At 40.1% G+C, this 108,611-nt stretch overlaps 6 protein-coding genes, 3 non-coding genes and 1 pseudogene across 11 annotated transcripts; 4 read left to right on the top strand and 6 right to left on the bottom strand.

Moving 5' to 3' along the window:
• Positions 1-7,710: 7,710 nt before the first annotated feature.
• Positions 7,711-9,018, bottom strand: TAAR2 (trace amine associated receptor 2). Its single transcript, XM_050316293.1, is given in 3 exon segments — positions 7,711-8,176; positions 8,179-8,427; positions 8,430-9,018. Coding segments are annotated over 3 exon segments (1,032 nt in total). The 3' UTR covers positions 7,711-7,982.
• Positions 9,019-9,101: 83 nt separating this feature from the next.
• TAAR1 (trace amine associated receptor 1) lies at positions 9,102-15,107 on the bottom strand. Its single transcript, XM_050316294.1, has 2 exons — positions 14,975-15,107; positions 9,102-13,175 (listed from the first exon to the last, which is right to left on the bottom strand). The coding sequence occupies exon 2, from the start codon at positions 13,069-13,071 to the stop codon at positions 12,070-12,072; it is 1,002 nt and encodes a 333-aa protein (XP_050172251.1). The 5' UTR covers positions 13,072-13,175; positions 14,975-15,107; the 3' UTR covers positions 9,102-12,069.
• A 12,077-nt stretch (positions 15,108-27,184) lies between these two features.
• Positions 27,185-35,430, bottom strand: LOC126640479 (pantetheine hydrolase VNN2-like). Its single transcript, XM_050316291.1, has 8 exons — positions 34,773-35,430; positions 32,603-32,834; positions 32,368-32,498; positions 31,145-31,337; positions 30,256-30,547; positions 29,004-29,377; positions 28,728-28,898; positions 27,185-27,502 (listed from the first exon to the last, which is right to left on the bottom strand). The coding sequence occupies exons 2-8, from the start codon at positions 32,813-32,815 to the stop codon at positions 27,395-27,397; spliced, it is 1,482 nt and encodes a 493-aa protein (XP_050172248.1). The 5' UTR covers positions 32,816-32,834; positions 34,773-35,430; the 3' UTR covers positions 27,185-27,394.
• On the bottom strand, positions 28,062-47,154 carry LOC126640478 (pantetheinase-like). Of its 2 annotated transcripts, none has more exons than XM_050316290.1 (8): positions 46,998-47,154; positions 45,044-45,285; positions 44,820-44,950; positions 42,452-42,644; positions 40,704-40,995; positions 39,160-39,533; positions 36,709-36,912; positions 28,062-28,694 (listed from the first exon to the last, which is right to left on the bottom strand). In XM_050316290.1, exons 2-7 carry the CDS (start codon positions 45,254-45,256, stop codon positions 36,709-36,711), a joined length of 1,407 nt encoding a protein of 468 aa, XP_050172247.1. In that variant the 5' UTR covers positions 45,257-45,285; positions 46,998-47,154; the 3' UTR covers positions 28,062-28,694. The 2 variants fall into 2 exon arrangements, with proteins under 2 accessions (XP_050172247.1, XP_050172246.1); XM_050316289.1 differs by lacking the exon at positions 28,062-28,694 and adding an exon at positions 35,558-36,484 and having other exon boundaries at positions 36,742-36,912; positions 46,998-47,151.
• A 1,224-nt stretch (positions 47,155-48,378) lies between these two features.
• LOC126640484 (pantetheinase-like) lies at positions 48,379-57,196 on the bottom strand (annotated as a pseudogene).
• A 140-nt stretch (positions 57,197-57,336) lies between these two features.
• SLC18B1 (solute carrier family 18 member B1) lies at positions 57,337-75,632 on the bottom strand. Its single transcript, XM_050316292.1, has 14 exons — positions 75,501-75,632; positions 74,898-75,034; positions 73,727-73,822; positions 72,015-72,088; positions 71,013-71,160; positions 68,059-68,215; positions 66,482-66,618; positions 64,706-64,807; positions 63,649-63,740; positions 62,597-62,692; positions 60,821-60,895; positions 59,278-59,371; positions 59,130-59,176; positions 57,337-57,891 (listed from the first exon to the last, which is right to left on the bottom strand). Exons 1-14 carry the CDS (start codon positions 75,544-75,546, stop codon positions 57,819-57,821), a joined length of 1,374 nt encoding a protein of 457 aa, XP_050172249.1. The 5' UTR covers positions 75,547-75,632; the 3' UTR covers positions 57,337-57,818.
• Positions 75,633-81,224: 5,592 nt separating this feature from the next.
• On the top strand, positions 81,225-84,951 carry RPS12 (ribosomal protein S12). Of its 2 annotated transcripts, XM_050316298.1 has the most exons (6): positions 81,225-81,278; positions 81,416-81,467; positions 81,825-81,941; positions 83,453-83,555; positions 84,022-84,123; positions 84,865-84,951. In XM_050316298.1, the coding sequence occupies exons 2-6, from the start codon at positions 81,454-81,456 to the stop codon at positions 84,925-84,927; spliced, it is 399 nt and encodes a 132-aa protein (XP_050172255.1). In that variant the 5' UTR covers positions 81,225-81,278; positions 81,416-81,453; the 3' UTR covers positions 84,928-84,951. The 2 variants fall into 2 exon arrangements, with proteins under 2 accessions (XP_050172255.1, XP_050172256.1); XM_050316299.1 differs by lacking the exon at positions 81,416-81,467 and having other exon boundaries at positions 81,257-81,278.
• Positions 82,496-82,570, top strand: LOC126640822 (small nucleolar RNA SNORD101). Its single transcript, XR_007629152.1, has one exon. It is a non-coding gene; the product is annotated as a small nucleolar RNA SNORD101 (small nucleolar RNA).
• Positions 83,865-83,951, top strand: LOC126640830 (small nucleolar RNA SNORD100). Its single transcript, XR_007629160.1, has one exon. It is a non-coding gene; the product is annotated as a small nucleolar RNA SNORD100 (small nucleolar RNA).
• LOC126640829 (small nucleolar RNA SNORA33) lies at positions 84,423-84,557 on the top strand. The gene has a single exon (XR_007629159.1). It is a non-coding gene; the product is annotated as a small nucleolar RNA SNORA33 (small nucleolar RNA).
• Positions 84,952-108,611: the final 23,660 nt, after the last annotated feature.

The following is a 108,611-nucleotide window of genomic DNA, read 5'->3' as shown; positions in this document are numbered from 1 at the left end:
GACATTATTACTTTGAAGCCCAGTCTTTAAGCAGTATCTGCAAATACATAATTCCTCTAACTTCACCCAGACCATTTTCAAATAATAATCATTTATAAAGGGCATAAAATAAAATGGCAATATTTCATGCAGATAAAGAAGTACAAACCTAGAGAAGAAAAAAGATTAAAAGTAAGAGAATCTGTGGACTTTGAGGTCAGCACCTGGCTCTAAAAGAATCCAATAGATCTTCATTTGGAAAGTGAGGTCATTGTTGAGCAATTAGTATTTTTCACTAAACAGTTCCTCATCATCTTCCCCCTACTCTTAATTTTCAATTTATAATTACCTTCATTGCTTTTTGAAACAATGCAGAATAAAAAAACAAAACAAAACAAAAAAAAAAAAAAAAAAAAAAAAAAAAAAAACCAAACCAAAACAAAAAAACAACAACAAAACAAAACAAAAACCACACACAAAGGGATCTTGACAGAATTTGGCTAGGTAAATGAAACAGACATCAAAGATAAGGGAACAAGAGGAGTTACAAAGATGAGGTAAACGTTGTTTCAGGATATTTGCAAAATGTGGTGTCAGAAAATTAGGGAAGCGATCTTGGCTACTCCCAGAATTTTAGCAGCTTTTCCTACTCAGTTGTATTCTCTGCCATTGTGACTGTACTCATCAGTACTCTGGGTTCTGCTTTTCCCTCTCTCCAGTATTTGCTCTACTATTTAGCCAAAAAGGAGATCTAGAAACAGTCACAAGATGTTGTGGCACAGTGCTTATACTGCAGCATAGACGGTGGTCATCCACTGCGGGAACAAGGTTCATCCACCTCCATTAAAGAAAAGTGTAAAGACAGCCAACTGAATGCGTTTGTAGCATATACCCTCTGTGATCAGTTGAGGACTGGTAGAAAATATCTCAAAAAACAACTAGAAACTCAGTGGATATTCCCTTTCTCCATGGATTTGGCTGCAATGAGTTCAGAGTAGAAGGTGTCAGTGGAAGATGTCAAGATGTCGCTAGGACAGACTCAGTTTGTGACTTGCAGATTTCTACATGCTTAAATGTCAAAAATTCTGTTATTGCCCCATCGATAAGCATCTAGTGCCATTTAAGATGCCCAGATGGGTCCGACATGGCTCTCAGCTGCTGGTTCATCAGTGCTGTCTGTGTAGATATCTCAAGTTCCCTACAACACCTTAGGTGGCACTAAGCAAATGATTCATATCCTCTGAATAGCCACTGACTACAACCTGAGCTTATACAGCCATTCCAGCTGTAGCTGTAATCAGGACTTAGACACTTACCATAATTATAAACACCTACCTGTACATATTAAATTTAAGAGGTTTAATCTCAAACCTCATCCCACAGTCTAGGTCTTCCAGTATGCACCACAGCTTTCCTATATATTTCTGTGGCAATTTGGCACCTCAACTTTTATAAGAATCCTATTCTGCCTTTCAGTCTTTAGCCTGATGCCTTGGGTTTGATATCTTTATTACAGAAAATCTACAGCTGCATGCAGAAGGGGATCAGGTTTTTACCTTCTGCTACCATATGAGTAGACAGAGGAATAGTAGAAGCACCTTTGGCTTATGTTCTAAGAAACAATGAATATAGCAAACTGGACACTGGAAGAATGAAGTGAGATTGAATTACACTCCTACTCCAGGCATAAGACTTCATAAGTGTCACAGTTTAAAACCACTAACATTTTATGGTCACTGCGTATTCGAGACATCCCTAAAAATATCATATAAGCCCTCCAGTTATATGCTTTTGCTTTAAGTATTTTTAATACCAATATTTTTTCTGACCAGGGTCCTGACATTAAGGACAAAACCAAAAAGGATTTGAAATAAGCACGTGTCTGAACAGGCTACAATGTCCCAAAGATGTAGCTAATTTGTACTAGCAAAGGAAACTGTTCTTGCTGTACCAAAATATAATGATAAGATAAAACAGAGGGAAAAGAGTTTTACCATTTGTTTATTGCATGCATTAAAATATGTAGGTGCTACAACAATCACTGTATTGCACTGATTTCCTACAGAATATCTACTGTGAAATTGCTTTGTCTACTTCTTACACATGTAGAGCCTGATTCAATTGCCTGCTGCATACAGTGAAAAACTGACCACTTTTTTTAGTAGACTGTGAAGCATCTGTTGATCTCTTGCTGTTAGCTGCATGCTTCCTGTAGGTGTTTGTTTTTCTAGTGTTTGTCACTCAGAAAATACACAATGACTGTGCAACAGAATTACTTTTTTTAAAAGGCATTAAAGATTTGAACAACTTTCAAACATGATAGGTTTACACAACATTAACAGAAAAAGAAGACCTAATTATTAGAGTTTTATTCATATGCTTGCTAATTTTGTAGAGAGATACTACAATTTATTTTTTTTCCTATAAAATGCTCATAATAGTGAGGTAGAAAATAACTCCCTTATAAATAGTACAAAATTTTACCATGTAGCTTGCTGCTGAACAAAGATTTTAAGACAGATCCAAATGAGTAAGACAAGTTTCACTGCTTTCCTGAACCAATGGTAGGAAAATACATAAATACACAATATTCAGGATTGCAGACCAAACTGAAGTAAGCAAACCAAATTAGGAAAAAACAGAGCTGGAGGGGTAAATGAAATCCAGAAGTCTGTCTGCAATTGTGTCAATAGAAAAGGGCAACAAACACAAGACATGGACTCCTACATCTACCCCAATAGTCTTTGCTGCTTTCCTGTCGTTCTTGGATGCCCCTTTGTGTAGCTGAGACCCAATAGTCCTACTCATGTTGTTTATCACCCTGACTTGCTGATGCCAGCCTGCCCAGGTCCCACTGCCCCACTCCCTGCCCCTGACAACCTCAGCTCCCAGCTCTGCACACATTACTTGTTGGATTCATTTTGTATTTTGTCTCCTCTCTTCTGGTCACAAAAAAAAGAGATCAGTTTATGATTAAGAGAAGGCTCAGATAAGGACAATTTACATCCATATGCTTTGGAACAAGACGAACTTTTTAACATGTATTAACTTATAAAGTTAAGAATGCAATCACAAAATTAAAAATGCTCATCGTATTCATGATGTTCCTTCTCTTTACCCTCCCTTCTACAGACAAAACTGGTGGATAGTCTCAAGCTGAAGTTTCATTGAATGTACTATGCAGCCCAGTAATCCACAGGAAAACATACAGAAAAACAGAAAAAACGTGCTACCTGATATGGTTCAATCTACAATGAAGTCATGCATAGCCAATGGCTTTTTTTATTGAAAGTCCTGCACATAACTTCTAAGATCTAAATACCTCTAAGTAACCTCTGAGTCTGAGTTCCTTAAAATAGAACAAGGTGGTTTCAAGGGATTATTGATTTCCTAAGAGGGCCATCATCAGTGCCCCTTTGCTGTGCATTTTTTCCTCACAGCTTCCAAAAGAGTCAGTCTAGGATCTTTAAATAGAATATAATAGTATGAGAAGGCTGTGGGCTTACTAAAATGACCTATACAGAGCTAGCACACCCAAATCCCAAATCTTCCATCACGTGTATTACAGCCATATAGCCTATAGTGCAGGCTTTTGCCCTCTCTCATAGTAGTGAGAAGTGATCATCTCTGAAGAAGTTGGTGTATTGTATCTGAGTGTTTTATCCTTACTGCAGACTGGTGGGAATGTTTATAAATACTCACTCAGTTCTGTTTAAAATTCTGCTAAGTGTAGCAAACCCCACTTCTGAGACAGGGGGTCTCCATAGGGTGTGGTATGTATTTTTAATTCATATTTCTTGCACAAAAAGCAGCATTTGACCCTAAGCTTTGTAACTATGGAAAATTCTAGTCCAAAGCACTCCCAAGAAATTCTTCCACCTGCTGCATCCTGCTCTTATGTAACTTTTGCTTTTATGTTTCCCTGCTTTTAATTACATTGGGCTGTGTTCTGTCCATTCAAATACTCATATAGGACACACCTATATGATCAGTTTTAGAAGCAATACCTCTGCAAGTTAACTATGGCAACTTAAATCATGTTAAAAGTGGAAGTGAATATGGAGAGAAAAGAGCTCACTGGCATCCCCATCTATAGCATCTTTGTCCAAATTACTCAGATGAAGGATTAAAGAACAATTAAAAGAGGATAATTTAGTTCAGAAAACTGATTAAAAGAATAAATTCATATATTTTGTCTGTTATCTTTGAAATTAACAACTCATATTTATTTCAATCTAGGACTGTCTTAATACAAACTGAAATGTTTTTCTTTCAATTTATCGATCTTGTTATCCTTTTATTGTTTCATTTTTTTCATTTATGACAAATTTGCAATTATTAATCTCATAATAAAGTGAAAAATCCCAGTAGTTCCTCGTCTTCAGAATATTCCCTCTCATCACTTTTTTCTGTCCAAATTTTTTCTGGTAAATCACTTTGACCGCAAAGTGCAGTTTGTAGTGACCTTGGTGTTTAGTGATGAAGCAGAGGAATTGCAAAAGATGTGACAGAAAACATCAAAATACACACAGAAAAAAAAGTTGAATAGTTGAATGTGACCTCCTCTGGTTCAATAGTTCCCTGCAGAAGAATTAATTAATAATAGGTGTTAAAAGTAATCCCAAGACTGCAAAAGAGTTCTGCAGTGACAACCAATACAGTCCTTCCCCAGAGATCCCAATCCACTTTGCTGTTGTTTACAGTGAGGAAAACACAAGTCAGCTGGGAATAATCTAACCAAAACAAGTGATGTTGCACTGCTGGTAGTGTTACTTGAATGAGAGATTGATTTCTGCTAAATTGTCACAAGGAGAAATAAAAATCGCTATCACTATTATAAAAATATCACTATTATAAAAAGTTATCAGCCCATAATATTAGAAAAGTCAGATGCACTGAAATGTCCTGCATCACCAAATAGGATCTCCTTCCTTCAGTACTCACACACTAGAGGAGCTGCCTGGCAGCACCCAACTATCACTTTTGTGCCCTGACTGTGGGAAAGTAACCACTTTCTTGACTGTGCAGTGACCACTGGGAAGACAGAACTGAAGTTTTGCCCAAGCAACCTTTGACAAACATGATGGGTTTTTTATTTATATTTGAATTACTACCTTTTTTAAAAATCTACCTTTAATTCCTCTGAGGAAGTATACCCACCTCGCTAGATGATGACTAATTTTCATAAGCAGTGCAGTGCAGCACATAGAGAGATGGGCAATTGTTCAGAGACCACACCATCATACCCCAAATCAACCCACATTTAAAGTATTTTTCAGCTAAAGAATGAAACATTACTTTTAAAGCAGCAGGCTGAAGTTGGTTTCCCAATGCCATGTCTGGAGCCCGGTAAGTAGATAAAGGTGATGGAGTATTTTCAGCTGGAAAAAGTTCTCGGTTCCATTCTGATCTCCTGGTTCCTTTTGAAAGTTTGATTAATAGATTGGGGTGACTAGAATGCTAATATTCAGACAATGATATCTAAATAATTACATCATGCAACTTAAACGTGAGTTTTCCTACTGGCTTTTGGACACAATGGTTCTTCAGTGTTGTGGCCATTTAGCTTGTGACTCTGTACACACAGCAGAGAATCTGGATAATGTATCCTGTATGTGCTGTCAGTTGTAATTTCCTAGAATACAGCACATTTCTTGGGATATTGTAATATCTTGCTGTATGTAAGTATACTCATCGGTTACCTGTTACTGTATGTGACACTATACTCAAATACTGAAAACATAAAAGAACCTATAAAAGTATTTACAAAGTTTTCTGAAAGTAATTCCAGGAGTTGCTAATTAATGTATAATGAATATGACTATGTAACCAAATTTTTACAGGAAGGCAGTAGAGTACACTGAAAATAGCAGTCTGAATATTGCACCTGCAATGACCATTTTCAAAGGTTTTCTGGAATCAAATGATAAAACAAAGCACAAATTATAGGTCTGCAGGCAGAGCTGAAATAATCTGTCCGGAAGGTGGCATTGCACAAGTCCTTAGGTGCTGAGAAGCTAGTAAAAATATCAGTCATTGGAGAAAGGCAGGCAAGAACACCAACAAGACCAACCAAAGAACCACCACCAACAACAAAAAAAGCAAATAAAAATTAAACAAACCAGTCAGTATTTAACATTGAGAAAACCATATTAAATGTGAACAAGAATAAAACTGCTGAGCTCTAAGAAAATTACTTCTTTCCCAGAGATGGTAATTGTGGTGATCTAATGCAATCAATCAAAGATGGTATAATTACAATTGAGAGAGAAATCCAACAGGAAGGTGAAGTGCTACACACAACTGCACCACAAGATGTGTAGAGTTTGAAGGAGAGAACCCCAAGGTATCAGCATGATTTAATGGAGCTGGCTGTGACGTGGGCCATAGCATAACACTGAGGAAAAGTCAGTTTTGACCATGAAGTAAATCAGAAACTTGGTGAGAGAGTAGATATCTGGATATCTGGAGATGCTGCCACTCACAGACATATTTCCCCCCATTTTGGAGAGAATAGTTCTACCCATGCACATAGCACAGGGGCAAAACCCATGCATTTGTAGGCACTGAAATCTTAACAAAGTCAAGCCAATACTACACCAGATGTGATCTCCAGAGGGTGGATGAAATCATGATTTGGCAACTTAAGGTATTCACCAAAGTATTTCAACGGAGTCAGTCCTGGGGAAGAAAATCAGACAAAACAAAATTACTTAAACATTGAAGAACAAGATCTGTTGGGGAGAATTTTCTTGGGAAAAGAACGTCTTTTAGTATATAATACTTCCTTTGAGTCAAACATTGCCTCTTCTAATTTATTTAAAACATATCTTTAGGTCTTCAGAAGTGCTTTTAAACCATCATGATTACAGTGTTACATCAGGTCTAGAGACAAATGTGACAGTCACAAGTGCTGTGACAGTCACTTCTGTCACTCAACATCTGATCTGAAGGATGAAGGAACAAAATCTGGCTCTTTGCTCTGCTGATGTCAGGCACTTGAAGTGTCAGTGCACTTCAGTCACAGCACAGGCTCTGAAATTAAAGTGTCTGAGGGCAGGATCCCAAGCACAGGGTGGGGGACAATTCTTGGGGGAGCTGGTGGCTGAGGTCAGCAGCCTCCCTCCCAGCTGGCATCATCTGCAGCCTGCTGCAGTGACAGCCTCTGCTTGCTGGCATGGAGCAAGAGAAGGCTGTGCCAAATCAGAGTGAAAAAAAATTGTTGCCTGTTTTTATATCCCTTCTTGCCTCAGAAGGCTCCCTTCCTCTGCCTCTAGTCTGCACCCCAAAGCACTACCAGATTGATTTTTTGTGTGTGTGTTTAAGTATCCTTTATTTATTAAAATCCAAAGTTGCTTTGAGTGTTCTTTTTTCTCCGTTCTGCATTTTGGTGGAAATGTGGAACTAAAAATGAAAGTGAAAACAGTCCTTTCTTACAAGAAAAACTGGAAGGTTCTTTGTTTACATATAGATAAAAAGATTCATGGCTGTCTTTTGAGAAACTGCACATCCTTTTCTATGTCAGTGTACTCTATAATGCTTCATTGATGCAATAAAAATCAGCAGAGAACTTGCAAAATTAAAAAAATCCATTTTCAAAGTTTTCAGCTGATGTTTCTACAACTCAAACTTTTTTTTTTTTACCTCTGTCTTAATATAAGACATTGTTGACTTTTTTGTTAAAGCTGCTTTTGCCTGTGGACTCCACAAGAGGGTAGGAAATCCTTTCTCACTTGCTTAGGCTGTGGCAGAAAAAATTAAAAGGAAAAAAAAGTGAATGTAACTATTCTGATCACGAGCAGTCATTGCAGATATACCTGCAAGTTCCTGAACTGCAAACAATTAAAGAGTAAAAATATAGCACTTTTTAAAATAAAAATCACTGGCTTAGAAGACAGCTCTGAATGAGGCATATTATACATTTCAGGGTTTTACTGAACCATGAATATCCAGTAAGCCACTGTTTTTTCCATTTCTAGAGCTACTGTCGCTAATAGAGTCTGTTACTGTGACTGATCTTCAGGTAAAAGTTTTATTGTACGAAAATGTTTGTTAAATATTTTGCCCTTTAAGATATATTTAAATGTTTTCCAAAACCATGGATAGAAAAATCCATATATTAATGGATTTCAGAAAGAATTTAAATACCCAAACCAATTTACAGAATCAAACAGAGATAAAGGAACAGAGAAATTTAAAATGCATCAATTAAGGTTGCAAAAAAACAAGGAAACCAACATATAAAGAAACCCAGTATAACAATACTCAAAGTCGTAGCAGCTTTCTTATCTTTATTCTTAGAAAACTCGTGTTTCTTATCAATTTTTGAGTGCCTGTGTGCCTGGCTCAACTCCCATGTGTGCCTTTGGGAGACTGTAAAAATTTTAACATAAACTCCTATCATAATGCAAGCAGGAGCCAAGAAACCAACTGTAAATAAAAAAAAACCCACAGTTCGTTGAACACAATAGGGCATAAGCTCAAGCATTTAACTAGCTTTTCATAGCCCTCAATTCCAGAAACATAAACTTCTGAGAAAACCACACCAAAAGCAAAAGCAGCAGGCACTGACCAGCAGACTGCTACGATTTGTTTTATGGCTGTAACAGTCATGGTGCTGGTGTAATGCAGAGGGTAGCAGATTGCATAAAACCGATCCACGGCAATGGAACAAAGATGGAAAATGGAAACTAAACAGAGCATCAAGTCAAAACTGTAATGAACTTTGCAGAATATAATCCCAAAAAACCAGCATTTCTCTACAGACCTCACCATGCTGTAGGGCATAATGGCAAAGCCCAGGAGGAAATCTGGGCCAGCCACGGATAAGATGAGGAAATTGGTTGGAGAATGAAGCTGCTTGAAATACGAGATGGAAATGATTATGGCCAGATTCCCTAAGATGGTGAGAATGAAGACTGCTGTTATGAATAGATACAGTACCTCTTGTACTCCTGCTGACCTAAAGCTCTCCAGACAAGATCTGTTTCCAAACTCAGAGCAACCAGTCAAATCCCTCAAGACATTTGGAGAAAGCATAATCAATCCTTTATTAGACTTTTCTTTTAGAGATGCAGTTCCATCGGCAGATTTAATTCTCACAAGTTTCCAAAAGGTTCCAAATCCTAACATGAGAATACAGGATAAAGTAAGTCAAGCCCATGAACTCAATTACTACATGAAATGCAGTAATTCAGAGGTGAATTTTCTCTTGCCTTAAATAGGGACTAGCTACAACCAATTATTCTTCTGAAATGGTACATGAAATCTAGTAACTGGAAACCATTATAAAATTAATTGCAAGTAATATTTAAAACAAAGCAGTTGAATGTAAACTTAATTACCTTTAATTAACTAAATTATCATGGAATCACAGAATTAACCAGGTTGGAAAAGACCTCTGAGACCATGAAGTCCAACCCTTGATCCACTACCTCCGTGGTTACTAGACCATGGCACTAAGTGCCACATCCAAATGAAAATATAAATCTTATTTTGTGTCTGGAGCATTTTGTAAAATATCATTGTTGTATTTTATGTAAATCATAATATTAGCAAATTTAAATTAGTAGAAGAAAAACATGCATAGACAAAGAAATCTCTCAAGTCACTTCAGTCTGAAAATATTAAATAGCATTTACATGTCTCCCTAATCTTAGAATATTGATTTTTTTTTTCTACAGGAGAAATGTTATGCAAACTGGTATACCTTAACTTTCTTCAAGATTTCAGTTAATGAGCTACTCACCTAAATGATCATCTTAAGAGACACAAATCAGTTGCTAAATCCCGACTTTCCAAGTTATTTGTAATGATAAATTCACCTGCTGTGAATTATAAAATACATACAATAAACACATCTGATGGAAATCAGTTGTAAAATTGGAATGATAAGCAATATTCTTTCCTTTTGCTACATATACACTTGTTTTCTATCATTATAATTCCACTAATGAAAGGGGTGTGGAGGCAGGCTGATGCTTATCTCCTGTACTGCACTGTGGTCCATGTGGAGTAGTTATAAATGAATACACTAGTGAATAGTTTCAAGGGGCAAAAAATCCTTTTCCTTTATCTGGGAAGAACTAGATCCATATCTTCCATGTCTTTTCCTGATAATTTGTTTTGGACTAACAGCAAATTTAGAAATAGGAGCAGAAAGAGATGTTCTGCTCCACAGCAATTTAACCCACTTAAAAGGAACATGGGAAGCAGCTCAATCTACTGATGTTTTTCCAATTGTTTTGTTATTGTCCTGCAAAATTGCAATCTTGGTAACAGGCAGATCCCCTCTGTGACTTGGCTCTGATTAATGAAAGGTGGGATCACATTCATTCAAAAACTTCTACAACCAAAAAACAATGCCAGAGAGGTGCCAGAATAAGTGATAAAGTGACCAGTTGTGAACTCTGATAGAGCTGGAATTCTCTGGAAACACAGTAATGTTTCCAGATTTTCAGGGAGATAGTCAATGGACAAAGGGAAAAAAACAACTTCACTGACTTCCTGAAGGGACGATGTCAGTATGTGCTGAACTTCCTAAATATACAGTAAAAAGTCTCAGAAGGGCAAAATTTGTCATAGACTATCTTTTCTTCAATCTATAATACCACCAGAAGAAAGGAGGTATCACCTGGCAGCGCTTCTGAAACTGTTATTTTAACTGAGATGAAGGTGTCCAAGTGATGATGCATTTTATTTCAGAAGGTAACACTGAGCATGAGAAAATTAACTGCATCAAGCCAGACTCACTGGAGATGAAGGAAGAAGAGAATTACCCATTATTTATTAGAAAGATAGATTTTTTTAATTTCATCTTACTTTATTTCTCTGACATAAAGTATTAGTCATATTGCCATTAGCAAGGATCCACAGCACAAGTGAGGATGTGGGGTATATTTCATTGTTCCTTTTTATGTCATTTTGGAGAGTGCAAACTTTACAAGTTGGCAATGAAACAGTAAGAGAGACAACATCAGATTCTGAAATTTTGCTCTGCTGAAATGTATCATCATTCAACTTCTGTGCTTCAGTGCTCTACAAATTCCAGAAAAGAAAGACAAGATACACATATGACGTGCACTTATAAAAGGAATATAAATGGAGGGCATACTGCTGAGTGTAGTTCTTACTTCACTACAGTCATCAATTTCTCTCCATGGTAGCTTCTCAGATACTAATCCTTTCCTGTCCGTTGTCAGTACTGATCCTTCATTATCCAGCTGAGTTCAGCCACAAGATTTCTTCACAGTTCTCTGTATGCTTTCCTCAAAGCTGTCATAGCATTGCCATCAGACAAAATAACAGTATCTCCAAGCTAGAGAAAAGTTCCCTAAGATGCAAATTGGCAAATATTTTACATCTAAACATTCATTAGATGTTAGAACCTGCATTCTCAGGTACAATGCAGCTTTTTCGTAATTGCTTTTCATTTCATACATCCTATTTTTCCTTGTCTTTGATCTTGTTAAACATGCCTTTGGTCTCATTAAGGAACAAAGCCTTTAAGTGACAAACTCATAAGTGACAAGCACTAGTTGAAATGAAAACAGATAGAGCAGCACAACTTTTCTCTGTCTCATCTTCCCTCTGTGGAGTGTGATGGTATGGCTGGTTATTCATCTGTTTTGTACTCTGTGCAAATATTGAAGGGGAAGGACAAAACTTCAAGAGCTTTGGGTAATTACTCAAAGATGTAAAGAAATTCAAAGAGAAAGGTTTTTCCGCTCTTTCTAGAGGACAACAAATGAACATAACTATTGTAGTATAAATACACCTTGTTCGAGGAATTAATCTACTGTATCAGAATAGTTTTTTAATTATTAAGATCAGGTATATAAACTATTTTAAGGTTTTTAAAGTATAAGTCTTGCTCTTCTGTGCATTGAAATAAATAGATCTAATCAAAACATCACATACAAATCCCAGTCTGGAATGAAAGAAGATGTAAATCACGATTGCTTATCTGCTTGAACTGGATTTGGTAAATGGGTAAACAAATAGGTATTTCCTTCATTTTCAGCTCTTGAATCCAGGAGTTCAGCCTCCAGGCAAAAGTTTTAAGCCACGAATCCAACCATTTAAAGCATGTTAATCTAAAAACAAATGAGACCTAGAAGAGTCCTCTTGAAAAATTTTTCCAAAGAGAATAATTTTTAATGCCCTGCGAAACCACATGTAAAAAAATGCATAAACAATTGGGTTAAGTGTAGAATTTAAATAGCCAAACCAAACCAGAGCATCGATGAGAATGGGAGGTATCACATAATTCATAAATGGATTAGTAGCTGTAAAGAAGAAGAATGGAGTCCAGCAGATGAGAAACACTCCCATTATTATGCCTAATGTCTTAGCAGCTTTCCCTTCTTTGCAGAATGAAATGTGATTCTTCATTTCAAATTGCATCTTTTTTCTGCAAATGGCATCAATGGATTTTGCCTGCTTCTTGGCTACAGAGTATATTTTCCTATAGATGTACAGCATAACAAATCCAGGGATGTAAAAAGACACTACGGAGGCGACAATACCTGAAGTTTCGCTAAAAATGAGAAAACATCCTCCTGCACAATGGACATGATTATAAAACTCTTCTGCCCCTCTCAAGTTCAGGTCTAGAAAGATCATCCCAAAAGCAAAAGCAGCAGGGACTGTCCAGCTTATGAACACCATGACCACGATAACAAAAGTATTTATCTTGGATTTGTATCTTAAAGGATCACACACAGCATAGTAACGGTCGATGGATATGAAGGAAAGGTGGAAAATAGAAGCTGTGCTCAGCATAATGTCCATGCTCGTGTGGATCTTGCAGAAGAGCTCCCCGAAATACCAGCAGTGCTCAACAGAGCGAACCATACTGCAAGGCATGATGAAGAATCCCAGCAGGAAGTCCACTGTAGCCATTGAAAGTATCAGGAAATTAGTAGGTGTATGGAGCTGCTTGAAATGTGATATTGAGATGATAACTGTCAAATTTCCAACCACTGTGGCTAGAATAACGCAAACCATGAAGATATACATGGAAACACGGGTACTGTTTGACCAGCTGCTCCTTATGCAAGAGCCATTTATGGATTCACAGCACGGTTGCATCCTTACTGGAGTCTCAAATCCACACAGGTATGCAGAACAAGTACTGTTTTTCCTAATGCTGAGGTAAATTTACAACTGTTTTTTCCTCTTCTATATGGGGACAGCTGCAGGGATGGAAAAAAAATGGCAATTTTAAAAACCTTCATTTAATCAGATGTGTAGGAAATTCACATTTCATTATTTATGAAGGATGAACACTGTGCAGCCTGCTGAAACCAAAAAGTGTCCACAAGCCTTGTTTTTTAGGCAAATGACACTGACTCAAACAGATCAAGTTTTACTGAAAAATTCTTGCAGGATCTACCTGTAAATAGAGATGTAAGTAAAAGATCTAAGAGGAGAAGAGAACTTTTCTGCCCTTTTGCTGCTAAAATATAATGGAAGAACCTGACTAACCTGAAGCATTATCTGCTCTATGAGCAAATATCTTTTCTGCTGGGCTGTATTCTTTTCAGTGCTAGTAGTTTAGCACTGTTATGAGTATTTATTACGTTAATATTGTTTTTAGCCAAAGCACCAACATGGAAAGAAACATTTTCTGAACACAGGTTTAATTTGTATCTGAGGACACATATATTGCTATCCTCTTATGTATGCGGTAGCATGTCCCTTTTGCAACTCTATGAAAGCATTTAATGAAAGTACTTAAGCACTTGGCAAGCAATATTCATTGTTGAAGGATCTGTTTTTAATTAACAGAAAGATAGTGTTATTATGAAAAATAAAGGTCAGTACCATATGCTATTCAGTAGTACTATCATTATAGTATATAATGGCCATTTAAGTCAGAAAAATACTGACATGGTACTTCAGCCAGGACTAATTTAACTCATATGCTTTGGGACTTTTCTGCCTCTGGTTATTTTAGACAGAACAAAACAAAATACCAAAAAAATGTTCCCATATTGAAACAAATGTTATTACAAGCACACCATGTCACTGGAAGCTAAGTGGATATAGATGACAAACTGTGGCCCTGACAGCTACCCTGTGTTATAGAGAGGGATTTTTCAAGTAGGGCCAGGCAGTGACACCTGAGTGCCAGGGACAAGGTGCATCCAAACATACAGGAAGTGTGAAATCTGAAAATATTTATTTGTTTGTTTGGTCAGTTGGTTGGTTGGTTATTTATTTATTTATATTGGGGTGTTTTGCTTCCCCTTTTTTCCACCTACTAATGTTTAACATAATCTCAGCTCTTTTTCACCTCACTGTAACTATCACTTCATATACCTTTTCCTTCACTTCATGTTTCTTTTCCTGCCTGTCATTACTTATTTCATCATTTACATCAAGGCAAAGAAAACACAGCCAGGTGGATACTTACTAACACAAATTTTCAATTTTCATAGTAGAAAGAATTAAACACCAGCTTATCTGTATATACTGGGCATCATTATAAAAATTTTAAGCCCATTAAGGTTATAAATGTGTTACACAGATTTTGAACTTCATTTGTTCTATACGGTATATCAGTTAAACAAATCTGGTAAAACAGTCTTTGAAGCCAAATAAAAAGAATTAACATATTATCTCTAGTTTTCTTTAAGATTAAAAATCTTAGTAACTTCTCTGTTGTTCTCTGATTGAAAAACTATTTCGCCCAAAGGAATATGATCTCCCCTAAAAACTGTTTTTCTTTTAAAAAAGTAATATTCTCAGGGGGAAATTTATTTTTTTTTCAACAGAAAGACAAAACTCCAACCAAAGGATTGGGAAACTGAGATCACTTAAGTGGCTTGGCATGAAATGCAAAACAGTGACAAACTGTTCAAATGAGTTGACCTCTGAAGAAATTTTCAAAAAAAAAGCACAATGTTTCCCTTCTGTGTAAAATTACAAAGGTTAAAATTTAATAAAATGGAATTATGATGAAACACACTTTAAAAACCTGTTCTCCTACCTTTCTTCCTTTATGGTGGTTAGAATTCTGCTCTTGATGTTCATTTGTTTTCTTCTTGTTGAGTGGTATACTTTCCTTTTAAAGACCATCTCAAAAGGCAGCTGAACCTCTTCACCATCATAACAGTTCTGGGTAAGACAAATTTTGAGAAGACAGGCTTTTAGTCCACAGCTGGAGCAGCCTCCAGATCCCCCCGTCGCCCACACATATCTGGAGGATGTTGGTGTGATGAATAATATTCTTGGCTGTTTGACTCAGGAGCAGCTGTTGATATGAATAGTAGCTCAAACTGTTTATTTTGTCACCTACTGAGAGAACAAAACCATGGCTGTTACACTCATACTTGTTTAATGGCCCTTATTTATAGGTAAATTGAAATCATTTGAAGTGAGTTTACTTATTCGATTAAACATTATGGTCACATTGTGAGCAGCCTAATATTATCTAAGTAAAGAACAAAAGACACCACGTAGTCTCCCTTCTCTAAGTAATATATATAAGTATAGGTAGGTTACAGCAGAATGTAAAATTTTCCTGAAAAGGCATATTGTGAACAGAGTGACATGGAGTGTATTTACCAGCCTATTTCTGATTACTGAACAAATAGGTTGAATCTAACAGCCTCATCAGTTAACAGCTATTTGCAAGATACAGCTACAGAAAAAGTGTTTTAAGTAAACACCTATTATTGGCTGTACCAGAGTCACAGATAAGAAGCATCAATTTTTTACTTCACAGAGGACCATGCAGCCTTTTAAAACAGTGATACTGCTGAACATAAAAGACTGGTGACCATCAGCTAAAACCCAGTTATGCTGGGTGCTTCAAGGGCATATGGAACATGCTAGACTAAGATACTACTTCTTGTAAACTATTCTGATGATCTGAGTTAGCTGTATTATGTTGTGTGCTAAAAAAAAAAATAATGCAAGCAACTCAGTTCTTTTTTGTTTTTTTGAGCCTGCACTCATAGACAGACTGATGTATTGCACTGCAAGGTTCTCCTTGCTATAGGAAGAGAGCGTTCTAACAAAAAAAAAGTGCAGAAAAAATGATGAGGCTGAGTGAGAAACCACCTGAGAGAATTGAGAGAATATGTCAAGGAGAGAAGTCAGGTCCGATTTCTCAGATTTGGGGAAATGTGAAAAAGACATTTTAGGTACACAAATACTGGACTCTGAAAGAGACCTTCACCCTTCTGAGATGCATAGCTGTGTGCTTCCTTGCAACCAGGTTCTCCTCTTTGAGGAGTGAATGTTTAGGGCTTGGTAATTACTGTCTTGACATATACCTTTTATAGGAAGGTAAAATTCATGGGAACAAATCCATGTTGTCTTACTCTGTGTAGAACTCATCATTATTAAGAAGTCTGGTGGCCAGCTCATTGTGGGAACTTAGTCAAAGGCCATCCATACATGCACACACACTGCTCTCCCTCCATGTCCTCTCCTTTGACTGATGCAGTGGTCAAAACTCAAGGGGACAATTTGGAAAGGCAGCTCTGTTTCAAGTTATTGTTTTAGAGGCAGCTCCCTGGCAGCAACTAGCAAACCTTTGGGGGACCCCCCTGGGCCTGGGGAACCTTCCCCTGCCCTGAGCAGGTCTTCCCTGCTGCAGACAGGCAGGCAGCAGCCAGCTGGGGAGTGTGGGTTTTGCTCTGCCTCCCCTCAGGGCCAGGCTGTGAGTCTGGTCGGGGAGCATTCCCCTCCAGTTCCTGGCTCACAATAAAATTCAATTACAACTTGTCATTCTTCCTCTCATGTGTGACATTTCTCCAGGACACAACCTGCTTCTTTTTAAAACCTGCTGAGGACTTTGGAAGTGTCAGGAGTCCTCAGGGCGATGAAATAAAATGAAGAGGAATAGCCAAAACCTTGTGATGCAAAACAACATGTTGCACAGTTTATTAGATGTACTGGCCGTATGACAATTGTACCTTGCCTGCCTGCACTGTGTGCTTGACACTGGAATGTGCTGGTGGTGGGGGAGTTCAAATAAGAAATCTGAGCCAGTTTGAACACAGGTCCCTTGGACAGGCCATTTTTGCTCTCTTGCTGACTACGGGCAATGCCTATATACTTTGAGATAACTCAATTTAACAGTTAAAAATACAGAGAAAGTGACCTGGTGACACTAAAGGGGAATTTTGTCCCTGCTATCAATGTGACTGGGCTCTCATCTCGACTTCACCTCTAAAGAAGAAAAGACTCCTCCGTGGAGCTGGCCAGCCTTCCTGCTTCTACCAAAATCCTCTTAGGGCCAGGGGCTGCAAAACACCTACCACGTAGTTTGCAAAGTGTAGCAGGGGGACTGCTCTGGAGCTGGCTGGGGAGCACGACTTCCCTCAGCAGAGATGGGAGGGGCATGGGGTCCATCAGGTGCTTTTCCAGGCAGGAGGGTGCCTGCAGCTGGAACTGCTGGAGAGCACACCATGAAGTCTCTGTATACACTGTTTAGGGAGATGTCCTTCACTCCCCTACCAAACACAAACCCACAGGCATAGTGTTTGGTATTCAGTATCTCAGTAGCAGCTTGTACTGCGTGTACTGCAAGACCCACACACATCGGAAACGACTGAACGACAGATCTAAAGGAAGCTGTGAGCATGGGGAGGGTGGTATTTAAGGGTATGTTTGCTGGTATAAAAATAAAGCAGCAGTTTTTAAGATATCAAGATAATTAAGTAGTTAAGCAGGCCAAAATGTCAACTAATTTAGAGCAAGAAGGAACACTTTAGCAACAAGCTTTCATGCTGTTCGGGCAGATGCTTCAAACAGGCATTTTCTTGCGCCTTAGTGCTGATGTGGATCATGAAAATATTCTCAGACTTGTTATTTATAATATCAAAGATAAATACATTAAGCTCTATTTTTGTGAGATCTCAAATCACTTAAAAATAGTCAGTGTTAAACAGTCTTTTGAGCCTGTCATATAATAAAGAAGCATCAAAATTCAAAGTAAAAACATTTCTACAAAATTGTTGCTGTGGCTTTCCATTCTGAAAAATTTGTATTTCTGCAATAAGTAGTTTTCAGGTTTTTGGAAAAACAACAAAAAAAGATATTGTCATGTTGTCTAGAATACCTTAGATCCTCAACTTTTCTTGTTTGTTTTTAAAACATAAAATAATTAAAATGGAAAGCAGTACAGAAGGAAATGAAAACAGCACTTTTGCCAGGCACCAAACCCATTTGAAAAGTGTGTTGAAAAATCATTCTATCCTTTTCATGCAAGACTGTGGAAGGGACAGTGAAAATGGCAAGGAACAGAAAAGGGATTGGAAATGTGAATTGTTACCATTAAAAAAAAAAAAAAAAGGCAGGACAGCAATGATTTCTACTGTAATTATTTTAGGTTGCATTTCTGGGGGCACAGTTTGGTCATTTGGCAGAAAAACATAATTTTACAGTATCCATTAGACAGAGGAACATTTCCCATTTCCATATGGTTCATTTTAAAAAACTGTTTCTTTTCCTAAGTTTCCATTCCTATGCTTGAAATTTAAGGGAAAGTCACAAATTCACAATAAACTGTTAGTTCAAAATAATTATTTCATTATAAGTGTTAAAAAAGATGTGACAACTACTAATTTGAATGCTATTTCTGTAAACCTTGTGCAATTCCACTGAAGACAGTCTGAAATTAGCCCAGATTTATACCAGAGGAATTTGAAGGAGAGTAGATGAGATGACTGACCTCTAGATCTTTTCCCACAGTTTCTGTACTTAGTCTTCAGTGGAAACCACCACTTTTCCCCGCCAAATAAAAATAGCTGTTTATACAGAGTGATGTAATGTTTGTGCTCTTTCTCGAAGTGTAATGCTTAGGATGAGAACTATAAATCCCAACCCCAACACAAATACAAACCTCTGACATGAACAGAGGAAAAGAGATTCCAAGAAAATAATGTTATAACAGCAAAGCAAACACATCCATATGAAGCCAAGAAACTGTCTTTGCACGGGGTGCAGATTTGGTAGCCCTGCTAAGCAATGCCGTAGGGTAGTTCATTGCCTTCACTCAGTAGCGAAACTGCTCTGCCAGAGAGCAGCACCAGGGCTCACGACAGCAAGAAGCCTCTTGCTTCTTGTCAGGGCAGGGCAGGTGAATTGCCCCAGCTGCTCTGTGGGTCCCGAGCAGAGGCACATGTACAGCAGGGCAGGTCTCTTATGCCTCTCCAGTGCTTCTGTGCAGCCAAAATCTAGCAGGAATGAATTTAGGACTTTGACTGCTTTGTCAATATTTTTCAACCTCTGAACATCACCTCCAACAAGAAGGCAAACACAGAGGAGGGAGGAGGTAAGCAACAAACAGGTATGATTCTATTCTGTCCTCATGGCCCTCAAATAACTTCACAGAAAGTAAAGAGACTTACTCTGAATTCATATCTGTGCCCGAAAAGTGTTTTGCCCCCCTAGCTATGTTTCCCTTTTAAAATCATCCTCTCAGCTATCACCAAAACCTCATTGCTGCTGGTGCTATTGCTGCTCATTACAGAAAGAACACGGTGATTTGGGCAGAATAACAATCTTACCTTCAGTGCTAACCATAGTAGATTCATCTTTGAAACAAAATAATATCCTGGACTAGTACATTAGCAGCTCATCGTATTTCGGACCGCATGACACGAAGACAGTTCCTTCTCAGGAGTTATTTCCTCCTCACAACCCAGCACAGCCTGCGGATACAGAGCGATAGTGACTCATCCTATGTGAAACTGCCAGCTGAGTGGCTTAATGCTTGGTCTGACTGGTTTACAGCCTGATGGAAAAATGTCATCAACAGGATGACGTAAATCTTAAATATTCAGAAAAGATAAGTGTGTAATAAATCTATTCTGACACAAGCCACTAGCATATGCAAAGATTAATCCATTTTGAAGTAAGTTAAAGCCAGGCTCATGGAAAGAAGCATGTAAAATAAAGAGAAATGTTCATTGTGGTCAAGGTACAGATGGACCTAATAGCACTGAACTTTTTTTAAGATTGTCCAATGTTTCACTCCCTCCTTTCAGTTTTGTGTAATGTTGACAAACTTTAACAATTTCAGTTATCTTTGAAAATCTGATTTGTCTATCCCAGACTGAACATTTTCAAAAAACTCTAAGCGTTATACTTTGACAGTATCTGAGAACAAGACTGATTAAAAAGATATTGTTTCCTTTAAATGAAAAATTCTGCTAGTCAGTTATTTGTGATGCTCTGGTGTTTATATGCTTTGTAGCAGGCATTTAAGAGCTGTTGCTTTCCTATTTATATACCCTTTACCATACCAGAGAACTATACCTGCAGCTCATTGACAGCATCCGTCATCTTCACACAATAAGAGGTTTAGTATTGCTCTGGAAGCTAAGAAGGAGCATTCTTCTCTTAAAAAAAGTAATCCCAGAGAGGAGAATTGACCCACTTTGCATCAGTTTGTGTGCATCAGTTGGCGGGCTGTGCTGTTAGAGAGCCAAGCCCTCCAGCTTCTGCTCCCCTGAGGTTTCTCTGAGCCCTTAGTGGGGCCTGTGGGGTTCAGAACAGTTTATATGTCAATAAGCAACCTCCTATAACCTCCATTCTCTATGGACTGTTCTCTGTTGCCTTTCACAAATGCTGAATTTGACTGCAACAGGCACATGCTGTTTTCCTAGAAATATTGAAGAAATTTGACTGTTTCTAATATTCCATTTGCAAGCCCAACAGGCTGCAGATTCCAGTGATACCGTACTGTGGGCCATTTTTAAGGGGGCAACCTTCCAGTGCCATCTTTTGCTTCCACAGTTGTTTCCTGCTGTGGGAAGCAGCAATGCTGTGCATGAACATCACTGGTATCGTGTCACTGCAGAAACATCAACTCAACTAGTGCAGAAATTACCAGTGTCAGAGGCTCTACTTTTTCATGCCTACCCTCTGCTGCCCAGTCTCAGGAAGACATGCCTGGGCAGCCTATTTTTTTCACCAGAAAAGCTTCATTTATCTTCTCAGTAGGTGCTGTATATCAATTAAATATCAGGTTACCAAAGAAGAGGTAAGAGCACACTGAAGTCAATTTGAATTTGATTTATTGCTTTTTATCAAGTTCTCACTTGCTACCTATCACCTGTCCAATACCAATGACACTGAGAGGGAACAGATGGTAGCAACAGGACTTTTAGCTGTTTAAATGTGCCTCTACCAGCTTGCATAACTTTTTGTCCATGCAGGTGAGGACTGGTGAAGAGAAAGTATCTCTCTCTTCTCCCCTCCCCACCTCCCTTTTTTCATCCCCTGTAGTCCATTTTGTTCTTATCTGCAACTGCTACTGCTTCTCCCTTCCACATTGCAAGTGTTTGTACTAAATCTGTATATTAGCTAATGATGAGCCTTGGAAAGTCAAGGAGGAAATACAGGTCACATCCTTGGTGGCAGAAGGGACAATGATCTGTAAGAAAAGACTCAGTAGAAAACAACTAGCATTGTAAGACTCCCTTGGCAAAACACAAGAGCTGTTACATTAAGTGTTGGACAACCCTTCTGCTTTTTGTTTAGTCTAATGCTGAATTTGGAAGAGTTCCTGCAAACAGAGGTTAATGTTACCATGAATAAACAACCTAAAAGGCTTAGTGTAATATTAAAGATTGGCCCAGAAATTCTTCAATAAATGTTTAAGCCTGTTATTAGGTAATGATGACTGATCAAACTTAAGCTTTTATTCAGTCCTTATGCATACAGCCATAGGATACTCTTGAGATACAGCTAACTGACACCAGTTATGAAAGGCACAACACATATTTTTTTACTCACACCTACCAAAAGCTTTCTGTCTTTCAGCTTAGCTACCAGGAAGTACATCATTATGTATTAGTGGCCTCCTTTTCACAGTTTGCTCTTCCCTTTTATATCTCAGTGTCAGATATATTTGATTTCTTCTTAGGCAAGAATAATTTTTCTTTTTAAAAGTAAATTCCCATGAGTGAACTACAGTGTATTTTTACTATTTATTTGTTTTAGCTATTGCAGCCAACTCAGCATAAAAACATCTCTGAGAAAATTGGAGAAGACAACTACTAGTGAAGTAGGGGAGTTTGTATATTTTTATTCAATTTTTCTACAGTTTGTCAGCTGGGTGACAAACTAAGATACTGGAAATTTTACAGAGTCAGCGCTCCTAACTTTTGCAAAGCTGGTAGCTATATCAGTCGCCGTCTCTGGACTCTCCTGGTCAGATTTGATGACTTCCATCTACAACCAAACCCAGTCAAGTGGTGTGAGAACCTCCATGCTGTCACAGTGAAAAAACCCACAGATAATGCCTGTTTGAATTCACAGCTAAATGCAGAACATCTCTGTGTTTGCAGATGCACAATCTGTAGACACAAACTGATGTAACACCACTGATTAGAGTGGTACTGTAACAAACTCACTGCCCCCATTTGACTTTATTGGAACTCAATGAAAAGAGCATTAGGTCAAGATTTCTAGCTCTTAGTGGAGATGCAATGAATGAAAGGGAGAGCTTTAGATGTTATTTAGCAGCACTTAATCACCACAGGAATCAATGGTATATGGAAAAATTGAAAAGGTCTCTAAAAAGTATGGAAGAGTGAATCCTAAAGTCTGTAACACAGCAGTGGCATAGGCCTAGAGTTCACTGTACTTTCTTTGCTCAACTTAATGGAAACTGCTTGTCCTTATTATACTTTGTCTAAGATTTTCATAAATGTTACAGAATATAATTTAAATTTTTTCCAAAACCATCCATAAATTTGACAAGAAAGTTTGCCTGAAACAAACCTCAGTGCATTTTCCCTAGAGAATCCAAAACCTAAACCTAAATAGTCCTTTTTAAGTGAAAAAAACACAGTCTCATATGTCTAAAAAACACAGCAAGGTGAATTCAAGAGTATAAAAATAATCATCCTATAAACAGAGACCTTAATGTTTCCATTTGACAAATTCAAGTATGTCTCAGACTCCTAACATTCATTTAGAAATACATGTTCAAAAATTGTTGTTACAAAAATCATCATTTGGTCTTGAGGACTATCTCTAAGGTAGTTAAATTACTTTATTTTAGATTTATGTTATTATGTTTTGCAGTACATAAGCTGGGCAACCAACTGTATGCAAATATTTATTCTCCCTTTTTTTTTTTCTGAAAAGGCATTTCCTAAAGATTTGTTATATTTTTGACATTAAAATATATCCCTGCTTTATACACTCCTTGCTGCTTTTAAAAACTGGCACTGTCACAGTTATTAAACCACGAGTTTATAAAAATTAACTGTAACATTAGAAGCAGCAAAAGAAGATAGATAGACAAAGCTAAAATCATGTAGTTACAACTCATTTCTTATATTGTACCTGTTTTTAGTAGAGATTTCCTTCTGTCACAAGAATATCTGAACAGACAATGGAGTATTTCACATGCAACTTTATGGTAATGAGCGGCTGCAAGAAACATTTTGATACTTTCATAGGTGGAGGCTACAAGTGCTTCTACTAATTCTTTTTTTTTTTTTTTTTCCCAAACTGAGAGAGAAAATAACACAGTGTTGTCAGTATGCAAAGTTTCTGTTTCACCAGGACTGATCCTTTCTATCTGTGTCTGATTTACAGATAGACAACACTGGATAATGCTGTCATGCTCATCTGTGGCTTCAGTAGGAAGTGGTGTTCGTCTACAGTGTCAAGAGGTCCATTTTTAGAAGGTATACTGGAATTACTTCTCTGTTGAGATCCATGACAATTTCATAGTCCATCATAAGCCACTGAGAGGCATTCCTGTATTAGCTGTAGTCAGCCCTGTGATAATTGCTGCTGTCTTTATCAACCTGTTCAAGTTATTTCTCTTTTTTAGCTTTCCTACCCTGATGGTGGACAGTGACACTGCAAATACATGTCTGCATGAAGTGGGCTTATATTTTGATTGTTGATCAATTAGAAATTCTGCAATTCAAACTCAGGCCATGACCATTCTGTCTATCACTCACTATACCTGCACTAATTCAGTGTACCTGGAAACAGTGTCCCATACTGCCAGTAATTCACCTATGATAACATGAGTTGTTCATGAACATCTAGTTTTGAATTACCGGGTATAATAGTTGCACAATCTCTGATTGTACCTGTTCCACATTACTCAATGGATAGCTTGAGGTCATGATGACTTAAATATATGTACAAGGACATGGCTGAAGAGTCCTCCTCTCTTGAAAAAAACCAAACAACAGACTATTTTTGCCTCAAGGCCTGCTTACTTTAATTCAATATGTACACTAAAGTACATTAGATTTCAACCAGAGTTAAAGTTTCCCCTAAAATTGTTACCAGTTTTACTTAAGTCAGATACAAGGTTTGGATCATACTTGATTTAACAGAGTATTTTTCTACCTTCATCTAAGTCTTGCACCAATAAAATCTACTATGGACTTGTTTTTCTTTCTGTGTGGTCAGAAACACTGTGGACAGGTGGATCTTGTTTGCTTTGGCCAGCATCAAGGTAGAAGGAAGAAATATTGACGTATGAAGAGCAGGCTTTTCCAGCTCAGAAAAGGATGGGGTTCATTAAGATGCCATCTGTAGTAGCTTTTGAGGTGGGGTCATTTACATGAATTACTTATAAATTAATTTGATTTTTCTTCTCTGGCACATCTGTCCCAGACTCAGTAAATATTCCAGTTCTTTCAGAAATTCAAATTCTGTCTCATAAGGAAAGCATAAGGACAGGATTCTATTTTATTTTTTTTCCTAAAGATGAGCTAACATTCTCTGTTTTCTAACTCACACCTAGCAGGTAGTAAAGTAGATAGGTGGTTAACCTTCTGTGAATTTAACAGAAACTGTTCCAGATAAACATGATTTGTTGCATCTGTCATTCATTACCTCTCTGCTTCTGTATCCTGAATGTTTCTTTAGTTTGTTTCTGTAGTCACTGAGGTGAAGATCTGGTTGGTTTTTGCAATCCCTCCAGGGAATCCTTACCCAAAAGCAGTGGCTGTGGTTCTTGTATATTAAAATGATGGAGCTATTCTGAAGTTGCTGCAACAATCCGCGTAACTTAATTCTCTGCTCATCTAAATTCTTGCTTTGTCATCAGAAATGGGAAAGGCATTAATAAATTCCTCAGAGGTCTATTGTATGTCACTCTTGGAACACTCTCAGGGAGAGGAAAGCTGTGCAGCACATCGAACTGCAGGTCTGCCATTCTTCACATTTAGTTTTAGTGTAATTTTCAAAGAATCCTGGACTTCTGCACCCCCAATTGATGAAATCCAAGAGTCCTCTTCTGATATCCTATTTAACTAGCAATATTAATTGTATCTTAGTATGTACCTGGCAAGTACTCAAAACTTCAGAAATGCCAGCAAGCAATATGTGAGAGATTTTTATGTTCAATTATCACAGTCTGGATAGGGACAAGGGAGCAGAACATGACATAAAATCTGCCCTTAAATTTAAAAAAAAAAAATTTATTTAAAAACTTGGTTATCTTCCCAGGGACCCAGTTTCATTAACATTAATGAACTCTCACTGATTCCACTGCTACAGACATTTTTGGAAGTTTGCATGAGATAGGAGAAAGATAAACATAGTAATAATAAACTTAATATCTAGAATTCCTGAAATACTCAGTTTTTAGTGTACCATCAACCTACAAACTGTTTCACAGAATCACAGAATATTCTGAGTTGGAAGGGACCCACAAGGATCATCAAGCCCAACTCTTGAGTGAATGGCCCATACAAGGATAGAACCTAAAACCTCGGTAGTTTTAACAACATGCTCTAAACTTCTGAGCTATTAAAGCTGCTCTTTGCCTACTGCTGACTTTAGTTTATTTGTTCCAAAAGTGTCACTGATGATTCTGTGAGGCATTTATTTCTAAAACGCCCTCAGATTTTTTTTTTGTCAATTGCTAAAGAGTGAAAAAAGATTTTAATAAATTGCTTTCACATGCTATTCCAGTAGCAGTTCCCCTTCATTGGTTTTGGTTTTTGTTTTCTTTTCCACTCGAACAATTCTAGGCTACGTAACTACAGTGTATTTTGCCAGAAGTGCAGCCAAGGGAGAGCTGGAGGTGAGCAGCAGGCACATGAGCAGGAGGAGCTGTGGCTCTAGCTCCATGACTGAGTGGGCAGCTCTGGCAGTGCCTGTGAGGTGAGAGGGCTGTGGGACGCAGCAGATCCCCCCAGATGGACTCCTTTCTTCCAGACCTACCTTCTTCAAGGCCTGAACTGTCTCAAGGAATCATCAAGCCTAGAACAGAAAGGTATCAGAGCCAGAGAACAAAAAAGTAGGGTCCAGGGGTTAGCTGACAGAGTTTTCGCATCAAAAACTGGTTTAGGATGCTCTTCAGTACCAGAGCTTACAAGTTAGGATCTATCTTTTGCCTTTATCAGGGAGGTTCCTTGAGCTTTGCAAGTGCAGAGGCCTGAGTGAGCAGCACTGAAGACAGACAGGGAAGGATGACCAGTGGGAGCACCCCCAGGGAGAAGCTTCCATCTGCTCTGCTGTGGAGATGCTTTACAAGGTGTGTGCCTGCCTGTACTGACCCCAGTGCAAACCTGTAGTTAACAGGATGACACTAAAGACCTTCACAAGCAGCCTGGTTAGTCTCGTTTGCCCTTCTCAAACTGTTGTCCATTGTGGACAACACAAGAGGCTCCTCAAGTGTACCAGACTGGCCTGGGAGTAGGGTCAGTTCCCACCATTAGCATGGCCATCTGCATCCTGAGATTCTGGACCCTGTACACACTACACAAGGAACAGTCACGTGGGATTAGGGTTGCCACAGGTCAGTCATAACCACGCTTGACCAAAACCTCTCATGTTTGATGGAAGACTAGTCTAGGTCAGCCCCACAAGTCAGGTGAGAAAAGGTTGAGGTGCTGAACAAGGCACCAGCAAGCACGACTTTGAATCTCTGACTGTTTTGACTGACTGCTCCCAAGTGGTACAGTCCTTCCCCTAAGTACAAGCTTAGCTGTTTTATTTCCAGGATGAAACAACTCCTGGAAAGAGACTCCAAAATTGCATGCTAAGAAGCCACAGTACACAGAAAAACAGAAATCATGTGCTTCCTTGGAGAAAATTTGTTCTGCAGTAAAATGACAAACCACATTTTCATACGTTTTGGTCTCAGTCTTCTTTATACTCTTATCCTAGCAATCTATATGATATCTTGGGGGAAATTAAATTTCTACTTAAAAGTTTCATGTGAGAGAGCACTCATGCTAAAAAATAATTGCATTGGCTCAAGCAGTGTTAAAAAGGTACATGCAACAGAGCGATCACTTTCCTTTCTCTTAAATAAACCAAACTGCTGCAACTGCTGAGCAGACGTGCAAGATTGCAGAAGAGGAATCATACAGGATAACTGCTATGTGTCATGAGGAAATTCCCCTCCTGCCTATGGTGATTGTGTAACACCTAAGGAGTCATGTTTTTGGGAGGTTCACAGAGGATGTGGCAGGTCCTTCTCATAAACTCTTCCAAAAAGTGTCGCTGTTATGAGTGGTTTCGATGTGCCATGTTTACTTTTCAAACGCCCATCACGTAGAACCTAATTGAAAAGAGAAAGAATGACACTAACAGTCCATTAACAGAGTAGCAATATCGCATAGTACAGAATAAACCTTAGATGTTGAATATTTTGATGCAACACTTCTAAACAATCATGAGAATGAAAGAAACCAGAATTCCCTCTGGTTTTGCCATGGCCTTCCCACCAAAGCCTTCCCACATTTCCTTGGACCAGGAGGTTTTTAAAACTTCCTCTGTCTTTGGAAAATAAGGATTATTTTCTCCACCTCACGAGGAAATGGAGAAGGTGAGCGTGAGAATAACTGATTTGTTAGGTTCTCATTATACTCATAGAAGGTAATGAAGATTATATACATATCTAGGACATATTTCAAATATTTTTTTATTTGTAGACCCCTAAACAATTTTCAGATGGAAGTAGAAAATTTCAAGCTACTGTCCAGCTTTTCTTAGTTACTTTTTACATATCAATTTGAAATCCCTGTTGTTCAGAGACTGTGACAACTGTCACAGTTGACAACTTTTTAAGAGCCTCTGTGACAAAAAATAAGCATGCATTTGTTAAGAAAATACAACATACCATTTTTAAGTCAGACTATGATCCTATCTTAGCATACCAATAAATTCTTTGATGTGTATATTTTTACAGAAGTCCCATTCAAAAAACAAATATGCAATGTGAACTATGCTTTTCAATTCCATACCTCGTAAAAAAAAAATCACCTTTTTTCCCCAAAAACTTTTCAGATGTCTTTCACCATCTTCATTGTATCTTCTAAGTTCCAAATAAAAAAATAAACACTATAAAGCCCTAAAAAATTGTTTTTAACTTTTTAACTGAGTAGGATCTCTGCTCTTACGCATTATAGTCCTAAGCAATTTTTCTTGTTTGGACAATTTCTCAGAATATCTGATTTCTTTTTCTCCTAAAACGGCCATCAGCAGAAACCTGTAGAAAATAATTCCTTGAAAGCTGTTGTTTATAGATTTGGGACCTGAAGTGGGAAGGTATATTTGCTAGAGAAGACACTAAAGAGATTCTTAACCTCAGCATTGAGGTTGATATGATTGATATGTTCTCATCAGTAAGGATTAATTCAATCCACCTATTTTAATGTGTCCCCTTGAGTTACAGCCCGCAAACCAGTGAAAGTGGTTCTTAGGTATGACTTTGCTGACAGGCCAGTTTTTAGCACCACAGCCTGGGAAACCTTGCATGGCACAGCTCCAGGGTGCCCCATTACCTCGAACTCCCCAGGAGCCAGCTGCACTCCGCTGTACAACACTTCTGGAAAGACGTAGTTGGTGCCAAATGTGCCGCTGAGGGAGAACATCTCAAACTTGGTCTGAGCCATCTCCACTGGCTGCCCACATGTGTCCAAGTCTGTGCTCTTGCACTTGAGCAGCGTGCATATCTGCAGGGAGGAGGATAAAGAAAGGCAAAACACCAATAAACTTTCAAAATCAGGAGTTCTCAATATGCAGTAGTGGACAAGTGGTTTGGGAAAAAAAACAATTACCTGCCAATGGTATTTTATGAGAGAACCATGAAGCCCATCAAATGCACCCAGGACATAAACTTCATTTTTCCTCTTGATTGACATCTGATAGATCAGATGACAGCAGAGGTCTCCTTGGCAAACAGTGTAATTTCCAGCTTTGTGCCTGAGTTCACTGAAAGTGAATTTATCCTTCCGGACAGATCCTGAAAAAGTGTCATTTTCTCCTGGAAATTTCTTGATACTTGTGGCATACAAACTCCAGTTGACGGCAGGAGGGTAAGTGGGGGAAAGACGGGGGTATGCACTCAGCTCTGCTAGCAGGAGACATCCCTCCTCAGTCCCAGTGTCATAATGGTAGGCGGCAGGTCCTTCTGGAGTGAACAGCCCACTGCCTGCCAAGGACAATCACCAGCCCTCTGTTAGCCAGCACCCCACAGCATGGCTTGCCAGGGGGACCAGTCGCAGCCCATGCCACACTGGTATTGTTTGTCAGTGACACTATTTTCAGTCAAAACCTTATGGAGAGTTTTGGAAGAATTTTAAAGCACAGAACTGCTAAAATATCCACTGTAGTGTTAAAACTTAGGTTCATGTTAATATAGATCAGGGCTCTAAGAGTGGCATATTTGACGAATAAGGAAATCATGGAGGTAGTTATGTTTAACCGGATGAAACACAGGGTTGTGGCTTAAACTCAATTCAGCCTATTTAGGGCAGGCAAAAATGGTCCTTTGTGGTTTTCACTTAGGTTTTAGAGAAGAGTTACAGATGAAGCTACAACAACATTTTCTCAGTTTACAGGAAAAAAAGGCAGTAAATATCTATTCAGAGCAAAACAAAACATATATATCTCTAATTCCTTAGAAGCCCCAAAATCTGTAAATATTTTATTCAATAGGAATCCTCCTTTTGGTTGTACATTATTAAGTTCTGATTGAAACATTTTTTCTCCATTTAACTGTTGATTGAATTTTAAACAAAAAATGATACTTCTAAACAAGAGAATGAAAATTTGAATGAAACTTTGTGCTGTTTTTAAAATAAAATTCCACTTTCAAATTATCAAAATTTAATGTCATGGGCTTTCTAATTTTTACTTTTCCAGTACATTCAGCATTTTAATGCCTGAAGGTGTTTATTACATTTAGTACTGTACCACAAAGATCGTTAGTCTGACTGAAACACTATTTTCCAGAGACTTCCTATGTCTAAAACATTTCTGCCTGCTTCTGAATCTGAGGACAATTTCTCTTTCCTGAATGTAACTCACCTGTCATTGCAAAGTTGATGTTGTGAGTATTTGCTGAAAGTAAATTGACACGCATGCCCATAGCCCAGGCAGAGTGAATCTCAACTGCAGTCAGAAATGGCAGGACATTCATCCAAGCCGTTGGGAAAAGCACAGTGTCCACCTGCATCTCGCTCACCAGGACCACTGCAGGCTCACGGAAAAGGATGTCAAAGCAAGTGAAAATGCCGAACTTCCCAAAGGGAGTCTCAAAGGTGACAGCTTCTGGCTCTTTGGGGTAATTAAACTGAGTTTCACCTCTAAACAGGTTATACTGCAGGTGAAAAAAATGGCATATTAGAAACCAAAAAAACCCCTCAAGATTATGAAAACCTATTTTGCATCTGAGAAAGGCTTTAAAGCAAAGCTGGGAGTTGAGGTACCTGAGCTGGCCTGCACAGCTGGTTTGAAACCATCCAGTTGATCATATCCACCTACAAAATGAGTTAGCTGTACCACATGGACCTCCTGGAAGCTAAGCCCAGCCAATATTAGATACTAAACTCTGCCAAGACTTCCCTTGCAAAAGCACTAACTTGGCTAAGAATGTATCAAGTATGAGCTAAAATTTATGGAGTATGGAAAACTCTGTCACTGTTTCTTTACCATTTACTATCATAAATGTAGCCCTTATGTATTTGGCAGCAGACAAGCTCTCTGCACCTGTAATGTGCCTGGCAATAATGTCTGATTGGTCAAGCACTTGCTTATTTTACTTCCTGGCCATAAGATCCTTGCATCAAATCATCCTGATTTGGTTGACAATTTATAATAATGTTAAAATATTGTAAAAACAAGCTGAAATTGGTGATAGGGAGATGAAAAATATATTGATAATAAATTACAGGATGATGCTGAAGCACCTCTTTACCTTGTGGTAACGAGCCACCAGTTTCCCCTCTGGGTCAAAGACAACATCCGTATTGTACTGGTAGCGACCGTCACTGGGGCAGTCGGGATCACTGGAGTTACACGGTTTCTTGTCCCCAATGTTTGCAACCACATAGATGGAGTTATTCCTGGCCATGCAGCTGAGTCGTTCCTGCACTGGTGCTGGACCAAACCTGAAGTATTTTCAGTGAAAGAAGAAAAAACTTCTAGAAGTTTAAGTGCATCCACAGAAGAAAGGCATTCAAAATATTTCATTGACTACACATCCCCATATGCAAAAGGAATAGATTAAACCATAGTTTCTGTTCATAGCATCATTTCAAATTGACAGTGTCTTTTACCTTTAAAAAAAATTGTGTCCCTGTGTTCTTCTTTCCTGTACCCTTAACAATGTTATTTTCTGTGTGAATAGAATTCTCAGCTAACATGCACAAGATATAGAGAGCTTCATACAACAAAGAGAAGAATAAACCATATACAGATATAAATTTAAAACAACTTAGAATTTTCAAGCACCTCTAAGCCTTGATTTCAAAAGACAATTTAGCCTTTTTTAATAATCTTTACTGTTTTAGGCAGCTGTCTGTAAGCCTTTAACAAAAAGCGGACACAGCACTTACAGAGCTGAGGACTCCAGAACTCTAGCTTTGTAAAGCCTCAGAAAAGAACATAAAAGCTTAAATTAACACGAACTCAGTCCTCTTGGTGTCCCCTGCTGACACAGATTCAGAGAAGCTCTGTGTAACACAGCACACTCTGCAAGTGGCAGGATTTCCAAAAGGCATTTCTTTCAGATCTATATAAAATGTTTTGCAATTTGGTGTAGAAATAACTCAGACATATGAGCTGAGGACTCCATTGCCTAGTCTGATCTATGCATCTGATGAGCTTATACTTACAGAGGATTTTCACAAGTGATCTGAATTGATAAAATTTTACATTTTTTAAAATAATTATTTTGCCTAAAATTTTCTCATTTTCATCCTTTTGCAAGTTTTAAAGTAAGACTGTCTCAATGATTTTTACTTGGCATATTCCCATTACCATTTAATTAAGACTTCTTTTTGATGTATCTTTTGTCTACAGTACTTGTGATTTTTAACAGATTAAAAAATTAGCAGTCCCTATGCATTTAGTGGGAGCTGCTCATGGCTCCATGAGTTACTAGTCTGAAACCACATAAATCAATGCAGAAGGAGTCACCTTGAGGGGTCAGTGCAGGGAATCCAGTTCACCACTGGAGCAGGGATATCCTCCAGGTACGGGTAGATGGTTTCTCTCGTGAATTTCCAGCCATAGATGCCATCTTCAGGAGTCACAATGATGTGGGCACCCTGTCACAACAGGCTCTGTTAAAACCTCACCCATCAACATATAAACAGGGGGGTCAGACGGAGCAGAAAACATCAATTAAAAACCCTCATGATACATCTAGTACCTGCTGGGCAGCTTCCTTTATGGCCCCTTCCAAGACATCCATGTTTTTGTTCATCAGGGCCAAAGCATCATCGGGAGAAACGGGCTTGTCAGTGGGATCTGGCAGGATGACTGCGTGCTCGTAGACGGCTGCAATGAAGGTGTCGGAGGCAAGAGCCTGAAGGACTGTGAGAGCGAATACCCCAGCATGCAGGAGAGGCTGGGAAGGGAGCATGGCTGGTGCCTTGCAGCTCCTGGATCAGGCATGGGGAATATAAAACAGATAGAAAGAGGAGGAATAAAGACTAATAAGTTTGCTTTCGAAATAATCTTCTGTTGAGCAACCTGAGAAGGTCCAGTATATTTCTGGCAATAATCAGGACATTTATTTATATTAAAAATCAAAGGAACATTTCTGGGAATGGAATCTTGTTTCCAATAAGAAATGTTTGAAATAAAAGGAGGACAAAAGGCTAACAGAGTTTGCCAGAAGCAATGCTAATCTACAAGGGGCTCCATTAGAAGGAGCACTTCCACATTCCATTTGCACATCCCTCTCCAGGCTCTTAAACCCATCTTGGCGTGAGCCCAGACTCCCTCGCTTAGGGAGCACTACTCCATAGAGCCTTACTGCACGTGGTGCCATCAGTTAAAGCTTCAGCCAGTGCTGAAGGCAGAACACCTGTGTGAAGTACAGCCATCATGTTTCAGAGTGCAGATGATTTACCAGCACTTATGAGACATGTGGTCTTGCCATACTTCTTGCTTTTGGCCAGTGGCTTACTATAGTTGTAGTGGGTGCCTTGAGAGTGTCCTCCTTGCTGGGCTCACACTGCAAACTGTCCCTTGAACTGTGCTGACCTCTATGCCTAGAGCAAACATGCTTGCTTGTTTTGTGAGAAAGAATTAACACAGATTTTCTTTCTTACTATTGTCCTTTCAAAAGGAAGTTTTTGCACCATAAGCAATTTGATATTACCTTAGAAAGCAGGTTTTGGGTTTTTTTTCTCATGGAAGGCAGTTTTTAGCACAGTATTTTGTAAATAGAATATTACTACCATAGTTTCAGGTTAGGTCTAGAAAAACCTTGGTTAGAACCCATGGTATATCTGTGAGGGTGAAAGAACAAAACCTGGCTCATCCTTTACCACTTAGCAGGAAACCAAAGAAAATATTCTTCACCCTGAAAAAATCTTCCTCTTCACTATGTTGTGTCACACAAAAGACTGATTTTTCCTCCATCAGCACCAAGGCTTCCTCAGGAGAAACTAACACTTCAGTAATTCTGTGATTCGAAGACTATGCTGTGCTCACAGATAGCTTTGACATCGGTTTGCAGGTGACAGGCCCCTAGAGCAGACAGCACCAAAAACACGGCAGAGGCACAAGCTTTAGGAAGCCCAATGTCTGGAGCCTAGACGTCACCCAAGAGGAGTCTGTGAGCAAACAAAGCCTGGGCTTTAAAGGAGGAAGTCTTGCATGAAACCTGGGAATTCCCCAGGGTGGCAGAATTCCCAACAGACATTGGGAAATGCAATCACCCTGCCCGAAAACTCTCACAATATCAAAGGCAAGAGAGTCACCAGCATTGAGCAATTCTGCCTTACACCCCCGGCAGGGAAGTCACTGAGAAGTCACCACTGTGCTGCAGCTGAAGAAACATATCACTTGACAGATTTACAGAAAGTTCAGAGATAGCATTGCTGCAGTAACACAGCTCAAGGCAAGCCTGAGTCACAACAAGAAAACAAGTTCAGGAAATCTTGGCAGAGACGAGCACTGACACATTCCTGCCCAAACCTGGCAGTGAGGGGTGCAGGCATGGTTGCAGGAGGCAGGTGGCCAGCCCCCAGCCTGGGCACTACCTGTGCCACCCCAGCTCAGCACAGCACCGACTCAGAGTTTCAGGGTCTTTGGGGGCTGCTGCACATCTCAGGATGGTGCCAGGAAGACTGATTGTTTGAGAATACACATTAGCACACCCTCTACTCAGTAACCAAGCTCTGAAGATCTCTGGTGCCCAAAGGTCTCTGTTTGAAGAGCATCACGAATAGGAGTCACAATTTCTAAATTTTACCTACTGCAATCTGCTTTCTTATGACCACTTTCTTAGGATCACTCCAGAAGAAATCTTGAAGATTAAGCTGCATGTGCACAAAAATCCCTTGTGTTTGGTTACCCAAGTTTCTTACCTTCTTTGGTTCTGACTCAGTTGTCAGGTACCAAAACGGTTTTTGGCTGCACTGCCCTCGAAGAAGTGTTTATTGTCATCTGTGGCTACACACAGCCTTGTCTTTATACAGAGCAAGTCGGTATGTGGGTAATGGGTGGACTTGCATGAGATTACTTTCTGTATGCTTGACTCATTTCACGCAATAACACATTTCACAATAAGTGTTATGCAATCTTTGTAGCAAAAAGAACTTAGTGTCATGATGGCTTATGCCAGGAAAATTTGTACAAATATACCTCAACGTACAAATATACCTTAACCAAAAAACAATGGCCTGGAACCAAATCCAGGATTTAAGATACTCACCAGGTTCAGGGTTAGGCTACATACTACAAGCATACGCATTCCCTTGTCCAGAGGACTGGCAACAGCAATGAACAAACCTGAAGAAGCTGCCTCTCAGTTCTGAGACTGGCCACACAACTTCTGCTAAGACCTTCCTGGGTGCTTCCCTTAAATCCAGGTCCTTTCCCTGGGAGAAAGTTGTGGTATCACACACTAGGTTCCCAGGACACAAGTACAGTATCTGCACTGAATTTGTACCCACAGGAAGAGAACCACACTGGATAGTCCCTTGGTGTACTGTGATCAGTCTGTGGTCAGACAGTAACTGACTCCAACAGTGAACCAGGTCTTAAGACAGTGTGGCTCTAGCAGCAATGATGCTGAGCTTTCATGAGTCAGAGAACATTGTCTGTGGCTTTTGATAAACATGTCATTATGTTTATGAGACATGAGACTATGTTATGTCACATGTGAGTTATTTATTTACATTTGAAAACAAAAAAGGTCATATGGTGCACAGCAGTGGTAATTAGTGCTGGAGTTTGGAGAGTATTTGCACTCCCACTGTCTCATCAGCTCCATAACAGAAATACATGGGATTGAGGACTTTGAGAGCACCAGGAATGGTGCCAGTGTGAAAAAAAAGAAAGGAGAAATAAGACTAACAGAGGTCTCTGACCACTCTTAAGGACACAGCCACAAATCATGCACGTTTATAAACTGATGTGCTGAAAGAAGGTCACTAGGGTCCAGCAGCAGCAACAAAACACAGGTCACTGGGGAAGAAAAGGAACCAAAGATGTGAACAGTGCCTTCTCACCAGGAGTAGTTCGCCTGAAGTAGAATTCTAAATCCCCTAATCCCTAGAGCAAATTTATCTGCAGGGCAGCACCACCCAGCATTAACAGGAAGGAGCAAAGGACAAGGCGTATTTCACGTATGTTGGTGTTATAAGACTAGAAGGACATAGAGAAGATGGGAGGGAGGAGCTGCTATGTAATACTAGGTAACTCAGTGACTTTTTTATGGGTTGCAAACAGTTCCATCACTGAATAGCATCCAGTGCAGACAGGAGGTGTTGTCAAGCTGTTTTTCAGAACTGATAACCTGAATAATGTGAGGTTTTGATTCCAAGTTTTGGTTCAACAGAGATTTCCAAGAAATGATGATTCACGTCATGTTCTGACCAAGAAGTGGTGGCAGGTTTTGTTGTAGTAGAGGATGCTGTATCTCATTTGGATGTAAAAAGTGTACAGCTTCAATCATGTCTGTTGGCTGCGGGTCTTGTTTCAGATGATCATTTTCATACCACCGTCCAAAAAGTGTCACAGTAACAACTGGTTTTGTCGGTTTTGTCTTATTTATCAAGCGCCCATCATTCAGTACCTGATTGAAAAAGGTAAGAGAAGGATGTCATTAGAGGAGTACCTATATGAACACACCAAGAGTTCAGAAAAATGTGACAAACAGGAAGAAGGAACATCAGACCACATCTCTTACTGAAACTAGTGATTTCATTATTAGGTATTTAATAGATGAATTATTCACTATGAGCAAGTTCGCTTTGGCTGGAATGACACAGTTAATTCCATGACTATCCTGCAGAGGACCTAGCATGACACAGCTCCAGGGTGCCTCATTACCTCGAACTCCCCAGGAGCCAGCTGCACTCCGCTGTACAACACTTCTGGAAAGACGTAGTTGGTGCCAAATGTGCCGCTGAGGGAGAACATCTCAAACTTGGTCTGAGCTGTCTCCACTGGCTGCCCACATGTGTCCAGGTCTGTGCTCTTGCACTTGAGCAGTGTGCATACCTGCGGGGAGGAGAAGACAACAACGTATTTAGCAAGACAGAAACACTCTGATAGGAAAGCCTTGTGTCATCAAAGCCAGAGTGTAAAAGCAGATGAGAGTCACAGGACCTTTTTCATAATCTTCGGGCAACTCCTTTTCAGCTGTAATTTATTTTTTCACCCCTTGATCTGACTGGGAGGTTTCCAGACCTGCATTGCCTTAGTAGTTACAAATAGACTGTCTCTGACGTAAGTGCTGCCACAGCACCTTATTTCACTTCTGAAGCCCAGTCTTGTCACTACCACTAATTCTTCCTATTGCCAGTTCTCTTATTTGAAGGTTCCTTTCCCATGTGCAAGATAAGTTTGTGAATGGAAATTTTAGGCAAATGAAACAAAGTCCTTCTCACGGGTACACTGTGCAAGTGTACACCCAGGTCTACCTACTAGTATTTGTACGTGTTGGTAATGACACTTCATTAGATGGCCTGGTAGTCCATGGGAAATCTGAATTTGATATTCCCTATCAAAATACTGGTGAATATAGGCCAAGGTGGTGAAGTTAGCATCTTCTGTTAGAGTTTAGTGTTAGTAATTGTAGCACATAGAGGAAAGTAGGAATTAGTGTTTCCCTATTGTCCTTAACTATCCAGCTGATAAATATTTACAGTCTTCAAGAGGAAATATGAAATAGGGCACTAGCACTCCTATTATTCAGGAGTGATTTGAAGGATGTTGGCTGGTTTTGCTAATAGGTGATGGAGCTTTTCTATTCCTGTCAGATACTGGGGGACAGAAGCATATTTTCAAAAATCAGAAGTATTATTCTTCAACTAATATAGTTTTGTGTTGAAATGCAAATAAGCAAAGAAATAAAGAATATGTTCTGAAGAAATGAAAAAAATACTGAGAGAAAAAGGAAGAATAGAAATTCTTGTCTTTTCTAGAACTTTCAGTACTGGTAGAGACTATCTGGCAGCTTCCACAACCAGTGAAATAAATTTTACAACCAAGCTCACCAAGAACTGAATTTATTCAGACTACCTTCATAAATGCATTAGATGAGCTGTTTTCTGGTTAAGATCTCCTCTCACATCCTGGAGTCTGCACCAGCTGATATGCAGAGGCTGTGTTGACAGACAGAAGTAACTAAAAAAAGAGTATAGTCTGCTGCCACAATAATTTAATTATGAAGGCAAAGAATGTTTTCAAATACGGCTTTAAGCAAATTCAACCAGGATGTAACTCACTCTCTTCCTAAACATTTGATTAAAAGAGAGGAAGATAGGATATTTCCAGTAAAAGTCATATGCCATTTCAGTAAACTTCATTGCTATGATTTGGGCAATGACAAAAAATTAACATTTCTGTGACTTTAAATTATCTCATAAAGATATTTATGATCAACTGATTTTTAACAGCAACTCTTTGATGAAGATACAGTGAGGCCCCATCTGGAGTTCTGTGTCCTGTTCTGGGCTCCTCAGTACAAGAAAGACAAGGAAGTACTTGAGAGGGTCCAGTGGAGGGCCACAAAGATGATTAGGGGTCTGGACCATCTCATAAGGAGAAACTGCAGGAGCTGGGTTTGTTTAGTCTAGAAAAGACTGAGAGGGGACTTCATCAGTGCGTATAAATATCTCAAAGGCAAGTGCCAAGAGGATGGTGCCAGAATTTCTTCAGTGGTGCTCAGTAAAAGGATAAGGAGCAACGGCCATAAACCAAAACACAAGAAGTTTCACCTCAACATGAGGAAGAAATTCCTCACATTCAGGGTGGCAGAGCACTGGAACAGGCTGCCCAGGGAGGTTGTGGATTATCCCTCTCTGGAGACATTCAAAACCCACCCAGATGCATTCCTGTGTAACCTGCTCTAGGTGACTCTGCCTTGGCAGGGTGTTGGACTATATGATCTCCAGAGGTCCCTATCAACCCTAACTATTCTGTGATTCTGTGATGCAGTGGAGATTCAGAATAATTACTGCAGATAGTCACAGAAGAGGACATAAATTTAGCCAGTACTGCACACTCAAAAAAATTGTGAGTGTGCTCTGGGAATGTAAAAGAGGCTCAGAGACCTCTCCATTGCCTTTGCTGGTTTTAAAGGTAAGTAGGCTTGGATGTTTTAGCAACTCCTTTCCATTGCTATCAAAAACAACACCAGGACTCCAGCATACAAGAGAATCCTTGTCTTTTTCTGCCACAGAGTTGAAAGTTTCTCCTTGTAAAAAACCTTCCTAAAGCAAGTAACCTCCTCCAAAGAATTACCTGCAGATAGTACTGTCCTTCAACAACATGAAGCCCATCAAAAGCACCCAGCACATAAACTTCATCATCTCGTTTCCTTGCCATCTTGTAGCTCAAGTGACAGCAGAGGTCTTTTTGGCAAACAGTGAGATTTCCCCCAGGCTTAGTGAGTTCAGTGAAAGTGAACTGGTCATGAAAGATGATTCCTGTGAAATCATGGTCATTTTGTGAGAATCTTTTGACACTCAAAGCATATGAGCTCCAGCTGACAGCAGGTGGGGAGGCAGGAGAAAGACGAGGGTGTGCATCTAGTTCAGCAATGAGCAGGTGACCTTCTTCAGTTTTCATATTGTAGAAGTATGTCCTGGCTCCATCTGGTGCATAAATACCACTTCCTGAGGAGAGCACAACAGTCAGTCCAAGAATTAAAAAAATCATATTGTTCTTTTAAGTGATGAGCTACTTCTAGCTCATCAACTATTCCATAAAGATTATAGAGATTTTAGTCTCCCTAAAGGTGACCATTAACAACTCAGTACATAGAGCTTGTGCTTTGGCAAAGAATAGCATTTATTCCCCTGGATGAGGTCTGCTCAGTGTAGCCAAACACAGAGGATGTTTGTTCTGTTCTGTTCTGATTGTATTTATAGCCTCCTCAGTTCTCTTTTCTACTGTATGCAATTAAGTGACTTGGTAATTCCTTTATTCTCAGCTAATTGAAGTGACAGGGCCACCCATGATTGAGACAATCCAATACACAACACAGTCAAGTACCACAGGCCAGGCCTGGTGAACACAGAAAGAGAGAGCAGTTGTCCAGCCCCCTTTAAACTGGCTGAGAACTCCTCCCAGTGTGGGGAATTCATATTTGACCAGTACTAAGCAACCAAGGGAAATCAAAGTAGATCTCCCATACCCATCACTACCAAAGAGCTGCATAAAACAGACAACATGTGGAAGCCTGTCAGGCATGTCAAATGAGAAGCCCAAATACTTTGGTTTCACAGCTCAGTGAAGATAGATACTGGTGTAACTGAAATACACTGTCCCATAAACCAAGGTCTAAAAAATCAATCCTACGTTGTAAAGTGAAAATGCAGACTTCTTAGCATTGTTACTGCAGCAGGTCTGAAAATTTGTTTTTAAAGCTTTTCCATAACCATGTTAAGTATAGCTACAAATAAGTCTTCAATTTGGTCAGAATAAACGTAGCCATGTATGAGGTTTACAAGTATATTTACAGTTTGGCATTCAATCACAGAAGTGGAGAAAAAAAGAGCTTAAGTGTCAAAATTTCTATTCAGGCATAAGGAGCAGTAACTTACTACTTGTTTTGAGACATTAGAGAAAGAAAGGAAAATCCTATGAAGCTAGGGCAAAGAAAACACTAAAAGTTTTTCTGTGCCTTGTATGGCAACAATAGGGATGGGATCTGTCAGGTTTAAAATTTGGTGACTAGATTTCCAGATAAACACATTATATTCCTCTGCAAGATCACCCTGTAGAACAAAAAATACAGATTCACAGTTATAAAGATTTTTCAGACACAGTAAGAGTTAAATTACCTGTCATTGCAAAACTGGTCTTGTGAGTATTGGCAGCTAATAAGTTGACACGCATACCCATAGCCCAGGCAGAGTGAAACTCAACTGCAGTCAGAAATGGCAGGACATTCATCCAAGCCGTCGGGAAGAGCACAGTGTCCACCTGCATCTTGCTCACCAGGACCACTGCAGGCTCATGGAAAAGGATGTCAAAGCAAGTGAAAATGCCAAACTTCCCAAAGGGAGTCTCAAAGGTGACAGCTTCTGGCTCTTTTGGGTAATTAAACTGAGTTTCTCCCATAAAGAGATTATACTGTAGGGGAAGGAAAAAAGATAAATCAGTAAGAGAGGCACTTACTGCGAGATCCTGGAGTCACTCCATAAAACTGTTCAGAATGACTTGTGAAAATTTTTGACCTGTGTTGGAACCTGTCGCATGTAGGAAGTCAGTCTAAAACTGTATGATCATAGTACCCAAAAGGTGGATATGGGGAGACACATATTGCCCTGGTATCTAGCTAGGAAAGCAGCTGGCTGTCTTCAGGTCTGCTGATGTCATCATAAAAATAATCTCTCCATTCTCCCTATCTAGTTTATACTTCTGGTGACCCAAATGCACACAGAAGAGAAATAATAACATAAGAGGAGCAGGGAGGTTCTGGTGCCAAGAGACAGAATTGGTGACCTTGGTGTGGAGATGCCCAGAAGTACTGTAAGTACACAACACCAGCATGAGGCATGAGACAGTACCGGAAGATTGTAGAACAGAGAAGAAAACAAAGGCTGTGCCGAAGGCGGAAAGGCAGATGATATGAGCCAACAGAAAAATCCAAGTTTGCAAACATTCTCAGTTTCCAACATTTTCCTTTTTCCTTCACATACATGTTTTCTAACAATTCTTTGTTATTGTCCAAGTGGCCTGGACAATGAACATGGACAGCAAGTCAGAAAAGAGGTTCAAATTTACTGAACTTATAATTCAGCACCTGGGTCATGCCAGGTTGGCATGGAGGGAGACCAGACTCACATTATCAGTGTTCCCTTCATCCAGTTTGCTCACAAAAAATGTATTGGCATCATCTCTGAACAACCAGGTGAGTCACTGGACCCAAAGTACTTTAAATAAACAACTGACTTCACTCTAGCCACCTCAGCATGATATCTGGTACACAATTCATAAACAACTTTGATGAAACTTGCAGGTAGGAACATAATATTGAAAGAACTTTCATTGGGTGTAAATGTTTCAAAGCCCTCAACTCTTTTAACACCCATTTTAGGTCCATGGTTTCATCCAAATAATTCCCATTGCACAAAAACAATGCTGACACAGCATCAGAAAAAAATTTATAGGAAAGGGCCTGTCTTTCTCAAATCAGAGTAGTCATCTGTAATGAGATACAGATGAACATTTTCAAATTGTGGAACATGAAGGGGTAGTCTGGCAAAAACCTGGCACTGAAAATTGAAGCTACTTAAGCAGCAGGATTTCCAGTAGTAGGGAGTTAATGACCTGAGGAAGTCAATCAAAATTATATGCCACTAAATTGCACCAGAATAATCATTTGTCATACCAGTCTGTTTTGAGAAACATGACAGTAAATGCAAATTTAGCATCAATATTTCATAGCAAGAGAGAGATTCTTTTAAATTATAAACAGAAGCAGAACTCCGACATGGGACATATAACTGGCATCTAATTCTCTTTCCAAATGCGACAATCTGGAATTAGTGGAAAATCAGTTCCTGCCTTTCCAAGGCCACTTTACCTTGTGGTAACGAGCCACCAGTTTCCCCTCTGGGTCAAAGACGACATCCGTATTGTACTGGTAGCGACCGTCACTGGGGCAGTCGGGATCACTGGAGTTACATGGTTTCTTGTCCCCAATGTTTGCAACCACATAGATGGAGTTATTCCTGGCTATGCAGCTGAGTCGTTCCTGCACTGGTGCTGGACCAAATCTAATGTATATTAGGGAAGGAAAAAAAACATTAACAAAACTTGTGCTGTCAGTGGTGTCTATCACTGGAGTGCTTGAGGGCACACCAGCAGCACCTCCAACACTGCAGCCATAGCAGGGCAGGCAGATACACAGAGTTGCTGCAGTGGTGCCTCAGACTGCCTCCTGCTCCTTGGGGTAGGTTCTGGAGCCTTCCAATTGGCATCTGCAAGGACATGTCTGCCAGTCCCCTTCAGCATCTGGAACATGCTCTGCAGTAAGTAGATAATCCTCAGGCTGGGAAAGGGCAGGAGAGGACTCTCTTCCAGAGGAAGACACTAACTTGATGTCACATTGGAAAATATTTTAGCATCTGGCATAGTGACACCTGAGGACCATAGTCCTGGGCCCTTAGCACACCAAGCAGAGCTGAGCTGTGGAATAGTGCAGGGGAAAGGGTCAAGGCAATTCACTTCCTCCCATGGACAGGATCGCTTAGATGTCTAGCCATGGCATGAAGAGCAGTGGGCTATTAATTTCAAGATGTGACAGGCCATGTTCCAGAAACTGGCACCACATCTGAAGCACTCATATCAGGCCATAAAGAGAGCAGCTATACCCTTCTGCAAGGCAGCAATACATATGGCTTTGCAAGGTGTGCATGGGCTAGACAAGGAGGACTATCATGCAAGATGCACATATAACATCAAGGAATGAGGTATGCCAGACAGTGATGGTAGGTGTTATATTCCCAAAAGCCACTAATGAAACCCCTGATTTAGAACAGTGAGATCACCTCTGCAAAAACTGTGTGAAGAACTGGAATAAAGACTTGCTTAGACACACTCCCACCCCACACTCCACAAAGATGTTAAGCCTTTGGAGAGCATCTAAAGGACAACAAAGATGGTAAAGGGCCTTGAGGGGAAGCGGTATCAGGAGTGCCTCAGGTCACTTGACTTGTTCAGCCTGGAGGAGACTGAGGGCAAACCTCATTGCAGTCTAAAATGTCCTTGTGAGGGGAAGAGGAGGGACAGGCACTGATCTCTTCTCTCTGACGACCAGTGACAGAATCCAAGGGAAGGGTCTGCAGTTGTGTCAGGGGAGGTTTAGGCTGGATATTAGAACAAGGTTCTTCACCCAGAGGGTGACTGGGTGCTGGAATAGGCTCCCCAGGGAAGTAGTCACAGCACCAAGCCTGATACAGTTCAAGAAGCATTCGGACAATATTCTTGGGCATATGGTGTGTCTCTTGGGGATGGCCCTGGGCAGGGCCAGGAGTTGGGCTCGATGATCTTTGTGGGTCCCTTCCAAATTGGCATATTCTGTGATTCACTGAAAGGCTGTATATTTTAGCTACTTATATCTCAGTAAAAAGTTGCACATCCTGCACTACTCTCCATTATGACAGTTCTTCTCAGAACCATTGAAGAATTATATCCTCACAGATATAACAAGAAGCTACTCATCATCAAGCAGCTGCAGAAAGCTGTGGTGAAGAAGGCAGACCACGGTTGTAGTTCCATAGCTGAACGTTTAGTGTAAGCTGTAAGACTCTGAAGTCCAGCACTCAACTATAGGTTAGTTTTTAACTGCTGGAATATGCTGCTTGAACGACAGATCATGTTCTACAGCACAGAGACTCTAGCAATTCAGTCTTTATCTTACCTTAATTGCAGAAAACTATGATTAAAAGTGTCTGAGGTTTGAACTTTGACTACTGATCTCATCATCTCTATTATTAGCTGCTCAGAAACTAGTTCTCGACTGTCCAGAAAAATGTCCATTTTTTGGACATGGCATTTGTAAAAGACAAATAAAAAACCGAGAAGAACTAGTGTTAATAACATACAGTCAGTTCTATTTAAAATATGTGAAAAAAATTGAAAGTAGAATGAAAAGCAGCATATTCTGGCATCAAAGCTTTTCCAAAAAAAACACCATTTCCTCTGCTTTTTGTAACCAAAATTCTGTATGTTTGAATTTCTCCTTGAAGTGTCCAATTTTTTTAGCATGTTTCCCTCACCAATTAATCATGGACATGCTACATATTTTATCATGTAACTTACCTTCAAACTCAATTTTAATTGAAACTTACGTCAAAAGCATTAGCAGTTCCTATGCATTTAGTGGGAGCTGCTCATGACTCCATGAGATACTAGTTTGAAACCACATAAATCAATGCAGAAGGAGTCACCTTGAGGGGTCAGTGCAGGGAATCCAGTTCACCACTGGAGCAGGGATATCCTCCAGGTATGGGTAGATGGATTCTCTCGTGAATTTCCAGCCATAGATGCCATCTTCAGGAGTCACAATGATGTGGGCACCCTGTCACAACAGGCTCTGTTAAAACCTCACCCACCAAGGGGATCAGACGGAGCAGAAAACATCAATTAAAAACCCTCATGATACATCTAGTACCTGCTGGGCAGCTTCCTTTATGGCCCCTTCCAAGACATCCATGTTTTTGTTCATCAGGGCCAAAGCATCATCGGGAGAAACGGGCTTGTCAGTGGGATCTGGCAGGATGACTGCGTGCTCGTAGACGGCTGCAATGAAGGTGTCGGAGGCAAGAGCCTGAAGGACTGTGAGAGCGAATACCCCAGCATGCAGGAGAGGCTGGGAACGGAGCATGGCTGGTGCCTCGCAGCTCCTGGAGTGCTCTGAGTCATGGACAAACAGCACGAAAGGAACATGCACAGAAAATAAAACAGGGACAAAGTTTAACTTTGCAAGAGGGAAGAACTGCTGGTCTGTTAAAACATTATCTGGGGGATATAGGGGAAGGTACAACAGCACACACTAAGGATGTCGCAACTGAACATAACTAAAATACTGGACAATGCCAAGACTAACTGTGCCAAGAAAAAAGTCATTAAAACATATCTAGAATTAATAGTCCTTTTTTTTTTTGTGCTATACTTTTCTCTGTCACTGATTATAATAGACTTTTGCTATCTCTGTTGGCTCATCTTTGATGCCCAGGTGAAAGGAGGATGTTTCACCCATGGAGCGAGTGTTCTGTGAAGTCTGCGTGGCAAAACTGAGGGTCTTGAAAACTGCTTTATGCTAGTATCTTCATATTCCTTAATCCCTATGCTATGTGTTAGTATGTGCAGTGAGCTTCTTTAGACTAAAGTAATTGCACTAGCATCTCACTGTACTTGATGTCATACACTTCAAATGCCAGCAACAGAACTGTCTCTTGAGTTCATCCAAGTGTCTCTCCCAGTCACTTCTGTTCAGCTGTACATCACTTTCCAACAGCTTTCCACCAGAAATATGAATCTGGAGGGAATGCTTTCCTCTGAAATCAGGCAGGTAAGTAACTCATTGCCTGGCCCTCACTAACCTGAAGTAGAAGAGCAGTAAGCATGCCTGTTCCTCTGCACACCTTTCCTGTCCCCAGGAACATGTTGTGTATTGAGAGGCCTTCACTTTTAATCTTCAACTCAGTTCAAATGCATTTCTTGCTATGACATTTTCAATTTTTCGTCTTTCTAGTAGTTGCAGTATTTTCACTTGAGAAAGGTTGTCTGAACAGTGGAAAGCAGAACAGGCTGTCTGCTTTCAGCTACAACAGACTGCCATTGTAGAGCTGGCTCAAAAATTACAGACTTGTGGATGAATGTAGACACCACAAAGTTCTCTGCAAGAGTAGTGCTGACTGAGGATTTCAACCATTGGGAACACTGATTTCTATCTGGTAACAATCACCTCCAAGTACTTCTCTACACACATTACTAGATACAGAATGTTAATTTAGGAGACTTAAATATGAGCCTTTTAAAGGTTGCAATAGAGATTTCAGAGATACTTGAACTAATGTAGCTTGGAAGCCTTCCCCCTCTCTCCACTCCATTTTTCTTACCAAATCAAATATGGGTTGAATCATATTAACCACAATCAGACACCAGTCCAAAGGAGGAAGTAGGAAATGCTCCCTTCTTTAGCAATAGCGAGAACACCAGCCACAAAAGTGACTGACCTGGCAGGGCTGAACAGAGAAATTTAAGTGCAGTGCCGAGGTACTGCTCTGCAAAGTTCAACTCACACTGCCGGGACAAGGGGGTTTCTGCAGTACAGTGGGGTGGAGGCATCCCTGTTTGCCTTTATCTGCCTACTGTCTGGAGGGCTGGGAGCTCACCCAGGAACAAGGAACTAACGCAAGTCAACAAACAAACCGACCGAATAAACTTAACAAAACTGCGGTAGTGCAGGCTATACGCTGCTGCGGACAATGTAAGGGGAAACTTTATCTAGAGTCTGTCTGCTTTCCACGCCTCTATCCTCCCGATCCACTCTTCCCAGCCCTGTACCATACCCGCCCCCATCTCTGCTACTGCCTGCTGCTGACGGTTACCCAAAAACTTACTTCTGTGAAACAGGAGGCAATTTGGTGCTAAATCAGCTTAGCTATAGAGAGAGTCTGTCTTCAGACTGGTTCTGCTTCTTTTCTTGTGCTAGGACAGAGTGCGTGGAAGACTACTGCGCCCTCGAAGGGTTAATCTTGCTGTGGAGAAGCCTGTGCGAAACGTCACACCTGCAACCATGCAATCACTACACAGCAGTGAGTACATGTGGGCAGGGATGAGGAAATCAGAAGCCAATTATTTTTAGCAACAGCACATAGTCATGTTACTTAGCTGTAACAGGACACCATATCCTAGGGCACAGGCATAAACTTAAAGATACAGTACTTTTCTTCCACAAACAGGTAGAGTTGCACTATTTCTACTATATGAATTGTAGAGGATTCCAATTTGATACCTTTACAGACTAAAATCTTGTTTTTAAAACATTCGCTTTGTTAAAAAAAAACAATGTATTTTGCACCCTGGAAGTCTGGGGTTTTTAATTATGTTGGTCAGATTAAACGTAAACAATGTTTTTAATGCGGAACAAACTTGCTGAACAAACAACAGAATTAGCCATACATAGAAACCTGAGCAGCACCACACAAAGTAATCCAGTCCACTTGCCTAAAAAGTACAGTCTGCAGGGTCTGCACCCTCACATGTGCCAGTGCATTCTGTCTGTTCAAGCGGTTCACTAGCCCTTACCAACACCTGCTGGCACAGCCTTGACTCTCCCTCACACCAGCATGAGCAACCATTTAATGGGAACACAGATTTACTCTTGAAAAATTCCTCATTTTGAGAATTTTTGATACAGACCCACCTGCCTGCTTGGAAAAGGTGACACAGTAATCGACAGTTTTGTGGAAAGGAAATTTTTCACATCCTAAAGATGTGGCCAGAAAGATCCAAGTAGACTCCTCCAGCTGTGAGTTAGGGCATGGTATGATAACACATTACACTGTACACTGACTTGAATAACTGTTTTTTGAATCAACAGTGTTTTGAGGTTTGTTTTCTTTTTCAAAGTAAATGAGAACCTTCAGATGTTCTGTTATTCTCTGATTTAGAACAGTGCGTGTTCAGAGATGGGGCAGAACAGTATTGTGAAAATGGCTTCTGTTACTCCAAAAAAATTTCAAATCATTAAAAATTGTTTTTTGTTGGGCCACAACCCACTCTTATGTGCCTAAATCCTACACCACTGAAGTCAGAGGAATTTATTTTCTATTGTCCCCAGTGCCAAGGCCAAGCCTGTGACAACCAAAGCGACTACATAAAAAACACAAACACAACCATCCAGCAGAGCAATTTATTTTTGCTGCAAAATCAAGTCAAGAAATAAATGTGCAATAACTATGCTGTTAGATAAGGAAACTTGAGAAAAATAATGCCTTTATAATTATGAGTATTAGTATTATTTAACATTAATTAACATTAGGATTAATTAGCATTACAGAAAAAGGAGATTAAATATTAAAGGATCTACAGTGAAATCACAGAGAAACTTGCTGTATGTGTGGAGGATCCTTATCATACCACCTCCCAAAGAGTGTTACACTCAAAATTGGCCTAGATGTAGTAGTCCAACTTAGCAGACATCCATCAGATAGCACCTAATTATGGAAAAGTAAAACAAGCAGGAACATCATCACAGCAGTACTACTGCATGGCAAGCACAAAAAAAATAAATATTTAATAATGTTGATCTAGGTGAGAGAGCTCCAACTTCAACTGGATCTACCATGAAGTCTGAAAAAACTACACTTCTGTCCTAAGGGAGATCTTGTTCTAAGAGATTTGGGGGGACAGGGAAGAAGGGAATTGGCAAGATGGACCTGCTGTATGAATACATTCAGGAAAATCAGGCAGAAATCTCAAGGCAGTTAATGAAATAGAGGATACTGATAACTACCAAGTTTTTGACCATTTGTGTTACAAGTCTGACAACTCACAAGGGTGCCCCACTACCTCAAACTCCCCAGGGGCCAGCTGCACCCTGCCGTACAACACTTCTGGAAAGATGTAGTTAGTGCCAAATGTGCTGCTGAGGGAGAACATCTCAAACTCGGTCTGAGCCGTCTCCACTGGCTGCCAACATGTGTCCAGGTCTGTGCTCTTGCACTTGAGAAGTATGCATATCTTCAGGGAGGAGGATACAGGAAGGCAAAACACCATTAAGCCATTAAGCTTTCAACAATCAAGAGCTGGATTTGACAGCGAGAAAAGCTGTCATGAGAAAAAAATGATCCAACATATCTGCTCATTTATTTAGGCCAAGAAGATCCAAGGATGGCACTTGAAACTTTGTAAAAAGACAGTTCCTTGCCAACACTGCAGCAAAGCCCTGTGTCTGCATTTGCACGTGTTTATAAGTTATGTGTGCATTAATGCATAATACATGTGCATTTAGTCACAGATGTGGAACAGTTAGGGACCCAGAGGAGTTACTGAGTTTCCAAAAGAACTGAAACCATACTTATTGCCTACTCTAGTGGAAACATTGTCTATATATTTATATATATATATGTATATAAATATATAGCACACTAAAAAACGCTTAACAGTAAAATTTTAAAGAATCAATACACTGACAATGTGAATACAAATTTTATATCTGTATTTAGCTTCTTAATTCTTTTAGATAACCACATGGTAGAGAATCACATCAGTACAATGGTACAAACCACTAAGCAAAAACAGTGACAAGAGCATCCCTATGAAGACAGGGAGAACTCTACAGTCTTCTCACCCTTTTTCACACATATACAGAAACCTCCTTAGAATCATAGAATCATTTAGGCTGGAAAAGACCTTTAAGCTGATCAAGTCCAGTCATTAACCCAGCACTTCCAAGCCCACCACTAAACCATATCCCTGAGCACCACATCTACATATCCTTTAAATACCTTCAGAGATGGCGACTCAACCATGTCCCTGGGCAGCCTGTTCCAATGCTTGACAACCCTTTCAGTGAAGACATTTTTCCTACTATCCAATCTAAACTTGCCCTGGCACAACTTGAGGCCATTTCCTCTTGTCTTGTCACTTGGGAGAAGACACCAACCCGCACCTTGCCACAACCTCCTTTCAGGTAGTTGCAGAGAGCAAAAAGGTCTCCCCTCAGCAATAAATCCTCCCAAACCTACAACCTGCAAAACTTCAAGAGCAACTTATGCAAGATGTTTTCCAGAAATTACAACCAGCATGGATATGTTTCTACCTTGTTCTGCCCTTGACAAAACTGAGTGACCTCACACTGTTGAAGTGTGGCAGCATATGGTCAACCCAGAGCCTTCATTTCCATCATTTGTAACACAGAAAATCAATACCCTTAATGAAGACAAAATGTATCATGAAGAAAATGAACTTTTTCCAGGGGGCCTAAAAATGCCTTGTCTTAAATGCTCTCAAATAAAAAATGGGACAAATGGAAATGGACTGTAAAGAGAGTATTGCAGCCTTCCCAGTGTTGAAATAAGAGCAGAAAACTCTAACTTGCAAATAACACTCTCCTTCAACAACATGTAGCCCATCAAATGCACCCAGAACATAAATTTCATCTAGCTGCTTCTCTACCATCTTGTGACTCAGATGGCAACCAAGGTCCTGCTGACAAATGGCATGATTTCCCTCAGATTCAGTGAGTTCCCTGAAGGAGAATAGATTATGGTAAACAACCCCACTGAAATAGTGTCTGTTTGAGGGAAGCTGTTTGATCTTGCTGGCATAAAATTTCCAGTTAACAGCACCAGGATAGTCAGGAGAGAGATGTGGGCATAAAGTCAGTTGTGTCACCAAAAGGTGACCCTTATCCATTACAGCATTGTAAAATATGCTTTTTGACCTTCTGAGGCATAAGTACCACTCGCTGCAAATACATAACACCAGAAAGCTTCTAATCTGAAAGCAAATGTATGGGACAGGTAAGCAGTATTCACTAATTATATATGTGCAAAATTTTATTCTAACGTTTACCAGAATGTTTTGAAACTAAATTAAGCCTTCACAGACTACAATCGTAACCTAATGTTTTTTGCAATCAATGGAAAGTAGACCAACCTCTGATGTTTCATGTATTGTAAGTGACAAGATTAATGTGCTGATTATATAAGATTTAAGTGGCTGAAGCTATACATTCTTCCTCTAGTTTAAACACCCTAGAAATCAGTAACTCTGGCTAAAAGAAATGGTAACAGTCAAATCAAAAAGTTCTGTATGTAAAAGATACTACCAAAATTCACACCTTTATTCAAGTGCTTTACATAAATACAGAAATCTTTAATGCCCAGAGTAAAACCTATCCATAAGGAATAAGAGTTGTGTGACAGTGGGTCATTAACAACTGAGAACTAACTGAATGGCCCATATCTGCTTTTATTTGGATGGCAAAGTTTAGAGCTACATCGTAGCAGGAAGTTTTTCTCAATTCTGCAAGCCCATGCACACAAAATTGGTGCTTGATGTCTAGCATCTGCTTAGGAAAAACAGTGAAAACAAAGCCCGTAAAGAAAACGTGACACAATGTCTCCAGCCCAGAGGTACTATTTACAGGACTTACAAGAACATTTCTCAGAGTTAGGTTTCCATCTAGTGGAGAAAACAAGTTTGGGCTTTCACATGACCAAAACGATAAATACCGGGGTCAGAAGATGAAGAATAACACTCATAAACTCTCAGGACTCATTATTTAACAAATAACTAAAGGTGTTATAGTCAACTTAAGCATTTCTGAGTTCTGACATAGCACATTTTTAAATCCTTTATATCTTTACAAGTACTCCTGTCCTAATCCTGTTGATGTGTGTATGCATGCAGATGGGAATTTCTGCTCAGGTCAACTGCACTACACAGATATGAACGTTGCCCACGTGAACAAGACCAATTAGAGCAATATCACATTACCTGTCCTATCTAAAGTGGAGTTGTGTGTATTTGTTGAAGAAAGTTTATGCCCATTGCCATGGCCCATGCTGAGTGAAACTGGACTGCTGACAACAGTGGAAGTTCCAAGCAGCTGGGAAGAGAATGGTGTCAACCTGAAATCTGCTTGCCAAGACCACAGCTGGGTCATGATAGTATATGTCTGTGCAAGTGAAAATGCCAAAGCAGCCAAAGGATGTACCGAAAGCCACAAATGCCGGATCCTTAGGGTAATTAAACTGTTTCTCTGTCATAAAAAGGTTGTACTGTTCATGGAAAAGAAAGAATGGAGGAAATAAAATATTAGAAAAGAAATCTAACCATTTAAGTTAAAAAACATTGAATACTCATTCACTTAATTACAAGTAATGAAGAACATGTTTTGTGAACATGCTATACCTCAGTTTCAAAGAGGAGAATTCGTACCAGTGCAAGAGAAGTCAAGCACAAATATCTGTGGTTCTGATTTATACCAGTGTAGGGGATGTGTATTTAGTTAGCAAGAATTTATTTAGGACATTAATGTGTCAGCTCCTATTGAGATGCAGTAAAAAGAGAAGGCCTATTGAGCTTTAATCAATTTTATTTAATTACTTGCTATTAAATTCAGAATAGCAGGAAAAAAGGTTACTGTGAGGCAGTGGCTTCCACCTGCCCTCCAACACTTGCTCTATAATGACTTGTATGTATAAATACATTTATGCCTGGGAAGCAGCTTCTGTTTCTCATCTTTAACCACCTGAGAATCATGCACTTCCTGAACATTGTAAAATCCTCTCACCTTGTGATAACAAGCCACCAGGTTTTCCTTCTGCGTCAAAGACAACATTGGTATTGTACTGATAGTGGCCATCACTTGGTCACCTTAGATTACTGGAACTACATGGTTTCCTGTCTCCCATATTTGCAACCACACAGATGGGAGTTATTCCTCACCAGACAGCTCAATCTTTCCAGCATGAGTGAGGGAGCAAACCTAATCAGCAGGGAAGGAAGAAAGAAGTAAACCATCAAAACTATTCAATCCATAAAAATTCCAACGCTAAGATTACAGATCACAAGAGTGATGGGTCTAGGTTAGCCATATCTAATAGGAGACTTATTTTCTGTTATTTGACAGACGGCAGCACATTTGCGCTTCAAAGCTTAGCATGCTGAAATTCTTGCATCACCTCACATTAAGTGAGGAACACAAGGGTTCCCTTGCAGCGAAAGCAAATCTTTGCACCTTCAAGTCTCCCTTCTGCTGCCAGCATGTGGCACAGCATCGATATTACACCGACACATGGGCTAATCTCAGCCATTCTGCTGCAGCTCTCCATTTGGCTGATGTGCTGAGGTAGCTTCTGATTTGTTTCTTCTATGGTATGTTTTGTTACTTGTCTACTGCAGCTTCAAAAAACGGAGCAATTTATTAAGGAAAATAACAGAATAAAAAGGCTACCAAATCATGATTCAAAAATGTAAGTTTGGAATTGTGCAGTATATTCTTTCAGTAGTAGCTGTTATTTTATTCACAAATATTCCTAATATTCCTGTATTGTAAACATTTTCTACAACATGCTTAGAATAACTTTTCAAAATGTAGATCCCAATAAGTTTCTTCTTTTAAATGAATCTCAACCTTTCTGGTATACTAAAATAAAGAGTTACAGTGATAAAAAATGACAGAGAAGAATTACAAAGAGGGTTGTCTGAAGCTATTTATGGCAACTACATGATGTCTAGCCTGGCTTCATTTCACAGCAGTTGATCCAAGACACTTAAAACTATCAACCACTGCTCCTAAAGGTAGCCATCCTGTCCTGTCACTGTTCCCCCATTTATAACATGGACAATATCTTCCAGGATCAGCACATGGAATCCAGTCCACCTGTGAGTCTGGGATATCTTCAATACAAGGGTATATTGTTTCTCTTGTGAAGACCCAGACATAAATGCCATCTTCAGGAGTCACAATGACATGAGCACCTTGGTACCAACATACAAACCACCAAAAACACCATACAGATAGGAAAAAACAGTCAGTGTTTACTCAAACAAATGTCTCTGATGAGATCATAATACCTGTCTGGCTGCTCCTCTGATGGCCACTTCCAAAACTGCCACATTTTTTTCCATCAGCATCAAGGGCTCCTCAGGAGAAACTGGCACTTCAGTGTCCTCTGTTGTGCTCACAGATGGCTGCAACATATATGCCCAGGGAACAGGTTTCCAGAGCAGATAGCACCTAAAGCCTGGCAAAGGCACAACCTTTAGGAAGTCCCATGTCTGGAGCCTGGAAATCGCCCAAGAGGAGGTCAAAGGCAAGCAAAAGCAGGGGGCCTTAAAAGCAGGAAGTCTTGCACAATATCTGGGACTTTCCCAGGGTGGCAGAAAGCTGACACCAGGAGATGCAATCACCCTGTCAGGAAAATGTCACAGCATCAAAGGCAAGAGAGCCACCAGCATTGAGCAATTCTGCCTAACACCACTGCAGAGAAGTCACCACTGTGCTGCAGCTGAAGAAACATCACCTGCCAGATCTTCAAATGAGTCAGGCGTGGCATGGCTGCAGTAACACAGCTCAAGGCAAGCCCGGGTCACTGCAGGAAAACAGTTTGGGAAATCTCAGCAGAGACCAGGACACACACATTCCTGTGGAAACTCAAGGGTGCGGGGGGCAGGCAGGGCTGTGGGAGGCAAGTAGACAGCCCCAAGCTCAGTGCTACCACACAGCTATTACCTGTGCCACTCCTGTTCAGGGCTGTTCTGGTCTAGCTGGTTGTAGTTTGGCTATACTCAACACAGTCCCCGCTCATCACCGCTTCACAGCTTGTACAACTGTGTGGGTAATGGCAGGTGGGTATTTAGATCTGCCACTGAATGAGATAAGCACAGCACTAGCCAGAGGGTAGCTTAGCTTCCTACAGAAGACTTGACTGATCTATTTTAACTATTGTTCCAGGACCTCTGGGTAATCATAGTAAGAGAACATGCTTATGAAATATTTCACAGAGGAAAAAACTTGGAAATCAGGATTCCCTCTCATGTTTCTTTTGCCTCCACTGGGCCCACAAAAGAAAGATGTGTTGCCAGGAAGCTAGAGGGGTTAGTTAAGCCTGCCTAGTTTCTGCTGATGGCCTCGTGAATTTCACACACAGCAGGACAGCTCATTACTTCCAATGATAATTGTGCTCTTCCTGGTAATCTCGGGCACCCTGAAGTCCTAACAGTACACATCAGGTAAATGGAAAGTCATTGCACAAAATGAGCTGATTAAGCCTCATGTCTATAGATCTTGTGCACCTTGTGTCTAACTCTAGTCCTCTCAGCTCCTTCTCACCTGGCTCATCATCAGCACTGGCATGGTCAGCATTTCATAAGAAGTTGAGGTGTACACTCCTCATTTCAGTAAAGTATAATACCTGGCACAAAAAAGAAAGAAAGCTATTGACAGGATGTTCCTAGGGGAAGCCTGCCCTTTCATAGCCTGATGTTTCATAGCTGGCTACAAGAGCAGTTGTTCTTGCTAGTCCCAAAGAGCTCTGGCAGAGAAAGAAGTATTTCGCATGTAAAATCCAGTAACTCATCATCATCATGGCTAGGCTTCATGAACGAAGATTTGAGAAGGGCTCTACCCATGCTTGCTACAAGCGCGCTGATGGTTAAAAAGGCCAATGCAAGATAGACAAGTCCGGTTGCAGAAGGCACAGCAGAAAGACTCCCCAGGTGATATCGACGAGACGCGATTCTTTCTGCGTTGTCTTTTCTCCTCGAGAGTGATCCTGCGTGTGTTCTCAAAAGCAGCAGCAGCGTTATAGATGGTGTGTCTCCAGGCCTCCCGATTGGAGGCCAGGGTAGACCAATGGTGGTGATCGATATGGCCAAGGCTGAGGGATTGTTTCAGGCAGTCCTTGTATCTCCTCTTCGGGGCTCCTCTCTTGCGGCAGCCAGTGGCAAGTTCCCCATAGAGCACGATCTTAGGGAGGCGGTAGTCCTGCATCCTGGAGACGTGCCCTGCCCAGCGCAGCTGTGTTCTCAGCAGCATGGCCTCAATGCTCTGCTCGTGACTGCTGCCTGTTCAAGGACAGACGTGTTGGTCACATAGACAGTCCAGTGGATGTTTAGGATTGTATGGAGGCAGCGCTGATGGAAGCGTTCTAAGAGACACAAGTGGTGGCAGTAAATGACCCATGATTCAGATCCATATAAAAGAGTAGACAGTACAATGGCTCTGTAAACACTGATCTTTGTACTTTTCTTCAGGTGTTTGTTTCGCCACACTCTTTTATGGAGTTTACCAAAAGCTCTGTATGCCTTTGCTAACCTGTTGTCTATTTCTGCATCAATCTTACCGTCTGAGGAGATGATGCTTCCCAGGTAATTAAATTGCTGGACTGATTTGAGCTCTGATTCGCCAATGCTTATATGGGGATGATGGAAGGCTTCCTGAGGTGCAGGCTGATATAAAACTTCTGTCTTCTTCAAGCTGACTTCCAGCCCATAAAGTTCAGCAGCCTCTGCAAAGCAGGACATTAAACGCTGCAGAGCTGCTTCTGTGTGGGCGACGAGGGCAGCATCATCAGCGTAAAGCAGCTCATGGACAAGATGATTTGAAGTCTTAGTGTGCCCTTTGGAGCATCATGCTGAAGAAGATTGTGAATAAAGTTGGTTCAAGAATGCAGCCTTGCTTCACACCACTGGTTATTGGAAAGGGCTCAAAAAGTGCATTGCCACATCTGATGTGGCCGTGCTGGTCCTCTTGAAGTGAGATGATAATTTTAAGGAACTTGGGAGGACATCCTAAACATTCCAAAATCTGCCACAGACCTTTTCTGCCTCACAGTCTGCTCACAGTATCAAAAGCCAATCCAGTAACTACTTACAAGAGAAACTGATTTGAAATTGCTAGACAGACCACTTTTCCTATTCATGGCAAAAGGGTATCACACAGAACCCCTTCCAGTACCCAGTTATGGGCTCAATGACAAATCAAAAGACTTTTGCCACAACCAAGGTCAGGAAGTCTAGAATTTGCCAGGCATGTCCTTGTCTCAGATCCCCTTGAGTTTCTTTTGCTGAGCATCTGAAGGAGGCAGAGACATGTTTTTTTTTCCCATAGTAGCCCTAGATTCTTGATAGATTTGCTGTTGCAGAAGCAATTAGTACAAACACTCCAGTTAGCATTTATTAGCAATATAAATCTCACCACAGCAAGCTGAGTCTTCACACATAGTACAAATACACATATATCTGTGCCTGTATGTATACACACATATACAGAAGATGCCAAATCTCCTCCAGGATTGAAAATCAGTTAGTTCTGCTTAAACATGGCAACTCTTCTCTTCATTACTTTTGTCTCCCATCTTCAGGCACTCTCAAGATAATACACATACTGATAGACACAAAGTCTTTTGGACTCCGGTTTTCTAAGAAAATTTACAAAACTTAGGAAAAAAGTTGCTTTATTGAAAATAATATTGTGCTTTGTAATGCTTTGTAATTTCAGATTCTGTCTTAATGTTTTATGTTATCAGTTACAGTATTACAAGATAACGAACTTCCCTTAAAAAGGTACAGAAAATCATGGTAGTAAAATAGTAGCTTTACCCAAGAATAATGCACAGCATGCATGAGTATAGAAACCAGAATCTGAAAACACATCTCTTCACATACAGTGGTGCACTGTACATGGAACACAATCACACAGGCTGACAGCTGAGGGTTACTCATCACTTATGAGAACTTCCAAAAGAAAGGCAGTCAGTGTTTAGTATTTCAAAACAGTAATGCAGCTACAATTAAACCACAACTGGTTGTTCAATAAGGGATCATGTCCCAGCTCCAGAATAATGAAGCACTGTTAAGTCCAGTCACCTCAATACTAGGTTAAACCACAATAGTAAACTGAGAATTGAAAGTATGTCTGGCTATGTTTCACTGCCCATGAGATGAGTTCTTTCTTCATTATTACCAGGAGGATTTTGCAGGTTGGAACTGGAACTGTTTGCATAAGGAAAAGAACAGGAGAGAAAACACAAGTTGCATATGCTCTAGATACTTCTATGCAATACCAGCATTAAAAGCAAAAAAAGCATATTACATGCAAAGAGCTATGTGGATCACTGGATTTGGTTCCCTGCTATTGCACCCAACCATGTACTATTCATTCATACTATCATATAATGGTTTGTACTGAAAGTGACCTTTAAAGATCAGCTAGCTCAGCCACCCTGCTACGGGCAGTAACATCTTCAACTAGATCAGGTTGCTCAGAGACATGTCCAACCTGGTCTTGATTGTTTCCAGGGATGAGGCATCCACTACCTCTCTGGACAACCTGGTTCAGTGTTTCACTACCTGCACTGTAAAAATTTTCTTCCTCATACCTAGTGTGAATGTACCTTCTTTAAGTTCAAAACCTTTACCTCTTGTCCTATCTGTACAGGCCCTACTAAAAAGCTTGTCCCCATCTTTCTAGTAAGCTCCCTTTAAGTACTGAAAGGCTGCAATATGTTCTCCCCAGAGCTCTCTCTTTTGCAGGCAGAACAACTCCAAGTCCCTTTCCTCACAGAAGAGATGTTCCAGTCCTTTGATCCTTTTTCTGGCTCTCCTCTGGACCTGCTCCAACAGGTTCATGTCCTTCGTGTGCTGAGGGTCCTAGAGCTGGATGCAGTACTCTAGGTGGGGTCTCAGAAAAGCAGAGCGGAGGGGGAAAATCACCCTTGTGATTGTCCAGGTCCCCCTGGATGACACCCAATCCTTCAGGTACGTCAGCTGCAGTACTAAGTTTGGAGTCGTGAAAATCTGCTGAAGGTGCACTCGATCCTATTACCTATGTTGTTGGTTAAGATACTAAGTAGCACTTGTCCCAAGGCAAGACCCCTGAGGGACAACACTCGTCAGTGATCTCCACCAGGACACTGAGTCACTGACCACTACTCTCTGCACATGACCATCCAACCAATTCCAGCTCACAGACACACTTCTGGAGGAAACATCAGTAGGATTTGCTCGTTATTGCCATGGTCCTACTGGTTGTATAGAATAGGCATTGCCTTGTTTATGTGTCTGTTGACAGTAGGGATTTAGGAAACCATATAGAGAAATTATTTAAGCAATATTTTTACTACTCATCATTCATTATCAGGTTGGTAATGAGGAAAAAGGTGGAAGCACAGCTTTCAAAGGTTTGCTTTAGATGACTGCAAGTAAAATAAAGAATAAATAATTCAGCATACCTTTTCCTTGTTGCCTCAATGATATAGAATATTCCAGTTGTAAGCCCCTTTGAGGAAACAGTAAGTTACAATTGTAATAATAATAACAACTTTATGCAATAGTTTGCAAGTACAATAGATACAAAACAAAAAATGTGTTACTACTTACACTTAACAGTGCCAATCCTCCCTGGATGGCTGCAGCCCATTCAAAACCCAGACTTTCATTTAGAAATCCTCCCAGAATGGGACCTGCAAACGCCCTGTAACAAATCAAAATCATGTATTGGCATCCCAAACAAAAAAGATAACATATCATATTCTCAGAGAACTGTTTTATTGTGTTTTGTGGCTTTCCTTCATAGATTCTCTCACTTTTGTCAACAAAGAAATTGTCTTCCACAGACCTAACTTCCCTATAATCCACAGTAAGTATCAATTCTTTGTTTTCCAAGGCCCCTACAAATGTGTCTAGTCACCTCCTCAGCTGGAAATAGGACCCACATCAGAAAGCTGAATGCAGTCTTTTTCAACCCATTGAAGACCATGTTCTAACAGAATATCTACACTGATCAACTCTATCATAAGAGAAATTCAAAGTCTGATCCATCAAAACACAAAGCTTCCAAACCTCAAGACAAAGTACTAGTGAATATAGGCTGCTGGGGAGGCACGCTGTGACAGCCATGGTCACTGCAAGGTTGAGCTGTGTCTTAACTGCCCTGCACCTTTAATGCCTGTCTAAAAATGCCATGAAAGGTTATGCAGCTACTGTCTCTTTATGAAAGGTCTTACATGATCTGGTCTCTCACTACAAAAGGGACAAAACTGTGAAAAACTAGAGAGATTTCCTAGAAGAAAGTTACACTATAAAACTGGGCTTGATAAGAGCAAAAACTGAGGTTTTGTAACTTTATACTACCTATGTCTGTACTGAACCCTATGCCAAATAAACAGGACATCTGGACAGCTAGAGCTTGTAAAAAATGGTGTAAATTTGTGCCACTGAAACACACCTGCAGCCACAGAGGACTACCAGGACAGATAAAAATATCCTGGAAGTGGCTGTCAACAGGGGCACTCTATCACTTCCCACTGAGTGACACCTCTGAAGGGTAACTCAGCCAGTAAGCACCTTTCATTCATTTCTGAGTCAATGACCACTAAGTAATAAATACAGACACTTTCTGATAAGCTATGCAAACACGTACCTTAAATAATTCCTGTGGCTGAAAAAGAAGAGAAGATTCTACCCTATCACATACAAAAGGAGGAAATGTGGAAAATGGAAAGCAGAATTAGACAGGAGCAGGCACCTTCTAGCTCACCTCATGTAGGTAGACATAGCTTTGTGAAAAATTAGGGTCCAGACCTCTCTGTACTGAACATTAAATATTTTAGAGACATGAAAAATGACCACACAGAAGTTCAAGCAAACATCCACTTAATCACTGCAGCTTTTTGATACGCAGAACAACACATTTCAAGGAAGACAAGTTCAGCATCTTGTCAAAACCAGTTTTACCCTTTTCTGGGTAAAAAGCTTTGTTTTAATATGCCCACCAGGCACCTGTTCTAGTAAAAAAAGTTTTTAATCAAGGTCAACACAATGGTTGCAAGGTAAGACTTCCAGTTAAAATGCAGTCAGGTTTTGTGCGGCAACAGTGTCGAACAATCAAACTCTCCTAGGTTACAAAAAGGTGTATACCTACCCAAGAGACCACATGGCATTGAAGAGTCCAGACACCAGTCCCAGCAGACTCAGACCTTCTTCAAATCCATTCTCACTGCAGAAAGACAGGCCAGTTAAGAGTAGTACAACACATTATTGTGTCTCAGTCTATAGCCTTTCCTTATGGAGTTTTTCCCCCTTCTTTTAATTTGCACACTACACAACTAGTTAACAACCCAAAGCGTATAGCAGAATGTCTGTTTATCCAGTACTTTCTTCCTTGCTGCCTCTCTGGAGGATTACAGTGCTACTCCTCCTCTCCAATTTTTTCTGAGTAAGATCACTAACATCACACCATCACACTCATTCCCCATGTTTCATACGGCAAGTGTAAAACAGTGACAGGTGGCTTTTAAGAAGAAAATACCTTGTTCCAAAAGGAACATAGTAATAAGAGTAAATCAAGACCCTTCTAGGTCATTACTGCCAAGCCACAACACAAACCTTGTACTCTGAGCAAGCATGACTCTTGTAGGTGCAGTTGTAAGAGCCAATATAGTCTGAAAATCCAGTGAATGCTGCTTGCTATTAGTAGTCCTCAGAAGCTGTAATAATCCTATGTATATGAAATCACACACAGGTTCACCAGGTGCTATCAGACGCAAAGTCTGATGGACTTCAGTGTGTTCATAGTACTGAGGTACACATTTACAAAGTTATACTGGGATTATAATGACTGGGGCACTCAGAAAAAACTAAGACAAGAGAGTAGTGGAAGCATTTAAGTGTTACTAGCTGCCTTTGTCTCAAAGAGAGGTAAAAAAGCCACACTTTGTATTCACCCTTTCTGAGATATGAGAGCCGAGTCTCACTGAATTATTGATATGGATCAGAACCAACTCACTGTGCCTGGGTGTGGGGAATGACGGGGCCTAGACCTGCAGGTACAAGATATGCCTGCCTTATCACATAAAGCCTGCTGAGAGCACATGGCCTGCAGCTCAGAGGGCCAGGTCCCTGAGAGCACATGGCAGAGCCAGAAGGCTGCAGCTAACATGGCTGAGCCCATGCAAAGCATACAGCATCACTGAAGGCCCTGTAGCTGGGCTGTCAGTCAAGGCAGACCTGCCTGGTAGCCCACCGACACAATGCCCTTGGACTCTGTAACTGGCTACAGCACACCTCACTCTGGCCTGGAAGGCACTGCCCGGATATCCTGCCTGGGAGAGAAAACTGAACTATATAAATACACTCCATATGAGACTCCATATGAGCGCTCTCTCTCTCTTCCCTCCTGTTGCCTGCACCATGTGAATCGTCGAATCTTGCCAGTAACCATTTTTCCTTTCCTCTCTCTCCTTCTTTCTTTCTTCTCTCTTTGTGCTTTTCATCTGTCCTCTTCTTTTACTCTTTTCCTTCTCTTGCAGGTAACTTAAAACAAATGAATTGTGTTTTACTAAAGGTGGTATATGGATTATTTATATGGGGTGTTTTCTGTTGAATGGGTCTTTGTGCTGGGTGTTTTAGTAAAATGTTTTTCTTCAGTTATATGTGTACCTGTTATATGTAAAACCTTTTGTCAAAATGTCTTATTTTTCTTGCCAAATTAAAGAAGATTTCTCCTAGAGAAAAGTGTGTGGCTCTTTCTCCAGATGCGAATTTGAGGTTATAATGAACCAAATGGCTTAGAAAGTCTTTAATATGTAACTGCTCTGGGCAGCTTATGGTTTAAAATCCAGAGCGTAACACTCCTGACAAATAGCTGCAGTTTCCTACTGCCAGTAGCATGAAAGATGGGTTGGACCAAGTTACTTACTGTGCACATTGCAGTACCTCTGGAAACACTGGAATAGCACTCATGCCAAGGGAAAAGCCAATCAAAACCAGCACTAGCACAAACATCCACAGCTGACTGAAAAAGAGGCATTCAAAATAAGTTAGCTGCTTAAAACTCTTTTCAAAGGACCCCACTTAACTGATGGCTGTTATATCAGCATTCCATGATTGATCAGCAAATTATGTTTGTTGAAGCCAATACAAAGACTTGAAAAATACAGTTCTTTGCTTTAAAAAAGGACTTTTTAAAAGAATGTGAAGAACCTGTGCTCAAATCACATATTTTCTTATCAAATGGAGTTTTGTTGGTAAGTTAAAAATCGTAAGTTGATTTAACACATAGAGAAGAGGTCAACAGATGAGCTTAACTCAATAATGCATCTGTCCAAGCTCCATACTTGGTTTGTTGCAGAAGTGGAGGATTTTGAAGCTAAAATTTTGTAGCCTAGGATATTATAAGCAAATAGACTTAGGTAAAGAATATTGAAGACATCCCTAATTTCTTTTTCTCACCAGTTCAAACATGTCACTTTGCCAGTATCAATATATAATCTTCTTCAAAAATTAGGAACCTAGGAGGAATTCTACACATTAACAATCCTATCATCATCTTTAACAGATTATCTAACCTAGGACAAAAGGACTGTACAGTTGTTTTGTAAATGTAGTAGAGTGATTTGTTGTGAATTAACTCTGAGAGGTAGGGCAATACAGCATTCAGGTGCAATGGACATTGTCTTTACTTAGCTAGCTGAAGACAAAACTATAATCTGGCACTTTCCTCAGTAAACTATACATAGAGAGAAAAAAATCATTATGAACACAGTTAACAGTACAAAGCAAAGGAAAAGAATCTATTTTATGAAGCTGTAAAATCTCTGTTTTCAGATGTTTTCACTGCTTTACACTCATAGTCATGCTAGACATAAAAGTGTTTCATGGTCAGAGGTGCTAATTATAAAGTTGAGGACATACATGATACGGTTGAAAACATCACATAAGGGGGTAGGCTCAAGAAGAGGCAGTTATTACCTTTCAATGTGCAATACTGGAGCAGGTCCTAACATGAAAAAGCACAGTGCTGTCAGTAAGCCTCCAGCTATCAGCAGCCACTTCCTGGTGTACTGTGAAAGACGAGGTATGCAATTTAAAATTGTGAATTTGTAATGTAGCTATTTTGTCTTTCCTAATATTCCTGCTCTAAATCTTTATCTGAAAAGTATGACCCCTGAAGAGATCATCATTACAGAAAAAATGAGAATTCAAGTTTCCCTGCCAATTCTGAACACCAAATAGTGAATCCATGTTTCCTCACCGGCAATGCAATCACTGGTAGCAGCTGCTTAATACAGACCTTTCTTTCTGACACTGAGCAATAGCGCTTCTCTGTTAGCGAAGTATTTTAGGACTTACTCTTCTTTAATGTAAGAAATATCATGTAGCATTGCCTTTAAAGGTCCCTTCCAACCCAGGCCATTCTATGATTCTATGTAATTCTCATGTACAAAGGCCATTATTACTTTGTGTCAGGAAAACACAGTGTCAGAAAACTGTCACTGTCCTTCAGGCACAGCATTCAAAGTGTAGGTTTCCTTGATCCATTCACAGTGGCTCTCAACTAGGCAGTTTTAGCCATTTCACTGTCAAAGTCTCTTTCTATGGTGCTGTCAAGAGCTAAAGGACTATAGCCAGCCAGTGTGCTGATCTAATTTGGATATTATACTTTTTAAGAGATAAAGGCAATAGAGCTAAGCAAAACATCTTTAATCCTCTTCTCAAAAGCTAATACAATTAGATGTGGTCAAAAGTAGGGGTAACTGGGACATATTTTCCCAGTCTTTATTCCACGTTGTCTGAAAACAGATTGTGCTTAGTCCACTAGAAAAGCTCAGCACACTTCAACCGCTTGTCCAATGTCCTTTACTACTTTGGACATTCCTAAATTACCTGTGCCTTGGAAAAGAGACCTTCCACTTGGCAGTAATGGGTGCATGTGCATGATTCTGAAAGGCAGGTCCCTTTACAGGACCAGACCTACATCCATTGCTTCAATATGGGAAGTCCTCCATCTCTTCCAAATAGTACTCACTGGCAGTTTGTCGCTTACAAGTCCAAGGAGGGGAGAAGACAGGGAATACGAGAGTGCCAAACCAAGGAACACCAAGCCCACATAACCAGTTGGGAGCTTGAACTATGAAAAGGAATGAATAAAACAAAAAACCAAAATAAACCATACATGCTACATTCATTAGAGGACAATTCAAGAATTATATTTTGGTTCAAAATACTGAAATGCACGATTTTAATCATTTTACTGATACCATACAAAGGTTTTTCAAGTATTTGAAGCCATCAACAGAGTTTCAGTTTCATTGCTTTCCACAACATGGTAAAACCACCTGACATAACTGTATTCATATAAAGCCTAAATAATGTCAGGTGGAAACACTATGCTATGCCTCCTACAACAGCACGCTGGTTTCTAACATTACTATCTGATGCATTTGAAACAGTCACTTTAGACAGTTGAAAATTAGATGGATTTAATCTTTACTTCTCCAATTTCAGTTTGCTTTGTACTTAGAAAAGCATAACACTGTAGCCATCCACTGTTAATCAGCGCATCTTAAAAGTAAATAGTGCTATAAAACTCAACTGCAACTTTTCCACCAGAGGATGATTTTTATGAGAATGAATAAGAGTTTTTTTGCAAACACCCCGAGGTCTACACTGTCCTAATGCAGAGACATATTTCTGTAAACACATTCCTGAAACAAAATGTGTAATGAACTGAAAGCACACCAGTCTCTCAAATGAGAGCCTTGACTAACAGAAGGTACTCCAAGATGTTTCATGTGGCATTGACTACATAAATACTCATTATTTCCTTGCCATATGCAAGCACACGATAATAACTCTAATACAGTGGTTAGAACGCCTGCCAAGAAGGCTGCAGTCCTTTCACAGCAAGTATCTGTTAGCACAGTACAGAAGGAAAGCAGAAGAGCCACAGAAGGACACAGTATTCTACAGTGGGATACTTACAGATCCCTCCTGGGTAATGAAAGATGTACATTCACATCTCCATTGATGAAAGCAGTTAGCACCAAGTCCCCTTCACCCCAGATAAGTGCTCTAAGTACAATACTAGATAGACAAAAAGCAGGAGCACAATCACCTGCGAAACACTATCCCTTAGAAAAACAATAAATAAAGCACTCAAAGAGCATTGCTTAATTTCACAGAGGAACTACTTACTTCAAATCCATTACCTTAAACACCACTGGGAAAAATAAATAAATCAAGTAGAAAACAAATAAGTATTAAAATAAATAATAAAAAAATAAATAAAATGTAATTTGCCTTTTTAACGAATGAGTGAAGTCAGGTGGCAACTACATAGTTGCAATCAGTTTAATTCTAGGATTGCTGAAAAAGAATGCAGAGCTGTGACACCACTTAGTGGAAAACAAGTGTTCACATCAAGAGATGTAACACTGTCAGTGACTGTGGCACTTTTCAAGAATTTGATTTCAGGAAGGAAGAAAAAGTCCCTTGCTTACAAAACCAGCTGCTGTGTCCTATTCAGAGAAGATACTTTGTTGTTGAAAGCCAATTAAGTGGAAAAAGCACATGCTTAAAGGCCTTACATTTCCTTGTTCTCAAAGTTACCAAGATCCAGCAGGATGATATAGTGTCAATAGAAATTGACTTGTCAGTACTGTGGAAATCATACTATTAACAGTTAATTCAAGCAGTGTAATTGGATAAAGCTTAATTTCATTTTGGATATTTAAACCACATTTATAACCAGTTACTTACTACTTAGCAACTCAAGAGTTCACTGCATGTTAGCAGGACTTACCTTCTTTAGAATAAATAGAGATATTGTGGGATCCAAAAAGCCCAAACATGCACTTAGAGAAAATATAGTGAGACAGAGTACTAAGACTTTTGGTAGAAGTATAAGCTTCCAAAAGGATTCCTTGCTAGGGATTGAATCTGTTTCAATAGAAAAGGGGGGAAAATTGCATTATCATAAGCTCATGACTGATCTTCTTGCTATAGAAAAGAAATCAGTATTTCTCTTTTTCTAGTCCTATTACTCCCGTTACATAACAAATGAAAGTCAATAGTAGATTATTATGCACTATACTATTTTTATAGTGAAAAACCTAATTTCATAAGCGAAGAAGAAAAGTGCACAATGTAAATCTCAACACTGCAAATTCCCAACTTGAACAAAAGCATGTACTACTTCAATTATGTGTAAAAACAGTTACTTCTCTGCTAGTACTTATACAATGAAATTCTCAAGGGTACGTCTCACACATACATGAACAATTCATATCCAAACAAAGAAACGTGGTTTAAAAGTAAGATAAAAAGATAGTTATTTATCAGTTGAGAGCTGCCAGATTTTTTAAGCAACTAGGTGTTTGGGTCTCCTATATGTCCAATTTGTACTCCAGGAAACTTCTTTCAGATGTCATCATTACATGGCACTTCTAAGTCAGGCTCCTTTCCTGATGCTGTTTCTCCTTTAATAGTTGAATGAGGTCTCAAAGTATACATTAGAACCTAAAGTTCAATCACTCGCATCCACCACCTCAGAGCTAACATTTATTTAACATCTTTTCAAATTGGCTAGTAATATCATGACTCCAGACAATTTCAGAGCTTGGGGAGGTCAGAGGGAAAGCCAGCAGTAGTAGCACATGGTTTATTACTGCAATTTTCTTCTAAAAGCTAATATACACAATTTTTTTAAGAAGCATTTTAAAGTTACATTTTCTTTTTCTCTATAAAAGAATAATGGAACTGTAACCTTGCAATTACAATCTTGTGTGAAGACATCTTTAAGTTAGTTTTCTGTCTGAGCAGGATCATCTAAAATTTAGTTAAATTTATATGACCTCCAGCACTTCATTAAACACCTCATTTATTAACTTTAACATTCTTTCAAGGTAATGAGATCCTGCATAATTCAGTACAAAAAACATTTTTTTCTCCCTGTAATTAGTTTCCCCACGCACACTGTTAACTCCTCAAGTATGTCGAGATCTCTTGTTTTAGGCAAAATCTATCTCCAGCTTTTCTTCAACTAGCTGCAATGACAAACCTATATGAAGCAGAATCAACTAGTCCTTTATGAACCCTGAAGCTAAGAAGTGAAAAGAAAACAAAACATATCTCAGTTCACTTCCACAGAGTTCTTAGTGTTTGCAGAAATGGGCATGAGGAGCTGCATTCATTCCAGGCCATGTGTATACAAGGGTTTAGGTTAGCAATAAAACATGGGCCTGATGAAGATGATCGGGTAATTCAACTGGAGCTTTGCCCTCTGACTTGGATCAGACTCCAGAAGCTGATATGTTTTAAAGACACTTAAATACTTGAGAAATAAAGGTGAGTGAAGGAGACAGGTAGAAGGATGCTTACCATATTTTGGCAATATGCACATATTCATAGGCACGAAAACCAACACTATACATCCCAGGGTAATGAAAGGGACCTCATAACCAAATGATTGATACAAGAAGCCACCTAAAGGTGGGCCCAGCACCATTCCAAGTCCTGAGAAAATTTCAAGGCTGCCCTAAAGGATGAAAAAGCAAGCAAAAAGGAAGTCAGTATGTTGAGCAAATACAATGCAATGATACAAAGCAACCAATCTGTCTGAGGAGCAGCACAACCTAGGCAGGCTAGTGAAAAGACACTACATCACTAATGATAACAGCTAGTAGTGACCTTCACAAGGTGGGATAGAGAAAGGGATTTCACAATTATCTGTGTGACAGCCATAATCTCTTTTGGTTCACTACAGAGAACCGCCTGTACTGCAGCATTCACCTCTCCACTGTTACTTAACAGATCCCAGTCCTGAGGCAAGGTGAATGCTCTAGTGGCAGAAAGCATCTGCAGGAAAACTTAAGCTAGATTAAATATCTCTCCCACCTGCCACTACACTCCAGTCTGAGGGGAAGGATCCAAACAAACCTATTAAGATGGGTCATTATCTCATGGGATGAAGTGCACGTGCCAAGTTAATGCCTTCTCTTCATAACCAACTGTTTTGATTCACTCCTTAGGGGTAGGAAATCATAATGAAATTGCAATGGGGATAACACAGATTGTTTTGGCTATAATTTAATAATCTGGTGACTTTTATTGAGATACTAATTTGTAAAAGGACAATAATACAATTATACTTTCCTCTTGCGTTACAAGTCACCACTGTCAACATCTGCCTGAACACTCAGACCACCAGTAACAGCTGGTGGTAATAACTGCTTACAGCTACAGTTTTGATAACTTCTGGAACCCAGAAAGATAGTATAGCGACTCATCCTCATCTTTAATTTTAATGATGCAAGTCAGAGTAGTCAAATGGCCCAAACACAGGCACAGTCGGCAATAGCCAAGTTCTTTACCTTGGGTCAGCCTAGGGTTGCAGCCTTTTGCTTTCCTAGCAAAGGAGATAACTAGTAACAACATATGACTAGCAAGTTTCAAAATTTCCAGATAGATTTGAGACATTTTGGTAAACTTTGAAATGTGGAATAGCTGTTGATTTAACACATTGCTCATTAACCATAAAAAAATATTGATTTGATTTATGAGACTTTGGTTCAAATCAGGATGTACATCATTTAACCCTCTAAGTTAATGAAGCAGGGACAGAGGGGAAGCGGAGACATCGCATTAGTACAGACTAGAGGACAAGATAAACCTGATACCATAAGAAAAGTGAGATTGCTTATGTTCTGAAGTCCATACTACCTCCAACAGAGGGATCATGTTGACATAAGCTCAACTTCCCACTTCATCAAGTGCCTACATTTAATAACTTCCCATACATTCTCTAGGGTACCAAAGGAGTAAAGGTAGGCTGAAAACTGATACCAAAATGTAAGGAGAGAAATTGCTTTTCAGTATCTACCACTGTCAAGAAGGGCAATGAAAAGCAAGGCTAAAAATATCTCATCCACTGCCCCAGCCTTTGCAATGTTACTGTAGGATGCACCTTGCTTCAAACCATCAGCTCTTTGTTCTGCCTCCTGTCTCAGAGCTAACAGTAACAAGAACTCTCCATCGTGTCCATTTAAGGACAGTATGTCTAAATGAATGAATTTGAAGAGATTTCATTCTCATGCAGAAAAAGACATTAGACCACACAACACAATATGGTAAACAGAACCATCATTTAGAAGTCACCTGTCTTCTTACAGAACCCTTCCTAGATTTTAAACAAAGGTAGCTGCCAAGCCATGGCTGTGCAGCATTTCTAACTGTGGTCTTGAGATGACCTTCAGCGCCACATACCATTTTCAGTCACGTATCATGGTTATTGTGCTGCCACAACATGATTTCATTTCTTTTTAATTCTGATTATAAGACAAATAACTAAGTCCCTTTAAGTCATCATTACTTACCTATTTAAATTACATCTTAAAATTTGCAAACAGGAAACCTTAAACCTTAATGACTGAATAAATCCAAAACATGATTGCAATATATAAACTGCTTTCCAAAGAAAATGCTAGCTAATCACTGCTGATACAAATGTAAGAGGAGTTTTTTTAGTTAGGAGGACATATTCTTATAGACATTTATTTATAGAAGTAATTATACAGCTTAACAACAGTTTTAATAAAAGCATCTACTCTTCCAATTTTATTTAATGCTCTTAGGTAAGTTCTTAACATTTGTTCACTCATTGAAATTTAATCTAGTTATTTCTGTCAGTCTATATTTGAACTGAAACCAGAATTTATTGAAAAAGAGAAAGCAGTATTTTTATTAAATACAAAATTTTTCCTCTTAACACCATAAAACCCCAACTAAATAAGGGTAATATCTCTGGTTGAAATGAATCATTGATGACCAGAAATACTGCCCTCCAGATTTCATGAAGTTCTAGCTCTCATCTTCTCATACATGACTTTTATCAATAGACTAGAAAAAATGAAGCTAAAATTGTTTCCAGTTTTGCATCTTTCAGGTATTTAAATCAACACTATTTGAATGAATTTATCAACTTTTTTAATCAATCCATGTGGATCCTTACTATCTACATAGAAGTAGTCACTAAAAGATGTATTAGCATTTTAATAGTCTGATTTCAACTGAAGAGATAAATACTGACATCAGTGGTCAGCTGACTTCAAAGCACAAGCAACTAATATATACTGCCTAATTTACATCTAATTGGAGTTATTGCTAAGGTCTAAACTTGTTCTGGGATTGTGATTCTAGATTACAAACAAACTATGTGGTGACTTCAAATAAGCCTACACATGAGACAACAGATCTTCTCCTCCTGTTTTTAGACTGCCCACTGGTAATTTATCATATTGCAGGTACTCAGCTCTAACACTGCTTTTTGCACTTACCAGGACAGTAGCTATATTAGTGGGAAATGCTTTTGCAAGGATTGAAAACGATGCTGTCATTGCTGCTGCAAAACTTATTGCATCAATTGCTCTTACTAAAAAGCAAAAACCAATGAACATTGGTCCACTTGGCACCTTGTCCAGCATTCTGGAAAAAAAAAACAAACCCAACAATAAATGGAGTTCTCTCAGGATGCAAGCAGTCATATACTAAAGGTTCTGGAGTATCATTTCTTACTCATTAAAGGACACAGCTACAAGACAGTTAATGCTTCCTATTGCAACATATTTTTGAATCACATCACTGAAGTCATTCAAACTTTACCAAACTATTTCTGGCAGCTTTCTCCCTCTCCCCTTTGTTTGCAAGTGAAAAGAACAAGAAAAACCCAACGTGTGACAAGCTCCAATGCCATCTTCTGTTGTATTTCATAGCTTTTCCAACCACCTGTGCAAGGAGTCTGATGCAATGTGTTACAGCTACCTAAGAAGAGGTTCTTGCCTTGCTAATAAAACATTTATTTTGTTAAAACGAGTGACTTAGCCTCTTCACCTGCCTGGCAAAGCTCCCCATTTGCACTCAATATTTTCAAGAAAAGAGAAATTAAAACGTTATGCAGAAATAGTTCCCTTTTTGCTGCACTTTGGCTTCTCATTTGCACTCAATATTTTCAAGAAAAGAGAAATTAAAACGTTATGCAGAAAATAGTTCCCTTTTTGCTGCACTTTGGCTTCTCACTGTTAGTGAATTACAGTAGTTATTTAAATAACTTAAAGAACTTTCCTCCTCTGTTTTCAAAGTAGTATACAGACTCTGAAACCTACTAAAAGGGAGAAGTGTTCATTCTGCTTTACAAGTAAAAGGTAAAAACTAAAGATATAAAAAGTTAGGTGACCTAACCAACACACAAAAGATGCCCAAGACTTTCTAGTTTTGTTTTGTGTCCATCTTTTCATATGGATAAAAATGATCAGAAGACAAATGCAACAAAAATTACTCACCCAAACAGAATGGTCACACATCCTGAAACAAACATCCCTGCCACAAACATGAATTTTGCTCCAATACGTGTAAGCTGTAAATTAAATACCATTTTCCACACATTAGTATTTCAAGGAATAATCAGAAATCTTCCAACATAAGTTAGTGTTAAGAAATCAAACATTATGGGCAGTTTAATAGGACATGTAACTAAAAGATCTGGAGATACTGCTTCTGCTGGTATACCTTTATGCAACACTGAACCTAAAAATACTCTGAATGGTTAAGTGAATTAATCCAGTCTTCAGAATGGTAAGACAATGCTGCAGTTAACTATGTCACAGCAGCATGCTGCAGCTTCTGCAGCGCAGCAGGTTACAGCAGCAATCCTCTGTTATAAACATTCCCCCTCCAGCACCATGACTGAGGGAAGGCTAGCAATACCTGTCACATATATGGCTGAGGAGTCAATGGAAGCTGATTTTAAATCAAATTTATCACTACTTTTAATACCACAAAGCTTTGGCACGGGAAGCATGGTAGCTTCAGGCCTCCAAATTCACTACCAGGGAGAGGACCCCACCTTTCCTCATTTCACACTCTATCGGCAGAGTGAAGGACGATGGGAGGTATGCCATAAAGCTAACTCAATTCCGTAACAAAGTACATTTGAACTTCTAATTACATTCTGCAACTTCCCCTAAGGGCAGCAGGTACTTCAGACTCCTTCTTTTTTCAGACCTGGACAAAGTCCCTGCCTTTCAGCCATTATTACTAAAGCCTGTATTTTGCTAAGTTTCATTAAAACCCTCAGGACCTCTGATTGCTGCACTGTCCATGTCTATTGAAGCTCACTTCAGCTGTCTGCAGTGAGGATGGCACGCTCACTCTCTCCCCTGTAAAGTACTTAGTGAGGGGTTGTGCCATGGTTGAATGCCATCATAGGCACCAAGACTTGGACTTAGCAATGGCACTTGCGTGACACTTTGATGAGCCACCTCACCACCACAGAAAAGCACTCACAATAGGATCAGCAAAGAGGTTGCCCGTCCAAAGACAGAGAATATTTTGACTCTCCAGCAGCCCCAGCTTACAGTACGATCCTGAGCAGCCCTAGCCAATAATGCATAGACAGTAGTGCTCCAGCACATAAACAAACAGTTTTGTAATTTATTTGTAATTTCTCCAACATGAGAAAAATCCTGGATCTGTGGGAAAACTCAAGTTGCAGGAACTGGAGACATTTATCTCATATTACTATAATGAAGTGAAGGGGAAACTGAGTTAAGCAGCAGAGAAAATCAAAAAAAAACATACCAGAAAAGAAGAAGGGGTGCAGCTAACTAAAGAATTAAAAAAAAGAAAACCAAAACACATTAAGAACGTTGCCAAAGGCAAACAGAATATACAAGTGCAACAAATAAAATAGGGGATAGAGGAAAGGAGGTAACAGAAAGTAGAACTGATCATCAGATTACTCAGATTACAAAGCTAACAGAACAGTTATCAAAACAGCTACATGTCCATCGCCCTATGCTACCTCAAGAACTACAGAAGAGCACTGACAAGACTTAGATCAGATTCAGACTGACTGGCCAGACTCCAATTAGTGCAGACACGAGCCTGCAGGAGTGCAACTGAAGAGACATCTTTTTTCTCAACCTTAAGGAACTGTCTTCATGTATCAACCTGTGTCAGAATAGAAATAAGTTACAGCTTCAATTATACTTACATAATTTCCCAAGATTAAAGAAGACAAGAAATTGAACAAAGCAAAACATCCAAAAATCAGGCCAACAATGGTGTTACTGGCACCTTTTTTTTCTGCCTGCAAAAAAAGATCACAACCATGTAAAGATGAATTAAAAATCTTGAGCTGAATAACATTCATGCTTTGTACATTTAATTTTTTTTAATTGTCTATTAATGCAGTTAGAAAGCAATTTGCTTTTTCAAAGGCAGTGGGGGTTCACTCATAAGGTAAAATATCACAACAATTTAAAGACGTTGCACTTCTAATACATAATTAAGAGAAAAGCCATGTTCATTCCTCAGTGAATGCAAAAATGTATTATTTGCTGAACAGGTGGAGAGACTTTATACAGGTGGCTTCAACTGGTGTGTAACAGTGTGTGCAACAACAAAACTTCGATCCCTTGCATGGTGAGAGGGCAGTAAACGGAGACATCTGTTATCTTCGGTGTAACATGCCTTCCTATAACAAACATCAATTTATTTACTTCCTTTGGTTGACAAAATACATTTACTTGGACACAAGCAGTACATAGGAATATTTAGAGCAAAAAACCATTTCTTTGTAAATACTCAGGAGCAATTTGATCATGAGAGAAATGGACTCCTGCTGCAAAGGCACCATAACCATTTTTTTTCATCCTATATTTAAATATTGTATTCACTCCACATAAGTAGAGATTTTTTTTTTCCCCTGAGAGTTGCTAGGTTAGGAAGTTAAAACATTTAAGGATGGCCCAGCATGAGTTAACAGAGAGGTAGATAAAAACAAAAAGTCATTGAGTGGTTATGGTACTGAAATGCAAGTCAGGACATTGGCAGTGTTTAATACCAGCTCTATGAAACTACTACGCAACACTGAGCAAAGAACTATTTCAAGTTCTCCAAGAACCCACCTTCTATCGCATATTATTAGTTTGCTGTCACCTCTGTACTCACAGGGAAGATTAGTCCATGGACAGGATCCAGGTCACCATCATACACACACAATCTATGCCAGCATCAGGCTATCACTGAATTCCCACGATTGAAAAGCCTTAACTCAGAGCTTACAGCCAACCATAGAGGTCCCATGGAGTTCAAGATACTTCTAAAGGTTTCAACATGAAAAAAAGTAGTGTAAAGAGTTGCTGACTAAGTTATTTGTTTACCTCTGTAGGGAAAAAGGGTCCCAGGATTGAGTAGCACACCATTGAACTGAAGTTTATGGAAGCTGTCGCAGCCAGTGTAAATAGCTGTTCTCTGGTAAACCGCCCTGATTCCTCACCAAGTGCTTCCGCACCACCATCTAGGAACACAAACCAAAATAACAACAAAGTATTAACTCCCCGATAGAGGGGGACAATTTGCAAATCAGGTTGGAAAATTAAAGGCTGCACAAAAGAACTTCTACCCTCCCTGCTCTGAGAATTAAATCAAGCGGTGCTGCTTTCTTCCCCTCGTGCAGGAGCGTGGACCTTGCCGTGCGGGCGGGAGCTGCCCGCCGCGGTGCGGTGCGGTGCGGTGCGGTGCGGTGCTCGCCGACACCCGCCCGTCAGCCCACCGCGGACGCGCCCGGCTTCATGCGGTGCGCTCTCTGCCCCACCGGGACAGCCCCAGAGCGCGGCCCCGCGGCGTTCTGCCCCTCCAGGGACTTGCCCCGCTCCCCTGCGCTCCCGCTCCCTTTCCCGCCCCGACCGCAGCGTGCGGAGCCCGCGGGGCACCAGCTGCCCCCCTCCCCGGGGGGACGAGCGCGGGGAGCCCCCGCATCCCACCTGCGGGCCGCTCGCTGCCCGCGCCGTCCGCCGCCCGGCTGCCCATGGGGCCGGAGCACCCGCCCGCCACAGCCGCACCGTGCGGCTCCTCCCGCCGGCCCGCCTCGGCAGCGGCCGCCGGCCGACCGAGCACCGGGGCCAGCGCCAGCCCGGCCGCCGGCACTGAGCATGCCCGGCCCGCCGGAGCGGCCCGCCCGGAGCGGGGCAGCCACGGGGTGTGCCCGGCCGGGAGTGCCCGCCCGGAGCGGGACAGCGCCGGGAGTCGGGCAGAGCGGGAGCGAGCTGCCGGCTGCCGGGGAACGCTGCGCGTCTGGCTCGGGGGAGTCACGATGCGCTCTAGGACTGGTAGAGCGACAAAGATCGCCGATCTAGAGAGCTACACGGGCTCTATCTAGCAAGTTACAGGATCCGTGAAACAGAAGCGCCAGAGCATAACGACAGCGTTGTCACAAGAATTAATAGCTATAACTGGCCAGGAGTAAATTCAAGCTGGCGATGAGGCAGAGGTGGTGTAATCAATGCACTTGGCCCGAGTTCCTATCCACAGGGCAGGAAAGTGAGGAGAGAGATGGGGTGTGAGCTGACGATCTCTTCCAAATGTGATAAAAGACAGACCACCTGTTGCTTGAAGAGAAAAAAAACCAGTAGTTACTTCTCAAAAGCGCTATTTTAACTAGGCCAGTACTCCATCTAGTCACCAGTTATATAATACTAAGATGCATAAAAACAACATTTCAGAGCAAATGTTGCCATGTACCTAACTTTAGAATCCCACATCCCACATGACAGGAAAAAAGCAGAACTACTTTCTTATCACAAGATTAGGAAACCGAAAAGCTGTTTAGCAGCCTGAAAGAACAACAGCAACATGTTCCTTTGCTGAAGCCTCTTTGGACAATATATTTTGTGTGGCATACATTATGGCTATGAAGTTGAAAAATCCGTAAGAACTGCCTTGATCTTTTTCTGTCTACCTCCAGAAAAAGACATAAACATAAATCCTTTTCATAGATATTACCTCTTGAGCAGCCTTATCCCTCTAAAAAAACAAACACAAAACCAAAAACCACCCCCAAAAACCCCCAAACAAACAAAAAACAAAAAGGAAGGAGCACTTGTAAGTCATCCTGAGTTCATGAAAGGATGATAACAAAAGTGTGATATATGCAAAGTATGGCATAAAAATAGAGCAAATAATAGAAAATTGGAGAGAGATTAAAATCATGGCATGGCAAGACAATAAAGTCTTGATTTTCGTGGCTAGAATTCAACAGTCAGTTCTGTTCAGGAGGTGAAATAGTTTTCACTCCCAACTACTTGCTCTTTCCAGTCTAGACTCTCACTCCACAAATTCCAAATACTTTCAAAACTCAGTCCTCTCATTAATAATTACATATGAGTAATCCAACAAAGCCTATGGAGTCAGATTTCCACAAAGTCAGTACGTACAGTAGAAGGCTACTGTGATGTACTGTGATCAGCATGGCTCCAATAATGAAACAGGGTTATGAACTTCCCATGCATGCATGGAGTTTACTTATGCACTGCCCATTATTGCCACAAGAAACTGATTGAATCACATCTGCAGCAACTTTAATAAAATGTATCTTTTCTTTCAGATCCAAAATCATGTGTAGAATTCAAGGCTTGGAGTACCAGCCCTCTATAAATACTAGACACGGAGTCAAATCCATTGCTTATGTCCACAACATAAAAACATTTTAAGAACAATTGTTTTAAGGGTAGCTTCCTTCATGGACATCCAGGACATTTTGAAATGTTCAGCACATGTGGGAATACATACTCCTTGTTATTGTTCTATATATTTGTAGAGATCTTAAAAATATTTTTGCATTGCAATCAAGAAAATACTTAGTGAGTATTTTCATCATACTAATATTTCTTTTTTCAGAAGTCATAGCTGCACACTGCTATTTGGAAGTAGTTTAAGTTTACTCTAATGTAGCAACATGATAACCACATTCTTTGAGTGTCTAGTGCAAAATCTGTCTAAGGCAATGGAACCAACAAATTGTTTTGTTCAGTTATCATGAATCTTTCTGGATTTCAAATTGGTACTGAAATCATACTGTAGCTTGTCCTGTCTCTGAGACTTCAGGGTAGTCTCTCCATAATTTCTCTAAGGGCTTGAAACCTGACGCAGACCACAGACATCCTTTTGCACTCCTCAGTAACAGCATATGGGTTGCCTGTTCTTTTCTACGTGTGGAGGCACTTGGAAATAGACATCTCTCCCCTCTGGGCTGGTTAGCAAGCCTTCTGTGGATACAGGGCAAGACATTTGGTAAAAATAGCCTGGCCTTCCAGTTTTCTGATGCAGAACCATTTTTGTTTGTTTATTTGTTTTGGATTTTTTTTTGCTTTTTTGTTGTATGACCAGGAAATAACAGGAAATAAGTAAGATCATTGGTTAGGAAGAGTAAAGTAAAATGCATACTGGTGTTATTTGCAAAAAGACTTCTAGCTTGAAGTTCCGCAAGACTGAGAAATCATGTCTGTTTTGCGAGGAAAATAAGATAATTCTATCTCGTGACACTGGAAATTTAATTATAGCACATGCTTGGGCTTTGTATTTCTAGAGGGAAGTAAGTTCCACAAGGTTTGTTCAGAACTGAAATTCAGAATATTTAGAGTTTAGCAGTGTCATAGACTTCTCTTGGGAGTCTGCAATACCTGACACTTTCATCTGCCTCCCTGGCTGTCTCACTGTACTGTACTGCTGTCTATACTGCTCGGTACTCAGTTCCTGAGTCTCCACAGTTTACAATATGGGACTTAAACTATCTCTGAAGTCTGACATTTTGAAGAAAATATGGGTTATGGTTGTCAGGAGAAGGTAAAGGTTTCCAGAGCAAGAGAGAAAGAGAGAATGAGAGGAAGGAAAAAGGAGCAGAAAGAGGATGACTGAGACAGAGAGAACCATCATATCCTCACTATTGTACTGGTCTTCCGGAGCCCCTGGTGGTCTAGTGGTAAAGGCGCCGCGCTATCACCGCGGAGACCCGGGTTCGATTCCCGGTCAGGGCCACTCCCGGGCAGGTGGGGCTCGTTAGCCCTTAAAGGCAACCCACCTACGTCCTAAGGTCCTCGCTGCCACCGTCCAAGCTCGCTTGGCCCCGGCAGATGAACCTTAGGATTAAAGGGTGGGCTCAGTTCCGCGCACACTGTGTCTCACCTAAAAAATCCAATGCGCAGGCTGGAAGGTGGAAAGACCTTCCCCGGATCTTCGCTCGCGAAGACTGGCCATTACTGGTCTTCCAAAAAAGTCCCCAAGCTCAGTTCCTGTTTTGATCATAGTGGAAAAAAATACGAAGGCTGCCAGCCTGGATAGGGGGGACAGGCAGAGGGAGTCAAGGAATTGAATGGAGAACACAGAGGATAGTAGCAATAACCAAAGAGTTTTTAAATATATGTAGAAAGATGGTGAGTCCAAATGGATCACCCAGAACAGCAGGCTGGAGAGAATACAAATTCTTGAATGTCATGTGACAGCAGCTTGTCTTCCTCTCCCCAAATCCAAGTTTATAGACAGCATGTTATGCTGTTTATAATGCGAGGACTGAGTTCCTGTGGTGGGGCTGGCTGCTCAATGAAACAGCAGGTCAGTGTCTGCACCAACACCACCTCAACCCTCTAGAACCCAGGCAGGCTCTTGCACTGCATCTGGCAGCTCCTCACTTTATAGCCCTGCTTGTTACCCCACTCACCCACCCTCAAGTGCACTAAAAGTACTTTTAACACAGGACTGCAGTCCTTGGTTTAAACATATCATTCCCTCACTGTGACTATATGCCAGCATTTAAACTGCACAGTGATCAATGGACATAACTCTAAGCGAAAATACAGAGCTTAAGGAACTAGCTACTCCTTATAGGAATATGGACTGAAAGGTGGAGCAGGTGGAGTAGTGCCAAGAGTGTGCAGAGCACAGACGTGAATGCTGAGCTCACATTAACACACTGTGCAGAGTGGACTTCTTCCATCAGGATCACACACCTCCATTAATTATTACACAGAACAGATACTCCTACTGTGGTCTACCAACATTTCCACAGAGTTTCAGTGCCAGTGCAAACCTCCTGTCTACACATATATAACTTTTATCTCAGCATAGCTTTGTTTTCTTGTGACTATTAGGAAAACTGTTTTTTAATATCCTGCTTCTAGAATATTAGATTATACTTTGTTATTATCACTCTTGCTGTAACATAAAATCTTTCATATGTGCATACTTCCATCTCCTGGACTGAATGTATATTGCACTTTCTGGCAATACTGATGTGTCTTATGGTCGGATATGAACTTGTTGTTATCCCTTGAAGACCGTTAGGGGAGATAATGATCTGTTGTTCCACTCAGTACAAAAACTACTCTATAGATTAGCTATCTTTGGGGATTTTCAAGGCCACAAGAAGACTAAGTGATAGGTGGATGTAGGGAAAATGGTTCTGAGCACTATAAATGAAACTACATGTTCCCCTTTCTTGTGGAGGAAGGAGGGAAGAAGTCATGGACAAATGTCCCACGGGAGCTGCTAAATTAGAATACCTGTGTTGGGACTCCAGTGGTTGTAAACCCACTGGGGTGTTGCAACTGGGGTTGTAGTTCAGAGTTTCAAACAACGTCTGGCAGTAGCTGGAGGTGCCAGTCGCACCTCAGAGGCTGTCAGGATGAGAAGTGGGCAATGCCGTTCCTGCTGAGTAGCTCAGAGTGCAGGGAGAGGGGAGCCCCCACACTACACTTCTGTCCCCCTGACTTTTTCAGAGGTTAGCCTCCACCCTTTCCAGATCTCTTTAATATAAAGGGTACGGGTGTGCCTGCCTGAGTTAACATTAGCTCTGTCTCACAGCTGGAGCCTGAGAGTACTGCAGCTAGAGCCCCCAGCAAGGACTTTCCCTCGGGCAGGCTCCGAAAGGTGGTGCTGCCCAAGCTGGGGGGCATGTGGGGCAGGTATGGGCCTGTCTCTGTCCTCCCCAGCCCTGCCCTGCTCCAGTGAATCGTTTGTGTACACTGTCTCCTACCTACCTGGATTTAGCCTACATCCTGCTGCTCGGCAACACCAGGAATATCAAAGAACATACTGTGGAAAAGGTGACTGACAACGATGGTGACAAATGCGTTTGGCTGCAATAGCCACAAATCATGGTTGTCAATATTCGTTATCTCTCTTTTGTCACTATGTATTTTTAAAAAGGTGGTGACATGTAGGGCACCCAGCAGTCGTGTTGTCTGGTCAGAAGCAGCTGGTATAGACAAAGCCCCGTGTCAGACTGACAGCACCCGAGCAGGGAACACAACTGCACTTTTTTTTTTTTTCCCATTAAAAGGACAATATTCCTATTTAAGGAACCTCTGGGGTGATAATATTCCGTCAGAGACTCAAATTGCACCATTTTTTCCCCTAGAAAATAGCCAACCGACTTTCTTGGGGGACTTTTTTATTCTCATTGAAGAGGTGTGTCTCTGCTGCGGCTGCAGGCTGGGGTCGGGTATTGATAACAGTACAGACATCGCCCATTAAACATATTGGCAAAGCCAGTTTGCAGCTGTTTCCTATGGCTGTTCACGCCTATCCTTTAATCCCTGTTTCACAACTCCCCACACCTCCGTGTGGGTGCGCGCGCGGCGGGCGCGCCGCGGCTCAGGCACCGCGGCGGACAGCCCCGGCGTGCGCGCGGGCCGGGGTCCTGCGGCGCTATAAGAGCGCGCTGCGGCAGCGCCTCCCCCTCTGTGTGCGGCGGCGCGCGGCGGTGCCGGGTGAGTGTCCGCCATGGCGCCGGGGCCCGGCCGGGCGGGATCCCCGGCCCGCGGGGCATCGCGGCGGGGACGGGCGGGGCGGGGGCCCCGGGGCGGCCGGCGCCGCTCACCGGGGCGGCCTGTGTCTGTATTTGCAGCAGGAACCCGGGCGGGGACCGCACCCACCGAGAGCACCATGGCCGAGGAAGGGTGAGCGGGGCCGGGGGCGGCGGGCGGAGGGGCCGCGTCTCGCTGGGTCCCGCTCTGCGGCGCGGCGGGGCCGTGCGGGCCCCGGCGCGGGGCTGCGGCGGGTCCCCTGCAGGCCTGGGCCGGGCAGGGCCTGGAGCACATGGCGGCCCCGCTGCGGGAGGGAGCGCGGCTCGCCACGGGGTTGCGCCTCGGTCTCTTTCAAGCTCCTCGATTCTCAGTTACTCTTTTGGCTTGGTTCTTCGACTTGCGTTTTCTCTGTGTCTTTTTAATTGTGCGATGCTTGCTGGTGAACGGCAAAATCTTGCTCGTAGCTGTAAGGCGTCGGGACGATCAGAACATTGTCTGTCTTCTCTTTAGCATTACTGCTGGAGGTGTAATGGATGTTAACACCGCCCTGCAAGAAGTGCTGAAGACCGCACTTATCCACGATGGCCTTGCTCGCGGTATCCGTGAAGCAGCCAAAGCCTTGGACAAGTAAGTGTTGTGTCACCAGTTAGTTTCTGCGGTGAGTAGCAAAACTGGGTGAAGTGGTATGTTGAACACAGTGAGAATGGCATCATCTAGTGTATTAGGTTCTGACTGTTTGTAACCCTAGTGCCATCAAGTGTTCATGTGGGTGTATGGGTTTTGTGAAGAAAATGGAGTGCTGCTTGCAGAGTGTAGCTGTGATAACCTGGGGCTCAAAAACCTTGTCTTATCAAAAGTGATAAAGTCGTCTGAAAATTTTCTAAGATTTTAATTGGGTTAAATATGTGTCACACTTAACCTGGAAGAGTTGGTTTAGTGTTTACAAAAAAACCTTAACTCATAGCTTACTTTTTTTTGTTTTGTTTTCATTTTTTTGTAACTGCTTTGGTGCAGTATCAAAGCCGTAATAAACTTGTCTTGTGTGCCATCCATGGTAATCAGTTATGGTCTTTTGTCAGGTGAGGCCCTATATTTATGTGTGTATATACACACACATGTGTGTGTTTATATGCAGAAGAACACTTTTAAGAAGAAAAGGTGCTTTAGGATAATGCTACAGTGTTTGGGTGATGACTTCACAGTTTGTCGGATACCCCTTCACTCGTTTTATGAGTGATAACTGCTGTCTGACAAACCTGTATGCAACAACGTCTTTGAAAGTGCTAAATAATGGAAGAAGAATACGATTTAGGTGACTGACAACTGGTTTGTAAGAGTTCTTATGAGTTCAATTGCAGGTTCACATACTGTCTGTTCAAAGGGTGGTGTATGTACAAGGTTTATACACATTTGGGTGTGTTGGTTCTTGCTTGGAAACATTTCTGACATTCTGATGACACTCATAATGAAGAAGGTCACAGAGAAAACCAATGTTGTCTGTAGAGGTCACACTGCACTAGGTTAAGCATAGAAGACCTACTCAGCTCTCTCTGTTGTCAGGTATCCCTTTGGTATCTTAACACTGTACCACAGTGTACAAAGATCCTAATTAGAATTGGGGCCCTGTCATAACAGCTTCTTTGAACGTAAGTAGAAAAGATTGTTCTGAAGAGCTTATAACACCTTGATGTGGAAATTCAAGCTTTTAGTAATTACAATTCTAATGTTAAATTACTGTAATCTGTGGTAAACAAGAAAAAGCAACTTGTAACTTTGTTGCTCTCTGACAATGACACCAGTTCTTTGTGGGACCTGGTGTTTATCCAGTTATTAGACCTTTATCCAATGGCTGAGAATTTATTTAGTGGGATTTTTAAAAGCTTTCAAAACTGGAATAGAATCTGATCATAAAGCTAACTATGAATACCCTCTAATGTATATTAAAAACAGAAGTGATACATCACATCAAAAGTATGTTTAGTGTTTCAAAAGCGTATGGTGTCTCATAACCAAAAATTAAACTTAGGAAGTGGCTCTCTAGAAATGCATGTGCTGAATTCTTTCATTTGTGATTTTGATAATAAAGAATTTTCAACTATTGTCTGAAATTACATCGGTCAGTTTTCATTCTTTTTTAGACGCCAAGCCCATCTCTGTGTTCTGGCTTCAAATTGTGATGAACCCACATATGTAAAATTAGTTGAAGCACTCTGTGCAGAACATCAGATCAACTTAATTAAGGTAAGTGTCAAGACACAAGTTTATAACAGTCATGCTGTTTGTTTCAGCATGTAGAGAACTGAATCTTTAAAACACTACTGTAATTCTGTGTATGGCTTATCTAAGCAAAATTTCTCTTAGCAGAGGTTGTTTAGTTCTGCGTGATTGGTGGCATACAAGCAGTACAAAAACTGTGGATGTAAATGGCAAAGGTTGGGGGTCGTGTATTTTGTGAAGTTTAAAGTGAGTTCTTCTATCCTGTGTAAAAAGACATAGATTTATTGCTGCAGGTGGGTGGAGCATGGGAGGAGTCCTGCTGTGAGGGCACAAGCTGTACGATGATGATACTTTGGCTCCCTCTGCTGATACCTGTGAGGAAATCAGCCATCCGTTACCCAAAGCTTCTGACAGTACAGCAGCTTTTGGGGTGAACCCAGTTGTTTTAGAAATGGTGAGTTCTAATGTGATGCAATGCTCTCCACCGCAGGTTGATGACAACAAGAAGCTGGGCGAATGGGTAGGTCTCTGCAAGATCGACAGAGAAGGAAAACCTCGCAAAGTAGTGGGCTGCAGTTGTGTGGTTGTCAAGGTAAGATTGTTAATTATAGATTATTTCTTGTGAAAATAGGCAGTAAACACAAGTTTCCTTTAGATAAGGAACTGTTAAATAGAGCTCTTTATATTAATTTTTATAAACAGTCACTTTATATTGTTGATGGTGAACATAAGCTGCTCCTATGTTTTATATTCCCTTTCATGTTTATTTAAAACACTCATATACATTTTGTGAGTTAATGGTTTTGTCCTTAAAGTCTTTATGCCCACTTGCCAGTAAGCATTAAAAACAAAGACCTTACTAGAAGATAGGAAGCTTTGCTTAAGAAAAAAATGCCAGTTCAATGTGTCTGCTCAACTTGAAAATGTTTTGCGGAGCATATTTTACAATGACACTGGTAAAGTAAAGCCACAGTACGAGCCTTGAAGACTTTGTTGTCTTTGAGGTCCCAAGAGATGGCTACAGCTTCACATAAGGACTAATACCTTCTGTATGTGTTTTTGTACTTTTGCAACTGTTTCACACATTTTACTTGACTTTCTTCAAGCAGATGACTTTTTAGTTCCTGATAGGTGGTGGTTATGTTTGAATGAAATAAAAGTCTTTTTAGTAGAGAACAAAAGAAAAACAGTTGACAGATTACCTCAGGTTACTTTTGTGGAATTTTGGGAATGCTTTGAGAAAAGGTGTCAGAATCCCATTAGTCCTTTTGAAAATAAGTTGTAAAATTTTAAATGGATCTGTATATTAATAATGGGTTATCTTGTGTTACAGGACTATGGCAAGGAATCTCAGGCCAAAGATGTCATCGAAGAGTACTTCAAGTGCAAGAAATGAATGAAAAATAAATTTTGAACCTGACTAGTCTGTGTGTGATTAATGGTTGGGTGTCTGTGGAATAGTTCTTTGACTTTCAAAGGATAACATCAGAAGATGGAAGGACTTTGCAAGTGTTGGTTTAGTTTACTTATATGTTAACTCTGTTTGCTAAAAAGATCGTGTTGAGCCTTGGTATTCCTATTCTAGGGTGCTTCTGTTTCCTGTTCCTATTCCAGAGGCTACCAACCAGGAGAACTTTGCACAGCTTTAGTTCCAAAAATGCAGTCAATTAATTACTAGCTTTGCATGGTCATGCTTAGGTCTGTATTTCTGCAGGAGTTCTGATTATTTTTTAAGGAAAGCCTGAAGTGTTGCTGCATCTGTGATGAAAATTCGGCTCCCTCTGCTGAAACAAATTAGGAGAGCAGCCTTAACCGTTACCCAGGTCTTCTGACAGGTTGCAGGAGTTTCATAAATGCTATCTTAATTTATTCAGGGATCTCAGCTGGCACAAGATGTTACACTGCTTCCCATGCCTCATTGGAGGCAGATTGTGGGTTTTGGCATCTTATATAACAAGTACTGTCACGTACTTCCTGATCTGACTCTAGTTCTTGGTAGGCAAGGTAGCCAAGTAGAACTCTTCAGATGAAGCAGTGTTGCACTCCCAACTTGCCCAGTGTCTTGGTTTCCATAGTAGTTCAGTGATGTACAGAACTTCTTGTTTTGCCGGTTTTTGTGTGTGTTTTTTTTTTCCTTGATGCATGGGATTGAGACTGGAATTTGATTGTTTATCTCTCCTGCAAGTTGTTTTATATGTCTCACCTTTCCTGCTGAGCAGGTCTAAGTAGAGTCATAAGGAATTGCTCCATTATGCTGATAAACTGTAAGACATGAATGTGAATATGTGGGGTTGGGCACCTGCAGGCTGAGGAGATGGGAATGTTTGTTCTCAAGCTCTCAACTTGAATTTTTTATTATGGTTTGTAACCCCACTTTTGGTGTCCCCAGTTGTTTGTGTAGTGTGGAGGTAAGCATCTTCTCCAGCTGCGTTCAGATGGACTTGCTACTCTCATTTAAGCTCTTGACATGTCCCTTAGTTTTGGCCCTGTCACAGCTTTATAGTAGCTAGGTCTGGGTGACTTTTGATTGAGAGGCTTCTGTTGTAGCATTTTCAGGTGTACTTGATGGAGTCATTATTCAGTTCTGCTTCATGGCAAGTCTGCTTCATGGCATTAAGTTTTACTGAACTTAATGTACATTCAGTCTCATCTGTGAAATTCTCCATGAAGGAGATGAAGTAGTTTTTAAGTTAATGTCAAGCTAGTATTGCAGATTGAGGGATGTTTACAAATGTTTACATTTTCCACTTGGATTTGTTCAATATGTAGTTGAAATTACAGAGGTAATCTTTAGGAGCCTTAGTTGCAGATCTCATTTCTTTAAAGTACTGGAGGTTGCTTAATATTGAGAATGAAGGAGTATTTCTTGAATGGAGTTGAGAGACTTAAATATTGCCAAACTTTGTCGGTTGAGTTTGGCTAATGATTTCGAGAATGTCTTATATAGAGAAGCACACCAAAACATGCTTCATCATTTGTCCTGTCTTAAAGGTGCATCTTCCAAGAGTTTTGGATAAAATAGTTAATGCAATTTTTTTCCAAAATTTTATAACATTTGTAGCTTTATTATAGAGAATTGTATGAAACTGTAGTAGTGATGGCAGTCTGATAGGCTTTGTGGTTTGCCTTTCCTTGGCTGGCTGTTTATCAGGGTTAAACTGACAAAGGGAAATGGGATGCAAAGGTGGAGTTCAGTACTTGGGTTTAATGACCTCTATTGCTGAGGTTGAAAATTTACTAAATATGCCACTAAACTAGAACGCGGGGATTTTTTATCTGTTGGGAGTACGAATTCCTTGCATCTCAAGATGCAGTGTAACAAATGCGCAATTGAATAAGCCTCTCCAGAGTATTGTAAAGATTTTTAAAAATATGAAATTCATAGACTGACTCATTTGAGGAAGTAACTTCTAAGTCTGTGGAAGCAAACAGCTTTTCCAGATGTTTATCTTTTGAGTTAAAATACAGCTTTTCATTTTGTTATCTTTTGACACAAAATAACCTAGGAGAATGGAGAAGACATACCTACTTGCACATCTACTAATGATGTCTTGTGATGTAAAGCACTAACACGTACTAACATTTTGGAGGAGACTATTTTATGATTTGCTATTGGAAAAATAGGAAGGATGTTGATGGAAGAAGGAAAAAAATGTTTGTCTAGATGAATTGTAATTTTGAGATAAGGATCTTGGAGTGAAAGAAGGAATTATCACTGAAAAGGGTGAGTAAAACAAGTTGATAACCTTGAGTTCTGAAAGTGTCTGTTAGTACTTTGAGAATGTGGAAGGCTGTAAATACAGTGTATTTAATACCTGAAGTAGTTTCCCTCTGCATTTCCCCCAATATTTATGGAGAAAACTGTTTGAAAATAAGGGTATTATCACTAGATTTCCTGTCCAACTATAACACTAGAGGACATAGGGTATGCTTAGTAAATGAAATTGTGTTCTGTGAGCACTCACAACCTACTAAAGTTCAGTTTGGGGACCCTCACAAGAAAGATACCAAGGTCTTGGATTGTGTCAGAATGAGGATGGCAAAATCTGGTGAATGAAATCTGTAGCACAAGTCTTGGGAGGAACCACTGAGGGAGCTGGCACTGTGTAGCCTGGAAAAAAGGGGGCTGAAGAGATCATTAGGACATGAAGAGATTGGGTATTAGGAAAAATGATCAGGCATTGGAACAGTGCCTAGATAAGTGGTGGAATCTCCAGTCCTGGAGGTAGCTAAGAGACACATGATGTGATACTAAAAGATATGGTTTAGTGGTGGGCTTGGCAGTGTCTGGCTTGCAGTTGAACTCTATGATCTTTTCCAACCTAAATTATTCTGTGATTGAATTCATACATGTTAAACCTTCAAGTAAGTTGAGAAGAGTCCAGCACGCTATTTAAGTTTACAGAATAATTAACAGATTTTGACTTGTGGTGTGAGAAAAATTACATCTTTATCACAATGGATTTTGTACTTGATTTATATAATGCCTTTATACTGCTGGAATTGTCAGCTTTAGCGGTAGCTGGGTTATAGATTTGCTCTGAATTACTGTGAAGTATGACCAGTTAGCCCTTAGGAAAAGCTATTCAAGTAAGGAGAGATGTAGTCACAAGCAAGTTTGTTAGGCAGTCTTTCTTTTGCTACAATGGAATGATACCTTAATAAAAGTTCAGGAATATGTTCCTTAGTGGGTTGGTTTGTTAGTGGTTTTTTTTAATTGTTTTTTTAATGTCACAGCACTTTTACATTTTACATAGCAATGAATATTAATACTAGGGAATAACAACTTTTCACAGCAAGGTTTTTTGGAGTTCTGTTGGAATAGAATCAACACTTCCTAAATCCTTTTTGCTACAGTGTGAGCTGTGCTGAGATCCAAATTTTCTGATCAAAATGCTTAGGTATCAAGCTGAGAGGTTTTTCATGTAATGTTTAATTTCCTGCAAGTGACCTTGGAACCTATGCAGGGTTGGGATTGGAGAACTGATTAAGGCTCAGTCTGCTTTATTGATGCATTGATATGTCCTGCAGGATTTCAGATAAGATTTTTTGAGGATGTGGACTTTGGGTTACACTTGAAAGTTACAACCATATGTAGTCATCATCCTAAAGGTACCCTTGACCTCTCCCTGACAGGACCTGGTTAGACAGTATTAAACATGCGAATGAAAATTAGAGACTTTGGAGTTACGAATTCCAAGACTGGCCCTGACTTTTTCTTTTGCTGATCATATTTAATGTCACTTGCAGGTCTTCCTTGTGAAACAGGGAAAATACAGAACAGAATGGTTTGATCAATGATGCATGTTTTGTGGCTTTTGGTTGGCAAAAGCAGAATTAACTTCTTTTCTAGACTAAATACCAAGTTTTGGTGGTTTTGCATGGAATGGTTGTTTTCAGGCCTAAATTATTATGTTTCAATGTGAAGTAGGAAGCTAATGAAGTATTTTGAAGAAATGCTGATAAGTCATCGTGAAGGTGTCAAGTACAGACTTCTAAAGAGCATTGGAAGAACATACTGTGTGATGTTTTAAACAAAATATTTATCTTGAAAACGAGCTCCACTTGAAGGCAATTTCTTACTAGGACAGCTCATTCATGTCTGGGTCCCATTGTAATGTGCTGATATGTTTTGTAGTTGCACAAACATCAGGGAATCAGGGCTTGTCAGCAGCAAATAGCTGTGCTGCACAAGCACTTCTGTGGGCTCCAGCTCTTCCTATATGGAGAGCACTGTTTATTTTGTCTGCTTTACCAAGAGAAGAGTATTATCTTCATGTCTTATTTAACACATTTATTATTTTATGGAGGGTGAGAACTAATCCCTCATGAAGAAAAAAATATATTTAATATTAAACCACATGCTATCCTGTAACAATTAAGCATAAGCTCCAGTATTTTCTGATTTAATAATGTTTCATATTTAGAGTTGCCTCTACCTGTCTGGTTTGGTTTCTTATTTGTTTTGGAAAACCTGGATATCCTAGCTGTGAGCCACTGTTCCTCATGTGTCTATGTTACTGAAGTTGGTGCAAACTTTTTCCCTTATTTGCTCCCTTTCCTGGAGACCTCGCAAAGGTATCTCATCAAGTAATGGGAAGAAACTCTGAACATACATCCATTTGTCAGCCTTGTCTCCTTTGGAGATCATGTGTTTGTGATGTGAAGCCTCACTAGGGTTTGTAATTTGCCTTAGGCCATTGAACCAGATAGTGGATGTTAGGTGAGCACAGATGTGGCTGGCTTGTTTTTTTAACCTTAAGGAAAACAGAAGTAAAGGCAAATTATTTTTTCAGTGGTTTTAGAGAGTTAAGTAAATACACAGAAAATTTTACAGCCATTGGTCATCAAGCAAATGTTTATTTGGATTCTCTTTAATAAATTGAGCAGATGGAGGGGTTGCTATGCTGTTGTGTATAATGATCCCCCATGCATGAGTAATTGTTGATGCCTTGGCATTGGTTTTGAATGCAAGTCCACCTACAAAAAACCCTAAACACACATCAGTTGCTTGATGTAGCTGATCTGTTCTAAATTATGATATAATCTCTTATGGAAGTAAATTACTATACAGATATCTCAACTTTCAACCATTGGTTATCATACTTCCTCTTTATCTTTCTGAAAGTGTCAGTCATGTTATAATATATGAACTAATGGAAACTAATTTGCAAATCACTTTTTTGTGAGAAGCTTTTTTCCCCTCCTTTTTCAATTCAAAAGCAACTGGGGACTTTTTATGGTATGTATGCAAAAGTATTTAGTATATTTTCACTGAGAACTCTGTGAGGAACACAACATTACATTAAATGTGAGTACTTTCTGGAACTAACTATTCTCTTTGAAAAAAATTTACAAATTTATACAATTTTGTTTGTACTTGATTTGTTCTTTAAAAAAATCTGTTTTCTGATATTTAGTACCTCATATTACTGATAGATTATTAGGCAGAGTAATGTACAAAGAGTTATTACAAAGCAGAGTTATGTAAAATAATATATCTACAAGGGGAAAAATGTTTATGTGCAAATCAACCTAACTATTATTTTGCTTATCTGATTACTTGTTTACCTTGAAGTAGTCCTCTAACTCAGTCAGTGTCAGGAATCCATTCATCTTTGCTGTAGTCAGACCAAGGTGAGTGTCTAAGGTAAGTTTTACTCTTTGGAGCAGATCCATAGAGTTTCCATGTCAATGTTCTAAATAAGTACTAATGTGTAATTAGCCAGGTATTATTTTCCAAAAGTGATGAAATAATAGGCATTTAGCTTAGTGCCTGGCCTGCCAAGTTCCTGCCCTGTAAAACCTTACCACTGAGTTACAAAACTGAAAAAAATTATTTTATGTGGATGCTCAAAATATGTTTATTAAAGCAATTTCCCGTTTTCATACTCAAAAAAACCAACCTAATTGTAATTCTGGTATGCTTTTTTTTCTTCTCACCTGAATGGTTCTGAGACATTTTCCACAGTGAAAGAGTTCAAGTCCCTGTTAAAATAAGCTTTGTATTTTGAGGACAGAAAAAAGCTGTGACCCCTAAGTAACCTTTTATATTGATTGTATTGTTAGCAGCCAGTGTGTTGGATAACATAATACAGATGCTTGGGACAGGTTTAGGAAGGCAAATGGGTGGGGGGAAAACAAAATGTTTCTAGTTTTAAAAGTATGTGTTTAAGGGGATGGAGGTCATATTCTGTAGAACCCCTCCACAAAAAAATGAAACACCCTCAGATATCCATATATATAAAAGTGTTCGTATGTCAATACGAGCTGTGGTATATATTGTCTTTTTCATCCATTTATTTGAATGGACAAAATTCAAGTAACACCCTTCAGCTTTGCTTTTTTTCAGAGCAGTGAAATACACTGTTTGTCAGTACATGAACAAGAAATGCCTTTACATGCACGGAATTTAGCAAGCTACTGTATTTTAAACAACATACAAATTCAACTCCTGTTTCTGCAAGAAGCTGACTCTCTCCCCTCCAAGTAAAATCTCAGCTGGTTCTGACTCTTCCCTCATGGCTATCTAACCAGTTGTTTTAAACTCAGCATGACATCTTTTAACATTTTCTCTTAAAACCATCATGTCTGTATCTTTTTTGATCATTGTGAACAGCATCATCATTCTGTCTGACCCTCAAGCCCATTTATATGTCCTTTTCAAATGAAAGTTAATTGAAATATATGTGCCTCTTCTACTTGCAATTGTATGAAAACACCCCTAAACCAGCTGTTTGGACATGAGATACGAGTGCTTTTTCTTATAATGAGAAGAAAAACTTCTAACCAAAGTGGCCTGCAACCAAGAAACAGGGATGGAATTGCAGTGTTCTTTCGAAGTCTGTCTCCACAATATTATGATAAAATCAATCATACCATTATTGACTGAGCTAATATGGTTGTGAATGTAGGTAATATTAGCTAGACCTTCCCATAATACCCTAATTACATTGCTGAGAATTTTGATAAGCTTACTTTCTGGGACCTGAAACAGTTTCTTATAGAAGGTCTGAACATTTTCTTTTTTTCTTTTTATTTTTTTTTTAATATTAGTTAAAGCAACATCGTTATTTCTAAAACTTTATTGAATGTGAGGTGTGTGATAGGGGAAGTTTGAGTGCTTCCATTCATGGACTTGAGATGTAATAGGAAGGTGGTGGGAGAGAAGCACTTCTGGATGATGGGTGAAGGGGGAGGATTGGGTGTGTGGGAAAGAAAAGACAGACTGGTCAACATAGTTAATAGTATGTGGGAACAGAGCAAAAGTAGCAAGAAGCTGAGTCAATGAGACACAGGAGAATCTGCTAGCAAGCCTGGAGATGATGCTGTCTCAACACTGATTTCCTGCCATTAGTTACCCATAAAATGAGTGGCAAACTATAGGGAGAACAATTGTCAAGACAGAATTGAGTGGAAGAGTGAAGATGCATGCATGCATATGCCATTTTAGGGGTAAATTACAAAGCTTCAGTTAATATTAGTGGGGAAAAAAAGGCTTCATATGCCATCCTGTTCAAGTCTCTTGGCATACATATTCTTCAAACGTGCAGTCATGTGCTGTTATTTCTACACTTGTCTTATGACATTCAAAGGCAAACCAGCAGAACCTAAGAAAGTTCTAGGGCTCTACTGGGGTGAAGGCTGCAATGTATTAAAAAAAGAAAAAGGCAATAAATTCACCAAAAAAAAAAAAGTGGTTTTATGGTTAAAATGTTGATGAAGCTTTGTCTCTGCATCTATGTTCCCGTTTAAAGGTTAGTATGGAAATGTTCACACGGGAGGCGATGGTGTGTTTTCGTTTCCTGGATGCACCAACTTGCCGATGCTTTGTTTTTTAGGAATGCTGAATGCTAACACCTCTGAACATTTTGGTTTAAGCATAAAAAGCTACCATGCGTGCTTTATTCATGAAAAGCAGAGTTTAGCAGGGTCTCAGGTTGGCATGTCCACGCGGACGGGTGCCTGTAGCTTGTGAATTAGAATTTCCCAAGCTGAGGAAATAGTACCCTTTGGAAGGACGGGGAACACAAGCCCCCTTCTGCTTGTCTTTCACTCACTCCCCGGGCATCCGTGCTGGTGCTGGCTCCCGGCGGCGCTTCCCCGGCGAGGCAGGAGATGGCAGCCGAGCCCCGGCCAAGGCAGCAGGACGGCAGCTGGAGCAGGTGCCGCGCTGATCCCGACGGGCCGGCAGCGCAGGAAGCAAAGCGGAATGTGACTCTTCAGTGCCTTTGAATGTTGTCGGTTTCTGTGCCCACTTTTCCAGTATTGCAGCCTTGTAAAAAGCCAGCACGTCAGATGTTTGGAGCTTTTACGGCGTGTAGGAAATGTGTTTGCATAGACCCCTAGACTTCGTTGGACAGCTGCAATGCCTTTAATCTTTAGTCTTTCTGGGAGCTATACTATACGGGGCAAGTACTCTCGTTTGCTTTCCTTCACAGATATAATGAACAAGTGAACAGGTTAGGGGAGTGTGGTCAAGGAGCCACTTGTTTGGAAGTTCTCTTCATATACTGTAAGTAGCACCATCCATGAGACCAGAGAACACCAGTGTCAAACATATGAAGGACAGCACAGACCAGATAAGAGCCAAGAGAGGTGACGGCTCTTTTTTTCCTTTTTTTTTTTTTTCCTCACTGCCTCAAGTGTCTGATGTATTACAGTGTTCAAAGGATTTCAGTATGCTTATATTGTATTCACACATATGCAATGTATTTAAAACATTCCTACCAAGGAGATTGTGGTAAAAATTGTAATGTGCAGCCTTGCTGGGTTTCATTGTAAAGTAATATAATCTCCACATGTGCGAAGGCCTATGCAATATTTTATTTTTTGCTTACCCTAGGGAATGTGATATTGAATTTATCAGCTGAAGTATTTGAATGAGAACTCATAAATATTTTCTGAGGTGCATCGGTGGTGTACTTAAGGAGGGAGAAGACATGCAGCACTGGGTGAAGAGGAAGTAGTTCATACTTTCCATCCTCTGCTGTCACATAACAGCTATGCCTTGCCCTTCAGATGGTGTACTGATAAATTTTCTCAGTGATTGAAAACAAGTTTTAAATTGTGGAAAAATTGTTAGTCACTGATTTTTTTTTTTTTCTGATAATTATTAACTTTATAGTACATGGGCTGTGGATGTTGTTCACGTCAGATGCTCCATATGCCTTGGGGAAAGAGAAAAAGGCCTCCCCAAAAGAGTTATTGTTCTGAAGACATTTCAAATGCACAGGAGGACTGTTGTCCTGCCTGCCTTTACCCAATACACTGTCACTGAAGGCATCCTAGATGGACAACCTACTGCCAAATCTAGGATGAATTTGCATACTGCCTTCATAAATCTTCTAGGGCTTAAGCAAGCATCTCTGCATTGGTATTATCCTGCTGTTGTGTGATCTAGTCTCTCATCCAGAGCTAATTTAAGCATCTCCAAAACAACTCTGTGGTGCTTTAGAATAGTCTAAACCATACTGAGTTGGTAGTTCTTTGTCATCATTGACTCAGGGTGTAGCTGAAGCCAAAATTGCCTCTATCGGGAATGGTACTGAGAACATGACCAAAAATGACATTTTGGCACTGTAGAAAATCTTCATGCCTCCACATCTTGAGTATTGCATCAACTGAACTCCACATCTCAACAAGATTTCTTAAAAAAAAAGTTATGGAAAAGGACGTTAAACTTGGTACAAGTAATAGCAGCTTAGGCTTTTGCTTCAGTTTAGAGGGAAACCCGAGGAGGGATGAAGCTGATTTCCAGCATCAAGAAGGCATAAGATGAGTGCTAAACTTGTTTACCAAATCCTACAGTACTAGATCATAATACATGTATTGAAACTGATTGGATTTAATTCAAAACAGGTTTTTAAAAGTGCCTTTCTTCAAAGCCTGTAATAAACTTCTACAGTTGGCTGTTGCAAGAAATTGTGAAGTCAGAACACATCAAGAATTTCAAAATGGATTAGACAAATTAATGGATAAAAAGTGCAAATCAGATCCCACTGGGAAGGCAGTGATATTCTAACATCTGAAATTTAATGGTCTTAAGCTCTGCCAGGGGAGGTTTAGGTTAGATATTAGGAAGAAATTCTTTACAGAGAGGGTAATCAGGGATTGGAAGGGCTGCCCAGGGAAGTGGTGGATTCTCCGTCCCTGGAGGTTTTTAAGATGAGAATGGATGTGGCACTTGTTGCCATGGTCTAGTAATGACAGTGGCAGTGGATCAAGGGTTAGACTTGATGATTTCAGAGGTCCTTTCCAACCCAGCTGGTTCTATGATTCTAATAGCAGGATGCAGAAGGAGAGTGAGAACTGGATTTTAGATAGTGGCTTTTTTCATATGCTCTCCCTAATGCCACAGTGTGGGGCATTCCTGATAGGAAAAGATAAGATGGACATGCTCGCAAGAGTGCTAAGAGAGCTCAAATGGCTGCCTAATCCAGTTAGTTTTCTAGGTACTTGTAGGAAGTTTTATCAAAAAGCTCTCAAGATTTTTCTTTCTGAGATTGCTCTGGTTTTGCAGTGATCATACCTTCTGTGTCACTGTCATCTTGGGAATTACATTACTGTAATTACTGAATTACTGAAGAGCTGTGAAGCTCTTCATTTGGATCTACTAACCAAGCCAGCTTAGAAACTGAAGTCAGTCCAGGGCTGAGGCTGGCACATGCTATCTATTGCCCTGCAAGTATATTGCCTTTGTGCACCAGGATGGGCTATTTCCAAAAGGAGTTGAAAGTTGTATTTGTCCAGTCCATAATGTCTTTAATGACTGAGGTCTGCCTTATTAGACAGCCAACTCTTTCCGTAATATTTGATACGGCAGAGACAAGGTGAGTTGACATTTTTCTGGTATAGGAGCGTGGAAGCTTTTGGCATTTCAGAAGGCATTTCTCCCTTTGATCTAACATAGCCCGTGTACACTGGCTTCTCTGGCACACTGCAACATTCACCAGTCCTCTTAAGTTTTTCTCAGACTAACAGAATCGTGAAGGTGGTGAAAGTGTGAATGGGGGCAAAGATTTGTTTTTTTCTTTCTTTTAGCTGTTGTTGGCCTGGGGTCTGAGGAGTGAAGTTAAATTTGCAGTTTCTAAAGACTGTATTTTAAAATATTTGCCAGTTGTTCCAGATAATAAAATAGGGATTTTTGTCCAGAGGATAAGAACTGGAAATAAATGAACATGGATCCTTTTTGCCTAATTTATGATCTGCAAATATGGTTCCTCCTCAACCTGCCTGATTAACTCTCTCCAGTCAAAAATGACCATTTTGATTAAATCTTCTATCAATAAAAATACATGAAACCTTTTTTTTCCATAAACAAAATCCAACAATATCAAATAAGTGCAGTGTAGATTGCTTCTCCATTTCTACCAAGAATTTAACCATATTATAGACAATATATAGATTATAGTCCCTCACCTTTAACACCACTGATAGATTTAGTTGAAAGTCATTGCCTTTATCCATACTAACTTTAAACACAGTAAAGCTGGAAAGCTTTTTTTGTATAGGCATTACACTACTTGTTCCAATGGCTACTGGTTATGATACAGTTTTGTTTTTGGACCATGTAGATATGTCAAGAGGGATTAAAAAGATTTGTTTAAAATGTTGCATTTGATTGAATTTTTTGAGCCCCATTTTCTTCTTTCAGAAATACTTTGTGGTGTGAGTGCTTGTAGAAGACAGTTGCTTCCCAAAAGAAAAGGTGCAGCAGTTCTGTGTTAAGGTCTCTGTTCAAGCTTATTATCCCAGCCTCAGAAATGTGTTTTCACTAACATAAGAGTATGACAAGTTGAAGGAGAGGGTGCGCAGCTTAGGCACTTGGCAGTGCTTCCACTGGAGCTGCTGTGTGAGAATAGTGGTAGAAGATCATGAAGTGAGGTGTTCTTTCAAGTCTTATCACATATCAGCTACTTTACAATCTCTGGAGGGTCCCAGGCAGAGTTTCTATGAGCTGTGCCTTGGTGTTCGCACAGTACATGTGCTGCAGATGTTTTAGGCTATCACCTGAAGTTTGTGATGACTGCAACACATGCTGTTTTGGATGATCTCAGTAAGGCATCTAGTATCTTATTTCTGAGGCATTTTTGCTGCAAGAAGCAATAAATTCAATTCTGTCATCATTAGGCAGGTGTTTATATGTACTGCAAGACTTTAATCTCTCTCAGGGGAGCAAAATACTCCAGGGGTCTGTTCTACAACTTGGCATTTGCTTTGCATCCCCAGCATGTTCCCATTTCTCTCTATGCCAGGAGAGTAAGCATGGTTCTATGGTTAGGACACGGGTCTTGAGTAATTTTTCAGCTTTGCCAGGGATTGCTGTGAAATCTAGAGCAAATCTATCCTTCAATTCACCAACTGCAAAGAGTGAGAGTAGTGTGGCTTTTCATTTCTGCTGTGTGTTTCTTCTGCTTAGCTTAGGACATAGACTACATTGTGTTAGATGTATGTGTCTTGGATCTGAAACTTACCACACAAAGTCACAGTCTACTGGTAATAATAGAGCAGAAATTTATTCTACATAATGTTTGATAAAGAGTCCCCAAAATACATCATCTGTACTTGATAATCATATGATGTGCCAACAAGTGATTCATGGTTGTGATGCAACTACTAAAATGTTTGGGTTTTGGAGAGTGTACCAAATCTGGTTTCCTAAAACAGATTTATGTAGGTGGTGAGTGAGCTGGTTTTTAACTGGATCATGACTTATTTTACTTCAGACATACCAAGTTTATCCATGTAATGTCTCCCTGGTTCCTGTAGGAAGCCCTGGTGGTTGCTCACATTCTCCGTCTCTGAGGAGCTAGCTTTTTCTGGCTGCAGTGGTTCCTGGGTCTGAAGGCAGTCTGCAGCACCTGCATGGCCTGGAAAACCTGGAGTCCACTCACTGATAGTTGTTGAGCAGTCATTAGTGAAATTTGTTCTGCAACTTGCTGAAAATTATTTGGGTAGCCATGAAAAAACTCATAAAACCAAGAACATGATGAAAGAAAATGCCTTGAAGAAGCTTTGAGTAGATTGCTTATAAGCCCGTAGCTCTTTTTGTTGGAAAATGACCTCAGGGAAGAAAAGAATAGCATTTGTAAAGTTCTGGGTCCTGAGAGAAAAATCACAAAGAAATTCAACAGATTGACTCAAGGTAATTTTGGTGTGCCACATTGACTTGAAACAGCCCAGCCATAAAGGCAACATTAAAACAGTTATCACAAGGAATTGTGGTCAACTGAAAAAAAAAAAAGTTTCCAAGTAAACTTCCTGTGCTTAGAAGATAGTATGGTAGGATAACAGCAAGGCAAACAGGAAGACTATAAGAAGCCCAAACAAATCCTTAAAGCTTTAAACATGAGCGAATTTACTGTGTGTGTAAAGTCAAGACAGCAGCTACCATTTGCATCAAACAGTTAATGTTTTCTTTCAGGTGTATTTTAAAAAGTTATTCCATTAGATTAAGATAATATTCTTTGTTTTACTCATTAAACATTTTCAAATGCATCATATTATTAAGTATATCATAGTCTATTACTTCAGAAATCTGTGCTGATACAAAGAAGAAATTTCTACATTGTTATTTTACAGTATTTGTTTATTTAAGGAAAAATACACCATAATCTAGTTTTCTTTTTTTCCAAGTACATCTAGGAAAATGTACTTTCCTGACTCCCTCACTGCATATGTTTGCACACACACAAGTGTACATGTGCATACAGATTTTCCTCCCTGAAGGAGATAACATGAATATCTTCAAGTATATTATCTCTACCCATTTTTTTCCTTGACTTTAATAATAGTGATTTCAGTTTCACACTCATTTGTGTTTAAAAACATGAGGTCCTTCAGAATTTTTAAATGTACAATACATTAATTTTGTGTATTTTTATTCTAGAAAACAAATGTCTGTTTTATTATCTGTTGACTACGTTAGGAAGTTTCTGTAAAAGCAATTTTTACTGGTTTATCTTCTGATCTAATCCAGGCTTCTCAGTCTGTCCAGGTAGGTAGTGTCTCCCCTACCCTGACGAAGTTGGACCTGTGCAGTGTAAGTGCTAAAGTTTTGGAGCAAGGAGAGGAAGCAGAAGAGAACCTGATCTGTAGTTCAGTGTGTACTGTCCTGAACTGGGAATTGGGAAAAAGAAGTCTCTTCTTTTATGTCCAAGTAATTTCTTGGGACTTTGTTCACTTTTTTTCTTCAATAACTCTGAAGTAAAATGCAGAAGCAGTCCATTGGACAAAATAGCAGGAAGGTTATTGAGTTTCTTATGGTAAGGTCCCTCATCTCTCCCTTGGTGTCTCTATTTATGACTTCAAGACTGGTTTATCAAACCTTTGAATCTACAAGGTACAGTTAGCACCCCTGACTCTCCTTATGGTCAATAGAAAACACAAATGGGGGTCACTTACCCTTATCTCAAAGCAGATGTTTAAAATTATAAGTGAAATGAAGCACCTACTCCTGCAGAACTGCAGAGGGAGCAGATCCAGATGCCTGGTGCGTGGGCTCCTGTGGTATTGTGAACAAAGACAACTCACACCAGTGCTGGGTCATTGAACTAGGCCCAACTCAATATGTCACAGAAAAAGCCAGAGCTAAGCAACCTTTAGTTTCCTTATTCCATTTTTTTTTTCTGCTGGAGTCTGACTAGCAGCCACCAGTATTTGTCTGTTCTCCAAATTTGGTAAGAGTAAGGAGAATCTCCCTCCTTAAAAAAAAACCCCTCAATACAACAAACCAACAACAAAACCTCAGGAATTGCCACAGACAAAAAAGTGGATTGTGCTGGGTTAGTGAGCTGTATGTGGGAGAAGGCATTGGAAAGAGATCAAAGGCAAGGTCAGTGCTTAAAAATAGTGTGTACATGGTACCAAGTGGCTTCTTTACCCTGACCACAAGCACCTAAAAGCTGCACAAAGTTGCAGTTTTGGTCTCAGTGTGCAAGCTAGATATATTCCAATGCTCAAATTGCAATCCATGAGACTGCAAATCCACAAGGCCAGTCAGCTCTGCTGAATATCAGTTAAATAAATTTCAGTTAATGTGAGCACACTGCAACTGGCAAGTAGATGTACGTAATTGGGGACTTTATTCTCGCTGGCTTCAGTGGAAGGTGATATGGACACTCTTAAATCAGTCTGGAGATTATTTAGTCCTAGAAATAAAATTATCTGGAATGAATTACCATGATGCTGTCAATAAAGGTTGGAACATTCCTGATTCAACTGTGGTAGAGATGCTCAGGCTCCCCCATCCTTGGATAAAACTAAAGCTTCAAAAGCAAACACTGCAAATTTTCTCTATGGCCTTTTCTCTCACCTGCCTATAATACCAAAACTATGTCATGTCTCTTGGTTTTGACAGAGCAGAGGGTAGGTGCTGTACCTCCTTTTACATCATCATAAACAAGGTAACTGCTAAGAGCATGTGTATGCATAGGAACAATCCCTGAGTGCAAACCAGAGAAATTAACTGCAGGGATGTGTTTCCCCCTGGGGCAGGAAATCACTCACCTAACACTATTATAAAACATTACATAGTTAGTAAGTGTTTTTCCAGGAATTTTTCAATACTCATCAGAAAACATTATCATAGTTTATATATGCTAATCTTCTCTTTTCTGTGTGTATGTGCTGTAACTTTCATTACAATGTGTCATGGTTTAACCCCAACCAACAACTAAGTACCACGCAGCTGCTCACTGTTAGAGCATGGAAAACTGAAAAGTCCTGGACTTAGAGTGAGCACTGCACAGCAACAACTAAAATGTCACTGCATTATCGACATTATTCTCATCCTAAATCCAAAACACAGCACTGTACCAGATACTTAGAATAAAATCAACTCTATCCCAGACAAACCCAGGACAAAGTGCCATTACATTCACAAAAAGGATTCCTTGAAAATGACCCAGTGGTCTTCCAAACTTATTCTTTCAATAGTTCAGATCAAATTTGCCTACTTTAAACACTATTTTAAAGAACTGATGTTGTTGCCCACTGATCCCACCTTGAATCAAGTCTTGATCTTTTTGTGTTGCATTTATAATGAGGATGATTTCATTATTTAGCTAATAGGTAATGTTATTAATAATGTGTGAGAGAGGTTAGAGCCTGATCTGCCCAAGCCTTTCTATCTTGCCCTCCCAGGAATTCTTGTAATTGTAGGGTGTTAACAGAGGAAAAAATGTGTATCGTTTGGTCAAATGAAGAGTATATCTGGATGAGAAAGGCATAGTGTCGTGGGAAGGTGCATTACTGAAGGTTTTCTGATATTACACTATTGTAAGGCTAATGAGAGTTTAGTGCACATGTTGAGTGAAAGGATTTAGGCATCTTAAATCGCTGCAAAATTAGCTTCATTGGTGGTTGTCTTCTGTTTCCTTCTACCTTGGCTCCAGAGAACTTCTGTAGGAGCAACCTGCAACCCTAAATCCCACCCCAGATTTTTGTGTGTTACTGTTGGATGTTGCCCAGGATCTATGAGAATGCTGCTTCACTGCATGTCACGGCTGTATTGCTTCAGCCCCCTCCACTCACCCATCAATGCTGGAATCACTGGCTGGCTAGTGTGCAGCTTCCCCAGAAGTTGTAGGTCTGTCTGCATTCAAAACGTTTTGCATATACAGCTTTGTCAGCTAAGAGCATCGGAAGAGAAGAAGAGAAACATACCACTAATTAAACTGTCAGTTCTGGTAAATGTTCTTATACCAGCAAAAAGCTCTATTTAGAGGTATAACTTATGTTATGTGGGTAGCTGGTGTAAACACTGCTAGCAAAAATCTCTTGCCACTATACACCACGTCTCCACTCAGAGAGTTTGTTGTGAAAGCTACGTCTGCAAAGATTTTGTACTGCAGAGAAGGTCCTAGCCACAGGGTGGAACTGCCTTATGTTGAAAGAGAAATTTCAGTTTTTCTAGTCTAAAGTGGAGTCTGAAACTGCATGAAACTGGGATAAACAGGCAAATGTACCCCAGTATCTCCTAAAACTTTAAACAATAGCTTGGCCTTTAAAGCAGATGCTTTAAAGTGTCATTTGTGAATGTTGCCTCTGTCTGGAGCGTCTCATCTGGAGCATCCAAACAATGATCCAGAGCTTGTAGGTTTCAGCAGTATAGCTTCCACTGACTCTTTGGGCAGTCTTTCCCTCTAGTTTATTTCCCTTATTTTCCTGATTGAAGATGGTGTGAGTATCTCTGCTCTCGTGCAGTATTCAAGAGTTTCCGTGTCTGAACTGAGCAAACATCTTGGAGCAGTGGCAAGGCACCTGAGACTGGTGTGTGGGTGCTGGGTGAGCAGCAGCTTGGTAAAGCCATCAGAGGGAAGGGGAAGAATCATCGAATACTTTGGGTTGGAAGGGACCTTTAAAGTTCATCTAGTCCAATAAATGTAGCTGCACTCTGTCCCATGTGCCCTGTGCCTGTGGGCTACTGTGACCCATCCCAGTGATTTTCCTGGCAGTGGTGCTTGATGCAAAAAGTGAAATCTGGAATTCTAGTACAGGGAGTGTTACAGGTAATAACCTTTCCACAGAGCACAGTGGGCAGAGCCAAGCAACAGGACATCAGACTTAGTGCCTCCAGTCATCTGTCAGGCAGTGTTGGCCATTTCCAGTGTTTTGTGTAAGTAGAAAAGTTCACATCTAGGCTTTGCTGAAGTCCCTAGTGCAGTTATTTCACTGTGAACTAAATAGCAATTAGCAGAGTGAGGCCATGCTAGAAACAAGCTGCTTGACTAAAATTTTTAAAGCTTATGGTGATCCAGACAAACTGGGAGTAAAGTGCAGAAGAATGAAAACTCCTGTTCACACAGATTTCACACCTTTACTTGCAGACAAGAGAGAAATGTGTTTTAACATAATCTTCATTTTGAGGGAAATGCAAATGGATTGGCTGATCTATGAATTATAATTGAATTAAAGGAAAATGTTACTATAGATTTTAAACCATCCCTAGCAGTGCCACTGCTATCACTGTTAGTGACTGGAAATTTAAGAAAAAAAGTAAACCCATGGTTTTCACTGTTTGTATCTGTTTCACTCAGTTTAGACTATGAAATTACTAGACTTGTCTGGTTCACTTTCCTTCACAGGCAGTGCAATGTTCTGGTTTTCATATCCTATAAAAGTAGCAATGCCACAAAATTACAAGGGAAATGCTTTGGTCCCTCAGCATAGATATAATTAAATCCAACGAAAGTATATTCATTGCCCGAGATGAGGAATCTTAAATAAACTAAACAAGTCATTCAGGTAATAACATAGAGTTAATTTTTAATACCATACTATCAGTCCATTGATGGGAATTTTCAATTACATTTTAAAATATTTTCTTTAATAAAACATACAGTCATTATCATATGGTATAACGCCTACAACCAGCTATACCTAACAGAATTGTAATCCTGTTGAGCTGCTGTAATGGCATGAACCACAAAAGCGAAACCCAAGTGGTTTATCAATGTCCAACAAACTCACGGATGGAATTACAGTCTTGTACGCACCATTAGGTTGTATGCTATTCATTACAACATATGACAAAAATTATGCTTCTATTAAAAATGCACAGATGAGAACATGTGTTGTTGAAGGGAACTTGTTTAAAGAGCTGAAGGCATCTTTTGCTGCAACTAAACCTCATTTTCTGTTCAATACTTTTTCAGGTATATTTGCAGAATGACAGGGACTTCAGGTTCAAGGTCTAGAAGAAATACAGTCCTTCAGGCTCAATAGAATATTTTGTCTTTTCAGATGCACTTTTCTTGTGCTGTCTGCCTTTGGTGAAATCTGGCCACCTCTGGATAAAGCATGGACCACGACACTGAGAATCTTTGGGAAATAAACCCTGAGGTGCTGGCCTTGGAAGTCCTTTGGAACCCATTGGGACTTTACGACAGAGTGGCAGTCCTTGGATGTTTTAAGGATCATTGTTTCGAAAAATTTCAGAACTAGTCAAGCAGCACAGATTCCAAAGTTCAATGTGCTATTGTACAATCATGTTTGTCATCTCTTTAGAAAAGTCCCAGTATAAAAAAAATATTTTTCCCAATTGAAATGGAATTGCAACTCAAAAGTAGTGCAGCGAGGCCAACATGTAGCTACACTGTATCAAGTAAAAGTGTTTTCTGACTTGGAACCCCCAAAATATTTCAAGGCATCTTCAGTGCTTCAAACACCACAAGGTTCACTCACCTATAACTGAAATAGAGGGAGTCTCCAGTATTTACCAGCGTAATGGCTGTACAGGCAAAGCGAAGAGTAAAAGCAGAAAAAGCTGAACCTGTGGAAGTGGTTTGCTATCCCCCAGGACTCTCAGGAGAGATGTTAGCTCTGTGGATGACCAGCCCCCAAGAGAGATGGCAGCTCTGGGGGTGACTGGAAGAATTCAGCAGTTCACTGAGAAAAGCGGTAAGGCAGGCTTTGCAGTGAGAACAGTGTGCTGTTGTAGGTTTAATTCCCTGGTGCAATATTGGAAGTAGGGTGATGGCATTGTAGGATGGTGCTTTCTGTAGCTAGCTCTCATAGTTATTTAATTTCCCCACCCTAAGGAAGTGATGCCCACAAAAGCAAGGAGCTGCCATCATCAGCAAGGGCAGCTTCTTTGAATTGTTAACACAGCATCAGTCTCTTAATCTGCCTTTCTTCTGAGTATGCATGCAGGTGTCTTCCAAACATGCTGACCCTGGCTTGGTAGAGAGAAAGCATGGAATGCCTTGTGTTGAATGCTGGGTGATGGTAGCTGAGCAGTATCAACTGTACATGAAGGACAAGCTCCATTTGCTTATAAATGGGCAACAGTGGAAATTAGATTCATTTGCAAGACAGCAAGAGTTCTTAAGGGCAAAGACTTAGCAATTAGCTTGAGCTGGGCAGAAATATTTCATCACATTAATCTTGAGTTTTCTTTTTTTTAGTAAAAATAGGTTTCATCTCAGTATCTCCTCAGGCCTAGACCCCTAGAACTTTTGTTAAGTTTTCCTCATGTACAAATAAAAATTTAAAACTTTATTTTCAGAAAAAAAAATTTAGAATAAGAAAATTTTCCTCTAGGGTTTATATTTTTTATTTGTCATTGTCATTTGCATTCTGTAATTCCATGATATGTCAGTAGAAACGTGTTTTAGGATAGTAAACATACATAACATGTAATAGTTGAAATATTTCACATTCAGTTTTTATAATTGAAAGAACCTGCTTTACACTGAGTGTTGTATCAAATTTGTTTTTCCATAGCAACGTCTCCTCTTCATCTTCTAATGATACGATTTCACACTCTTCCATAACAGGCTAACAGGAGCAAGCATAAAAATATAAAACCACAAATTAAATTTAAAATGAAATCTCAATTTGCAGAGCAATGTTACCTGTTTTTCAAGGCAAATGTCAGAATAGCAGAGAAGTTTTAGAAAATTACTGTTATTCAAATTAAGAATCCAGTTGATGGAAAAAGAGAACTTCAAAAGCTTTTTGCAAACTTGGCTTTTCTATCCTCAACAATTTTCACAAAAGGACTAAAAGAAAAAACCAGGCATGATACAACCCCATGACCTCATCCCAAATCTCTTGGTCCTGTTTCTCTCTGTCTGCAATTGGGTGGTGGAAATTCCTAAGTGAGCTAGAAGTAGCAGGTGAGGGGGTTAAATAAGCTTCTTAAACTATTTCCATCCTGCCACTGCCCTGTTTTAAAATCCCTGAATTACTCACCAGCAGAACTGTTTATTTCATTATTTAAATGAGGCTGCAGGGCTCTCCCTTCTCCCACCCACGCATGATGTTCAGGAAAGGAGAACTACTCCCACATGATTACAAGGTCTACTATTAAGTGTGAACTTGATATTTAATTGTAATTGCTAGCAAAATATAATTTAACAGCAAAGTATGCTGAATTTGTAACAAAGTACCCCTTTTATTTGAGCAGGAATATGGATGCTGCCCAAATGTGTCTGCATGGTTCCAATTAAGTGGAGGAATGTTTAATGTAAAACTCAACTTGATGAAAGTAACCAAAGTTTCTGACAAACCAATAAATTTGAGTCTAGGAAGCTCTGCATATACAGTACAGTCAGGGAGGGGCAACACCCGCTGGGTCATCAATTTTGGTGCAGTCTTCCTGTTCGCTTATGCTAAAATAATACTGTGTAGGTAATTCAATTTCTCCCCAGCTGTAAACATAGACAGGAATGCTGGATGCTAGCTGAGGATGAAGGGGGGCCTGGTCTGATTCATTAGCCCCCGTGCAATTTCCAGACTGAAATGCTGAGAAACTTTAAACCCAGTATTGCTTTTCTCCTTCTCCTTCTCCTTCTCCTTCTCCTTCTCCTCCTTCTCCTTCTCCTTCTCCTTCTCCTTCTCCTCTGCCTCTTCTTCTTCCACCTGTTCTTTTTTGGGGGAGCTAACATACCAACAGTTGAGAAGATCTGAGCGTTTGTTGATGGAAATCTGAACACAGGGTTACCTGTAGGAGCTACCAAGAATGCTAGGCATACTGCAGGGAGACTTCCAGCAGACCTCTCAGTGAGGTCTACTCCTCTCAGCCTTCGTTCCTACTGGCAGGTCCCATCTCAAGGTTTTGTTGAAGATCATGGTAATACTAGAACCCAAACTTGGTCTTGGATGCAGCTATGTGCAACTGGATGTGCTCCACCAGCTGAGTTCAGAGTGTGACCTTCTAATGAAGGGTTTTTTTGTTTGTTTGTTTTCAGTAGAGTTGCTGAATTATAAACATAAAGCTGTCGTGGTTAATGGGCTGCATACATTTAGAAGAAGATCATTTGTGGACTGTTTTATCAATGTTGGTGTTGTGTATAAAACACACCGTTCTTGGGAAGTCCTGCCTTCAGAAAGAGGAGAGGTTCAGGGCTACAAAAGCTGCACAAACCCCCAAAGAACTGGAGCCAAAGCATGCTGCTATATCATTGCAACGAAAGCTGCTGTATCTAGTAAATGAAATGATCATCAGGTCTTTAACAATCACAAGTAAATCTCCCTCAAGAAGCAGGGAAGAGAGATTAGCTGTGGTGAGTTCTAAATGAAGGCAACAGATTAAGAGATTTTTACCTTTTCACTGCTTATGTTACCTCACTTTTCTCTACAGCCATGCCTGCAGACAGCACAGGCTCAGGTTTTCAGAGGTCGTTACATGCCCAAAGGTTTCACCAGTGACTAGATCAGGGTCTGTAGAGGGGACTAGCACTTGCGTACCCCAGCTGACCACATTGTGCCCAAATAGCGCAAGACGAGAGTGTGCTGGGAAGCCACCTGTGCAGTGAGGGTGTCCTTATCATTCTCTGCAACCACTCATCTGTGGTCTGACTAATCCTCTTTTCTCATTGCAAATTAATCTTATACATTCCTTTCCTTCCCTCATGCTCTGTCTTGCTACTGAAACTGAACTCCTCAGTAGTGTTTTCCATGTCTACCAGCACAGTGCCAGTTCCCTGTTCTAAGCCAGGCAGTGACATGCTGCTCTGAAGTATATTAAAAATTATCTCAGTTAACATGAATTGCTCTGTAACTCTGTTCAGCATTTGTGTGTGGATTACTTCCCTGAATTCATCTGGCGTCTTTTCTTACTCAGGTCTATTGCTAAAGAATCTTATGCAAGAGCTGTTCTGTTTTTCCAGCCCCTTCCCCTCCCTTCTATCTCTGTAAGACAAAAGAAGAGCTGGCTAATTAATTTACCCTTTCTTTTCTACCTAGAAAGAGATCTGTTTACACTTTAAATGGGGTGAGCCAAGTTGCTCTTGCCCTTCCAAGGCCAACATAAGAGCACACTTTAAAAGAGAATTTTGTGAGTACCTATTTTTGCTAGAAATATTTAGCTTCTGAGTCTTGTGACAAAGCAAATTGTTCACTTGAGCAGAATACAATGGACTTTTATTTCCATTATGGGAAATACAATCTGTGAGATCCTAAGAGCATTGCTTGGTAGCTGATGCTTGAGGGTCAGTTCAAAGTTATTGTTACCTATCTCCTGCTTGTGCTTTTCATTTTCTAGCTGGCCTCTTGATAAGAGTCTGCTTCAGTCAGCATTTAAATGTCCTTTGAAAGGCTACAAAAGTTATGTTTTGTCATTTTTTCTAGTAACTCTACAAATTCAAAATGCTGCCTCTCAGGTAATTTGAAATACAGTGACAGAAATATGGGCCGAAAAATCAGTAGTGACTCAGAGGATCTAATATGTATTTAAAACTATCAAGATATATTGGTCTATTTTCCCAGCAGCATAATAATGAATAACCATAAACCTGGCATGCTTATATTAATCTCTGTAGGATATTACAGTTTGCACTCAAGACCTGAAATATTTTTCAGTGACAGCACCAGTTGATTTGTATCTTTTCCCTTTCTTCTAAGCTAGACAGGTCACTACATAAACCACGTGGTATTTTCATATTGCACAGAGACAATGGCTAGAAGATAATGGAGATAGAGAATAAACTATATTTTTATTTTCTACTGTTCAAATGCTATAAAAAATTCTGTTTGCATAAGATATTTCTACACTTTGGAAGAGGCAGAACTTTAAACTGGTACTTAAGGAGTAGTTTGATATTTTTGTGTGTTTATCTCAGAATATAAATT

The sequence above is a fragment of the Myiozetetes cayanensis genome, unplaced genomic scaffold, assembly GCF_022539395.1.
Source record: "Myiozetetes cayanensis isolate MyiCay16 unplaced genomic scaffold, myiCay2020 scf2-11, whole genome shotgun sequence".
In the NCBI taxonomy this organism is placed as follows: Eukaryota; Metazoa; Chordata; class Aves; order Passeriformes; family Tyrannidae; genus Myiozetetes; species Myiozetetes cayanensis.
The sequence above is the reverse complement of the archived record's forward strand: the minus strand, read 5'-3'. Positions and strand labels throughout refer to the sequence as shown.

Excerpts from the sequence above, each read along its gene's own strand:
- LOC126640479 (XM_050316291.1), bottom strand. The coding sequence starts at position 32,815 with ATGCTCCCTTCCCAGCCTCTCCTGCATGCTGGGGTATTCGCTCTCACA. Across the intron at positions 31,338-32,367 it reads CCCTGCACTGACCCCTCAAG|GTTTGGTCCAGCACCAGTGC; the intron begins GTGACTCCTTCT and ends AAAATACTTCAG. Across the intron at positions 30,548-31,144 it reads TGGTGGCTCGTTACCACAAG|TATAACCTGTTTAGAGGTGA; the intron begins GTAAAGAGGTGC and ends TTTCACCTGCAG.
- RPS12 (XM_050316298.1), top strand. Across the intron at positions 83,556-84,021 it reads ATCAGATCAACTTAATTAAG|GTTGATGACAACAAGAAGCT; the intron begins GTAAGTGTCAAG and ends TCTCCACCGCAG. Across the intron at positions 84,124-84,864 it reads GCAGTTGTGTGGTTGTCAAG|GACTATGGCAAGGAATCTCA; the intron begins GTAAGATTGTTA and ends CTTGTGTTACAG.
- LOC126640478 (XM_050316289.1), bottom strand. The coding sequence starts at position 45,256 with ATGCTCCGTTCCCAGCCTCTCCTGCATGCTGGGGTATTCGCTCTCACA. Across the intron at positions 44,951-45,043 it reads TAAAGGAAGCTGCCCAGCAG|GGTGCCCACATCATTGTGAC; the intron begins GTACTAGATGTA and ends CTGTTGTGACAG. Across the intron at positions 36,913-39,159 it reads AAGGACAGTACTATCTGCAG|GTATGCACACTGCTCAAGTG; the intron begins GTAATTCTTTGG and ends TCCTCCCCGCAG.
- SLC18B1 (XM_050316292.1), bottom strand. The coding sequence starts at position 75,546 with ATGGGCAGCCGGGCGGCGGACGGCGCGGGCAGCGAGCGGCCCGCAG. Across the intron at positions 75,035-75,500 it reads GGGCAGCGAGCGGCCCGCAG|ATGGTGGTGCGGAAGCACTT; the intron begins GTGGGATGCGGG and ends TTGTGTTCCTAG. Across the intron at positions 68,216-71,012 it reads CTAATATAGCTACTGTCCTG|GGCAGCCTTGAAATTTTCTC; the intron begins GTAAGTGCAAAA and ends TTCATCCTTTAG.
- TAAR1 (XM_050316294.1), bottom strand. The coding sequence starts at position 13,071 with ATGCAACCGTGCTGTGAATCCATAAATGGCTCTTGCATAAGGAGCAGC.